Consider the following 103,826-nt stretch of genomic DNA (forward strand, 5'->3'; position numbering starts at 1 on the left):
ATTTATCCCCAATTTTTTGCAGTTGGTTCTGCTGCGAAAAGGCGTCCCTGAAGCAGCATCTCTTAACACAGTGGCAAAATCTGTTAGATAAATCCTTTGTTGTGAATTTTATCTTCGTGCAGGCGATAAACTCACAGTCACAAGCTCACTGACAGTACGGCTGGTTTGTTTCTTTTTCATAACATTCAGGGCGTCTTGTTGACCTTAATTTGCTGCATGTCACCCTCCTCTCTCTCTCTCCCCTTCCTCTCTCTTCTATTTCACCCCCTTCGCTGAAAAACAATCCAATAAAAAAAAAAAAGATCGCATTAAAAAAGTAATAACATCCAACCAGCAGAATGTTAGAAATGGCAGAATGTAGTTCAGTTGATGAGAAACCCTGCAGCCACACAGTTTATCAGACATTCAACTATTTCTACCGTGTTTTTTTTTCTCACATATACAATATTTTTTATTTAAAATATCATCAACCACAAACTTTCATGCACTGATTGCTAAAAGAAATGATGAATCACTGCTGCTGCTGGATGTTGAAAGGTGTGGTACAGATCCTCTCCAGACACAATCACAGTCTCAGTGCAGTGCTGTGTCTGCTCGGTACCCTGAGATCATAATCTTCCGCAGCCAAACAATGCCATCTGCTGGTCCAATTATATAAAACAATACTAATTGACTGAACATGTTTATTAAAGCGATACTCCACCCAAGAATCTATAATTTAGAACACCCACCGCCTGTAAGCATAACAGACACTGTGGTTTCGGCTTCAGCTTGTCGTGGGAGTTAAAACAGATACCAGCTCTACAGCACGTGAAGTAGTTGTTCAGTGTTTCATTATAAGTGGAACATTTTTGTTAGAAATTGATTAATTCAATTTGCACATTTAATGAAGCATTAAAGAAACTCAAAATTAGAACAATCAAGGGGAAAAGTTTCATTCTGGCAGTTTCTGTTTGAATAATTAGGCTAAGTAATCATTTTAATTTGACTTTTTCCTCCATTTACTTATTTACATTCCTATTTACATAACTATTTTGATTTCAGAAAAATATGACAGTGTGGAAACATTGAAATCTCTTATTATGAACATTTCCTGAAGCATAACCCAGGACTCCCCCTTTGTTATGCTCAGTATTGTTATAAAGAAAAACCTCACATTTGCACATATCCTACTGTCCACTTTTAAATAATTAAGTAATGAAAGGCTTTTTCATTAACAAATGTATATTCCTGTGCTTAAAGTCCTCCATCTCACTAGGGTTGTGTTTCCTTAGCTTTTACACTAATATTAACTCAATTAAATTAAGTGTAAAAAACATACAAATCTCTTAAAGGTGCAATACGTGATTTTGGGGTAGACATTTTCATGAGAAGAGAAAGATCTTCATTCATTTTCAAGACTGAACAACTAAACTGAATAGACAAACTGATTTTAAGGACAACACATTTTCATACTGTTTTACTTTGTTTATATGTGGCGGACCCTGCCACCTTTCTAGGTCCAAACTATGTTCTGGGGATCTTATTTTCATCTGAGTAGTTTGTATTATCACCTAATTAATATTGTACATATTCAAATTCTGAGTTTGAATTTCTTCTCCAAAACTACACAGTGCCCCTTTAATATAAACACTTAACCCAAGACTCTGATCTTCATATGCTCAGTATGTTCTAAGAAAAACTAATTTTCTAATAAACAGGGCAAATAATGTCACCATCAGGGTATCATTACATTTACCAGCTGCTATTCAAAATATTTTATTTCCTTCTGCGATTCGCCTTTAAAATTCTCTGTAGATGTTTTTTATAGTTCCTATTGTTTTTTTGTTTTTATTATATCAACTGACGAACAAACAATTTATTAACATCTTCTATTTATTATGGATTCCTTCGTTCCACTGAACTCCTCGGCATATCTTATTCAATTGTATTTTCGTCCTATTCTATTTATTACTCACCTATTTTTGTGTCCACCTCTTACTGTATGCTCTAGTATGTGAGCACTGCAAGCTGTTCCCATGTTGCCCATGACGGGATAGATACAAGTGTCTGAACACGAATCTGAACATTCTTAATTAAATAGCCAGACAATTAGATATATTCATGGCAATGCTCTTTGTTGGTTATTAAGTGGCAGAGAATGTTGATATGTACTTAATATTTTGACTATTGCTTGTACAGTAATGCATACTGTTAACAAACTGCACTAGCATTTAGCTCAGTCATTATGCAGCTGTGAAAATAAACAGTATTTTGGTGACTGTGGAGTCCATTAGGGAGCTAAAGCATTGATTAAATCGCCGCTTGACCGATCCCGAACCCCAACAGAAAGGTCTGTCAAGTCGTCTGCTACGCCGCTCCTGATTGGCCGCCGCGGGAGGAAATCATAAAACGCGAGATGTGATTGGTCGAACGGACGCCCTGCTCTTTCTTTTTTTCTCGCGATTGTTTCCCGTGTGGGTTAATGGCTCCTCCTGCTACAGTCTGAGACGGAGCTGGCACCGAGCGGCGATACGGGGGGAGCTGTATCACCACGGAGGAAAAAAAAGCGATTACACCCCAAATACCAGCGGGTTTTTGATCGCAATTGTTTGGGTGTAGCTGGGAAAAAGGCTGTCCGGGTGGTAGTTTGGGTCGAGGGCTAAATTTAGCAGCGGGCGGTCGAGGATAGCAGTCTATTTTTCGACAACCAACTCCCCAGATGAACTCCGTCAGAGCCACCAACAGGAGACCCAGGCGAGTGTCGAGGCCGCGCCCGGTGCAGCCCGAACGGAACAACGGGGATAGAGGTAAGCTAGGCCGCGGCCAGCTAATTATTAAAGACGAAGCCGTGTCAGGCGATAACAGCCTTCGCGCAACCCTCGGTTTATGCTGCCGGCCTGTTCTCCACTCCTAGAGACGGCGGGTTCAGCAGGAAAACCCGAGGCTTCTTGCTCTGTGGCTTAGGCCAGGCCGCGCTTTGTTTGGCTTGAGTGATCGGGGCTAGCTAACGCCGCTAGCTAGCTTAGCAGGATATGTGGATGTTGGGGGTTGTCTTCACCTAACGTAATGCGTATGTAGCTATACGGCCAACATTTATAGCCCTTATTCAAGTAACCTCAGCTGGAGGGGAAAAGGGGTCGACTTCTCACGCTCAGACCACATTCTGCGTGTCTGCTCGGCCGTTGCATTCCCAGCTGTCACTACCGATTCCGAGGGTGTAAATCTGCGGTGTCTTTGGACTGCCATTTTTGGGGTGTAACGTTAACAAAAACATTAGCAGCGAACGGGGGCAATGCTAGCTAGCTTCCCCCAGCTTCAAAGAGGCCACACGGATCAGCTGTGATGGATCATACGGATGTGATTTCGATGAATTCACCGTGTCTGTTTTCTGCGCTTGTGGCTGTAAGTTTGAAGCTTAACGCAGCGAGCAGATCGAAGCCGTGTCCCCTTCCTTGTTCGCGGCGGTGGCTAGCCATAGCTCGATTTGTTTACACCGCGGATTTGCCAGCTACGCAGTTCAGTTTTTAGCCATTAGCCGCACGTCTGATCGACTTCATCTGCGGCCCTTTTTATTTGACAGCCCCGCAGAAGATGAGTGTGATTCTGCTCATGTAGGACCCTTGGCTCGAATGCACACTGCCCGATGTCAGTGGGCAATGACTAGACATGAAAGGCTGGTAAATGTGGTTGCAGGGGGTGCATCTGCCATTATCAATCACTAACCTTTGTCTGCCTTACCAACTATTACCCCTGTCTGTTAGCCTGCGCAGTGAGAATACTGCATGTGAGCCGAATGCACACCATTGTGTCATTAATGGTCAAAAGTGTGATTGGTGTTGAGGGTTTGCTGGAGAAATTGTAGTCGTGCAACTGACCAAAAGGAGGGATGATTGGGTTTTTATTATCAGGTATTTCTTGCTTGCTCTGTGCCTCTTTAGAAACAGTATGCATGTAGGAAATCAGTGTGCCTTTCTGTCCAGATGAGGAGGCTCCTGCAGCAGCTGCAGCAGAGATGGCTATTGAGGAATCCGGTCCAGGAGCTCAGAACAGTCCCTACCAGCTTCGACGCAAGACCCTGCTTCCCAAGAGAACCGCTGCTGCCTCTGCCACCGCCTCTGCCTGCCCCAGCAAGGGCCCAATGGAGGTAAGACTGAATCATTTAAGTGCATTTTTGTGTGTGGATGATCGTGGATGAGAGAGAATTGCTGATTGATTAAGTTCTTCTCTGAAGGAACAATGATTTTGTGACGGAGCAGTAAATTTCCCAGTTGATTACTTAGTGCCTGAATCTTGGCATGAAGCTGATATCCTATTTCCTCTCCTTTGCAGGGAGCTTCCACTTCATCAACAGAGGCCTTTGGCCATCGAGCCAAGCGGGCACGAGTGTCCGGTAAGAGCCACGACCTGCCAGGTGTGTGTTAAATCTCCAACTAGGGCAAGGAGAGTGATAGCTTTTTTTTTTATCCTTATTGATTTTTCAGTGTGTGCGGACAAATCGATTAAATAGCATAACTCCTCTGTGGGTAAAGATGTTTCCTAAAGCTTAAATCGTGTGTGTGCATGTGTATTTGTGTGTTGTTGTCTTTTAGCAGCCCCAGCAGAGCAATATCTGCAACAGAAGCTTCCAGATGAGGTAGTTTTGAAGATCTTCTCCTACTTACTGGAACAGGACCTTTGTCAGGCAGCTTGTGTTTGCAAGAGATTCAGCCAGCTAGCCAACGACCCCATCCTATGGTCAGTATCGCTGTCGAGATTGAAACGTGTCTGTTCCTGTTTTGAATGTCATTTAAAGGCAGACAACTGATTAGTTTTGTGTGGCATTTAATATTCTAGGAAGCGTCTATACATGGAGGTGTTCGAGTACACGCGTCCCATGATGCACCCCGAGCCAGGCAGGTTCTACCAGGTCAGCCCAGAGGAGCATGAACACCCAAACCCCTGGAAGGAGAGCTTCCAACAGCTGGTAAGTCTGCTCGGATAAACCTCGCTCAGGCGGCCAGTCCACCCAGTTTTTTGTGGAAGGAATATTCCAATTTTATCCAGATTGATTTTAGGAAGCCCGAGCAGTAAAAAACTGTATGAAATGTGATCTTTGCAAATTGGATCCAGCAACATTTGGAGGTTGCTTGAGAAGTGACTCAAGACATATTTCTACAGACACGTCCCTGGGCTTTATTAGAATTCAGAGTTCTCAGCTTGACAGCATGATTGTTTGGATAGCGAGGTGATGGTTCTCCATTTCCTTTCTCTGGGTTGGAACTAGTGTAATGAATGGCTAAGGTCGTTAACCACAGCAACCCATGCAGATGCGTTGGTTGTCTGGACACAAAAATACACAAAAACTATTATCACTTACAAATAAAAGTGTGGACAGTCCATCTCAAAGATCTGTTTTGAGATACAGATCTGATTGGCCTCTAGTTTGAACATAGCAGTGGTTTGTTTTTGAAGTGTTTTATCGTGAAGAAGATAGTGCTGGCTCAGTCATATATGGTTTTGCAGTCAAATGTATGCTACTCATTAGGGTAATAATATCTGCCACTGGGAAAAGAGGGTCTATAAAGATAAAACACACATTAGAAAGCAAATCAAGGTCTCTGTATTTATTTTTAAATGTAACAATATGTCCTTTGATAGATTGAAGCTTAGCTATTACTTGACAGTATAACTTGGACAAGCACATGGGAAAATGTAATGGTAAGCAGTTGAATGGAAAAACTACAACAGTCAAAGACTTTTTTTAAAAAAGCGTTTCTACGGAAGTGCATGTTAAAACTCGTCAGTATTTTCTGGAAACAGACACTCAGAATTTCTCAAAAGCTGTTCCTTAGCTTGGCTTTGGTCTGGCAGATTTATGACCAGTATATGTCAGAACTCTTCTTCTGCTGCTTTTCTTTAGAACTATATATATGGTATTTCTCAGAAGGTCAGTCTCACAACGAAAGCTTTCAGTTCATCCACAGTCAGATCAGTTTCATATGTGAACTTTTGATTGCAATGTTGTTCTAAGGCCCTAAGTCAACAATAGGATGTGTAAGATTCCTTACTGTTGAGTTAATCTCATTATCTAATGATGTCAATCCAAGGATTTTCTCAGACTAAACATCGACTAAGGTCCTGAGGCTGATGGAAAACAAACATGTTTGCTTTACCAATTATGATCTGGTAGGAAAATTCAAAGTGAAAACAAAACATTGATTATAGTTTGTTTTTGTAATGATCATGGAGTCCTACCTATTGTTTGTGGCTTGTAATTCTGATGTATTGGAAGACAAAAATGCAGTTTTTTGCCTTGCTTTGCTTGGTTTGTGGCCTGCATATATTTATGAATGCCTGTGGTTCCTAATTTCGGGGCTCACATAAATCTGAAAAGACATTTTCTAATGCACAAAATTACATTATTTTTTTCAGAGTTGTTTATTGTTACCTCCTCATTAAGTGTTCACCACCAGTAGAAACACTGCTTTGTTTTAAAGGGTCACAAGAAGCACTGATGTATACTGTGTGCCTTTTTATATAACAATATCTTTAGTATGCATTACCTTTTTACAAACCATACTACTTCACAGTGCATCACAATATATAATACTTCACAATTATTATCAGTTATTTGGAGCGTGAAATGTATAGAATTTTGATAAAGCGTATGGTAGAATTATATGTTGTAGATAAGCAAATGTACACAGTATGAGGATGGGACAAAGTTTCATTATATGGATGCTTGTGAATGGAGGAAATCAGGATATCCTCACATTTATGACTTGAAAAAGCTGTCTAGCTCACTGATGTACAGTCCTTTATTGGTTTCCTGATTTACTGTGAATTGCCTCAGCCTGTCACCTGGCTGAAGACATTGCTTGAACCCTGATGTGTACAAACTACCAATTCTGAATTAAAAACAAAAAGAAACTGACTGGGTGAATGGGGATTCCCCCTTTTGCATATTGAGGACTTGTCATGACCTATTTAAGATTATTTGTTTAATTTTCACCCAAAAATGCATTTCCTATAATTGATGCAATGAAAATATTTGTTTTCTGTCTAAATGCAAGGTAAAGCTATTCCAGTATGTTCGAGTGCAACTGTCGTTTTTATTTTTAAGTTAATAGAATATTTAGATGATTTCATAATTGTAAATCGTGATTATGACAGATGGGCTAATCCTTACATGCAATTTTTACATCGTCCCATGCCTCAACAGTATTATAACCACAACTTTTCATACTATGTTATAACACTGTATCCCTACCTGACTTGAGCAGCTAAAGAAAAGATGCTTTTGAGTCAGACTTTACTGCTGAGGAAGGCTGGTGGGATGCCTCTATCATATAAGGTCTACGTTTATGTCTGAAATGATCACCAGCACAATATTCTGACCTTGATGCTGTCTGTCTTGCAGTACAAAGGTGCTCATGTAAAACCAGGCTTTGCTGAGCATTTCTACAGTAACCCTGGCAGATACAAAGGCAGAGAGAACATGCTGGTAAGTCTAAACTTCATTGCTCAAGAGAAACCCTTTCAGGATCTACTGCACTGGTCACAGCTAATGTAAACACATGCTAGCTTTTCCTAACGGCCCTGTGATGAATGGTAGGCATGTCTATTTAGCCTCAAAGTGTTTGTGCCTTTCTCCTGCAGTATTATGACACCATTGAGGATGCGCTGGGAGGAGTACAGGAGGCCCACTTTGACGGTCTAATCTTCGTCCACTCTGGCATCTATACAGACGAGTGGATTTATATAGAGTCTCCAATCACCATGATTGGTGCAGGTAAGCATGTTCACTGAAAAGTGCTTAAGACATTACCCTGATGCCTGTGCCGCATGCAATCAATATCTCTTTTAAAGAGAGATACTCTCTCAGCTGTGTTTATGGCCGTATGTTTGAGGGTGTTAATGTGTTTTTTCTCTGCTTCCCCCTCAGCTCCTGGTAAAGTAGCAGATAAGGTGGTGATAGAGAATACTAGAGACTCAACGTTTGTCTTCATGGAGGGCTCAGAGGATGCCTATGTGGGATACATGACCATCAAGGTGAGCACAGATCTGATCTTTCCCCTGATTTATACACTTTTTTTAAAAAACAAACTTCAAGAATGGCTGTTTATTAAAAAACCCTGCTTTATAATAACATCTGAGGGCTCCAATGTTAAGTTATGTTGTCTAAGCAGGAATTACCAGCTGAGTTTCTAATTTGTTATTTATCCATAGTTGAGGATAAGTTTGTTATAAGTTCTTGCAAATAAGCAAGAATCACAAATTAATAAGACATGTCAAACACGGGCTTTGTAGTGATGATCATCTGCTCCCTATAACAAAATTATCTGATTGACTAGAAAATATGTCTCTGTCTTTGGAGAGTGGAAAAGGACACAGTGACCTATAAGAGATATTCGTACAGCTCAAAGCTGCTACATCGTCACATTTTGGATTAATAATTTTCCCATTTGCTGATGTTTTGTTTTTGATCAGTGCTCCAACTAGAGTTGCAAATATTAGTTTATTAAGAGAACATGTGGCTGCTAGGGGTGTCACTATTCTCCAAATCCGCTATACAATTCGATTTTCAATAAGCAACAAAAGATAGAAATTCAGTTTGTTACAAAGTTTGATTTTCGTCCCATGTATGCCCATTCTGCTTTTGATCATAAAAATTCAAAGCTCATTTTGATTGATTCTTGATTTCGAAATAAAAAAGGTAATAACCCTATTAGGTGCTATTTTAATTAATCGATTTCAGGCAAAGATGTCAAACATTTGCTGGTTCCAGCTTCTTAAAAGTCAGGATTTGCTGTTTTTCTTTGTCATCGTAATGTAAATGAAGAGACTTTGGTATTTTGGGCTGTTGTTGGTAAAAAGAAGCAATTTGAAGACGTCAGCTTTGAGGTTTCGGAAATTGTGACATTTTATAAACTATTAATCATGAAAAGAATCTGCAGATTAATCGATAATGAAAATCATTAGCTACAGCCCTATCTAGAAATATCCGCTGTATCATAAAAGATCTTAGAAAGCGGATATGTTGATTATAATCAGACCACTTTCAGCGGAGTGTGACTCGATGACATACAATCCCAGTTGCATCATACAACATACTAGATTGCCGTTTGATGTTTGTTTCTCTGTAGTTTTGCATGTAGAATTAGACCAACTGTAACATTTTTATGAGACAATATTATTCAGGAATAAAAAAGAAAAGGTTTTCCATCTTTTGCAAATACTTACAAAGTCTCCTGTGATGTAAAACATCACTGTTTCCACACTCGCTGAAGTATTAGTGGCACTGCTGCCTCCAGAGTCCAGTGTGGATGTGGTGGGTGGAAAGAAGCTCGATGTGTTGTCAGTAAGCGCAGCCTCTGTCTGAACTCTGCTGCCTCTCTCTCCTCAGTTTAATCCTGATGATAAGTCGGCACAGCACCACAACGCCCACCACTGTCTGGAGATCACCGTCAACTGCAGCCCCAACATCGACCACTGCATCATCCGCTCCACATGCACAGGTACCCCACCGCACACACCCGACCACACACGAACACCTGTACATCTGTACCGGTACAGCCTGAAAAATAACATGGTTGAATCAGCGCTTTGTTGACTGGTGCAACATTAACTTTTAAAAAAAAGTTACTGCAGCATTGTTTTACATATTACTGCACAGGTGTACGTGTTTGTACTCTATGTAACAGTTTAGAGCCAAAGTAGGTTAGCCAAAGCACACAGTGTCCCTCATTTAGGTTTTTATCACAGACAGGGTTCCTTCAAAGGAATTTAACCAAGGTTAGGAATATGCTTAATACTACTAATAAAATACTCCTTCATCAGCCAGTTGTTTCTACACAATCACTCATGTGAACCAAACATCTTGTAATATTTGACATGAAATGATCTCGTCATATTTGTTTGTCTGCCAGCATCAAAATTGACAAGAATTAAATGATCAGAACATAAAGTAAAATAAAGTGACAGCACACATTGATTGCTGCTGGTATAAAGGAATTCTGTGAATATTATCTTCCTGGATGATAGACTTAATTTTTCAATTGGGTCTTGGATAAAAAAAATCATTCATCACGATGGTTTGTTCTCTCGAAAGGAAAACTTCATGTTGTTGGGTCACAGCTGTTGAAAATCTGGAAAATTAGGGCCAGTATTGCATTAAAACGCTTTATTCTGCACATCACCTCTGTGCTCAAATCAGGACAATTAGTTAGCTGTTTGCATTTAGCAGCTGGGTAGAAGGCAGCGTTGTGCGATATGTTTGGCTAAGGGTGATGGCAGCTTTCAGAGCTAATGTAGTTGACGGCTAGCTAGCTTTTAGCAGGCAGCAGGATAGGTGGGCAGCAGAGTCATGTGACTTGGTGTCATGAGATGTCGCATCAATTCAACACATAGCTTGAGGGTAATTTCTAATTTGTGTTGTCAGCAGTGGGATTCAAATGTTAATCTTTTTTGTATGTGTTGCACAGAAATCTTAGTTTACTAGCTGGTAAATACAGGTTACTTGGTCAATGGGGATGATATGCATTTAAATGAGATCTTTTAGTATCCACATGATAGATGATTGGCAGAGCTGTTGATCCACAGGACTTGAACAGAATAATGTAGAAATGTCCACAACCACAACATCGTGTATATTTTAGGGCTGGTGTTGATGCTGGAAATGTGTGAAAATGCATAGATTTTTTGTCTGTTACTGTTGAATGACGTTTGAGGGTTTTTTGACTGTTATCACATATGTGATGCATGTGTTTTCTTCTCTGTTCAGTGGGTTCAGCTGTGTGTGTGAGCGGCCAGGGAGCGTGTCCAACCATCAAACACTGCAACATAAGTGACTGTGAGAACGTAGGACTGTACATTACGGATCACGCACAGGTAAAAATAACTTGTTTTGCCATGAATGTAAAGTAAAACACAGACATTTGTCTCGGTGTGTGTTGACTCCACGCCTCGTTGTATGTTTCAGGGCATTTACGAAGACAATGAAATCAGCAACAACGCGCTAGCAGGAATTTGGGTGAAAAACCACGGTAATCCCATCATTAGACGTAACCACATCCACCACGGACGAGATGTTGGAGTGTTCACCTTTGATCACGGCATGGTAAGTACACATCACATTATTGTGTGAAGAAACATCACAAACCATCTAATGCGTCCTCTTCCTTTGTTTCAGGGTTACTTTGAGAACTGTAACATCCATAGAAACCGTATTGCGGGCTTCGAGGTGAAGGCCTACGCCAACCCCACCGTGGTGCGCTGTGAGATCCATCACGGACAAACGGGGGGAATCTACGTCCACGAGAAGGGCAGGGGACAGTTTATAGAGAACAAAATCTATGCCAATAACTTTGCTGGTGTGTGGATCACGTCCAACAGTGACCCTACGATACGGTGAGGACACTACACACAGGAGACTTGGGAAATTATTCAGACGATTGAGTGGGTGCAAAGTGACATCTTACTGAAGACTGCAAATTACGTAAAGGTCAACATCAGGGCTTGAGATGAATGGCAATCTTTGCCATGCTTATATTTGCTAGCTGCTTGGCCACAAGATGTTCCAAATATGGTACATTAAAGTTCAGAATACGCAGTAAACTCCTCACACACGGGGGACCCACCTTATACCCACCTAGTTTGTCATTAACTGTGAGCAGCCAGTGGGCAGCAGGGTCATGCAGTGTGTTGGCTAATTGAATTGAAGCTATTGAAAGCTAATGGTTAACAAAGCTAGTAGATGTGAAACTGATATGAAGCATTGAAAAATACATTGTCATTGTTTAGCATCTATTCCAAGACTGACTGTTGTTTTGTTTTGTTTCTAGGGGAAATGCTATTTTCAACGGTAACCAAGGAGGCGTGTACATATTTGGAGATGGACGAGGTTTGATAGAGAGTAACGACATCTATGGTAACGCCCTGGCGGGAATCCAGATCCGAACCAACAGCTGCCCCATCGTACGGCACAACAAGATCCACGATGGGCAGCATGGCGGCATCTATGTGGTACATTTCTTTTCTAAATATCTGTATGGTGTTTAGTTCAAATGAAAGCATGAACTCTCCTCTTGGAAAGCATGTTTGACAGCTGATCCCACTTTGTGTTTCAGCACGAGAAGGGCCAGGGGGTGATTGAGGAGAACGAGGTTTACAGCAACACGCTGGCTGGAGTCTGGGTGACCACGGGCAGCACTCCCGTCCTCCGCAAGAACCGCATCCACAGTGGCAAACAGGTAACACTGTGATGGCTAAATACATTTGTGTAAAGGTATGTCAGTAAATAACCTTGTATTGAAACTACAGCATGATCATCTGTCTTTTTTTTTTCTTAGGTTGGCGTGTATTTCTACGACAACGGTCACGGTGTGTTGGAAGACAACGACATCTATAATCACATGTACTCTGGTGTACAAATAAGGTAATTATTACCCCCTTCAGGCAGTTTAATCAAAGAACAGAACCACGTAATCCGACTAAAAACACCCACATGTTACCGATTTCTGCTGTTTTATTTCGATTCACATGATTGTTGGATCTCAACAGGACGGGGAGCAACCCAAAGATCAGGCGCAACAAGATCTGGGGAGGCCAGAATGGAGGGATTTTAGTCTACAACTCAGGTCTGTATTTGTCACTCTTTGTCTCACACACAATAATATGTTTATTGTGTGTTCTTACACTGAAAATCCTGCTGTTTGATTTCACAGGTCTGGGCTTTATCGAGGACAATGAAATCTTTGACAACGCCATGGCCGGGGTGTGGATCAAGACGGACAGCAACCCCACGCTGAGGAGGAATAAGATTCATGACGGCAGAGACGGAGGCATCTGCATCTTCAACGGAGGCAGAGGTACGAGCCTGACCTTTTCTTCCTTTTCATTCAATATCTGTCTGAAACTTTAACCTATTATTACACTTGACTGTTAAGATTCACATACTAGAATTAAGCCATCTTTTTACCTGTTGGTTGGTATTTGTTCTCACGATTTTGCCGATGTATTTCTATAATCTGCTATCTTTTTCTCCGCAGGTCTGCTGGAAGAGAACGATATCTTCAGGAACGCTCAGGCCGGCGTGCTCATCAGCACCAACAGCCATCCAATACTCCGCAAGAACCGCATTTTCGACGGCTTCGCTGCAGGTTGGCTTTCAAACTCAACTATCAGAACACATAACATCCCAATCCAGGATAGTTCATATTATACTCTATCCAAATGGTGAATATCCTAACTGCCAGAATGTGGTCTAAAATAAGTGAAACGTTACTTTGTGAGCAGACTTTGTGAATATTGCATCAGTTTCCCTGATATTTCTAGGAACTTTACACAGTTTAGTTTGAATTTGGTTTCTTTTTCATTTTGAAAAAGCTACTAGTGTCTCAGTTTTCATCTCCTCGTGGTGCTGATTTTCTTTTTCCTCTCCAGGTATTGAGATCACTAACCACGCCACGGCCACGCTGGAGGGCAACCAGATCTTCAACAATCGCTTCGGAGGGCTGTTTCTGGCCTCGGGAGTCAACGTGACCATGAAAGGTAACTTTTGTGTGCAGTTAAGCTTCGCCCCATTTGGTTACGATCCGGTTTTATCATCCTTCTCATCACTCTCCCGTGTTTACTCACTGTCCCTCCTCCTTCAGATAACAAGATTCTGAATAACCAGGATGCCATTGAGAAGGCGGTGAGCAGAGGACAGTGTCTCTACAAGATCTCCAGCTACACCAGTTACCCCATGCACGACTTCTACAGGTAAACTGAGTCGCATTTAATCACAGCTGTGAAGAACCCCAAACTCCTCTGCACCCATCTCAGTGGTCAATTCCACGTACACATTGTCTAATCTAACTGTGTTATGTCTCGTCTCTCCAGATGTCACACCTGTAATACAACAGATAGGAACGCCATCTGTGTAAACTGCATCAAAAAGTGCCACCAAGGGCACGATGTAGAGTTTATACGGCACGATCGGTAAGACATTGTAGTTTTTTTCAGACATTGTTTTTATATTTGTGCCGTTCTGTTCTATACAACCCTGAATCCAAATAAGCTTTGGATGCTGTATATAACATAAAAAATAGAATGTGATCGTTGTTAATCCTTCTTGACACCAACTCAAACAAGAACAGTACAAAGATGATATATTTAATGAAGATGAGCTCAGGAAACATCAGATTTACACATCAGCATTCCAACTTTTTTGGAATCGGGTTTGTTCCTGATTTTCTTTGACTCATTGAAAGACACTCTGGTTCATAATCCCTGACCTCTGCCCCCTGCAGGTTTTTCTGTGACTGCGGAGCGGGAACGTTGTCCAACCCGTGCACGCTGGCCGGAGAGCCCACACACGACACAGACACTCTGTATGACTCGGCGCCGCCCATCGAGTCCAACACGCTGCAACATAACTGAAGGCACCGGCCTTAGTTACACTCTCACATTAGCATACAAACACATTACACTGCACACAGACACACACATCATATACTCACACACACGCAGTTACATACACACATCCACTTGCAGCCATAAGGACCCAGAGAGACTCTGTGATTGCGGCGCTCTCAGACGGGCTCGAGGTGAAAGAGGCTGCAGAGGAAGCAGCTTCCTGCCCGCTGCAGTGGGACACGCTGCAGCAGGGCCAGTCTCCACTAGAGGGAGCAGTGGAGCTGACAGAACGGCCACAAGAGATTCCTCACGAGTATTTCTTAATGCAGTCTGTAGACAAAGTCAAGATGGGAAGAGAAGGGCTGCCGATCGGCAGCCAGCAAGAGAAGATCCCTCCCCCCCCTCGGCTTAATTCTCGGCCCATTTCTTCTTATTCACAAGAACTGCTGTCAAAGAGACTTCCTGCTTCCTCGCAGCTGTCATCCCCATTGGCTGGCCAGGCAGTTGTAACTAGGCAACGGATGGGCGGATGTTGCTCTGTTGTGTGTGGATAAAGGAGCAAGGTTGTGTGTGTGATGGAGCACTTGGGCTTTTTTAAAAAAAAAAAAAATGTTCTGATCAATGGATTTTATTTCAATGCTTTCTCATGTAGTTTTGTATTTTCAAGCAAAAAGCTGACTGTATTTGAATGTCTTTTATTTTATTATATATTATTATAATTATTATTATTATTTTCTTTGGTTAGCGTCCCTCCTCCCACCCCGACAAAGAGGCAAACTGCAGACACTCCGACGTCCCAGTGGTGAAGTTCTTTCTGTGAAAGAGAATCTCGTTTAAACACTACAAACCCTCTCCAGTATATTAGCTTAAATGGCAGGTGGAGGGGCTCCACAGTTGTATAAAGGTGCGTATGTGAGTGTGTAAATGTGTGTTGTGTACAGTGGAAGTTGTGTGTGTGCGTGTATATGTTTATAAGTTGATGCAGTCAGTGTTTCGTGGAGAGGGTTTCAATAGGGGGCGTCAGAGCTCCTTTGTACTGGAACCGACAAGTCAATCTGCAGTCCCCCGTTCCCTCCCGCCCCCGTCCTCCCCCCTCCTCCTCTCCCCGTGTATCGTGGTGACTGTGGCTCCTCATGCAGCCTGAATCGTATGCATGTACCATAACATCTAGACTTAATATATTGTGAAGTATTCAATAACCATTATGTAGATGCTAGTTGGAATTCAAAAAGGGGTATACTTTCTTAGAAAGACAAAAAAAGAAAACAGGAAACTGGCCATTTCTAAGAAAATAAAACTTTATTAGATCAGAGGTGTCCGTCTTTAAATTCACACCCCACAGAACTGACATTACTGGTGTTGTAAGATAAAATGCTGCTGAAGAACCTCGGGGGATGTTCGGCTGGTGAATAATTGTATTGGAAACATTATTCACTTGCTCTGAAAATAGACCCTTACCTGCATCAGTCCTCTAACAGCTGATGATCTCTTGGGTTTTGAACGCAGCATCCATTTTAATGTCCAAAGTGAGGAAATGTTTTCAGTGGTCACCGATTGTTTTGAAACATGAACCTATTGATGATTTATACTCTCGACACTGACTTGCTGTTACTCCTGTTAAGTTGCGTTGCTCTAATAGAAGCTTTTCAGAACCAAAACTGTCAATCTACTTAATTGTTTTGATAATCAATTTGAAGAACTTTTCAGGGTGAAAAAAAGTCAGAATTCAGATTTATTTCCTACTCTTGACAGCAATACTGTGATATCTTTAGGTTTTGTTCCTACTCCCTAAATCCTAGTGCTTTAAAGAGGTTAATAATATTAGTATCTGGTGTCTGTAGATACAAGTTTGCTGTAATGTGACTGATGCTTCTGATGAGATTACCCAGCCCTTGATGCTCAACAAACAAACTCGCAGCACATCGAGTAATGACTCTTTATTGAAAAACTATACAGTATAAGAGCTTTAGTGTGGCTGTCTACAGTAAATGAACTCTGACCTTTTGCAGATCACAATGAATACATGAGTGAAAGTCTAAATATCAAGCTGTTTTAGAGGGAACGCAGCGTGAAAGCATCTCTGTGATGTACGTGTTATTCTTGGCGACGAGCTCCTTCTTCATCCTCCTGAGCTCCGTCTTCACCTCCTCTTCACTCATGTTGTCGGAAGGAAGTGACTTCACCTTCTCCAGGAATCCTTGGATCAGGTTTTCCCCTGCCTGAAGGGACAGACAGTGCATCAGGTTCACAATAGCAGTTTAAAAAAACAACTGGCGGGGTTACAATGACCCTGAAGGGACCGACACATAAGTGGTGATGGTGGATTGTGGGAGAACAGAGCCCTACTTGTCTGTCAGTCCGTCGTCTCTTGGCCTCGGGCTCCTCCACTTGCTCCGACTTCTCCCCTGCAGGTTCCTGGAACTCCTCCAGCTCCTCCGCCTTCTCCTTCGCCATGGCAACCACCGCTGGCGGGAAGGCAGCCAGCTCGGCGACGTGGATCCCAAAACTCTGGTCACACACACCTGGGCGTACAGTTAGGGCCGAAGATTCAAACTTAGACAAGGAAACTCGGTTAAAGCGAATGTTAACAACAGTAATCTTGAGTCGAGGTCCACCTGCTTGCTTTTCTGCTCAGTTTTAGTTTCACACGTTTTAACTCAGACTTTACTCAGTAAAATATTTTTTCAGGGTTTCAGACAAAATAAAGTGATTAACTGATTAGTTGTCAACGGCTAATTAATCAGTTTGAGTATTTTTTTTTTGGTGATGTTTTGGCTTCTTAAATGGGAATATTTCTGGCATCTATGGCTATGACAGTAAAGGGAAAATCTTTGGGTTGCGGGCATTTGAGGACGGCATCTTGTGGTTGCACAAGGTTTATAAAATGTCAGAAAATGGTGAAGTGTTGATCAGTATTTCCCAAACAACTAATCAATTAATCCAGAATATAATAGGATAAAAATAATCGTAGAAATGGTCATTCATTGTCACAAGAAACCATAAACCCATCACAATCCCAGTCCCTCCGCGGTCTGACCTGGTTTGACTCTGTACAGCATGGTCAGTGTGTTGTGGGAGGTCAGCGCTGTGACGTGCAGGTTGTGGACGGTAGGCTGCTGCGCCGCCAGCGCCGTCAGCTCATGGAAGTGTGTGGCAAACAGGCAGAAGGAGCCGATTTTGGAGGCGATGTGTTCGCTGATGGCCCAGGCCAGACCGAAGCCGTCGTACGTGGACGTGCCTCTGCCGAGCTCGTCGATAATGATGAGCGAGTTCTCCGTGGCCGAGCTGGAGGGGGAACGAGCAGGGACGATGAGAAAAGACTTGTTTGTCAGCTCTGGTTTGATCGAGCTCTCGTGCGTCTCATCTTACCGCAGAATGGCGGCCGTCTCCAGCATCTCCGACATGAAGGTGGAGACTCCTTTGACCTGGCTGTCTCCCGCTCCCACCCTGGCCAGGACGCTGTCAATCACGCTGAGCTCCGCCTTCTCGCATGGCACGAAGCAGCCGATCTGAGCCATCAGGGCGATCACACCCACCTGGCGGATAAACGTAGACTTGCCGCCCATATTTGGTCCTACAGACAAAAGAAGAAAAGAGGTGTAATGAAGTGTATATCATGAGTGATGTTGAGGTACAAGACAGAAAGAAACAAAGGATTTTACACAGTAACATGTTGAGGGAACGTTGTTTTCAGCGTCTTATTTTTGTAGTTCAGGCCTTCAATATGTAGTTATAACATTTGGCGATCCAAGAAAGCATTTTCCACTAAGAGTTTGTTCTCCTGTTTGTGTAGACCGAGTTTAAAATCTGTCAACATTCTTATCTTGCAATTTCCCAAATGCAGTGTAAACAAACAGGAATGTGTTAAAGGGACTTTAGTTTCATGGAGTTTAGTTGCTTTTCTTGAACCAATTGGTCAAAATTATGTGATTAAGAACACGAGATAACTAGAATGGAAACCTCTGCCAACAGCATAAAAAACAGTCGGTCACGGTTCACAGGAGGTAAACATACATCCCAAATTCAGCCGTTTTTAGCTTCGATACTCTTATCACAATAACAGCGGACAGTGTTTTAGGCACCTGTGATAATATAGAAGCTCTTCTCTCCCTGGACAAAGGCTATGTCGTTGGGGATGAAGGCGGTGTCCGCGTCCGTCTCCATGCAGGGATGTCTGGCCTGCTGCAGCTCCATGCGCCTGCAGCCATCGGCCAACAAACGGGGTCGAACGTACGGAACTGGAGCCGAGACGGACGCCACGGCGAAACTCACCACCGCATCCAGCTGCGCTATCACGTCGCTCAGCGTCTGGAGCGGATCCACGTAACCTGGTGGTTCAAAGAGCAACACGCAGGGATTAATACGGAGACCAGAGGCGGCTGCGTGTTGCACAAAGTCTTCCTCTGTGTGCTGAACTGAATGAATCAATTACTTACAAAAGGTCACAAAATGCCTTCTAATTAAGAGATGATCACCCTTTGTCTGCCCGTCTGTCAAATCAATGTCATGCTGGTGGGATACAGTGAGCACCATGTGATGAGCAATTCACCTGAGGCAATGTTGATGATCTCTTTGACTATGGCATTCTGCGCTTCCTCGTACTCCTCCCTGTTCTTGGAATACTCCTCGTTTACGGAGCTCAGCTTGCTGCAGACATGTGAGAGAGAGAACAGACCATCAGCTGACCGGAGGGGCAGAGGGGTTTACCGAGGCTGACATCAGGTGTCAGACGGACCTGTTTGTGAAGCGCACTCCGTTCTTCTGCACATCCAGCGTGGTGAATTTCTTGTTGTTCCTCAGACTCTTCTCCTCCTTGCAGGTGACTCTCAGGTAAAAACCCAGCATGGCGTTCGATTCCAGCTTCACCGTCTTACCGGCATCCAGACCTGGAACACAACGTTACTCGGATGAGTTCAAACTGGGACTCAGACAACATTCAAGCATCAAAAGACAAAGACTTGTCCACTCCATCTGACCATCCATCACGCCATATGTAAATGGCTACCACTGACTGTCTCATTTAGGTCAAAACCAAAGCTCATGACTGCAGGTCAGAATATCACAATAGGCGTGAAGCCACCATGAAATTTGTACAAAAGGAAGTCGTACTCACACTTAAAAGTGATTTAATCTGCAATTGCTGTGTCTGTCATTCTGTGAAATGAGCCGTCACATGCTTGTGCTCTCGGCTTTGTTTATATTTGCGAGACAGACCGTAACGTATGTGACATATGTTCCACTGCTCAGAGGATTATGGGGCATGACGGCTTGCACACAGCAAGAATACGACATCCTTGTGTCGGGACATACTATATATTTTTCTGGCATACTAAATAGTATGGCAGTATGGGTACTGGAACACCGGGTATGTGCGAGAAACACAGTATACACAATATACCACCCATTCTGTCAATGCAACACAAATGCCCAAACGAACGCGTACACTGACACAACCCTATTAAGAAGCGAGTGTGTGCGTTTGCGTCACTGTTTCCACTAATACAACAGAACAAAAATGCTGAAAACACCGTCCCTGGAAGGAGTCGCCCATTGCAAGAAATATCGTGTTCATGTTGACAAGGCAAGAGAAGAGATACTGTGTGTCTGTAGCCCGACAACGACTGATTCATCTTCTGGTAAATAACAAAGAGAATGAGCTCGTACTTTGATATCCTATAAAGTTTTGAGTTGTAAGACGATGCTGACTCAACACAGAGAAGGATTTACTTAGATTAATAGGTGTGTGTGTGTGTTGCGTGTAATCACCTAGCTCTCTGGCTGCACTGTTCAGCACGGCCTGCATGCTCTTTTCCAAATCGTCCATCTTCTCCCTCAGCTCACTCAGCACCGGATCGAACGACGGCTTCACCAGGAACTCGTGGTGGTCGATCTGAACGTGACGCACGGCATGCAAAGAAAAGAAACCCGCGTAAAACTACACGTTGGAATTGGTGATGTGCAAATATGATGGACATGCGTATATGTTGAGGAAAGACCTGGTTCATGTCCAGAGTGGTTTCAATCATCTCCTGGTACTTCACAAAGTCGTTCTGCATGTCTCTGAGAGGAGACAGGAACACGGCCTCCAGCAGGACCTGGTAGCTTCCTGCAACAGACAACAAATCCAAATAGGCCGATTATACAAGTGTAACATGATGGCCCCTGTGCTTTAGCGCCGTAATCAGCATACAGATATGAGAGTGCATGCATCTTCTCATGTGACTCTCAGCAGAAGAGTCCCAAAAGGTCTAAATTATTCCTTGAAGATTCTCACTGATCAAACCAAAACTCCATCCTAAATGGCGGTCTTCTTCGGCCTGCACTATGAAACCAATTTAGTGTGAGGCGTCCCGTCTCTATTCAAGAGCGCGGAGCTTCGTGATCACATTGTATCACACTCGTCCTTAAAAACCCCCGCCCCTCAGATTCATCCTGCTTGATAAGAATGTCTCTAAAAGGGAGCAGGAAAATAAAACACAGACTTTTTAAAAAAAAAGGACAAGACAACAATAAGACTAGAGATTCAACGATTGCTATTTTCATGACGGTGTCCGATTTGAGTTGACAGGCCAATTCTGATTTTTATTACCTTCTACTAACTATGATACAGAAACATTTTACAACCTTTTTTTAATGGAAAATTCTGCTGTATGTTTGTAATAACACACTGATCAGAAGAACACGTTGTAGACCACTTTACCCGAGTATCTCTCCAGGGCAGAGACGAGGGCAGGGATGTGGCTCACGGCCTGGTAGACGCGGTAGCAGTCCTGCAGCGTTGCGGTGTGACGGTGGAACTTCTTGGCGAGACGGTGGAGATCGGGGAACCGCCGCAGCAAGTCCTCCTGACAGGTCTGCCGGAGCTCCGAATCGCACACGAAGCTCTCCACCAGGTCCAGCCTCAAACACACACACCCACAATTATCCTCAATTTAGAACTTATATGTGCAGCAAAAATCAAGGGGAAAAAATAACTATAGATATATATGGTAGCGGCCCAAAACGACTCAAATTCAAGACTTATACCCAAACGAATGATCAATATCTATCTGACACATCTAAATAACAGCTTTAGCTTCTAAATCTGAAAAACCTCAACTTTCACAAGCTTCCTGACCCAGACACTGAAGGTCAGGTTCAACTTAAAGTTTGAACCTTTAAATTACCCACATTATGTTCAGATTTTTAGGAAAAAGTTTCAAGCACCAACTTGAAACCAAAGATTTCAAGGATAGAGTTCCGTTAAGAAACAACTGTCAGCTTTTACGTAGCTCATGCCATCTATTTAAATATGTTTCAGGTCATCTCTTGATCTCGACAATTGATTCCCATCATTGCATTACCTCTCCTCTATTTTGGTTTTGTCCATGAGTGGCTGTTTGATCCACTGGCTGACCAGCCGCTGACCCTGCGGCGTACGACACTTGTTCAACAGACCGGCCAATGAATGAGCTCCACTGGTGTCCTCAGGTGATCCCTTAACAGGAGACGATCCAAACATTGAGTGTCAAAAGCAAAAACACAAAAACAATCTCAACAATGGAGTGTGCATTCTTCATCGTGAACACGTACAAAACATCCACCAGTCTAGGACATCATATGACAAACACACCTGTGGAAAATGTGTAAGCAGCTGCCAAAAAACAGAGGTTGACTAATGAGGCCATAACAGTACAAAGAAGCTTCTTAGTTACAGAGCAACTCAGGAGCGGTTTCATTGGGCCCGTGAGTGAATAGAGCGGGTCAATGACAGGAGAATTCACAGTGAGCGAGTGGGCTCATCGATAACATTGCATATCTGATATCGTACACGCTGTTCCTTCCTCTAGAACCAAAAATATTAGCCTGTTTTTGTACAGCGTCCACACACGTAGCCAGATTTTTAAACGATATGGTATTCTTGGATGTTCCTTGCTTAAATCTACCTCTGGATCTAACACTTTGATTTTTGTATCAATGAAACATTTTCTAAGCAGTTGTCCACCCTTTGTGCGGATGATTAAAACCAGAGCAGAACTATTCCTCTGACGGATCAAAGAAAATACACTGCTGTCATTTTTTAATATCTGTCAGACGTACAGATTTAAAAACCAGGACTAACCAAACTACATGAATTGGTAGACCAAGAGTAGAGACAGAAGAAGACCCGGGTCCTGTCACTGACCTGGAAGAGGTTCAGAGCCCTCACAGCAGCGTTGTCCAGCCGCATGTACTGACCCAGGTCCAGTGTGGTCAGACTGAAGGAGTTGAAGTTGGACTCGTCGGAGAGCAGCTCCAGGAAACGTACCACTGCAGCCAAGCACGACATGGCCACCTGAGAACGCAGCAACACGCGGACGTTTAATATACTCAACCTTTATTCTACTTGACCCATTCTCCTGATGTTGTTCATGCAGACAAAAGTAATAAAGCCACCTTCCATTCAGAGCTTTTTTTCTTTCTAGAAATGTTCAGATGTTGGATCATTTCATCATGTATGTTTACTGTTTAATGGGAAAACCAACTGGACGCTCATCAGCTTTTAATGGGGCCATAACAATGAAACTTTAAAAAGGAGAACGCATGAGAAAACAAAACAAAACACAGATCAATAAGGCTTTGAGTGGATAATTAATCGGGCACAGTTGAGAAGAGGAGTGTTGAACAGACTTCTTAAATGTTGTAATAAATAAATAAATGAATAAATGAATGAATGAATGAATGAATGAATGATAAGAGGAATCAGGTCATCCTGATCCTGAGATGTGTACCTTTTGCGATTAAATTACCTCCTTGAATAAGAGCTCTGTGTCATTACTGCCTATCCTTGATGGTATCGCACCAGGAAGAATCTCTGGTGATTTTAGTCTTTCTTGCTCGTCTCAAGTAGGACAGTCTTAAGTGTCAGGAAGCTCTTTGTGTTGATCACCTGCTTGTCAAGCTCAGGGAGAGTGTTGCTCGCCACAGTCTGTCCTTTCTTGGCCCTCAGCAGCCTGTTGAGATCCTGGACCATGTCCTTGCTGCTGAACTCGGCTCTCTTCCTGTCAGAGACCAGCACGCCTCCACGCTGGACCACCTGCACAAACACGAAAACAACAATAATCTCTTTACACCATGAAATCCAGCTAAAGTGAGTGTCATGATTGCTGGTTTGTGTATTTCTGAAAATACAGCTGCCTGTGAGAAACCTTTGGGGTGGAGCACAGATGCTCGACACATACCTCCCGGAGTTTACTGCCGTCGGTGTTGCCTTCCCCCTGAGCTAGGAGACACTCTTTGGGGCTGATCTGGACGAGCAGAGACTCCAGGTTGGAGAAGATCTCGTTGTCTGGAAACTCGCACACTCCCATCGTCCTCTGGGCGGCGTCCACATAACCGACCCCGACCACGCGCTGACCATCAGCACCTGTGGCGAACCGCACCGCCACAACTCCTGCACAGCCCTCGGCTCCGGTTCCGGCGCCAAAGAGGATGTCTTCAAACTGAGTCAAGTTTCCTGGAGAGGCCTGAGAGCAAGACAGAGATTTTAACTACTGGTTTATCTGATCCTGCAACAACATAATGTCTGAGGATTTTAAACTGCTGTCTGATAACACAACCTGTTTTAAAATGTTGCCTCTGGCCCTGAGAAACTGTGACAGCCGATTCACTATTTTCTGCAGCCACAATTACCGAACACTAGCTACTAATGAAAATAATGAGAATTGCAGCGCTGTTGACATGTTTACAGCATTTTAGTTTGATGTAATTGTGAGGGAGTTGCTAATTATCAGACTGTGTGATGAATCAGAGCTTTAATTTTTTGGCCTTTATTGTAATTACAGCTGAAGAGATGACAGGAAACAGGAGATTATACTGAAGAGCATCTAGAAAAACACATAGTTCACAGTAGAGGCACAATAGAAACAGGCCAAGAACCATAACAACAGCGTCCATCTACACCTAACAACAGACTCCATGGTGACAATCCTCCTCCATCATCATCATCACGTCACCTTGTACTCGATCCTCCAGTCGTGCTCCCTGCTGCTCTTGCTCTGGTTCTTGTACACCTCCACTCTGTACTGCCTCACCAGCAGTAAGTCTTTCACAAAGGCCTCAAAGTTGGACTTGCTCAGCACCACACTCTCCAGCTTACGACTCCCTGTAAAAAACAACACATTCATATTAGAAACAAGCGCCTACATTTTCTGCAAAGCTCCCTATGACGCGACCTAGCAGGACTAACGTTAAACAAGCTAACAGATGCATTTGTAGCTAGATTAGCTTGCGGCTACATCTCAACAATTGGGTACACGCATTAACAACAGACAGCCGAGTTAGCTTGAAAGAGCAAACGCAGCCTGTCAACACTTTAGAAGCTCCAGCTAGCTTTTGTGGTTTAGCTAGGCAACAGAGATTACCTGAGCCCAGATGTTTGATGACGCCATTCGTCTTGAAAACTTCCTTCGCCGCGAATATGGCGTCTTTTCCGTGAACCGTGTAGTAGTCGTTACGGTCGAACACCCTGAAAGTGGTGTCCGGTTTCTCCGGCATGGAGAAAACGAAGTTTAGGAAGCCATGTTCTGCTGCACTGTCCATGGACAGGTTCTGTTTCGGCTGCACCGCCATGCTGGAATCTCCCGCCACCGCCAGGAACAAACCGGAAATGACGTTTTTCCTTCTTCGTCTTCTTCTTTTTTTCACGACGGGTTGAAACGACTATTTTTCGGTGCATACCGCCACCTGCTGTACTGGAGTATGTAGCATGGGGATAAAATAAAATAAAATGAAATGAAATTAAAAAAAATAGAAAAAATGAATAAATAAAATAGGATAACATAAAAAATGAAAAAAAAAAAAGTTAGACGACATATTGTTAGCTTTAAATAAAGCTACTTTGTGTTTCACAGCTCATGTCCTCCTTTCTTAAGGGGATAGTCCGAACAGACACAAGACTAAGTATGAAACAAACAGGTGATTTCATGCTTGCATGTGAGACTGATGTGACAGGTCGGCTCCTAAGAAACACAGTCACTCATATTCCAAGAAACAGGCACGACTAATGTCATTATCCTCGGTCTGTGTACTCACACTTTTTTGTTCCATTGTCAATTTCTAACTGTCCGTGTAAGGGATTACATGACAGTATCTCTGGATACAGTGACTACATCGCAATGCTGTTAATTTTTCTCACATGTTGTCAGTCAAACTAATGATCACCCACTGGGTATCACCTTGATCTACCAGAAACCATATCGGCAAATTGAAGAGTTCAGATCCATCTGATTCAAAGAAAGTGAGCTTTGTGTAATACTGAAAGAAACTGTATCGCTGTTTCTGAAGAGGTTAATGAGTTTTTCCAACTGGTTTTTACATGCTGCGAGCACAACCATAGTGTTGGAGCAGCAGCAGACATGTGCTAAGGGTCAACATCTTGAATTAAGCATTTAAAACTGCCCCATAACATTTTCTAATGAGTCCTCAACATAAAAGAACAGCTCAGAGTGACTGGAATATTATTAGTTGTGCGTGTATTTCTTAATAAAACGCCAACGTTTTTGGCAAATCAACATTTTGTGATTTCGTGATGAAAAGTAACGCGATCACCAAGTTATTACAATTCAACCTGAGGGGGCCGTGAATCCATGTACCACATTTGATGGTAAGAGATCCAGTAGGTAAAGACATATTTCACTCAAAAAACACAAATGTGAACCTCATGGTGGTGCTGGAGAAAAGCTTAATGAGGGTTTTTATCCCAGGGAGTTTTTGCTCTCTCGAATCGAAGGCTACGGACAGATGATGTTGTTCACTTTACAGATTCTAAACGTGCCTGAACACCTGCACCTTCAGCCCCCGATGTCCAAATTGCCCTTTTGTGTAGTGTAGCCTTTATTTCACACCATTTTTCTGTTGTTGTTGTTGTTTGTGTGTTTGTTTTGTGAAGTTTTTTGGGAGAAGGCCTGCTGATGGCTCTCATCGAGAAGATTACAATAACGTGATTTAGCGCCGGCATCACATAATGACAGTGTTTCTGATAAACAGCATGACTTAGTTGTAGAGAAATCATATCGCTGTGTGTTTTGTGCACGTGTGTTCCTTTGTCCTGCAGCCGTGCTTTATATTTGAGAAACAATATGCCTACAATTTTTAAGCTCCTTGCTGAATCTAGATCGCTGATTTAAAACTGAAGAATCGACACAGTTTACACATTCACACACTCAGGAAGAGAGGAGATTAAAACAAAAATAAAAAGTAGTGGGAACCAACAAACGTTTGACATTTTTTGTCTAAAACAGTCTAGCAATTAATTTCCCTATGAATCAACTAATCAATTAATCGACTAATTGTTGCAGCTCTTACATGCGCCCCTGCCCCTCTAAAGGTCTCTGCATGGCTCTGCTCATGGGGCCACATCTAACAGAGCTGCAGGATTTAAGAAAGTTCAACTTAACATCGCCTTAACATGCAGAACTGTCTGAGCTGCCCGAGAAGTCATGAGCTGGTGTGCAGCTTGTAAAGTGGAATCGAGGTCATGAGTGGAGAGGATGATCATGAGATATGATGCTGAAAATTCAGTAATGTTCCACCTTGCTGAAGAAGGATGATGAGGAGGAGGAGGAGGGGGGTCTATTCTCTGATGACATTTAAACCTGCTGACGAAATTGTGTGTGACGTGGGCTGCACCTTGACGAATGGGAGGCTGATGCGCACGCTGCGGCGGGCACAGGCTTTATAAACGCGCTGAGCGCCGGACAGAGCAGAAGACTGAAGGCACAGCTGACTGAACTCCAGGACCTCCTCGTCTCGTCTCCTCCTTCCTCCAGAGTCCAACCAGCCTAAACCAAAAAAAAGCGCTCCGACATGAACGGCCACTGCAACGGGACGATCAACGAGGGCTTCAGCGAGCTCATCATAGACAGCATGAAGTCCGCCGCGCACCGCAAGCACGAGACGTCCCGCAAAGAGGCCGAGGACAAGTCCCGCTTACCTGCGCTCGAGGCCGCCTACACCAGCATCCTCAGCGAGCTCGGGGAGGACACGGACCGGCAGGGGCTGCTGCGCACGCCGCTGCGCGCAGCCAAGGCCATGCAGTTCCTCACCAAGGGCTACCACGAGACCGTGGAGGGTGAGTGACAGGTGTCCTCTTCAGTGGGAGATGCTCGTGTGTCCTTAATGTGATGACGTCATGTTGGGTTTCATGTTTTGGAGGGATGTTGAATCACTTTTAATAGTTTGGGGTACTGAAATGTGTCGTTTTTAATGTTTGATGATAAGTATAAATGTAAAAAATCATCTTTTTCGTCCTTACGTATTATTCGTGGCATATTACAGCAGCTATGAAAGATGAAGAGGAGTTAAGAGAGGCAGCACTTAGTCAGTAAATCCATCAGTTGGTCTATACAGTGGTAACAATTGGGATTGTGTATGAGATGTGGCTCCTTTAAAGACATCTTTAAAGGATAAGTTCACCCAAAAAAATGAAAAAATCAAGTTACTGTCTGCTAACCCCAGATGCTGATGGGAAGTTTCACAGTCCACGAAACATTTCTGGAGCATTGCAGCAAAAGTAAAGAAAACACATAACATGGGTCCGTACAGCTCGTGAAAGCATGATCCATAAGTCTTCAGTAGCACCGAGATCCCGAATTGATTTGAAGAGTTGTTATTCACACACTTCAGAAAGTCAAAGTCTAAAAGTGTGAACCCCGTCTGATGTGGCTGCTCAAGCTCAGCCGTAGGTAACGTCTTCTCAAGTCAATCTTGGATCTCTGAGCGTCCAGAGAGGTGGAGACATTTTAAGAAACAAGTCGGGCGAGTAGACAGTGACTGCATTTTGATTTTGGGATGAACTGTTCCTTTAAATTATTTCATCAGCAATATCAAAAGTTGAGCAGCTCCAGCTTCACAACCATGAAGATATCTAAGTTTCCCATGACGTCACACTCGATCTTTAAAGTGAATCACATTTCTTTAAACGCGTGTTTATGTGTGTTTGCGCCCGCAGACATCCTGAACAACGCCATATTTGATGAAGACCACGATGAGATGGTGATTGTGAAGGACATAGACATGTTTTCGCTGTGTGAACATCACCTGGTGCCCTTTTTTGGCAAGGTAAGCCGTGATATGAGACTCAATATCTGTCTTTTGAGATGGTGATGCGCTCTTTTCCTGTTTTTAAAGGCTGCATTGCTGTAAAGCTAGGTGATTTTATGAACTGTTCTACTTGTTCTAATGCTTGCTTTCACTCACTAACTCATTATATCCACATTAGCTATGATTATTTATCAAAAATAGTAATTGGGTTAATATTTTGTGAAAGAGTCCTCGCATTTATTCAGCGCTTTGAGGGAGAATGATATTTCGTATCGCGATGCAACCTAAAAATATCGCAAATATTATCACGAGGTCCATGTGCATCAACCAAGAGATTTAATGCCAGTGCATGTTGAGTGTTTCTGGGTTCATGCGAGTGGGAAATCAAACTTAAAAATCCCCCAAAATGACCCGAAACACTGAGCAGGTTTGTGCATGTGGAAGTCGCTGTCCTGTGTTTCTGCATGTCAGCTGCTGTGTGTGTGTGTGTGTGTGTCTCTCTCTAAGCATTTGAATTGCTAATATTTACAATCCTTTGCTCCGATTATCTGACCTCTGCTTTGACTGACTGCCGTCTCTCTCCAGGTTCACATCGGTTACATTCCCAACAAAAAAGTGGTGGGACTGAGCAAGCTGGCGAGGTAACACACACTCACTCACTCGCACACACACTCAGATACACACATTCACATCAAACCCTCCTGCTGCCACTGTGGCTGTATGCTTCTGGTGTTAGTGCCGGGTGGCTGCGTTCTTCTGTTATCTCAGTGCATTGACCTGGAGGCTTAAGTCTAAGCCCAGCGGCCATCATCTGGTCCCCTCATCAAGCACACTCCCAGACACAAATCTAAACTCTATCCGCCCTCGAGCCATGAGAAAATCCCTTCGGACCTGTGGGAATCCGCAGTTATTATCACAGCCTCTCTGTCTGTCTCCTTCTGTCCCTTTTCCTAAAATATCACACCATCTCTGAGCACAAAACCCCCAGAATAACAGTAACAGAGTCGCCGGGGTTTTTTAGATGGACTCGCTGTTGTTGAATCTTGCACGACAGATCCAGAGAGTTCCGTAGGGTGAATCATTCACAGATGAAGGGTCGTGTACAGTTTGGATGTCCAGAGAAGAGGCCAGGGGTCACGGACTGATGCCAGTTTGTGTTTAACGACAGATTAATCATTAGGATCTGAGTCCTAATGTTGCTGCTGCTGCTGCTGAATTTATACTACAGAACAAACCAGTCATTTCTTGTCGCTGTAATATGAAATATTCATAAAATATGGGATGCCGGTGCAGATTTATCGCAGATCGTGAGCTCAGGATAAGTTCACGTTAGCTATGAAGTGGTTGAGTGCTAACATTAGCTAATGAGCTATGTTGTTCTAACTCGAAATATGACCAGATGTCCCTCCAGATATTGTACATATCATCATCTTTTCAGTTGCTGGTCAAGTGTCGAATTATAACAATTTGCCAGATTTCCCACATTCATACAACTCACAACGTAGAACACAGGCTCGATATAACAGTTTGCTTGTTATATGGAAACGTGTATTGCTAGCAGGCCTGTCAGACTGTACATCTTCTTGAAAAGCAAAACTTTCGATCACAAACAAAAGGTGAATCATGTGCTCTGCTTTGTGCTTCTCGTCTCTGCAGGATTGTGGAGATCTACAGTCGGAGGCTTCAGGGTAAGCGTCCAAAAGAAATGATTCACTACTGTCAGGCTTTGCACTTCTTGTCTAGTTTGCACATGCATTCAATTGCAGTCTGGATTCACACGTGGCGTACTTTCCTTTTTCCTTCAGTTCAAGAGCGTCTAACCAAACAGATCGCCATGGGAATATTAGAGGCTCTGCAGCCTAAGGGCGTAGCTGTGGTTATTGAAGCAGCGTGAGTACACACACACACACACACACACACACACACACACACACACACACACTACCTTCATCATCATCATCATCATCATCTGTATGATTTAAAGCTGCCTTAAACCTCACATGCTTTACTGCATATTCCCCTGTGATGTTTACAACTTTTTTCACCAATACTTTCAAACGTAAAGACCAGTAGCGGCTAATGTAGCCCCTGTAGGCTCAAGCAGAACTATAGAGAAGGCTACAAGGGTCTGGTTAGCTCACTTCTATCTCACTCCAAACGCCTGTGTTTTTGTCATTATCCATCCTGTCGTCAGTTCCAAAAGACACTGACTTTTTTCCGTGTATGTTAGATTGCTGGATTTCCCCTTTAAACACGTGTTCTGCAGGTCAAAGACCTTCCCAAAGCATGTCATCCGCTCCAGCTGCAAATCTGAGCCCTATTGTGTGTGTGTGTGTGTTTTGCAGGCACATGTGTATGGTCATGCGTGGCGTCCAGAAGATGAACAGCCGCACAGTGACGAGCACCATGCTGGGAGTTTACCTCGAGGACCCCAAAACTCGGGAGGAGTTCCTGACTCTTTCACAGCGCGTTTAACAAATGTTACATGCGCCATTCACTCCGGAGTGTCTGTATACTGTAGCACACACACACACACACACACACACACAAAGCTCTAGAGTAACAGTGGATCTGCATCTCAAGCAAACACATAACACAATAGGTGCTGTATGATGCAGGCTCCAAGCCACTCTGGGGCTTCACCTCAACACACTGAAGTCCTGCTGCAGAAATCCATCATATGAAATCACTGTGAGCTGAACAGGAAATATGCGACTCACTTTCTTGGTGCCTTTGGTCGATATTTTACAGTCTTACATGGCAATATTGTTGTTATAAAGTATGAACCCTGAGTGCAATGTTGTAACGTGACAAGATTTTCTCCTTTTTTTAAAAAAGAATGGGAAATTCATCAGAGCATTTGCACAGCTGTACGCCCTCGCTCGTTTTATTACCGTATTTAGAATTCGCCGATTTTGATTATTTAATCAAGCTTTATGTCATTTATAAATACGTTTATAACAATCTTTGTAATATACATACATTTTTAAGATACAAATCAAGTTCTATGAATCTATAGTGCAAAGATTAAATTAAATGATGTGCTGAATAGATTGTTTTGGTTTCCTAAATGACGACTGTAGCATGTATTTTGAAGATTCTCTGCTTTAATAAAATGATGGAAACATTATGAAGTGTGTGAATTTAACTTTGTGTGTGTAATGTAACCTGTAATGTGTATACACTGCTAAATGTAACCCAAACACGACAGCACAGCCACGGTTAGTGACAGGGCAATGAAAACATGCTAATAACGCTGACGTTAAAGGATGAGTTCACCCAAAAATGACAATTCAGTCTCAACCCCATGCTGGTGGAAAAGTCGGGTGGAACTTCACAGCAAAACAGCATTCTCCTAAACAGCTTAAGTAGACGTGGACTTGTTTTCAAATGTAAAAAAAAAAAACAATTAATCAAACTAAATGGCTTCTTACAGCTTGTCTGGTGTAATCCGAGTCTTTGAAAGCCCTAAGATTTGAAAAGACGTTATTTAAATCCTTTGTCAAACTCTTGGACTTGAAATAGGGTGCAAGCTAATGGGAATCAGATCATCTTGGCAGGTATTTGATAAACCAAAGTGCTTGAGAAACAGAAACTTTAACCTGATGACGGCGCTAGAGGAAATCAGGGGATCACTGAATGTCAGAACAATATATCCTGGGAACAAGAATGATTGTACCTAATTTTGCTCCAATCCAATTATTAGACGTTCAGATATATTTCACAGGAAAGGCAAAGTCAGGGGCTCAATAGGCTTTATTTTAACCCCCTTGAGACGTCACCCATCAGTTTGTAGATGACAGCCTCGATTTTTGCCAACGCCATCTTGGTTTTTTGTAGCCACAGGTGAGTGTATTGAGACAAGACTGGAGCTGTGGAGGATATCCTGATTGGATGTGACTGGGAACCCAATCACAACGTAGCCATGCCCTTGAACGCACCCTGCTTTATTGTATATTTTACTATAAATTGAACCATTATTGACTAAATGAACATCATGTTGTCTTGAAGGACACTTGAAACTAGCGATTCAGACAATAAACTCAATTGGGAACTATTCACTGAGGTAATAAATCAGGTGAGAAGTAGGGTCATTTTCTCATAAGCTAATGTACGATTGGACTAATTTTTGAAACCACTGTATCTGCCCCCTGCTGGCCATTACAAATACTGTAGTTTTAAGGCTTTACTCTCAGATCTGGACATTTTGACCATTCCTCATACAGACAGTGCCTCATCTCCTGGTGATCATTAATGTCTGTGCAAAACTTCCTAAAAAATGAATCCATAAACAGCATACACAGCGCATCATATTTACTATTGCTATGTAGTATGGACATAGACACAGCTATCACATTGAGCCTTGATATCATTTTGCATCCCTGTCAGACAGGTTTAAACAGAGATTTTATGCTGATGTCCCTGAATGTACCACAGCAGACTCAAGAGCAAAAGGGCAGTGACATAACAAGCAAACTAGAGCATTATACAACCAGTTGTCAACTAAAGTAGACGCATGTTCATTTTCATTTTGTATCTCTTATAGGAGCAGCTTACTCTACTTAACGCCTCACCCACACATTACCTAGTGTACATTACCCATTTGCTCTGGAGACTGGTGCTGTGTTTCATGCTGTGGTAAAACAGAGCAAATCAATAAAGAGACGTAAGTGTGTGCAGATGTGGTAAAAAGGCCTGAGGGAGTACAAGGCCTTTAAATATCAAAGGAGGAGCCTGTCGTCAGTGAACCTGTGACCTATAACCTCCATCTCTTACAGCAGGTGGGGGAGGGGAGGGAGCAGCGTATGCTGTGTTCAAATATGATTATGAAAGGGTAAACCAATTATTACAGGCATACATGACAAATATGGGTATGTTGTGCGTAAGAGGCTAAAATTGTCCCGTTTACAGCCTCGGGCAGAGGTGCAAAATAACCCCGTCAAATGTCCTCGTATAGAATGCTTTATTCACTCAAAAAATACATACAGACATAGAGAAATCAAAATCTAAAAAGCAGAGAATCAAGTCAAAGTATTGAATTTAAAATATACAAAAAATCTGCGAAACAGGTGATAACTGGTGGTGTGTTGAGAGACAACAGTGCTTCCCTGTTTACGGCCACTGTTCCAGTAGCATTATTTGTTATTACGGTGTATAATAGGAGGGCAAAACCACCTCAGAATCTCTCGCTTTCACAAAGGTGGGGGGGATGAACAGTTAACAGTTCAAGCCGTCAATGACAAGACGATATGGAAAGGTACTGAAAATGTGACAAGATGACATGCACCATTAGTCTCATCTTCACATCTGATGTTCACTCGCAGAACTGCCCTCGGATCGTCACGCTGTCACACTGATGTCTGTTTGTAGTTCTTGGTGTCCAAAACTTTCTTTCCACACATCGCGCAGATTCCTGGGAAGACGAAAACGGAGGGTAGAGAAAGAAAAGAGATGAAAAAACACCCGACTGATTGAAAAATGTAGCCAATCCATCTTTATAAATAAATGATAACATAATTTAAACGTGCTAGACATTGATAAACCTAGATTAGCCAATTGTTTTGGTCACTTGGGGGCACCCGGAATAAGCTTTGAGTTAAATTGACATTTTATCTGCTTATAAGGTTGTTAGTTTTTGAAGTTATTTTACGATTCCACGAGTTTTGGCCATAGTGTGGTGCAATAAGACCAAAGGAAACTCACTCTGATAAAACTTATCAGAATTTTAACTTGGTATGGAATGCAGCGTGAGAGAGTAAATACCTTTCTTGTATGCACAGCCCTGGCAGTAGTGTGATCCAGACTGATGAACTGAGCTCTTACAGATCCTGCAGGTGGCAAAGCCTGTCTTGCTGTAGGGGTCAAACCTGAAAGAGACGGAGACATCACAGATCCATGACTTGAGATCCAACAGCGTGTTTTTTTTTAAACATGCTGGCAGCTTAACGGAATACATGAGCATGGAATAATTAGAGTGAGGCAGTGTGACATTTTGTAGATAAAAACAGAGACACTCATTGGGATATTCCCTCACAAACAATCAAAGAACATTTGGATTTAGGGTCAGGCAATAGTGAGCCACTCACCTGGCTTTCTTAGAGGTCAGGAGCTTGTTTTCATTCAGCTTACGCCCACCACCCTCTGAATGAAAGAAGAGGGAAAAGAACTCTGTTAAACATTGTCATCAAAGTAATATAATAATCCCAATATGTCACATTTAAAAGGAAAAAAAAAAGCAATGACAAATAGTTCAATGTGAATATAATACGAAACAGCATCAAGCCACCAAGATGTAGCAGTAGATTAGATTAGTTTTAAGGGACAGAAACTTATGTATGCATGTCTTTTTTTTTAAAAACAAAAACAGAATGACAAAAAGGATCCATTTTTTACGTTAAACTGCTGGATAGTGGTAGCAAACTGAGACTGAAGGTGGAGACCTGACCATTTTGAAAAACTGCCCACTACTCTGTCAATCTACTCACAAATAATTAAACCACATGAAACTGTTTGTTTGTGTCCCTCAAAAAAGCAAAGACAGTCAATAGAAAACGAGTAAGGCTGCAAAGGTAATACGACTTGCCAACAACCTGGAGGGCACATGCAAGTATCCACAAGTTTATCAGATAGGCAATTTGATATGTTAAATATATCACTGATTTGTGAACATGCCTGTCATTTATTCAACATGGCCCTGAAAAGAGGGTTTCTTAGTCATTTACAGCCTGAATTTTACTATGAAGAGTCCTTGGCATACAAAGGTGTTATGACCCTAGAGGTCATGAATGTTTCTATTGCCTCTGTTTCAATAACCCTGTGTGTGATTGGTTGCAGGCGTGTTTGCGTGAGTTCAGATTGTCCAGGGAACTGATTGGTCCCTGCCTTGAAGCCAAGAGTTTAAGGGCCAGCTCCTGTTACTGAATAGAGATGGGAATTATGGCTCCTTCAGGAGATCCGGATCTTGGTGAGCCGTTCCTTTCAAAGAGCCATTCAAAAAACTGGCTCATTTAACTGATTTTCATATTTATTAAGTTTTAAGAAGCCAGCCTGGTGGTAACTAATTTTATCTTGGAAATAATCAGTGGGAGGTATGATTGGGTGAGATTTGGAACAAAATAATACAAAATTAGATATCCCACCAATATCTGATTTTGAATTATTCTGAAATATTGATTATAACCTCATTTGACATGTGTGGACTAGATTTTAAAGTCTGATCTGGATTCATTGTAAATATTTCACAAGGTTGCGCCATATCGCTCTGCTTTGACAGTGACATCACTATTTTGGATTTACCCTTTGTACAAATTGTTTTTATGTGTGTAAAGCTACCATGACTTGTTATTCATGCAACACCGTGACCTTAACACTTACAAATACATATTAAAAAACAAAGCAGGCTACAATGAATTTCCGTGCAAGACAGCTTTTAGTGCAGGGGGGCAGGGGCAAAGGCAGCGTGCACAACTCAGCTGGCGTCAGGCTACATTTGCATAACTAATAAGCTGCGCTCCTCCCCATGTAACTTCTCTGTCCCACTCAGGGAGAGGAGCAAAGGAGGAGCACACAGTGATATTAAAACAAAAAAAAGAAAGAAAAAAAAAAGAAGAACGGTTCCCTGCTGCGACTCGGTTCCCATCGTTCATGTTAACGAGCCGTTCAACAGAATCGGTTCGTTCGTAAACGTCACAACACTATTACTGATTAAAACCATTTAAAAATGCTTCGCTGCTGGTGGTGCTTGGAGGATGAGAAGAGGGGAGTCTCATTTTTATGTTGCGCCAGAGTTTCCCCAAGGCCCTCGTCGTAACAAAAGGTTTTGCCACTACGTCATTGTGTGTTTGTCTGGCTCGGCTTACGTTACGATTATAAAACCTGATCTTCTTTAAACACATACGGCATACTAAGAAAAATATTTAGCTAGGGTATGTACGCACTATAATTTACATGAAACACATATTTACACTGAATTTGTTTGTTTTTCTTGGTTCACCTGTTGTATTCCGTGCTCCATCCTTCCAGGTGTCAGGTGTGATAACTTTACCAAGCTTCTTCTCGCCTGAAATAATAAATAACAAAACATTTGTTGAGTAAATAACATCAATTTAACCAATAACATCATAAAACGTTGAGGTCAATAATGGCAGCAGTTAGCATAACAAAACGTTAGCTCTAGAAGACTCTCCAGCACAGACAGTGGGTTAGGTATGAAGATAGAGAGCATCAAAGCAGCGTGACACGTACACTTCTCACAAACCATCTTGGTTTAGGCGAGAGCTTTTCGACAGTTTGTCAAAATAACGCAAAAATGTTGCTAAATCCTAGCTTGTTCACTTGTTGTTTATAAACTTCCGGTCGTGACTTCCTCTATATTCCTCTCGCTCCCATGCTACAGATTGATTGGTCAAAACTGTGACAAGCTCAAATTTCATTGGCTGATACTAACGTCTGTCACGGGAAGTCCCGGTAAAACTTCACCGGCCTTCTGCGATTGGTTGGAGGAAACCTTTCACATCTGTAAAGCAAACGCCTACAAAATAATACTTCCTGTTTGCCGGACCTTTAATTCTTTCTTCAGAATAGAGGTCCAGTAGTATATACACAAAACATTCCCAAGGCATAAAGGTTTTTCTTCTTCTTTTTTTAAAAATAAATATATTCCAACTACGTGATACTGATTATAATTGTTCAGTTGCTTTTATTGATAGAAAAATACCACACACATGAAATAGTTATGCCATTGCAATCATAGCAGCTCTCTTAAAAACAGAAACACTAAATTAAACTAAATTAAATAAAAAAGATAAAAAAAACTAAATTTAAAACTTAAAAGTCAGTTCGTGTCAGCCTTGGGAGGTAAATGTAAGCACAGTTTAGAAGTGAAGCAAAAAATTAACCAAATCTTTACCTAATGAGTTTAAAGCATTTAAGATATCACAATCTAAATTAACCTGTATTCTCTTTTTGTATTCTTATTTCAGCAGAGCTGCATTTTCAAGGTGAACCACCTGACCTTTATTGTGAAAAACCAGCCGGAAGACAGTATCGCTCTATGTTTACGGAAGAGAGGTCACCGAGGCTCACCCATGGATTCAACCTGCTCTGCGCCTCGGTTACTAAATTAACATATTTAACTACTTTATTAGAATTTTTTCTCTCTTCTTAGTCTCGTGTTGTAGATAGGCACTTTATTCATAATGTGGGACCATGAAATCAGAGCCATGGCGTCCACTCATGCCATCATCGCCGCCTCGGTGTTCATGGCGACCGTCCTACCTGCGGTGCTGGTGCCGGGCTTCTCGGTGTACGGCACCCACCTGCTGTGGCTCTACTCGGTGTCCGCAGCGGTCACCGCGGTCAGTGTCGCCGTCTTCTGGCTGCTCGGCATCACACCGCCCACCAAGAAGCACACACTGGGCTACAAGGTGCTGACCTCCATTCATTGAGACTGTCGATGTAGCATCAGAGAGCTAACTGTGGCTAATAACTGTTTAATGTTGACAAATACTCTGAAGACTACTGCTAAATATTACAGGAGCGTGAAGAGTTCTTAGCAGCAGGAGCTACATAAAGTATGCAAATTCAAATGGTATTGATAATGATATTGAAATTTACCAACTTGTTGAACCTGAGTGAACGTGCGCCTCCAGACACCCTCATCCAAACATGACTATTTCACCAGAAAATGAACCTGCTAAACGCAAGAAATGTCAGATGTGATTACCAAAAGCTCTAGTCTTTACAATTTAACTTCGCTTTTGTATACATCACATGATTTATGTACATTAACTTCGCCTGTTCCTTTCTGCAGCTGTCCAGGTTGGTCCGTTCCTGTCTGTACTTCTTCCTGTCGTGCCTGTTCTTCCACACTGTGGTGGTTCTCTACGGAGCTCCGCTGATTGAGTGAGTAGCCGGTGATGCTCATGTCCTGTCCCTGTACGTATGTATGTATGTATGTATGTATGTATGTATGTATGTATGTATTATATAGAGATGTACCACAAAGTAAGAAATACATACATACATAGGATGGCGAGAGAGGATTTGTTGCTTCTTGTTGGTTTGCAGTGAGTTGTTTACTGAATAATTGATAATAATGATGTAATTAGCAGCCGACTACATACATTTTCATACTTGTGAGTTTATTTGGGCAATTTATATGCCATTTTTGAATTGAACGAGCAGATTTTCATTCAGTCTCTGTTTATATCCTGTATTTATTGGCTCCCAAAAAATGCTGTTTTGCCTCTACAAGATGTTTGTGTCACCTTAACTGTACCCCGAGCCTTTAATTCCTCATGTGTTTCAGATCCGCTGTGGAGACGTTCTCCCTGGCTGTGCTGCTGACCTCTCTGACCACACTGAGGTGTCTCTGTGTCCTCGGCCCCAGCGTCCAGGCCTGGATACGAGTGTTCAGTCGGCATGGGTGAGCCTAAAATCTACTTATCGTTTTCACCTGCTTCCTGTCCTTATGTCATAATGTTTTGCATGCTTTTGTCCAATAAATACATGGACTGGTCTTGATTTTTCTCTGTCTCCCGCTCCAGAGCCATGTCTGTGTGGGACACCTGTCTGCAGATCACGGTGGCCTGCACGGTGGTGGGAGCCTGGGTGGGAGCCTTTCCTATACCTCTGGACTGGGACAGGCCTTGGCAGGTTAGCAGACTCTGAAAATCCTCTCACACACTGTTGGAAGGACATTATTTTGCCTCCCTGATTAAGTTTTTTCTGTGAGCTTGAACAGTAAATCACTGGTTCACGCTTAACTGATCCGACCTGATCACAAGAAGATACATGTTTGTGAGATTTCATCGTGAGAGTAACGATATTTGTACTGACTTCCTTTTTTTTCCCCCTGTCATAGTTATTAGGAACACTTAATGTTTCGGGCTAACAGTAAATATAAATATGGGTTGTTCTAAGCTGCTTGTACAGGTGACCCATACAGACGTTCGTTTTTATTCATTTATTTATTCATTTTTCTGCTGAGGATGGCCTGAAAGAAACACATTAATGTCACACGCTTGAGTTTGGCTTTTGAATTACTGTATATTGTTATCTCTTCAGACCTCTAAAGGCATTAAAATGAGACAACTTAACAAGGGAGAATATTAAGGAATATTTTCTCTTTTATTTTTTGTCATCTCAACAGTTTCTCCACTGTTTCCTCAGCTTGTTTCCATTCCTCTTTAAACAGTATTGACCACAACCTCCACGAGAATGGAATTATAATTCAACACAGTAACCTTAAATCTTTCTCTTTATATAATGAATTCAATATTGTGGAATGGAAAAAGGAAAAGATTAAAATTATAATTGCAAAGGCTGTTCTCTGCAAGATGACTGGAGGAAAATGCAAATTAGAGTTAGACGGTGGTAATTGGAACATAAGTCTAATCGACACGGCTGCTGTACTTGTTGCTGTAGAAGATCCTCTTTATATTATCAGAACATTGCAAGTGCAGACATGCAAGTGTGAGTGAAGGTGTTAACATGTCGATTTGTTTAGCTCCTCTTGATCTATCACTGCACAGCCCGGTGCTATCTGACTGACTTGTCTTCTTTCCTGCAGGTTTGGCCTGTTTCCTGCAGCCTGGGCGCTATGATTGGTTACCTGACCGGGCTTGTTGCTGCTCCTGCTTGGATCCATTATCATCGCAAACAGCTCACGTACAAGTGCAAGTGATGGACAGACACATATGTGTGCGTGTGAATGTAGCCATGAGGCTATTTCTTGTATTCCTTTAACTTCGTACTGATTATTTATTGGGAAGATTTGGCTCCGTTTGTTGCCTGTAGGGAAGATGATTTTTGTATTAACGATTACTTTTTGAGCAGCATTATTTTGTACGCACGGAGGCTGAATATGTTCGAGAAGATTTTATGACATGAATAAACATTACTTCTTAAACAATCTGCACTTTTTTTGGGAATCATTTTTGAACTAATTATCTCCCCCAAGGTTATGTTTTTCCCCCGTGTCCCTTTGTTGGTCGATTGGTTGGTTTGTGACCAGGATTACGCAAAAACTATTGAATGAATTTCCACGAAACTTGGATGGAGGATGCGTCTCAGCCCAGAATAGACCCCAATAACTTTTGGTGTGAATCCAGATAAAGAGCTGGATCTAGCACATTCAAATGTTTTATCTGATACTGTTAGGGCTCGGTGGAGGTATGTGCTCTGCTGAGTGCTGTTCTAATTCACTAGTAGCTTGACACTTAAAAAGCCAAATGAATCTACTAGTGAATTAGTTATGAGCAAGACCTTGATTTGAAATAAGTAACATATTCTGAGCTAGAAAGACTTACTTTAGAGTTCTGTGGATTTAAATTGAGTGCTATTTACGGTGAATACCGCCCTATAAAGCCCACATTGGCTAAAGCAAATCAAAGGATAAGTTCATCCAAGATTGGAAATGAATTAATTATCTACTCAGCCCCATGCGGATGGAAAGTCGGGTTAAATTTATCCTTTAAGTTTGTGATTCATGTACAACAGCCTTCTTACTTAGTATAAATATGCAGTATTAAGGAGCTGACTGGGGAAAAAACTCTAGTTGATAGCCTAGATAAAAAGCCAGTTTGCTGCTAATATGTATGCTAATAAGCCACAAGTTAATGCGTTTCTTAATATAAACCTCTATTTTTTGTTAAAGGTTTAAATCAAAAACAGCTCAGACCTGTAGATGGTGCTGTTGGATCAGTTCCTCTGTGTGTGTGTGTGTGTGTGTGAGTGTGTGTGTGTGTGTGTGTGTGTGTTTGAACGAAGAGAAGAAATCGAGCCTCACTCATTTGCTCTCAAGTATTATGGTTGGTCGGCCATTTATTGAAAGATTCATGAGGGAAAGTTAGAAAGTTAAAGACAAAGCGTAGACGTACTGCAGAGTGTACTTTCTGACACACACACGCACACACACACACACACACACACACACAGACGTTGTTCTGCACCTGAAGCCGACTCCTGATGAATACTGTTCTTTTTTAAAGAACCATTAATCTTATTCCAGCTCTGTTTAAACCCCCCCCCCCCCCCTCTGCCGCTCTCATTCTCATTCCACCTTTTCACATCCTCGGGCAACCATATTGATTCACTTTCATTTTAGGGACATTAATTTTCCTCCTTTTTCGTGCCGCCCACATCCCCCTTGTTCTCCCCTCGCAGCCGGTAACTACGATGGAACTTGCATTTTCTGCATCGCAGTGTCAAATTGCAGATTAAACGAGGGACGCTGTTTCGCAGGCTGGACTTGCCTGGACACTCATAATACAACTTGAGTTATAATGCAAGAAGGCAGATTATATCAGTCATCCTTGCAGTGTGGGGTGAGAGGAGAGTTTCAGCACAAAGCCAGGGGGCAGGGCTGTCCATCCACCCTATGTTTCAAGTCTTATATAAGGTTGTTGCTGGGGAAAAGCTGAGAAAAATAGCCCGAAGGGAAAAAAAGAGAAAAAAAGAAAAAGACATTTAAAAAAAAAGAAAAAAAGCATACAAGGAGAGAGGGAATTTCAAAGCCTTTAAAGTGGCCCATGTGCACTTATAACATCAATCAGCACACCTTTTTCATGCCTCGATCACTCCCTCCATCTCTTTGATGAAATTCATTCTGACCTCACGCTGGTACCTCTATTACCCCTGTTCTCTGCGCTTTCTTTTCCTCTTTTTCTCCCACCTGAGCTCCGATACGTCATTACCTGTGGAGAGCAGTGGAAGTGGCGAAGTCGGGCCCCTCTGAGAGTAAAGGGTGTGATCTGTCTGATTTTCCACCTCTCAGTCAAGTAGTGTGAATGTACAAAGAGTTGTTTTTGTTCGTGCGCTCAATTCCACAGTTCCACGCGAGGAGAGACGAGCAGGAAGGCCGCTCGCTCACACGCTCAACAAAAGCCACTGCCTCGCAAATTGCTCTCCTTATCCAATCTCGGAGAACTTTATTTATTCATTATTTGTTCCCAGGCAGTGCTATTATCGCAGGGCATTGTCAGGAGAGGTAATTTGTCACTCGCCAACCCCTTCTCTCCCTCCTCCTCCCCCCCACCCGTCCTTTCCTGCCAGGCATTTGTTTTGTTTGCTGTTACGCTTCTGCATTGTTCCTCTGAGGCGAGAGAAACAGACAGAGTTGTGTAGTGGGAATTAAGATGCAATCCTCAACCCTCGCCTAAACTTAAACCGCGCTTAATCAGTATTTCTTTGTGGCACTGGATTAAATGACTCGTGCAACGCGCCGAACTCCATTAACACCCGGCTCTATACATCTCTTTTACCTTCCTTTGGATCATCTTGGCTTTATTGCCACGCGGATGAGATGTAAGGTTCAGCCTCACAGCTCTTCACATTGTTCCCGGCTGCAGCAGCCAGCTATTTTTCAGCGAGCAGATTCTCATTGACCCCCTCTACGCTTCCAGCCCAGCGCTGACAAAGCTGGCTAGTGAACGTGTAAGAAGGTAACAAGCCACATTTTTTTCTCCAGACTTGCGGGAGAGTACATCACAGGTCACAGCAGTGTGGGGTCGATTCAACCGCCGGCCAGAAATACGACACCGAGTAGATGCTAACTTAGGACAACTTAGTTTTGTCCACACACCAACACATGTTATGCTTTTGCAGATATCATGCAGGGCGCCACTCAAGAGCACGAGTACAAGGTAGTTTACCAAGCTTACATACTAACCAGTAACCACATTGATTTAAAAATGAAAACCTAAAAAGAAAAAACAAGAAAAAACAAGTTATTTAAGCTGCTGTTACCGTTCTTGGTCTCCATCATATTCCACCTTAATCCTGTTAGCCGAGGCAGCAGAGACGTTCACAGGTTAACCTTAACTTCTACCCTGATTTGTGCACTTTGATTGAAATAGAACAAAACACATCCTTCCCCGGTTTCTCTTCACAAGACAGACCTTATTAGAAAATGGTGTCATCGGTGCCCGCCCTGCAGTGGCTTGACTTTCAAAAACTACAGCCAAACATAAATGTGGGACATCGTCTAAATATGTGGGACATGAGACAAGGGATACAAAAGCTGTGCAGCCTCACATAAAGTGGGACACCTGGTCACCCTATTTTCATTTTTTTGTTTTTTGTTTTCTGAATTGTAATCCTTCAGATGGCAATGTATGTTTGTTGGTCCAAACTGAACTATATCAGGGCTGCATGGTCGCGCAGTGAGTAGCATTGGTACCTCACTGCAAGAAGGTCCTGAGTTTGATACCCGGCTGGGTGGAGCTCGCTGTACTGTTTGTTTGTGTGTGTTTTAAATGACAACAGCTCCAGCGACTTGGAAAAGTTAAGCAGATTTGTGGATCATGAAAAAAACTGGGATGGTTTGCAGAGAAATTTGTGCACAGACGCCGCTTGTAGGCCAATTGGCCATCTTCTGGGTTTTAATTGGTTAACTATCTTAGTTAGGTCAATGCACATCTGTGCCTGAGAGTTTTATAACATGTGTCTTCTTGTTTTGAAATCTAATACGACATCAACATCTTTGAAATATGTCCCACCCCAATCCCAACCAAACACAGGAACAAGAGAAGTAAACCTTTCGAGGGAAAAATAAATAAAATAAATCAAGTCATCCATTCTCTTACACATATATTTAATTTTTCTTTAAAAACTTTTAGTTATGATTCTCTTCGAAATCCTTTTTTCAGTTTTCAGTGATGGCAAGATTACACCGTGGAAAAATACAAATATATATGTCATTCACCCAACTAAATCAGGTAAAATAGTTACCATGGGAAATAAAACCCTACAGATCAACAGCCAAATTCGCTTAAAGCAGTTGCACTCAAGTTATTGAGAACACTTTAACAGTGTCAAGTGTTGATATAGGTTTCAGTTTTATGCCTCTTTAAAAGAAACTGCATGAGACTGCTGCAGTAAAGATCAGTCCTGGCTCGAGGCCTTTGAAGAAGAAGTCACTGCGGGGACACCGGAGCGAGTTAAAAGTGGACCGGGCTTCCAATGCAGCATGGAAGTGATGTTTGACGGTGGTTTTCCAATCACCTTTATAGATACCACACTTACTGCGCTTCTCAGTCTGAGAGGACCAACCGATCTTATCATAAAGGACAAAGTGGCGGGCGCTGAAGCTTCAGTAATAAACCTCAGTGGTGGTAAACACAGTCAGAGTGTGGAGGCAGCAGCGCGTCAGTAAATTACATCCGCATAGCGCAGAACTGACTTGAAAGTTGATTCAACAATCCTCTTTCTGCAAATCAAAAGAAAGCTCATTTCCATTCCGTATCTTTTGCCAAAGTTACGCCTCGCATGAGAAAATATTTTTGTCCTAATACACATTTTTTTTTACAACGTTCTTTTATAGACAGCAACTTTCCACAACTCTATCAGCAAATATTGATGAGGAGGCACTGCAGTCCCTGACAATAATTCTCCCTCTAATCATGAATGCTGCCTGGGTCCAATTATTAAACGGATAGACTGAAGAAATATAGAGTTGTGGACAGAATACAAATTGCAGAACTATGACGTTCAGAATATAATAGTTGTTGGATTGTTGGGTCTGTCCGCTGTGAATGTACTTTTGTTCCCTGATCTTCTCTGCACAATTTACCATATTCTACTTTGAATGCGCAATATGTCACCACTGCAGCTGGACAGAGCTGGCAAGAGAGAGTCGCGTGCAGAGCCCGAACTTCTGGAGGAATAAACACCTGCAGCAACGGCGGATTCTGCTCTGATCCAGAGCCGTTACTGAGAGGAAGAGCGCTCAGAGATTACTTAAAATTTTTCAGGATTAAAACAGTGGATTTATCTTCACTCCTGTTTATCATTCTGACTGCAGAAGCGGTCTGCAGAGGTGACCTCCATTGTGCCTACATGATATTACAGAAATGAAGAGGGAGAGAACCGGAGGCTCCGGCGAGTGCTGAGTTCAGTGGGAATTGACCTGAATTCAAACAGTAGTGTGGTAATTTGGCTGTTTGGGGCGAGAAATCCCTTAAATTATTAAAGGGAAAAACAGTAAATATTTGTAAATTAGTGCCTGGGGTAAACAGGATTTACCATTTTCTATTTTTAAATGTTTAGTTTGGGTCAGAATGTCCAACAATAATTAGGTCTGAAGCCAGTATACGTTGAAATATTTTGGTTCTGACTCCCCTTCGGTGGTTTTAGCAGTTTTCACATCGGACTGTGTCATATTTCTACCAAAAACGTACATGCCAATAATTCTAAATAATAGTAATTAAACAGTTATTACATCAAAATTCAACACTAGGAGTTCCTCGTGGTGCGAGGCATTGACATCTTCCCCCCCTTACACATCTGGTGCTGCTGGGAGGGGATGTCAGTATCTGTAAAGAGAGATGACATTTAAAATTTTCCTCCAGCAAGTCACACCCATCCTCCTCCATGTAACAACCTTCTTCTCACACTCTCATCCTCCCCCTCCTCACACCCGTCTTGTTTCCTGTGTATGTTTCTCCTTTTGCCCCAGCTTCCTGTCTTTGCATACCCCCCCCCCCGCACCCCGCACCCCGGGTGCGTGCTTCATTAACAGTTGGAGTGCTGCGTTATTGAGGGATAAACATGTTATTGCAGAGCTCTCGTGTCTCTTCTGTCAGGTCTAAGAGCGTCCACAAAGGGGTCTATTGTTACTGAGGGATGCTCAAGTGTGCTGTCGTGACGCAGCAGGGATGAGGGAGATGGAAGGGAGGAATCAAGGGGCTGCTGAAGTATTCCTCGATGCAAAGCAGATACGAGGTTTATCAGCAAAACAAGATAGAAAAGGGATTCCTCAAAAACATTCAAGGGATCATTTCCTCAGATAGGTTACTAAGTTGTTCTGGAGGTCTTCTCAAGGGGTCACAAATGATATCTTTGGGGTTGAGAGATTTTTAGCCACACTTGCTGAAGGGATGGTACGGTCGGCCTTTGATTCAGACAGAAATATCTTGGCAGCCGTTGCATGGATTGCCATGAAGTTTTGTGACATTCATAATCCCCAGAGGATGAATCCTGACCGACTGCGGCAATCCTTTAACTCTTCATCTATTGCCTAATTTTCCACAGACTGACATTCAGAAACCTTAAACCTGAGTACAACAAGATGGACCGTCAGCTTGAGCCTTTAGCTAGAGATTGTTCGCCTGCGTTTACAACACCAGTTGATTAAAGATGCATCACACGGTATTTTGCACTAACAAACACTGAAGCGACGTGTCCACAAACAGAAGTTGGCCCGAACTGCTTGTAAAATCGATTTAATGAGATGCAAATAAGAAAGAAGCGCTTATAATCAAAATATTCCACACGTTTCACAGCTGCTGATCTTGGATTTTGAGGTTGGGGTTGTTGGCTCTCTGAGCAGTGTTCCAGCTGCGAGTGCCGACTGGGTCACACCAATTGCTGTGCCCCCTTTTAGGAAATTGGCATGAACGCAAACACCCACTTCACCTTCAGGCCGAATTTCAACTTCCTATGGAGAAAAGCATAGCTGCCAAAAGGTGCACATTTTTTTGTGGACCAACTGATGAAGAATGCACCTTTTCCATTGTAAGAAAATATAGATTTTAACAGGAGCATTCTAGGGTTTTTGAATCACAGAGGAAAACTTTGCTCTCATTTGATTGTTGAAATATCAGAAATCTTTACTGTCTAAAAACATATCTAAATGAAACCAGCATGAACACCAGTGCCTGCAATTCATCTACACATGCAAGCTGTGAAGCTCAATTGGTCTACAAGGTCTTAAAGTCTTTTCTAATTTCCAGATAGACAGTTGCACAAAAATAAAGACCCCTGAGCCCTGGAGTCCTGTTTCCATGGTAACACTAACATATCTGCTAGCAACAAACCAAAGAGGAGAGCTTGGCTCGATTGTGATTTGAGAATGATGTGGAAAAAGCAATGAATAGGTCAAGGTAAAGGTTTACATGTATATATCTTATTATTCTCCTGTTGATTGAACCATTATTCAACAAGGCACATGAACTGTTTCTGGCGTGGACATAATGGAGCTTCACGCCTAATAGGCCGAGTGTATTGAGCTGTAAGTGTATTTATTTGCCTAGATTACATGGGAAGTTATGACTGAAAAGGATTCAAAAAAGTCAGCACGCTCTCTGTCTCCCCTGTTCTGTCGCATTTTGAGGGTTTTCTGCCTTCAGTTTGGTCTTCAGGAGTGAAACATTCGAGCAGATTGATTGAGGTCATGGGCCTGACCTACATACGCTCAACTGTCTGGCCATGAAAAAAAAAAAAAACCTCATTGATTGCTTTGGGTGTGTGTGCGTGCGTGTAGGATTGCTGTCCTGCTGCGCTGGCCTCAAATTGGGAACCACACTGAATTTAAAGTGAAGCCGAGTATGAGGTTTAAAGGCAGCAGCACAATGACACAATGACCTCACTACACGTGCGTACGTGCCATGCGACGTGGTCGTGCTGTGTTGCTACTTGATTACAGCACCAATCAGTTAAATCAGTGGAGGCCACTTCGTGTGAGTGGTCACGTGACCCTGACCCCTCACTGCACCATCTCTGATTATCGGACTCATTTGGCTATTTATAAAACAAAACAAACAAAATAACTATTCATTCTCATTTCATTTATAACGCTACAACCATTTCATTGTATTTTGTATATATTTCAGATTGTATACTTTACTATTTTTATTATTTATTTGTATTTTATTGTCTACTTTGATATTTTATTTTATTTTAATGTCTACTTTAATATTTTATTTTTATTTACATCTTCATCTTTATCGCTGGTTTCCGTTCATGCTGTATTTCTATTTCTACTTTGCACGGAGCATTGGAACAAAAAAACAATTTCCCTCCGGGGATTAATAAAGTATTCTGAACCTGAATCTGAATCTGAATCTGGATACGAGCACACAGAAGACGCGAGGGCAAGTTTTAACCCTCATGTTGTGTTCGTTTCATATTAAACAATTTTGTGTTCCCGGTCAAAAATTACCGTTCCATTTAAACCCATCATAAAAACTGTATAATACATATATTATCACTTCTTGTTGTGTTAGATCTTTTTATCAACTTCAGTTCTTGTGAACATTACAAGTTTTGAACTTGTTATTTATGGCCTGTATACCTCACTGATCTGAGCGTATACATCTTGAATTCGAGTTCTAAAAAGCATCATTTCTGGATTATTTTGACTATAAAAAATAATCAGATGAAACATAGTGTATTGTTTATCACAGACTACTTAGGGTCAAAGTTACCAAGGACATTTGTTTTGAAACCATAAATTAATTCTTGGTCTGGATTATATTCTGTGTCGTCTTCATCTTCTGACACTTCCTCCTCTAATCCATCCTCACTGTCAGTTTCCTGGCCTCTCTCCTCCTCACCAGTGTGGTGATCACATATGTAATCAATAGCCTCACTTATGGTATATCGACGTGCCATGGTGCTGCCACACAATGAACTGTGAGCAAGGCCTCAAAAAAGCATTTATATAGGCTACCAAAGCTGCGAGAAAAGTTCAATATTATTGAAACAATGTTCCAACAACTTTCTGAGAACAGGTGTTGTTCCCGCGGGAGAGAGACTCTACTGGGCTAAGGTTCCCGTGGTGGTTGCCTGGGAACCAAGGTGTGTGTGTGTGTGTGTGTGTGTGTGTGTGTGTGTGTGCATGTGTGTGTGTGTCTATATGACAAATGAAGATGTACCTGAAATCAGTTTTTTACACTAATTGTAGTCTCCACTATTCATTTCTAATGACCAAGAGTGTACAAAAGTTGAATAAAATACACAAAATTGTATGCAAATAAATGCTATTTATTTTGTGTGTTGAAATCCTCTTTGTGGACAAGGTCATGGACTCTTAGGTCAGTCTGATCAAATTAAGTACATTTAAAAGATAAAACTTTTAAATCGGACAGATTTGACCGGAACACAACATAAGGGTTAAACAAACCACACACTCCAACCAATTGACCATGGTTGTCTTAAAGTGTGATTAAAGCATTTGACACGTCCAGTGCAGCAGCCTATTGTGGCATAACTGATGATCATGGCAGCGACAGAAGTAAATGGGGTCTATTCTGTGCAGAGACCGCTCAGTAGTTTTTGTGTAATCCTGCAGGCAAACCAACAAATGGACACGGGTGAAAACGTAACCTCCTTGGCGGCGACGATGAAGTTGCAAAAGACAAATAACGCAAACACGTCAAGGCAAGAGACACTGCGATCGTCTTCTGTGCTCAGCAGCTTGATGTGGGACTGCCAGCTCGTCTGTCTGAAACAACCTCCCTTCCTCCCTCCTTCTGAACTCAGCGTGAAGCATCTGACATCACACCAGGGCCCACACATATAAATACTGTATGAGACAGTACTTAAGCCAAGTGAGCAGCAGCTATGTTCCAGACCGGGTGTCTCCATCATGCTTGCTCTCTCTTTCTCTCTTGCACACACGTCTATCACTGCACTACTTCCTGTTGATGGCCGTGAGCATAAAGAGATCTTTACATCCCCGCTTCTATTTTAGCATTGAAAGCAGCTTGGAGGGATGCTGCAGCTCTCCAGCCTATACATAATTTCATACATGATGTCCATGCATCCGTGGGTTGATTGGCAATAATGACACCTTCACTACAGGAAGTGCTATTTCAGGGACTGGAGCCACATTTTCAATGGCAGCAATGTTCACCAAGGAGCAGGAACATTTGGAGGAACTGCGTTTCCACAACGGAGACCCTGGTCTAAATGAAGTAACAGGAAGATTGATGCATACACCAGAAACTCACTGCTTGTGGGGTTGTTTCTGATTGGTTGGATTCTCGTGGCATTTTATTTCAGCCACCATTTTTTTTTAAAACTGAAGCTGCAAACCAGTTTGTATTTTGTTCATCGGTCTTCCAGTCATCAACATGAATATCACCAATAAAGAAAAGGATTAGGGTCAGAATTCTGACTTTTTTCCCCTCATTTGTCATAATTCTAAGAAAAAGTCAGAATTTGTACTTTTACAGCGGGCCTAATCCTTCTTTGTACATCATTGTTGGACAGTAGCGAGCATAAATTCGAGAAATACTGACTTTTTTCCGAGTCACAAGACAGAAATCGGATTAAAACGTCACAATTAAAATAAAGGTGACAAAAAAAAAGATGTCTGAGAACAAAAAGTCAGTCAGACTTCTTTTCTACAGCCAGTCTAATCCTCTTTTCTACATCGTTGTTTGATAATTGTGCGTGAAAATTACGCGTAATAAAAAAAAAAAATTCTGGGTTTAAAGTCATGATGCTTAGAAAAAAGTCAGACTAAATCTAAATCTTGTTCTTTTTACATTGGCCTCAATCATCTTTCGTACATCGTTGTACGTTTTTTAATGTGTATTTAAAAATAGTCTCTTTTTCATGTGACAGTGGACTACTTTGCCTAATCTTGGTGGAAACACTGACAACAAACAGTTGAAGGAACCATCTAGTTTTTCGACAAGTAGTTCCTGGCACTTACATTACCAGGTGCTTTGGGAGGAAATGTGGCGATGCAAACAGAAGACATCAAGCTGAAGACAAACAAAAAAGCAAAAAGAACTTGGACTCAGAGCATGATTTACCTTTGTCTCCCCTTAAAATTTATTAACTTAGACATCTTTTTGACGAAAACAAACATTATTATTGTTATGATTGGCATGATGGTTGGACAGAAATTAGTTGTCATCTAAGAGTCCCAAGAGGTGGCGTGGCGAGGGCAGATGGACAGTGGGAATGTTGGGTCGATTGATTACAGCAGCAACGTGTCAGAGGTGTTCCAGAAAAGATCCTGCGTTAGTGTCGGTCACTTGTTGGCGGGCTGGGCTGCGATGTAAAGGGCCACCATACAGTAGAGAGCGCCTCCTACAGTGAGAGCCATTGTGGTGCGGTACAGGAGCCTGTCGGGAACTCCGCGCTTCAGGTGAATGGGGATACCGTCCGATGACTGAGAGAAACAGGAGGGAGAGGATAGGGGGGTAGGGGAGTGTTGGCGGAAGAAAAAAAGAAGAAAACATGAAAAATACACTAATTGAATCGCAACAGAAGGTACAGGCCATCCTGAGCAATTTTCTGCATTAGAAAAGCGTCAAGGTGTTTAATTATTTGGGTCTGAACACAACGTTCCTGTAGCTATTTACCCATCTTTTTTTTCTCTTTGAAGACGCACCAAAAACACCAAACTGCCGACCACTTCTGCAGGTTTTGGAAATCATTTTCTTCTTCAATATTGTGCTGTTTTTTCTTCAAAAATATTTTCAGAAAAAGAAACGCTGAAGTGACAGTCTGATTATAAGAACAAAGGTTTTCTACAGACTGCAAATTGCTTTTGAAGGCCAGAGTTTCTACACAGAAAGAAGGATATTCAAATTTGAATAAAGCAGCAGTCAATACTGTAATTTCCATTTGTGTGACTGATTGCTCTTCCCAACTCCTGGGTCTCTTAGTATTTCGCCTCAGTGCCTCTCGTCTGATGAATATTGAGGGTTGAAGCAAGAGACCATAAGGACCAGAGTGAAATAAATGCCATACATCGCCTAGAACTAATAAACTTTAAGTGCTTTGACAGATAAAGTTTGACCCATTAGACAGGTTGGCCGGTCCTGAAACTCTTATTCTGAAAACTGATTTGATTAATCAAAACCTGATTCACTTTGTAAACTGTGCAAGTGAAAATAGTCAAATCTGGTGGTACCATTTCACGTGTTTGGAAGTCCTTCTTCCAATTTCGGTGTGTCCATGAGTTTTAAAGTTATAATATTAAAAGAAATGTGTTTTCTGCTTTTTAACAATGTATCTTGCAAATAACATGTTGGATTTGTGTTAGTTTACATTTTTTAAAACATTTAAAACATTGAAGAAAAAAAACAAAAACAAAATATTATAGAAACAGTTTGGCTGTCTCCCTAAAGTAATCTGAGGACCCCCGGTTGAAGACCCAGGCACAATACGACTGATGTCTATTTCAGTCTCTGTTCTTCATTACCTGGAATAGCCTCTGGAAGTCAGGAACCCGGTTTGCTCCCAAGTACTCCGCCGTGGACCCGGCCTCTGACACCACCTTGGTGGGTGTGGCAAAGATCATGGTTGGGGACTCTGCTGGCACGACTGGCCTCAGCCCCTGAGAAAAAACCCCCCAACAAACTGGTCATGGTGCTGGCCAATTTCATTCAAAACTATTCATACAAATATACAAAAACGTACTCAACAAATATACAATAAAAATATTCATCTACATCTGACTAACCAGCACTTTGTCTTTTCTGTTACTAAACTGTCTATTTCATGCCAAGAATGTTTTCAAAAACCTATTTTAGCATATTGTTTAGCTGCAACTGAGAACGTTTGTGGACCCTGAGTGGCCATAATATTGATCCTATATTGTAAAAATGGAGCCTGGAAAACTCAAATCAAAATGGAAAACTAAGCAGTGCTAATTAAATATGAACCACGATCTTGTTCATCTTCTATTCCTCCTCTTAAATGTTATTAAAAACACATTTGTTTTCTGTTTAGCTTTAATACGATATTGTGCGCTACCAGCAGGCTGCCATAGCGTTTCTTGTTTCAAAACAGGAAGCCTAAAGGTTAGAGAAGCCAGACTGTGAAGGCAGCGCTTGCTCAACCCTCATTATCACCACTGATGTGCCCTTGAGCAAGGCCCTTAACCCCGACTGCTCTAGTGGAGCTGCTCAGTGACCGACAGATGAAAAGTTGTACTGGGTGTGAATGTGTAACTGTGTGAATGTGATCAGGCCGTTGCTATAAAAAGGAAGCATCACTCTCAGCGAACCCCCCTGAATAACTAAAGGTTAGGTAAGAAAAGGTGTTTATTGGCCCTGGTCGTTGCAGTTTTTCTACCTGTTGAGCAAAAGGAACGCCGCCATCCTTTCCCTCTCTTCATGTAGCACCAATTAAAAAAATATTTGCCATTTCTACAGCATAGACGGTCCAGTTTTATGCAAGAGCCATCATTTCCCGTCATGAAATGCCTCTTCAGTGCCTGCTTAGAATTATTTAAGAGCACCTCAGGTCGCAGATCAACATTTAAAAACTAGAGTGTATTAACATGCGGGCCTATTTTGTATTTAATTTTTTAAATGCCTGGGCTTGTCAAATGCAGCCAGACCTTTTTACAGATTGGCCTGTCTTGTTGGCTATTTAGTATGGAGGACCAAACCTGACATAAGTATAAATAAATAAATAAATGCATAAATGCATAAATAAATACATAAATAAATAAATAAATGCATAAATAAATGTATAAATACATAAATGCATAAATAAATACATGCATTAATAAATGAATAAATAAATAAATGCTGAAACAAATGTATAAATAAATAAATAAAAGTATAAATAAAAGAATAAATGCTTTTTATTTATTTATACATTTCTGTTCACCTACATTTATTTATTTCTGTATTTCTGTTCACCTACATATATTTATTTCTGTATTTCTGTGTCCATATGTAAATGAGGAGGTAGGAGGTCCTAACCTCAGTCAAGAGCATGATTGGTCAAATCGGAGAGCCAGACAAAAACAAACGATTCCTGATCTCAAGCCTCGCTCTCTGTAACGTTGTAAACAGCTCCAGTTAGCTTAATGGCCTCGACCAGTGTGACAGGTTAACTGGCGTTCATTTTAACTTGCGAGGGTCCCAGATGTGCTGGTGGTGTGGTTTGAGAATCCTGTCTGGAGAGCCATGTCCGCTAACCAGGAAAAACATTCTGCTCATCGCTCCAAGTCATGTATAAGTGTATTCCTTTTGACGTGGCTCGAACACTTCTATCCACACGGAGAAGCCGGGGCTGCGACTTGCAAACCACTGCTAGACGAGCGCTACAGAGCACAAATCGTCCAAAAGTGCATGTTGTCGGTCTCATATCTTTGTCGTGAATCTCTGTACTCTTAAACAACTCATGTGTGGAACAGTATCAAGCATTTGTTCACGCCGAGCGGCTCGAGAGCGGTAAGAGCGTAGCTTCCAGGTTAACTGTTGACACATGTTACCACCGAGAGTGAGATACATGTCTGGGCTTTCCTATGAACCATTGTTGCTACTGGTGTTTGTATCACAGGTTGATCTGGAAGTCTCACGATTTGCCACAGCTGATTGACCTCACGCTGAGCTCGGGCTGGATGTCAACGTACTCTGCAGACTGTTTGACCAGCAGGCTGTATGACATTGTACAGTTTTCACCCTGACTTAGCTTCAGCTTAATAACGATGTATGCGGCTCGGAACGATGGCGCTAAGTAACCATTTGAACAGTGCGGAATGAAAAATACCCGATGGTAACCGGTGTCACAAGGTAGCCTGGACGCTGCGCTACAGCGAGCAGCGAACAGCTAACATGAGAGCTAAAAGGGGTCTCCACTCCGCTCTCGAGCCGCTCGGCGTGAACAAATGCCTCAGCCTGTTCCACCCATGAGTTATTTGAGAGTACAGACATTCACGACAAAGATATGAGACCAACAACATGCACTTTTGGACGATTTGTGCTCTGTAGCGCTCGTCTAGATACACATATACATGACTTGGAGCAATGAGCAGAATGTTTTTCCTGGTTAGCGGACATGGCTGAGGACCCCTCTCTCTCCAGACGGGATACACCAGCACATCTGGGACCCTCGCAAGTTAAAAGGAACGCCAGTCAAATTCATAACTAAACCAGAGCTACATGAACAAATGTCAACAACTGCAGCTAACAGTTAGCTGAGCGGGCTTGCTGGTAGCCAGCAACATTCCTGTACAGTGTACAGGAATCAGCGCTGCTAGTAAGACAGAAGTAGTAGACCCTCATCGAGCACACTCCTGTAACCAATCATGCTCTTGACTGAGGTTAGGACCTCCTACCTCCTCATTTACATATGGACACAGAAATACAGAAATAAATATATGTAGGTGAACAGAAATACAGAAATACAGAAATAAATAAATGTAGGTGAACAGAAATGCAGAAATAAATAAATGTAGCTGAACAGAAATGTATAAATAAATAAAAGCATTTATTCTTTTATTTATACTTTTATTTATTTATTTATACATTTATTTCAGCATTTATTTATTTATGCATGTATTTATGTATGCATTTATTTATTTATACATTTATTTCAGCATTTATCTATGTATTTATTTATGCATTTATTTATGTATTTATTTATGCATTTATTTGTGTATTTATTTATTTATACTTATGTCAGGTTTGGTCCTCCATAATTTAGCTGTATGAATCTAGGGAAATTATCATTAGCTGTTAAGCAAAACGAGAGGTACACTGTGGTGTTAATGAAGTACAAGCGTGCCTCTTTAATATCCTCTCACATGGAAGAAGCTTCTCACCCACCTTGGATCTGGAAATTACTGGGAGACCCATTACCTTGTTAAGAGTGTGTGGAGGCAGATAGTGTGGGAGCGGGAAATTAAATCTGACATATAAAAAAAAAAAAAAAAATGCAGAGGCACTGACAGCAGATTATTTTTACTTGCCATTTGAGAGAAGGCTTAACTAAAAGTGTTCACAGCAGGAACGCATATTTGTCATTTACACCCGAAAACACAGACCGTTCACCTTTGTTGTGCTGCCCCTGCGTAACCCGTTACTACAGATGGATGTGAACTGTGCCTGCTGTCTGTTGGGAGCTCCCTCACCTCTTACTACACACATGCAATTTAGGTTAACTACATCTACACGGCCTGAATGCTTGCAAACTGAGGTGCGATTATTCTCGTTTGTATTTTTAGTCTTTTGACGGACTAACAGCTTTTCTATTGATCGTGCTCACTCATCAAACTGCCAAGTGTGAGACCCGGGAAGGACAGACTGAGCTGAGGTCACGTGACCGGCTTTAAAGGCGATAATTGCTGAGTGCAAGTGGGAAAAAAAGGCGGCTGCCACAGTATTACAGTTGCTGCTTTAAAGAGGCTGTGTCAACAAATTACTGGCAAAGGTGAGATTTTCTATTACCCTCTAACAGCAAGGCTGGACATGGGCTTTTGTGAGCGCCAGTGTTTCATAGAAAAAGCAGGTCTATATTCAACATTTTGTTCATTCAGTTCTTTTAATGTATTCAAGAATAACGCTTATTTATCAACTTGGCTTTGGTTGTTTCTGAGAGCGATGTCATTTTTCTCTGCTGAGGTTCAAGAATTGGTTCTGGCAGCCAATTCAATTTTCTATAAGCTGCAATAGACAACAATTATTCCAAAGTAGATATTGATTGCAGTGTAATGGCTGAAACATAACACTCTCTGAATATAGACTGGTTCCCTATAAACCTCATTATCACTTGGCTAATCAGCCTCCCACCCCGCTGGATTTTTTTCCCGCAAAAATGATGGACGAATTAGGGAACCCGTGTTTCCCCATTTTATTCAGGGCGCACTTTTAATCTGACACATACACATATCATCCACGCATGAAAATAATGATGAATGCAGAGCAGCTAACCTTCAGCTTATATGTAAATTCTTTGGATGTTTTTTTTTTTTTCGCTGCCAAGTCGGATGTACACGGCTGGCAATGCAGCCAAGAACACAGTAATTAGAATATGGATTCATCTATTAACATTCATCCCATTTAATATACAATCAATAAAATCCATTTCACTGTGTTGCAAGTGAACAGACAGAATTGTAAACTACACAGACTAACTGAGTTTTTGCAGGGGCTGAATCAAACACACCTACAATTATGAAATTAAAGTTCATCACAGCGTCTCATCACCTGCTGCTGTTTGTTTATCTGCAAATAGAGAATAAATGTCATATCCGGCACCTCATATGCCGCCTGTTCTCTATAATAAGCTTACGTGATAAGTGGCACGACGACAGGACTAAATGGAGAGGAACCACAGCTTCGTGTGACTGGACTGTTGGGACGCTGTGTTACTTCCTACTTTGCATGTTGCAAGCATCAAACTCAGGATGAGTATTCATTTACAAAAAACGAAGGTTTTATCAGTTTGAACTGTTGTTTGTGTGCTGTGTTTAACTGAATATATGTCAGAATCATTGCAAATCACTGCATTCTGTTTTTATTTACATTTTAAACAGCGTACCAACAATTTTTTCGAGGCTACTAAATGGCTAAAATGTAAGAATGACGTGCCAGTTACGAGAATGGAATAGCTTTTTGTTTTGTGTTTTATTCCACATTGCCTGAGTTAGGATTAAGCAACTTTCTCAAATCAGTATTTTGCATTTTAGTTGTATGTATATTTGATGAGCAAGTATTTGAAACAAGATTCTTTTTTATATATTTGTGCCATCAGGAGTCTCTTTCAAAAAATAAACCATATACCATTTGACCAACCCCTTTATTGACTTCAGGGTAGTTTGATCTCATCACTATATTGCAGTATGCAAAACCTTAATCTAATCTCCAAAACAGCTAATCTACAGATTTGCACTAGATGGTTTACATACATTTCTTAGTCAAATTAATCTCTGACTAGAGCCCGACCAACGCTGGCTTTTTTGAGCTATTTACATCAGTGTTAGAGACTAAAGAAATAACGATATTGGTACATTGGCCAGTATTCGAAGATTCACATAATATATACATAAATGTAAATTCTTTGCAATGAATATATAGAGTCTGACAATAAACTTTACTGTTTAAATGACATCAGCTGACTGACACAATACCATGCAGGAAACGTTATAATTATACATTACTTGTGGCATGTTTTTCTAAATTAGGTTCTGTAAAAACAGTTTTCATACCGGGACATATCAGGCAAAATATACGCTCATCTTTTGTAACCGTCGGACAATAATCAAAAAGTGGACAATAAGGACAATTACACTGAACTGAAACATTAAACTTCAACGGGAATGTAATAATTTCAAATTACCTCAGGCAACTAATTCTACATTACAATCTCTACATTAAAAGTTTTAATATTGGTGCAGACACTGCTATGACAGGCCAATATCTGCCAACCAGCATTAAGGTGCATGACCTCCACCTATGACGACAAAGTGAGAACGAAAATTCAATTTGAATTATTTAAAAGTTGATGCATGACTTGCATGATATTAACAAATGTGTATTATTTACACAAAATCAATATTTTTTATGGTCAGTATTGGTATATTGAGACACAGTCAAAGTCTACACACTGAGATTAAGAAAAGTAAAAGTGTAAAGAGGCTAGAAAGGAGAATACTTGAGTAAAGTACAAATACAGTAGCTCAGATTTGAGCTGAAGAACTCCAAAGATGAATTTTCCTTCCACTAAGAATAATTAAATGGTGGATAAGTGACTTCCGAATGGAGACACATGAGAGCTTGAAAGCAGCCTTACCCACTATAACAGAATAACAAGCACGCTGCAGTGTAAAGGACAGAGGAGCAATAACAAAGGTCACATCTGGCAGATGCTATGAGAGGCTATTGAATTTCGAAAATTGGCTGTAAAGTCACACAAAAGGCCAGATCGACACATAGGAAATAGCCTAACCTTTCAGAATAAAGGTTCAATACAGGTTTTGTGATTAAAAAAACTGATGAAACATGGGGAAAGAAATAAAGAAAGAGAGAGAGACCACTGCTTCTGTGCGGTTCGTCTGAAAGTCTTCAGAAACGCAAATCACTTTACAAAACTACTGTTAAGTGACTTTCTGGGACACAGTTAATGGATGAAATTCAGTTTAGCTTCAACGTTAAACGCCTGTGTACCAAGACCGGAAACGACCGTTAATAACAGTTATTTTTCACCAGAGAAACAAGTCAAAAAACAACACCACGTTGGGCGATTACAACACAAACATACATTTAACTACATTGGAGACCTTTAACTATCTTCAGGTTAACTGAAAGCTCTGGGAGATACAGTTCAGAATAATGGTTGGTTACCCAACACCCGAACATGAAGGTCATCCTCGGCGGTTAACGAGTCGTTTTTAAACCGACACATCGTCTCATGGACTCACCTGAGGGTTGTAGGCAGCCGTGGGAGCAGTCCCCGTCAATTTCTGGGTAATTCCGCTGAATTTGTAGTACATTTTCCTGCTGAAGGACGGGGGAAAGTGTCACCCACAACAAAATCAACCGGTAAAGGGTCTTCCGGCTGCGACCGTCGCGGTAAAGTGACGTAGCAGTGAGGTGGCTCGACGCTGCCTGTTGAAAATTTGCTGAAAATCCTAAAAAAAAAAAATGACAGAGACCTGATACTCAATGTAGATTATTGTAAGTACTGTTCATAATAGGCTATGTTGTAAAAGAGAACTGCCTTTCCTGCCTTATCTTTGATCTATATCCAGCTAGTGTCGTTTCAGGAGAATCTGAATTATATTCACACATTGTCAGGTGTAAATCCATAATAGGTTAAAGTATTTTTAACTGAAAGATATGCAGAAGAGGTAACAGTCATTTTTTTCAGGTCTCAATAATGTCTGTGGATCTTACTATCAGACTCAATAAACCGCCCATCAACCAGAAATTTACAGCACCCATTATAGAAATAAAATAAAACCCAAATCATCCAAGTAATTCCATGATCAGCTACTTCATACTTTATACACTCTGCAAATATTGTACTTTTACCCCACTATATAGCTACTAGCAACTTTGCAGACGTCTTTGTAATTGAATAATCAATAAGCCTGTAAAAAAAGAAAGGGAAAATCAGTTCCCTAAATGCCAGGTCTGTGCTCAGTTGACCCATAATATAGAGTATGCATTCATGTAAATATATGTGTAACTTACTTACCCAATAATTATATGACCAATATCCATGACATTTTGTACAAATTCTTAATATCTCCAGCAGATAAATCCTACTGATCCTGGTAATCCCCTGACCTTTCCTTCAGCCTTTTACTGTAAATATAGCTTAATTTCCATTGAATGTTAGTTTTCCCTTTATTTTTTTCACCCTTGTGTGAATTTCTATTTACCATAGGTGTTATAATACAGGGTGAGCATCTGAGACCTGAAACTCAAGCCTTCAAAGCTCAATGACAGATGAGACCTTTACAGTCCTTCAAGTCAATTACCTCTTATAACAGCCCTTTGTGCACCAGACTGAGGCGCTATGTTCACCCCAGTGTGAGTCTGATGAGAGCACCAAATGCCTTTGCCAGCAGGCTCAGGTGTTCTCCCCTTGAACATTACGTTCCATTGCCCACAGGACACTTAGAGGTGTAAATAGTATGTCATCACATCCAGACGTATCAAGCCCCATCTGCTGAAAGGTGTGCTGAAAATGCACTTATCACTCCTCCAACCTGGGACAAGTTTAAAGGTCCCATATTGTAAAAAGTGAGATGTCTGTTTATTTTTTTCTATAACAAAGCAAGGCTAGGTGCTGTATATATATTGTGAAACTATCAAAAACCTCAATCCAAGGATCCAAGAGTGTGAGATAACACAGCTCGTATTCAGAAATGGTGCCTTCAAATGAGCTGAGACATCAATGAGGCTCTGGTGTCAAAACTATATAGTCATTGCCCTCAGCCACCCCCCAACACAGCCAACCAGGACAATTGCTAGACACTGACGCCAGTTTTACATTATGGCCACCCATGCCAAATGACTCATTTCACTTGATCCATTTGGTCGAGAAAAGCCACATAATCAAATCATTTTTATCCCTATTAGAGTTAGCCAGGGGCTAAGCCAGGGGTTGGCACGCCTGGCTGGAGGACGTCTCTACTGTTCACGCTCCATGGACCCCACAATTCACAAGAAATCTGGGTTCTTTTACATCCAGGAAGTCAATCATTTTAAGCTTCATGTGCCACTGAGGACATTTGGCCATATTTCAAGGTATAACAACGTGTAACACTTCCTACTGTTTGGTGATATCCTGTGTGTTTCACTGCCAGGTTTAGAGAAACGTCTCCAAGATGTGCGTTGACATCTCTGAATTAATTTAAGCCTTTACTCATCATATCAAACAGTGTTGTTAGATACAACGTGGTTGAATGCTAATGTTAGCTGATGTCTAATAGAAGCTTACCGGTTGTCAAACCTGTTGTTTTACCTTGAAATATGATCAAGTGTTTCTTTAAACTAACAATCAGGAAGCTGTGAAATGACAACAAATTGCCAACATTTATATGAGTACGACATGTGAGCTAACATGGTGGCCGATGCCTTCTCAGGCCTGTGAGAGCTGACCAATAAGAGCAGATTTGGCTATGGGACAGTGGCTTTAAAGAGACAAGCGCTATATTGTATTTATACAGATTATACAGAATTATGTTTTCAAAGCATTAAAGCATGAAAAAATGTTTGGGAGACACCTGAAATAAAAGCGTAAACCTGAAAATCATTAAGAAGGTTATGTTAGGTCAGGAGAAAGGATTATAGAAAACACTTAAGATCAGTATTCCTGCACAGTGGGAACAGAAGATGTAATCTAACAGTTAAATGTTTTAACATTTAATGGTAGTGGAGTTTGATTTGTAATGAGCCATTATAACACATTCAAAGACATTTTGCTGAGAGTAATTTTATTATAAAAGCTCAGACATTGATCACATTAATTACAAGTTCCTAGTCTACTAATGAAAAAGTTTTCTGATTGATGGTTTCAATCACGCCCCGGCCAGAATTCACTGGGCCATGAGCAATGCTACGAGTTGGGAAATTAGGAGCTGAAGGGAGGGTGATAAAATATGGATTATCTTTCACTTTTTTGGTTGACTACTTAAAAAGCACATTGATAACACAACAACAAGGATATTGAGATATGTACTGTCTACAATACATACTAAACTCATACAAGGCTGCGAGGTTTACGAGGAGATAACAAATGTGGGGACAGACAGATAATGAGCAGACTCGTTAATTATTTAATTTCCTTTGCAAAAGAAGAGCAAGGGCTTGGCGTGTGTGTGTGTGCGTGTGTGTGTGTGTAAAGGAAGATGGTTGATGGCAACAGGAGGAAGAGGAGAGGAGACGCAGAGAAAGACTGTTGTGTGGGAGAGGTGTTGACTTGTTTGTTTGGATCATGTGTCTCCTCAACAAATCATATCATCTTGGCAACCCATGGACAAAGCAAACATGTCTGAATCGTGAATGTCAGAGTCGTCATCTGCGACATCCTCTACTGCTCTTTTGGTTTTTTTTGTCTCTTTTGCTTTTCAGGAATTTAAGCTAATCCCGAGAGGTAATTTCGACCAAGAATTTCAGAACAAAAAAAAAAAAAAACGCTGCCTGGAGATGTGTATGCGCTCATGTGGCCTATTTGTGTGCGCAACAATCAAACCACCGACATGATTGACGTGTTGGAGGATGAGGTTGCCTTGGAGACGCAGGGATACAAAATGCCTTGCATTCTGGCGCAAATGGAGAAGCAGAACGCACACTTCATCTTCATCTATTCAGTCCTCGTGTGCAGGCTCGCTCCACGCTCTGCCATCGCTGTCATTTTTGTCCCACGATCTTTTATTCTCCACTTCACACTGCGTCTCCCGTGTCATAGCTGTCTGCCTTTTATTTGTCTGACACCTTGTATTCCTCGATGACCTGTCTCCATATTTCATTATCCTTGGCTTAAGCCCCTCCTGCATGCCAAACACCCCCCCCCCCCCCCCCCCCCGGCACTCACTTGTTCACTCCTTTTTCTCTGTTTCACAGGTTTAACAGAATGCATCTAGGTCACACATCAATCTTGTGTAACTTGTACCATCTGGGTGCGAAGCTTAGACAAAGTGAAAGGCTGACAGCCAGACAAACACACGCGCAGACTCACACACACAGAGCATTCGATGCATCACACACACAAAAAAGCAGCCGTCTCTGCCAGTGTTGTAACCATGGGGATACAGTGTAAACAGAAGCCACTGGATAGACTGCGCCTGTGCGTGTTCAATAAATAATTATTTGTGTATTTTCTATTCTTCTGCCCATGCAGAGCATGCTGGTTCGGAGACTGAAGATCATCAGCACAACAGGCAGGAACTGGAGCGACCAAATAAAATCAGGTGCAGCTCAGGCAGGAAACAGGGCACAGCACAGAGTTGACCATTATTTCACAAAGCGATCAGCAGAGCCACTGGTTTGTTAAGTTTCTTTCTGGTGGAGGCTCATTATTTCACAATGGGAGCAGCGGGTCCACTGGTTTGTTGAGTTTTCTTCCGGAGCCATGAATGCCTTCTCACTTCAGTATATCCGGCGCTAGGCTGCGTGCACACCTGGCAGAGCGCAGCTTGAGTTCGTGGTAGCACTGTACAAAACTGTGGTAGATGAATGTGATGGGCAGCGCCAGGAGAACGATGCCACTCACCACGCACATTCCCCCGAGCACCCGTCCCCCGACTGTCACAGGATACACATCCCCGTACCCCACCGTCGTCATGGAAATGATGACCCACCAGGCTGCAGCCGGAATGCTGGCGTAATCTGGGTTCTGCGTCCCCAAATCCAATCCGTGCTCCAGCAGCTGGGCCAGGGCGCTGTATATGGCCATGGCAACGCAGACAAACACCATCAGCATGACCATCTCCCGGTAGCAGCGCGTGAGCGTCAGCCCCAGTGTCTGCAGGCCCAGGAAGTGTCTGGCGAGCTTCATGAGCCAGAACACCCGCATCATCCTCAGCACCCGCAGGATCACCCCAGCAACCCCGAGCCCGGCACCTGGCATCCCTGCACGGGCCAACGCCATTGTGACATAGTAGGGGGTGATGGCAATCACATCGATGATGTTGAGCGGCCGGCGGAGGAAGTCCCACTTGTTTCTGGCCACCAGAAAGCGCACGATGCACTCAGCTGTAAACCAGCCGATACACACGGCCTCGACTATCCTGCAGAGGAGAGAGCAGAGCAGAAAAAATGAGAGTGTAAACAGGAAATGTCAGAGGAGCTACACAGAGATATGGACGATATGAGGCTGATATAAATTATGGAAAATAAAGAAGACGTCTGGGTTGAGACGAGTAAACAAAGACAGGAGGAGGGAAGATTGGAAAATTGCCGGGAGACTGCACAGATTCGGGGGGGGGGGGCTTCAAAACCTCCATAGAAAGTGTGACACAACAGCCCCATTACCCCATTGATTAGCACAGCAAAGGCAATCAAAGTGAATTAGAGAGAGCTGGTGCTTGTATTTGGAGCAACGGTGCTGAGCAGAAGAACTCGGAGCCAAAGGGATAACTGCATCAGCACAATTACACCAAACCAGATTACAAAATCTGAGAGCATGCGAGAGAATTGTATCATCCACAGGCATGAAACTAAATTGGAATTCTCTTGACCCCGAGTATAAACTACACTATTCGTCGATTACCTAACCACTGCAACCGATCCAGGACTGTATCCAGCCTGAGTCAACATAACCCAGCCTTATATAGAGAAAGGCCGCCTCAGGGTTCTTACAGAGGACAGGCCGCGGCCAAAATGATGTGGAAAGAGAGGTGCACTTTTTCATCCCGGAGCCAAAATAGCTGACTCAGTCAGGAGGTGATTCCCGTAAGTGTCTTAAATCATTTTTTGTTTGCTTACACTAATATATAATCCCTCAGTATACCTTCTCCTATCAATTTATTACCCGCTGGGACATTGTACATCATCCGGCATTTATCTGGTGTGTTTGTCCCCCTTGTGTAACATGCAGTGTAAACTAACAGCGCCAATAAAGATATTCAAATGAACAGTGAAGATGAGGAGGGGGAAGAGGCTCGGGGAGGAAGAGTGGGCTGTTCTGTTTAATAATTAACACTACACTTTTTGTAGATGCTATGGATTGGTAATTGATTGGCTTCCTTGTGAGCTTCCCTGACATGTGAGGGTGGTAATGTTTACTGTGCTGCCTCAAACTTGTCACTGCTGTATTGACGTCTAATCACTGAACACAAGGACAAAGTCCCCATGTCTGTTTTCTGTCTTTAATAAAGTCAAACTGTTTCAGAGTAGAGAGTTGATTCTTGATGCATCATCTTCTGGGTGATAAACAAGTTTGATCGATGCCTTGAACGCATCATTGCGCGCGTTTGAGATTCTTTATGACACTAATTTATCCTTCACATAAAGACACATCTGACTTTTACGCACCAGTCTGCGCCCCTCTGTCCCTCTAAACTTCCTCGCCCCTTCTCGCCTACCTGTGCTCCTCCACAGTGGTCTTCTTGGCTGTGTCCCAGTCCGGCAGGGTGCTCGCACACAGCATGATCATAGAGACGATCACAAAGATCACGGAAACCGAAGCCAGAAGCTGCGCACCGACCGAGGAGTTGGGTTCCTCGAACGCCTTGCGCATCTTCTCGAGCCATTTGGCGCGACCCGTGAGCGCAGTCCGTGGCACCGGATCGTCCGGGCTGTGGGGCTCATCCCCCGACACTTTCATCTCCTCCTCGGACAGAGTGTCCAGTCCGATCTCGGACATCCTGTCGTCCAAACGCTTCTGGCAGCAGGAGTCCAAGTGCGCGCTCTCCAGCCCCCAGTAGAGCATCTCTGTGTAGAAGGACAGCTCACACACTCCGGGGACGAAGCGGAGTTTGCCGGAGCGCACGTACAGCATGATGAATACGAAAGCCTGAGCGTGGCGGTCGAAGAAGAACTCATTCCGGTCCCGGTCGTAGTCGTCGCACAGTTCAAGGACCTCTTTCTCGGTTGCGCAGGCATGCAGGCGGCTGACGCGCCGGAGAGGGAAATCCCTGATCACCTCACGGGTGAAGGCGTACCGGGTCCCCCCTACGTTGAGCACGCAGATGCTCTTCCCGAACTTCATCTTGGCAACCTGTAACCAGACTAAAACTCCTCTCCAGCGTCCACTCCCCCTTCCATAACAGGAGCTTTTTGGGCACTTGCGGGGCCACAGTCACCCCTGTCCCCCGGGGCGTGGCTCTCTCTGAGTGGAGGTGGCACTGCGCTGAGCTCCGTGGCTGATGGAAACTCTTCCCTCTGTCCCTCACTCCTCTCCTTCTCCCTCTGTAGCCTGTGGAGGAGACTCTCCCACCCCAGTCAGCGGAGCCAATCCCATCAATGATGTCACATGCGCGCGCGCATGGACACATGCACAGAGAGAGGAAAACTCACGCGGAGACATGCATTCACATCCGGATGTAAAACAGTCCTCAGATATTTGCTTTATATTTATATTCCAACACATTTGTAGTGTTTTACTGTTTTTAAATCTTATTCTTGTGGTTGATGTTGTGTAACAAATATGTATTGATCTGTAACAAGTGAGCTTTTTTTTATACTGTAGTGATAATTTTCTCAACAGAGATGTTTTTCTACAAATGTAAATTCACTTAGAGCTAACTCCAGCACTTGTACAAAGCAAACAAGCAAACATATAGAGTGGTGTAGCCATGATGTATTTTTTGTAGGCTAACCCGGATGTTAGCATCGCCCTGGTTCCCTCAAAAAAAAAACCTACGAGATCTTTGAATATCGCTCAAAATAAGCTTTGTGCCAAACAAAACTTTGAGGCATCACATGTTTTGTTCAGTAAGATATTTTAATCACAGATAAACGCTACTTTTGTGAATAACTAACTTCGGGCTGTAAGCAGACCACAATGTGGTCGCATCCTGTAAATTGATCAACCTACAAGTTGTGAAGTTAAAGTTAGAATAATCTGTAACTTAAGTTGGTCTGTATTTTGATTTAGAAAGCAGTTTCATGCTAGCTGGTCAGCATACTAACTTCACTAGAGCTCTCACAGAGAGCCGAGGTCACGCCACTTCCTGTTTCCCCTCACTGGACCTCATTTCAGAAAAACAACAACAAGATCGAAACTTAAACATTGTAGAGCTGCTCCTGTATATTATAAACTACCCTTTCACATAACTGCAGTTGTCAATATGACCATATTTATTGTGATTTTCACCTTTGTTAATACTTCTCCTGTGCTGAGGCGGCGGCCATGTTGGTGTTGGTGATAACTGAGGGGTTTCAAACAAAACTAGATGGTATTTCACTTAAATTACGACAAACAGCGACTTTTTGACCTTTTAAACTCACAAACATTACAGTGTAATTTATTCTGAACACTATTTTTCATATATATGGGCCCATGAAGTTCACCAGAAGGCTCTCTATGGACGTCTTTGACATGGGGATGCAAATTTTAAGCAATTATTTGTTTGATAGTCGGCTTCCTCAACAAAGGATTATCAGTTAATCATCAATTATATGTGATATAGGTTGGACGTTTATCCACTAGATAACTGTTTCTAACACTGACATGATCTATGTTTGATGGAAAATCAGAATAGGCTGCATTAGGAGTTAAAAGAACAGATAAAGGAAACACCAAGTTACTTAATAATAAAGTAGATCACACGAAAAATGACTTGATTTTTATTATAGAGCTCCTGTTTGCTGCACAACAAAATCCAAGCCAGACTGATGCAACTAAATTGCTTAAATGTAATAATATCAGCTTGTATAGATTGTCTAACAAATTACTTTTATTTTAATTAAATACATAACCTCATACCAATATTTTGTATTTTATTTTGACATATTTAAAGTTTTAAGTTTGATGAGTTTACGTGAAATGTTACAAAAGTGACTTTCCTTTTATGAGCCTGATTATATGAATTAAAACATTCGCTTATTAAACATGTGACAGTGGTTTTAAAGTGGAATAAAAGTATTCTCAGGTTGTGTTTTAAAGGTAAAGGTGTCTGTGTGTGTGCGCGCGCCGGAGCGCACGTGCCCGTGTTTTGCGCGTGCGCCCCCCCCCCCCCCCCCCCCCTCAACGTCACCAGTCGGTGGTTTTTCGGGTTGATCCGACTTCTTTTGGCTGCCGTGAGTTCACTGTATTGTAAAGGGAACAGTGAATCGGAGGAGGAGGGGGGGCTGATTTTGCCACAAAAATCTCCCGATTGGCCTCACACATCCGGAGTCTCGACGATCCTAATTTATCGCACCTTACACCTTTTTTTTTTTATACGAGAAACGGAAGTTTTATCGCTTTTATTAATTTATTCTATTCCTCTTAGTTTATGGTTTACGTTAACACTCCGGGAGGGCAGAAATGGCGGCCAACATGTACCGGGTCGGAGGTATGTATGTCAATGTGGATCTTTTTATCAAACAGAAACACCAACACTTTTGCATCCCCCGGCTGTTATGTGGCGTTAATGTTGTTGCTTCGCGTCTAATAGTGAGATACGGCTGTGCTACACTTGCAGGGGTGCGTTAAGTTGGAGCGGGAAGGTGAGAATTTCTAAATATTTGGGATTCAAAATGGGTCAGGCCTCGCGTCTGTCGTGGCTACAGCAGCTAGCCGCCAGCTTGCTACATAGCTAGCTTACAATGTAAACATTTTACAAATGTCGGCACCTCTGTTGGGCTCTGCTGTTCGGATAATCGGACCCGGAATATGGATGGCTGATAGACCGCGGGAGCTCTGGACTAGACATGTGTTTAAAAGGTTGTTAAAATGTTACCACGGGCTGTCTGAGCCTGCCTTTGTATTTGCCTCTTCTGGCATGCAGCCATTAGTACGAGTCCTTATTTAGCTAACGTTAGCACCAGCAGGGGCTTCACTGATTACCATTAATGCAGCTGTGGCGCCCGATTTTACACAATACAAGCAGTCTCTCTCACACTCCTTGTAACATTAGACGCTGGTTATTGCCACACTGTTCACCTACTTCTAACACGAGCGCCGTTAATTAGCAAAAATTGGCTCCACTGGCTAGCTAGCTCGTTAGCAGTCTGCTGGAATTCATCAAATTATTGTCTCGATTCATGGCGTCGTCGCGTCAGGTCGGATTAAACACCTCTGTTTACACGTCTACAGCTCGGCGTTGCGATTGAACGGAGCTCAGCTGGCACGGAGGCTTGAAATGTCACAAACATAAACAAGGAGCATCTTCACCCAGGTGACATTATGGACAACAATTTATCAGCATCAGTTTCGTGTATCAGCTTGTTGTCCATATGGTCACCTCAGCTTGTCCTCCCTGCTGCCTTCAGGTGCTTTTAGCAAACTCCTAACTTCTCCAACCTAAAACTTGTTGGTGCACTAAAATTCTTTATATGACGATGATAATGATAAATCTCACTTGATATTAGTACTGTTGAAATGAAGCATCTTGATACACACGTGCAACAGTTTAAAAGGAGGAATATACGTTAGGCTTGGAGTTAAGTTTGGATACACATATTTTTTTTGTATTTTGAATCCAGAGGCAGACACAAGTAGTGTTTATATACACTGACTGAACGCACCTTAATGTCACCCCTCTACAACTCTGACATATTTACCTCTTCACTGAACTGTTTATCTGTCTGAAACATAGTACTTACAATATTTCAGACGGCACTGGGAGGACGCATTTTTCTATGGCCTGATGCTTTCCAGAGTTATTGTGTATATATCGGTCTACATTTACGTCTCTTTGGGCTAGGTGAAGTCATATAATACTTATGCTGATTTTTTTGTTTATGAGCAGTGGAAAAATTATGACGGAAACATACCCCTGTCCTCAACTTTATTTACGTGAGAAAATCATAACAGTATGGTGACGGGCTCACGGGCCATGAGAAGTCTTTCAGCACACATCCAGGAAAGTCGCTTTCGCCCTGTTGCCCCATTTGAAATTCTCTGCGGTTGTTGCTTGTTACAATTGTCCAGTTTGTTAGTGATCTTCTTGTCTGTGTTTTGACCTGATCCTCTAGATGTAGCAAGGCTGATAGATTTGTGTATTTCTTCACATTTACACAGATAAACATGCCTCTAGTGTTGGCTCCGCTGTAGCAGCAATCCGCTAGTTTTCAATGTAATATATAATAAATTAGGAGACCTCAACAGTATGTTACTCAGCCAGTTCCAGTTCCTCAACTTACATTTCACTGGTTTCAGTAAGTATATATATGTACTTGTATGTGCATTTCCTGGTCCCTTTATCAGGCACCATCATTCATTTTCCTGCCAGATGTTGCACATTTAGGAGATCGTAATGCTATCTTCATGTTGAGACTGTTTGATGGAGATGATGGCAAAAGGTTAAAAGCACTTGCAATCCAGTTCTACATCACTGCAAACTACAACCTCAATAAAAAACACATAGTTAAATTGGTGTTTGTAAATGTGTGATTTTTTATGAGTTTTGCTTTGAAAGAAAATATTGAACTGAGCTTTTTAAAAAGCTGACTTTTCTGAATAGGACTGCATTTGATTGTTCAGGTAATTAAGTGGCGACTGTTTTTTTTTTTCTTCTCCTGGTCCCACAGTCAGTTCAGCAATACAGTGAAGTGACCAGTGTGTGTTTTCTGTTACAGATTATGTTTTCTTTGAGAACTCTTCAAGTAACCCTTACCTGATCCGCCGGATAGAAGAACTCAACAAGGTAAAGAGGTGTTTGCGTGTCTTTTTTGTGTTTGACTATTCCTTTTTATGCCTGAGGGTGAATAGCCAGGATTCTTCTCGGTTCCTGTCCCAACCCCCTCTTTGTAATCCTGCGTGCATGTGTGCATTTTGTGATGAAGTGTCTGTAATATGATGGCACGTGACAGGTGTTCCTTGTTCTCCCAACTGCCGTTGATCATGGGACACACCTGTCGGGGTGTATGTGTAGGCGGGATAGATTATTCCAATGAGCATAGCAGGAGCTCAGATAGCTTTGGACAAAGGCCAGTTTTGAAAAGCGACGTCTTCTCATGTTTTCCTGCTGATTTTTGATAAATTGTAAAACCGCCTGTCTTCAATTATTTCCTAGGTGTGTTTGTTGAAAATAGACCCAAACTATGTTTAAATCCTACACAAGCATCTCTAACAGGCGTTGTTAAAAAAACATTTCCTGTGTTGCATATGCACTAAGATGTTCAGATGAATTAATGTGATTATCAGACTCTGTGGGTGGAAAAGTGTCAGATCAGGCCAGTAACAGCCGTGAAAAAAACCCAAAACGTATTGAGGCTGTAAATTATAAAACAAAGATTGGGGACGTGGTGATCATCCTAAGTGATAAAGTGGGTGGACAAAATAACAGGAACTCGAGAAAACATGATGCAATGTAAAACAGTCGTCCTGTGACAGTTTTGGTGAGGCTGAGAGAGAGTGGGTGATGGACATGTTTTTGTATGTTGCAATATATCATGCAGTGTTCCTGTTATTTTGTCCATTAACGGTATCATTAATTACTACTTCTTACCTACAACTTCCTTTTGAAAAGCAGCAGAAGAAGTTGGAAGCCGTTTTCTCAAGCCTCGTACCCCCCACATCCCTTCATTCTCCATCAGTCACAGCATTTAATAGTAGATGAGTCTTTAAGCCTGTCGGCGTAATTACACAGCGAGACAATCCATCAATCATTCGATCAAAAGCGCTGTTGCTGCCCTGGTCAGCCTGTCATAGCAGCATAGCTCGACAAGCACTCAAAGGCGCCAGGCCTCTTGGGAAATTAGAGGCTTGTGCAGGGAGGTGTTGCCACCTCTTTCAGTCATCCCGGATCCCTGTACTCTCTTTGTTGCAGACGGCAAGCGGGAATGTGGAGGCCAAAGTGGTTTGTTTCTACAGGAGGAGAGACATCTCCCACAGCCTCATCCAGCTCGCAGACAAACATGCAAGTGAGTAGGAACTTCTGTCAAACTTCCTATTTCGTCCTTTGTTTCAGTCTCTTGAAAAATTCAGCCTTGTGAGAGATGATACAGTTTCCTCAGGATATGTATGTTTATATACACTTAGCTTAAATGTAGAGCTGAAACGACCGGTTGATTAATTGACTAATGAATCAACAGAAAATTATTTGGTAATTATTTTGGGACACGTCACTTTTTAAGCATAAATGTGTCTCCACTTGCTTGTTTTAGCTTTGTGGAATGTGAGGGTTTTTTGCCTTTCCCTGTTGGAAATCATTGTAAATAGATATATATTTGGGTTTTTGGCTGTTGGTCAGGCGTAAGAGGCCATTTGAACACCACACCGTGAACTCTGGGAAATTGGAGGTGTGTCATTTGCTGGCAACACGGTACCTGACAACGTGGTGTGACTGGAGCTCACTGATGGACTTCAGGTAAAAGGTAGCACCCCACTAATTTTACACATTAAAGTGTATTTACAGATTTTGCAGAGTACTACTGCATATTCAGAAAAGTAGTATAAAGCCTCTTGTGGCTCCAGAGGATGATGCATGTACTCAGCGGCAAAGTTGCATTGTGGGTAATGTAGGCACCAGGTTTTGAAAAGCAGTCCACTGGTCTAGCATTGCACTCCTTTAACACCTTTCAACACTCCTTTAAGACTTTTGCATTCTTCTTCCTTTTCAAAACCTGGTGACTGCAATTACCCACAATGCAATGTAGCTACTGAGTGACATCACTGGTGTCAATTTAGCAGATTACATGCATCTTCCTCTGGAGAAACAAAAGGCTTTATACTACTTTTTTCTCGCATGCAGTTGTACTCTCCAAGACCTGCAAACACACATTAATGTGTAAAATTGCTGGAGTTATGTAGTTGAAGCGGTGAAACATTAAAAAAAAATTATCCAACAATTGTCAGAGGATATTGAAACAATAGTGTTTAAAGACATTCACATTTGGATTTTTCTGCATACTAATTTGGTTGAGTTCAAATGTTCCAGCCCTAGAAATTACAATGATGATTTTGTTTTTGGTTTTTTTTGTTTTTTTTTTACAATTTTGTAACCTCCTACAAGTCTAACAGCTAATCGAGGAATTTGGAAACTGCTTGGCAGATAATGAGAGAAAATAGCCCTTGGGGGTAAACGCAATGCAATGACATTATGGTGCCATTTTGAAACTGTATGGTTGTCAAGTGCATTTGAATTTTCTTTCTCAGTGATAGAAAATATCAATATGGGTTCTCCTCTTCATGTTAGTCTAGCAGACATTTCCAGCTGTGTCTTTTTACTTAGCGTTTTCTTTGCACATTTTACATTTACTCTCAATATGATGTTATTTTTTTGGTTTTGTTAGTTTCCCATGTCGAACATTGTGCCAGAGTGCAGCCATTTAATCACATACATATATGCTTGGGTGCCATTCATATCTGTAATTCACATTTATTTCTCAATTAATTATTTCTGGGAGGGAACTGGAGTGTGAGTATGGCTGTACGAAGGTGTTGTTATCACAACAGCACCTGTTCTGTGTGGGAAGCCTTTTACCTGTTTCCAGTGATGTTTCACTTGGAATAAAACAAGTTATTGATCACCTTCTGGACATAAAAGAAATCGTTCCTTCTGCCAAAGCGAACCCGCATCTCTGAAGAGAATGATTGAGATGATGAGTGAGCAGCTGGCGAACCCAGCGAGGCATGGTTTTGAAAGTGAACATATGCGACTGAGACTGACAGGAATGTATTGTGTGGCTGAACAATATTCACTCTGTGCCGTTTGGAAAACCAGTTTTGCGGATTTGTCTAGACTCTGTCAACATAAAGCAGCCGTAAGCACAGAAATGTAAACCACACAATGTGCAGGAACATATGCATTCATCACAGCCAATTCCACGAGCTATTTGGATTCGGTCGTCTCCCAGCTGGTCAGCTGAGGAAACAGAAACAACAATAACATTTAACACTGCCTACCGCACTGGAGAGAAAAGGAATTCACACAATTTATGGCTCCGATTATTTCAAGGGGAAAACAAAACGACAGCCAGTTTACAAAAATGAAACAGAATGTGCAGTTTATAGGAGTCAAAGCTGAAATGTCTGCACTTACTACCAAACTACCGATCAGCAAGTTGAGATGAAACAAGAAAGCATCAATGCGTTGCTCTGAATGTGTACTTTTTAAAATTAGGGTAAAAAATTCAGTTATTCTGGAGCTTTGTTTGCAGAATTTGCATCCATTTTGTCTGTCAAGCTGATTAATCATTGTAGCGCAAGATCAAACAACAGCTGAGGGCTTAACATTAGCTCTAAGGAGAGCTAACAGGTTAGGGCTTAATCCTGAAAATACACATTCTCCAACCTCATTGTTAACCAGTGGCACAGATAGCTTTCGTTTTATTTGCAAATATTTTAAAGCGTCTATGGATAAAATTGCTGCTGCCTACACAACACAATAGAAGTGAAGTGAAATGTGTTTGTGGCCCTAAAATCATCCCAAAGTTAGATTTTATTATAACTAAACATTGTCTGTGACTGTTTCCTCTTCTACCATTCCTACCAAGGATGCATACATCTACTCATCCACTGACAAAATCTTGAAAAATGTCTGTATCATGATGTGAAGACATATAGATTACTAACTGGCTGCGAACGTGACAAATAAGAGTTGGACTTCCTGTAGTTGGCTTCCAGTGGTTTGCTAGTGGAAAGCTTTCGGTGTGAAGCGATGGCAGCGTAAAAAAACAGCTTTCAGTTTCAGTTAACTCTTTTTATATACAGCAGTCACAGTTCTGATGTATCAAAGGAGAGCAATCAGCAACAAGCCTGCTGTTTGTTGGGTAAAAGTAAGAACGGCCGACATATTGTAGAAGTGGAGCTCTGAAAAAGAGAGAGACAGTGTTGCACTCAAATCTCAACATAAGGAGAGGCTTAGATGGTGAACCGGAGACACTGCTCTGGAGTGGACTGCCAAGGGATCACTTTAACTGAATTGCTTGTTGAAGGGTCATACAGCTCTGATATTGTATTTGGGGAGGGGGTGGTCCAATGATGCAGGCGTGCAGAAGTTTTACTTCTGTGACTTTGTGTGATCTTACTAAGGCCATGAATGCCCCGCGAGGACAAACTGTCCAAATGTTTTTGGCGTGAATTCATATTTATATAATACATCTGCATTTCTATTGTGCCTCCAAAATTAGTGTGTTTATGCATGTTTTTCTCTTAAACGCGAGTAAACCTTCTTAAATAGACAAATGCCTCCTTTCCTATTGGCAGCGGACAAGTTTACCTCTTGTTTTTCCTGTGGTGTCACATTTGACAACAGCCTGAAGGCCAGTGAAAATGGAATGGTGATTATTCTTTTACATCCATTTGTGGATTGCCTGCTCAAAACATGCTGTCCAGCACTTATTATCCGGTATTGTGATCAGATTACAGATCTAGTCTTAAGCCTCCTGAAATGCTCACAGACTCATCGGGGCCACCCTCGATAAAATCAAACATGTTTGGTGTTTAAATTCTGGATGGTTATGTCGGTACTTTCCGAGCCAGGCTTCAAAAACCAATGAGAGAGGCATCGATAAACATTCTAGCACTTGAGGCTAACGTTGGCTAGCCTACTATTGTTGAGAGCAATGTGCAATCTTACCTCAGGTTCTCACTGAATAATAGAAAATCCACATTGACCATGTTTCCCCTCTAATCCAAGAGAGACAAATAGAAACGTATTGACATGCCAAAATCTTTTATTTCAACATTTGTCATCGTCTTGTGACGGAAAAAGGCCAAGATATTTGTTTGTCCATTGGATGTAATGTTTCCATCACTGCTGAGTGGAGCTGTAGTCAGTAAACACCCATGAGTACTGTGGAGTCACTGACCTGGGAATGAATGATGATTGGACCCTCTCCCACTGAAGACAAAAGCCAGATGTTGGTGGGTTATTTGTCCAGTGTGAAGCGGTTTATGACTGAAGGTTTTCTACCCTGCCCTTGGGTGTGGTCGTTGTTCTGTGATCGAACAACAGTGAGCTTTGTGTTCAAACTCGTCTTCATGAACAAGTTTGTCTTGAGCAAATGCAGGCCTTAAGGATTTAGCTGTGACGGAGCGCTTTAAGTGCCTCGAAACTGCATTCTTTGGAATAGCCAACGGGGCGACTTCACTGGTTTCAAAAAGAAGTCTGTATGTAAGCTTATGAGAAAAGGGCCCTACTTGTTACTTGATTTTTAATAACCTCAGTAGATGGTCTACTAATGAGCTTATGGTGTCAGTCTCTAGTTTGAAATCTTCTTCAATACAGCATGATGTTCTGATGTTCAAAGCAATGGCTGACGTCATAGTGGATTTTACACTTGGTTGGAAATGAGTAATTATTCTCGACAGTCACAATGGAAGGTGGCGGTGCAATGGCATTTTACTAGTTGGCTGCACGTTCTCAGAGAGTCTCTCTTGGAAGACTTCTGAGTGTTGCACGCAGTTATTCACATGGCAAATGACAGAAATAGGTGTTGCAGGAATGAAAAAAGAGATCTAGAGTGAGAAGTTCCAACCCTGGCTTCTTCTCACCTTCGCACAGCGGGCTAATAACAGTGTGAGGTGGGCGTGTGATTGTCGGTTTGGGAAAGTTACAGAAAGGTGTGGGAGGAGGGTTTTCCAATGCCTTTTTGACCGTCCAACAAGCACTACTGAAAAGGAAACTGGCAACATAAAGTGTGATTTATATCAGGAAATGGGGAATCTGGGGCTTTTCTAACAGGGATGTGATGCTCCGCTAGTGCCAGCACTGGCTCATGATAAACAACTGGTGTAATAATAAATAGTTGCCAATGGCAGATGATGTTTATTTATCCAGGTATATGCCTGCACTGTGTGATATAAAGTGTTTATCTGCCTCTTGGCGTTGTGTGCTGACTCAGCAGCAGCAAGCTAATCCAGTATTTATGGATGAAAGCTGTCCTTACATTTACATCTACAAATTACATTTCTAGTAATAGTCCCGAGCATAATAGCTTGAGTGTCTTTAATGGATGGCAGCAATAGTTTCTGATTGCAGAGCGCCATTTTACCAGCCTGTTTTATATCTGAAGACGGTGGCATTATGAAATATCATGAAGTGTTCTTGTCTGAAGTCTTTGAGATAAATGGATGAATGAGGGCGAAACCATTTGTGACTCTGATAATCTGTGATTTATTTGTCACGATTAAGCCACTGTCGTGTTTCTTGTGTAATATCTCTTTGTGACACACAAACTCCATTTTTTTTTTTTAATCACCATTAATATGTGATTGTCTCCTCTGTGTGCCTTTTGCAGAGGAGCTGGAAGAAGAGAAGGAGAGCCCGACAGAGACAGAGCTAACAGAAAAACAGAAACACCAGCTTCGCCACAGAGAGCTCTTCCTCTCCCGGCAGTACGAGAGTCTACCCGCGACACACATCAGGTACCGTACAAAGACACACACACACACGAACATCATCAAGTGCCGGCAGTGCCCATGGACGGTCACTTATCCAGCCATGAAAAGACAAATGCCCACTTCCTGAGTTTTACATGGTGCTTGTTTCTTCCCTCTCTCCCTATTAGGGGGAAATGCAGTGTCGCATTATTGAACGAGACCGAAGCAGTTCTTTCATACCTTGACAAAGAGGTGAGTCAGAGAGGAAAGCAACTTGGGTATGTCATCTTTTACCGGTGTTTGCCTGCAGCAGACTGTGTCTTTGCAGGTCAAGTCAGGCTCTTTCAAATGGCAGATGACAAAAACTGAGGGAAAGATTGCTTTCATTGCTGATCAGTCAGCTGGTTATTTTTTTCATTTATCCTTTGGTCAGCATAAGAATGAAAATGTGCAGTACGTAGGTTGTCGAAAGGTCCTTTTAAAGTCAACTTGTCAAAACGTATCGGGCCTTAAAAGTCATGAAGTGGTCTTGAATCTGAATTTATTGCCACTTACTTTTATCTTATTGGATTTATCCATCTTTTAAAATTCGTTTTGTGAAAATGAGTTCAGCTCTTTTGAGTTATGCTCAAAAAACCATATTCCTATATAAAACCTACATCTCCACCGCAACACTTTCAGTACATACTACCTACCTTTTTACTCGTCTGCAGTGCTTGAATAAGCAGTTGCAGCATCACCTTCATTTCCTTCTAAAACTTGACCTTGTTTCTAATTTTAGTATGTTGCTGTTACAGATAGTAAAGTCAGATCATTCCGTTAAACAACAGCTGGGGAAACGAGGAAAATGTTACTGTTCCAATACATGGAAGATTTGTCCAACAATCAGTCATAGATTTGAAAAACATTGAATTAGGTATCTGACGCCTGTGGACACCCTGACAGTCTGTAGGGCATTAGAGCTTGTGTCTTTGAAATCTGGAGGCTGATTGGTGTATTGATTTCTTCAGGATACGTTCTTCTACTCGCTGGTGTACGACCCGACACAGAAGACCCTCCTGGCCGACAAAGGAGAGATCAGAGTGGGACCGCGCTTTCAGGCAGACGTACCTGAAATGCTACAAGAGGGTCAGTGAGAACTGTACATGATTCACTCACCGTGATTTTTTTAAATATGACCTAAAGGCTTTGTTTCCTAGATCGATTTAGAAACTTCTCTAGCCTCATTATCGAAACATCGAGTGTGTGTGTTTGTGTGATTGGTCTCAAAGGGTGACAGTGGGGACGGGTAGTGTTGAGAATATGCAGACTTTGTTCTTCTAAAGGAGATAATTACAGCCTTTTTGTTCTTGAAGTATAGTATGAAAATAGAAATGTAGTACAAAGTATAATCAGTTAGAGGTTTGGTGTAAAAGCACATGATTAACACTGCTTATTTATAGATTGTCCACACTTGTCATGAACAATAAACGACATGGTTTTATGACTGACGTGATGAGCCTTATTCACACAAGCAGCTAGAAAGTATAAACGGGTATCTACAGCCACTGAGATTTTTTCTTTGGCACCGTTGAGCTGAAAGTCCAAAAATGAGCGTTGTTTGATTTGTTAAATTCCTGTCCAGTACCATCATTATAGTACGTCGACATTTTAAGATGGTAGCAAAGAGTGTGCAGACTTTAAAGTACCTGTTCTACCAGAAAAGTTGATACAGCAATCTCACAGGTTGATAATCATAATCATGATCATAATATATGATGTTCGCTCGATTTGTAAGCTGGTGTGTGTGCGTGTGTGTGTCCTGCAGGTGAGGCAGACGACAGGGACCAGTCCAAGTTAGAAGAAAAGCTGTGGGATCCAGAGTGTCCACTCACCAACAAACAGATAGACCAATTCCTAGTGGTGGCACGGTAAGACCTTTCATCACTGACCTGGACACTGACAATCACCTGACCACATCGTCCAAAGAGACCGTATCATATAACAGCATGTCATGAGCTTGATTCCTCCAGTCGGCAGCTGCAACCAATTTGCCTCACGAACAGACAGATCGAACTTTTCGCATTAAGGTATTAGAGTATTTGAAACCTCACTGGTACCTTTTTAATGCCATTATTTTAGAGCTGGGCATCACCACTGATGATTAAATATCGATTCAGTCAGGGGTATTTGAGTGAAGGTGCAGAGTAAGGACTAATACAAGTAACCCTGGAGCTTGGTGCATTATTAACATTATTAATGTTTACATCAAAAAGTCAATTGGAGATGTGTGGGTAGCATCTTTCTCTTGAGAAGTTAATTTGATATCATTATAGTTCAAGCATCTAATCATTAAATGGGCTGTGGGAGACAAACAAAAGAATAATGATAGATGTGGGCCCATGTGTTTCAACAAAGGAAAATAAGAACAAAAGGGAAACTTTGCTGTTTTAACAAGCTTTGTGACCATAAGTCAATAGATTTCTGAGTTTACACGGTGCACCCGAATGCACCATGAAGCCCATCTGCTGTCTCTGAAACTCTGACACAGACAGCGAGGAGAAGATACGTCTGTAAGTGACAACAAAACATGGTGGAGAATCTCAGAGTAGTTTTTCATCATGTGACTGTTGTGGCACAAAGATTTACCCACCAGTGTGGCGAACAACCCTCAGAGATTTAACCGTCCAAATGGAAAATCAGGTGTTGATTTTGGAGCCTGTCACACATTCAGAGGAAGACATTTTTTGAGGAACGATCTCTGGTTTTATAAAAAGATAGCAGATCATTCAAGTGAAGATGTATTTCAGTTGGAAAGTGAATTTTTAATTTGTTTTTAACTCTGTGGATTATAATGCAAGCATATTTGCAAAAGTAATAGATTGTTGTTGTTGTTATTTTTCGAGGAAAAGCTCCAGAGTGAAGCTCATTATTTTCATGTGTTGTTCTACAAAAATTATATGTGGATATATTTGTTTATATTTCGATAACAATTGATGAAAACGACATTTAATATTAATAACAGAAACACAGATTTATGTTTAATGGTGCAAATATTCACATGATAAATTACTCTGTTTGATTCATGGCAGGCTCATTTGTGCCGTTTTCTGCTTCCCATTACTGGAAGCTTATGTGTGTGTGTGTGGGTGATTTTAGAAAAAAACAATTAACAAAAAACAATGAGCCTGTACTGTGTGATTTATATGTATTGTGTATGGCTGTTTATGTGTGTTCGCGTCTATTTTTCAGGGCGGTTGGGACCTTTGCTCGAGCGTTGGACTGCAGCAGTTCAGTCAGACAGCCGAGCTTACACATGAGTGCAGCTGCAGCCTCGCGAGATATCACACTGGTGAGTTGGACACACACTCACACACACCCTGCAGCACCTGGTTGTAAGTAAAATGATAGATCATAACACGTATCTGTGTTTGTTGGCTGCAGTTCCACGCGATGGACACGCTGCATCGTCATAATTACGACCTGTCCAGTGCGCTGAGTGTACTGGTCCCAGCGGGTGGCCCGGTGCTCTGCAGGGATGAGATGGAGGAGTGGAGCGCCTCGGAAGCGGCCATGTTTGAAGAGGCACTAGAGAAATACGGAAAAGACTTCAATGACATCCGACAAGACTTTGTAAGTGTGTTTAACTAACTGTGCTCACACTCTGGCCTGACTCCAGCTGCAACAGAAAACTGCCCTAGGTGATTGAATAATAAAACATTTTTATATTTGATATTCAGGTATGTGTAAACGCCCGTTCAGATCAATGATTCATGATGAGATTAGTTGAAACCTGCAACTTCTTGCATTGCGCTGGTCTGCAACACTCTGAAAACCCTCCAATTCACACCAATGTGACTAGACGAGATATCTCCACTGCTTCTGCTCTTTGTAATTCTGTGTGTCTGCCCTTTCGACCAGCTGACAGTTTGTAACTGATTTATTTGGCTGACTTGGTACGAGGGGCTGATTGCATTGCGTGAATTTAAATCTGTCTGCTTCACTTGCAGTTAATTTTAACAACAGGAGGGAGGGAGGGAGGGAGATAACCTGATGAAAGTCAGCGTACGGAAACTTTGTTAGTAAAATTTATTGTAAGGGAAGTGAATAGTGTGCAGAAGTGAATAGTGTGCAAAAGCTAAGTGCTAAGACGGGTCAGTTCATACTTCTGCGACTTTCCACAGCAGCTTTCTAAAATAGTTTTGTCTACTCACAACTCTTTGGTCTGAACTGGGATTTGCGATATTTTACATTGTTGTCAACCGTGATTCTACCTACAGAAGCAAGTTATTGGGAGCTTAAGAGTAAAAAAAAGGCTGCAACTAGTGACTATTTTCCCTTTTGATTAATCTTTTCATTATTTTCAAGATCAATAAGTTAAGTTTGATTTTATTTGAAAAATTCTGCTCAGGTTCTCAGAGCCCAATGTGAGGTCTTCAGATTGCCTTGTTTGTCAGTCTAACAGTCGATGATACAAAGACTCATTCCTCATAGGGTCATTTACCATCATTAATGACAAAGAAAAGCAGCAAACCCTTTAATTTAAGTGGCTGAAACCAGCAATGGTTTGACATTTTTACTTGAAAAATAACTAAAACAGATAATCAATCATCAAAATAGGAGGCAACTAATTCCTTTTTAATTGACTTAACGATTACTTGACTTATCGTTCCCACTCTAATGAAAAATTCTCCTTTTTGTAGGCTTGTTATGTGGCTGTTCAGAAGTGGTTGTATTCAAACTTTCTCAGTTCACTCGTCCAGCACAATTCACTTCACAGCTGGCTGTTTGTTCATGTGTGTCAGCTCTGCATCTGTATTGTGTGTTTGGCAGTATTTAGGTGGTAAATCTGGATTTTTGAAACTTCCTTCAGAGCCTGATGGACGATGGAAGATTTATCATGTTGCAGATGTGATTTCGAGGAGTTTCTTTTGGATGTGTTGGTATTTCTTCCTCCTCAGTGAAAACTCGGGACTCCCTCATGCTGCATGAATTCACGCTGATCACACACTGTTCTGTGAAGGACAAAATTACCAAGTTTAACAGCTGCCTTTCAAGCCTACAGGGGATGACTATTTGATACTATTGAACTTTCCTTCCCACCAGCTACCACTTCTGTACAATAAAGGCAGGATAGGGGTGTATGCAGTGGCACCAGGTGCTCATGAATACTTATTAAATGTGTGAATCACTGTGCGTGTGTGTTTGTGAGAGAGAGTATATGTGTATTTTCTTCTGGGGTTCGGAACCGAGCAAAGCCGCTAGCTTTCAGCTTCTTTGGTCACGATGCCTCTCGTTCATGAATATACATGAAGGCTTTCGCACCCAGATGGCAAGAACATGAGATATTAATATCATTAATTTGCTCTCTGTCTCCCCCCCCCCTCTTTCCCTCCACTCTTCTTCTCTCTTCCCTCTTGTGCAGCTGCCATGGAAGTCTCTGACTAGTATCATAGAGTACTACTACATGTGGAAGACCACAGACAGATATGTGCAACAGGTGAGACTAATTCAGAATTTTCAAAACCACAGAAATGTATGATTCAAAAAGTGCAATCTGTATTCCTCCTGCGGCCGTCTGAAGGACTTTTAGATTTAGAGTCCAAGGCTGAAAGTTGCCCTGTGGAGTTTTCTTCTAAACAGAGTTTCTGTTTCTATTCATTATGTGCGCCCCTGAAGCCGGACCCCCTAAAAGATTTGTGTGTTTTTATGAGAACAAGCAAAACAAAACCATCATTTAATGTCTTCATTTATGTATATAAAACATTTTTTGTTGCTACACCCCTTCTGTTTCTTTCAAATGGGCACTAAAGCGATTTAGTATTGCACTTCCATAAAGTTAAAGGACTCGTGAGGTTCAAAATCAATGAAGCAGAAGCTGAGAAATGTTGAATTTTAGTTTTTTATAAACACTCAGACTTGAACGGATTTGGATCCTACAGTTCCCACAATGACCCTCAAGAGCATCTTTCAATAAACATAAACCTTTCTTTTAAACGCCCTTGTCTCACTGGTGGAAAATCCCACTTAAACCTTCTAAGATCGGCTTTTGTGTGTAATGGGAATGTGTAAACTCAGCATTTACACCCGGGTCAATTGAGGCTATGTCCACACGTACCAAAACAATCTTTTTCCCTTCCGTCTTCCTTGGCATCGTTTCAAGAATATTTGCGTCCAGACGGATCCATTGTAAACCACTCAACACGCTTTAGTTCATATTCCAGGCCTTAGGTGGCGCTTGAAATTCACCAAAAACGGAGAAGAAGAGACGGGGCATGAGCATAAAGCTTGCGCACTGTATACAAACGGACAGTAGAAGGAGAAACCGAACACAACAAGAAAACGAAAATGGCTAGTTGGTTGTCCATAATCCTTTTTTGCTCAGCGTAGTGGCAGAGCAGCATAATATTTTGTCCAAGTAACCCTAATAGGCTCAATATCTCCTGCAGCACGAACACCAGCATGTAGTCCGCCGTTGTTGTTGTTGTTGTTGTTGTTGTTGTTGTTATGAGACGTCGCGGGGTAAGAGGACGAAGGCAAGAGGTTTTTATCACCTCTGCTCTGCTTTGATCTAAACATATGACCCGGGTGAACATGCTAAATTCTGCTCTGTAAAGTGATGAGGCGATATCAACACCAGTTGAATATGAAAAGAATTCAGGACGCGGTCTATTAAGGATGTTTTATTACCAGTGTTAGAGTTGGAGCTATGTGTTTTGAAGCCAGAAAAGCTTGACTTCCCGTCTATGAAAATACCTGGATCGCACACCGAGCCGGCTAACATCCAGTTTAGTGCATGGGTAATTTGAACAGGGATCAAATAATTTAACCGTGCGCTTCTTCGAGACTTTCCAAATGTTATTGGACTGAATGGCTCAAATTATGACAGTAAAATGAGTCATTGGGCGGGGGTTGTGACACTCAAAAGAATCTATCCAGCGTTTTACAGACGCTTCTTTCACAATGGGCCTTTTGTTGTATTCTCTACTGTCACACCGGTTTCAGCCGCATTCGTGACGTGCAACGTGACATCAGTGACATACAGTGCGCCTGAGAAAGGCGGTCCTCGCATAAAACTGGGCTGTATATGCAGTAGAAAGACACGCGTGCAGCCACCAGATGACACATTTTGCCTGATTTGTGCTGGCACAAAAGCGGTGCAGGCAAAATGGAAAGTTTAACGTTGTTCAGTTGCATACTGCACCAAAATTGTGGTGCCACAATGCTGGTTGAAAATTGGCAAAGTTCCTGTTGCTCTCTCCAGAGCCACAGAGGACATTACACAGCTGTTTTCACAGACTGAATAGTACACCCAATGAAGAATAAACTGAACTACTTGTGTGTAAAATTGGTGGAGTAACCCCGTATGGAGACGGTAAACTGAAGTGAAGGGAATTCTGGCTGCAGGAAAATCAAAACAACTCGCTGTAACACCAGCTGGATATGATAAAGCTGTGTTTGTCACCATGTTCGCGCCAATGCGGCTAATATGGTGACTGCTCATCGAGAATATGTCTGATAAAAATGGCAGAGGCGAGAAAAGGATAAAACTGCTAAATGGGTGAAATCATGGATACCACAGCAAAAGCCTCGAGAGTCTTTCCCAAACTTAATCCGTTCCATTCTCGTGCATTGATTCGCTCAGCTGAACAGCCAACACAAGTGATTGAAGAAGTGATAACCCTTTTAATCCCAAAGAGGTTTTCCCGTACCTCAGCTGTATAGATTATCAGTGAGAAGTGTCTAGAAGACGGGAAATGCCACACTTGATAACGCATTGACACATTGAATGATTGTCTTTATAATCCTTCAGTCCTGTTTTCAGGCTGCCTGTCAGACTAAATTCTCTAAGGTGTCAAACTGTCTCCAGACAGCTGTTGATTTCTTTTGTTATTAATGAACCAATCCACTGTGTTTCTGTCTGCGCAGAAGAGACTGAAGGCAGCCGAGGCGGAGAGCAAACTGAAGCAGGTTTATATCCCCACATAGTAAGTCACTTCATTCCACATTTATAGATGTTGGTGTTATTACTGTACCTTCAGCTGCCAGATGATCATTGTTTCATACATAATTGATATGTTTGATTTAAAGCACTGCACAGGCCAGCTGCAGTCGGCCTTAAATCTCTCCCTGAGATGTTAAAACCTTTTTTCTTCTCTCCGACAGTAACAAGCCCAACCCCAACCAGATCTCAATGACCAACGGCAAAATGGCCACAGTGAATGGAGCGGGCCCCGGGGCCTTCCACGCAGCAGGCGGGGGCAGAGCCTGCGAGAGCTGCTATAGTGAGTTTTGTTTGTGTGTGTGTGACAGAGCGAGTGGGTGCGTGTTTAAGCATTGCAGGTGTGAAATTGAATCACAGAGGCTGTGAGCACAGGTCAATTATAAATGAAAGGGAAACAATTCAGCTTCAGCCAGCCAAAGGACTTCTTGTTCAATATTGTGCTCCTCTGACTCTGGAAGAGACGCTTTCATCACTTCTCACCTGGTTATTTATCTTGACAGCTGTGACTAATCCACTGATCAATACCTCCCCTTTGCCCAGTTCCTGAAAGCTAAGGGCTAACAAGCTTATTGTAGTGTTGATTGTTTTTCTTCAATAGAATTCTCCTTGACATTTACAGTTTCATAGTCCAAAACCTCTGAATGTTTACTTCATTGTAATAATGATAATATAAGACAGATTAAAGTGCATGTCTTTACATTTAAAGGTGCAATAGGTGAGAGTGTTTTTATTCAGAGATAAACTTGATGGTCAACACAGTGCAGAAAGTATACTAACTTGGTCCAAAACTCACCTTCCGGACCGCTAACTGCACTGCTAACTGAGCTAATTGCCGCTTCAGTTGGCAGATACTTTGGTTATTTCCTTTCCTTATCTATCTTGAGGATGAACTCAACATGTGGCCGGTTCTATTAAGTGTTTTGTCATTTTATGATAATGCATGATTTTAGGAATAAGTCCTTTTTCTGTTGGCTAACAAAGTGATTATTCCTCTAATTGTTTCAGCACTAATTGCTGTTTTGTACATGAAACTCGGGATGTGTGCGAAGTGTCAACTGGTTGATTCAATGTTTCTACCCTCGCTCGTCTGCACCTGAAATACTAGTCGTTTAAACATAATATTTCTTGAATATCTGCATAATTTCCACCATGTGTCCTCCCTGTTATTTGTTGCTTTAATAAAAACAATGAGCATCTGTTACTAATCAGTTATGTTGCCACCTGCCACTACAGCGTAATGAAGATAATGTGCAATATTTAAAGTTCCACACATTTTTATTTTCATTTTAAATTGGATTTGGCTCTTGTTGAACATAATTAATGGTTTAAATTTGGGGCGTTTTGTGCATGGACAGAGCTTCTTAAGATGTTTAAATCACTTAGGGTAATCCCATCAGTCAGCAGCAGGCCTGTAGAGAGACTCGATCCGACATTGATTAAATCATTTAGGGAGATAGTTGAGACAAAGAGAGATCAATATGCTGAGTGTCTGTGGGCCAGTTTTCTCCAGCGATGCTTTAAACTCTCATTAATGCATTTCGTACATTAACAGCCATGCAGTCGGCCCAGTGGTACTCGTGGGGGCCTCCAAACATGCAGTGTCGCCTGTGCGTTTCCTGCTGGATGTACTGGAAGAAGTACGGCGGCCTGAAGATGCCAAGCAGAGCAGAGGCCCCAGAGGAGAGGACCTCCCCCAGTCCAGCAAGCAATGTAAGCTCGGTCAGAAGGCAGAGATGTAAAACACAGGGGATGTTATGGGGGGAGGAGGGTGATTCTGACAAACATCAGGGAGTCTGCAGTTCTTCCAAACATGTCTATATTCACCTAACCTCAGCGTTTTGAAGGAATTCAGCCTCTCAACCTACAATTGAGTCAACACCCTTTGCTAACGTGTCATTTAACCTTCACGAGGTCAGGATTTATTGTTTTACTGTCAGTTTTAGCCAGATGCACATTTTGCATACGTATTGTTTTTTATGCATGTACTGTCTGCATTCAAAAACTCCAATATGGTGTCGGTATTTTCTTCTTGTAACAGGTTTCACTTGGTGGTAACATCTGAACATTTTATGAACAGTTTCAAGCATTCAGCAGTTTGCGCTCCAGTGAGTTGTGTACATTCAAAATAAAAGACATTTTGATGTGGAGAAAATAAGAGTGATTTGGACACATTGTTTTTAAAAGTAAAAACAGTCAAATTTTACAAATGTTATTATGCAGTTTAACATTTAAAATCTTTAGTTATTGACTTCATCCGACTGCGTGAGTGTAGCAAAAGTGAACAACCCACACATGAATATATTTGAATGTTACGTAACCCCCCCCTTTTTTAATAGCATCGTGACAGTGCCAAAATGAAGAAAAAAAATATTCTTTGTATGTGTTCAATCAGAACTTAAAGTGAAACTCTCGCCAAAAAGCAACCAAGGCTTTATTTGCGATTGAATATCAGTCAGACCTTTGTGTAAAAGCATAATTCATGTTGTGTCGAGCCTTCTTGGTGTTCTAAAAATAGCAATTTTGATGCGTATCTCTGCCCCTAGCTATCCCGTTCAAAATTAACGTGCCCGAAAACCCAACTACGGTAAATTTTAAAAGTGCGTCTTTCGTCGTAATTGTGCTTTTACACGAAGGTTTGGCTCATATTCAATCGCAAATAAAGTCTTGGTTGCTTTTTGGCGAGAGTTTCACTTAAAAAATTGTGACATAAAAACTATTCCCAGCTCTAAAATCGTTTTGCCCTGTGCAACCATCTGGCGACCCCTGGTATTTAACTAGCAACCCCTCAGGGGTCCCTCCCCCCCAGGTTGAGAGGCAGTGGTCCTGACTGAGCCTCGTTTACTTCAAAACAGTGAGAAGAGCAGAGACGAGAACCCAGATTCAGAAATCTCTCATACAAAATAACCAAACTATTTCAACTTAGCCAGAAAAATTTTATGTTTTTATAAGACTGCATTGCTCATATGAGGGAAATGATTGAGAAAAAAGGATTCAGAACTTTTAGAAGCGTTAATAGTGTTCCTTAAGTCAAGTCAAAGGTTTTCCCTTCCCTCTATAGTGATATTCTCTCCGTGTTCTGCTCAGAGCGCTTTTTTACAACAAGGGGTGATATAAAATGATTAGATGTTATAAGACATGGAGAAAGAAAAAGAAGATAACAAAATATCTGAAGAACACAGTACAATATACAAATCTGCAGTATCGATACAAACACACAGTGTTGCAGGTTCAGCTGTATTCAGTGTCCTCTGTTCTGTCCCTTTTTCCATCGCAGGAGCCTCGCTCACGGAGTCATGGTCCTCGCCAGTCCAACCACATGGTGCCGATGCGAAACAGCGGCAGCCCCAAATCCTCCATGAAGACCAAGCAGGCTTTCCTGCTGCAGGCCACCCGCCTCACCAAGCTGGCCCGGCACATGTGCCGTGACATCATCAGGCTGCGCCGTGCCGCGCGCCGGCCCTTTGTCCCCATTAACTGTGGGGCCATAAAGGCAGAGTGTAAGAGCTCTTTCAATTCCTCCTAACTTCTGCCACATGGACACACACGCAGACAAAACACACGCAGACACAAACACAAACACACACGCATTCACCACCCTTCCTCACCCCGACTGCCCCACCATCAGCCCCCATCTCTGCCCATCTCTGCCCCCCGTCTGTCTCTCTTTCTGTTTTTATTATTATTGTTATTATTATTTTGGTTTTTGTATTCTCCCACCCCCTGTTTCCAATAAAGACTGCCTGTCCTCATAACTATGAGTTCTGATCATCTTTTCATTCGTGTTTTTTTTGTTTTGTTTTTTTTATTCTTTTATCTGTTATGGTTCTTAGTCACTGTGAACTGAAAGCCATTGTTGAAATGACATGCAAAGATTTCTCGGTTAAACAGGGCTATTCTACACTCGCATAATAACTCGTGTTGCTCCTGTCATAAACAAGTAGACTGTAATAGAAGTCATACTTTAGTCTGAGCCGTATATTTACTGAATTTAGATGTAGAGAAAATGTATTTTACTAAGAGAAGCTCTATTTTGCACAGCGCCGCTGGCACAGGCGTGCCCCTTCTGTGCTGTCATGGCTGATCCCTCAGCTGCGAATGTTTATTGTAAATACTGAACCTCGGCTACAGTGTGTTTGCCATCGCCCTCTTTACGCGCACATTCTCATGCTGTTAATCATGTGTGTTTGTGTGACATAATGAGCTTTAGATTCGGACTGATGAAACTTGAAAGAAGGGAGGTCGAAGCTGAAATAAGAACCTCCTCTGGTTTGTTTGGTACAAAGAATAACTAGCTGCTCTTGACTTCTTTGCTGCTGGCTGCATCTCCCGCTGTAGATCAGGCTTAAACATTAGGAGTCATCAACCAGACCACGTCCTTGTGATATGGTCCCCCGCCCCCCCCCCTCCTGTGTTCAGATCATGCAATATTCATATGAATCCATCATGTTGCCTCTTGTAAATCCTGCGGACAGGATTTGCCATTCAGAGCCATTTCCCCTCCCCCTCCACTCCTCTGCCTCCTCGTCCTTCATCTTCTAACAACTGTTGCAATATTCTCATCTCACCTTCTACCTCTTTTTTGCTCTTTTCTTTCATCACTGTGTGAATGTGAGAGTAGACCTCCAATAAAGTCACTCCTGAAAGCATCTCTTCCGAGTCCTTGTGCTTCATGTGTCCCGTGTTATCTGTCCATCAACTCCACCACACTCAGAGGAACCATAGAGGCTCGCATCCCCACCCCCAGCATGGACTCCAGTGCCTGCTGTCATATCCATATTTTAATGTATGTGTGCTTCCAATACGTTTCCTTTTTTTTTGTTGTTGTTTTTGGTTTGTGTGTGTGCATGTGAGCATGTACTTACATCTGTGTATGTGCATGTGGGAGATTATTCTCTAACGGACATGCCATCCCTGAAAGTAAGTCACCACATTAACACCTCAGAGTGGTTTCCTCACTCGTTTGACCGCATTTGCATTCATTAAAATGTATAAAAGAGGCACACAAGACAATCAAACAGGTGATCAGGACTGATTCTGCCAAGCTCCAATTGCATGACTCTGCAGAAATGTTAAGGCAGTGTTTAGTATTCTTGGTAAGTCCGAGCAGATAGAAGGGAGATCATGCGGTCTGAGCGACACTGCGGTGGTTTGTAAAATGTGTGTGTGTGTGTTTGGTTTAGACATGTTAAGGGTGTCCGAGGGGCAGGGGACTCGCCTACCCAAAACCAGGGCCGCCCAGAGGAGCACTCTGACCAGTGTTCTCCAGTTTCTAGGTAAATAAACACGCGTAAGAAGTGTTTGTGCGGTACGATGTGCCTCACACCCACACTTTCATATTTACAGTTATAGTTAATTAAACTTAAGTTAATAGTTATTTCACTTTATGAACCATTTATTAAGCAATTGTTTGTTGTCAAGTTGCAACTGATGTTTAAAAATCTTTATAAATGGTTTCTGCAGCATTTAATCAACCTATTACTGAAGTAAGATTAACTATAAATGTTTAAATGATGCTTATTGTAAAGTGTCACCTGAGCCAGTTGATGCAGCTCCAGTGTGGTGTCTCTTCCAGAGTCCCGTCCGGCAGCTCACGCCCCTCGCTCCCACCGCACCCCGGGCCTGCAGACGCCTCCCCCTCGACGCCTCCTCTCCTCCCTCCCGCACGGCCCCCACGGCATGCTGGGAAAGCGCAGCTACCATCACCACAGCAGGGCTGAGCCGGACCGGCGCGCAGGTGCACACACAGGCACACATTTCCAGAGCCGGACTAATTCCACCAAAAAAAGTTATCGTGACCTGTTTTTCAATAAGGCTGTTGTTGCTTAACTTCATCGTGCCCAGAAGCAGAAAGTGATTACCTGTATTACTTGAACACCCCCGAAAAAAAATTGGAAAATGCATCCCGTCTTGCTTTTAACCGAGTTACCTCTGATGTGAATGAACCTTGGGGACCAAACAGTGTTGATATCCAGTGTTCTCGTTGTCCTTTTTGCCTGATAAAATCCGATTAGTGGAAACACACCCGGAGTTGATAACCTTTTCTGCCATTTCTTATCTAAACTAGCTCGTTGGAGAGAATGACAACTAATTCTAATGAAAACGAATCAGCAGATGGGGGTCATTTGGATAATTTGGATGATTCAACTTCAGTCTGACACTTTGTTTTTTATTGGTAACTTCACTATTATTACTGAAATTGAAACACAGTCATTTTTGTTGCACCACTTGTAGCTAGGAAAAGAAATAAACTCATCAATAATATTCACAAGTGACAGATTCCCTCATGCATGTTGTGCATCTTTCCCTTGTTTCCACAGAGAACCCAGGAACAACAGGTGTACCCCTCCTGGTAAGTGTCTTATACCTTTATTCTGAACTAATCCTGTACAGCTGCATCCGCTCATTTGAATAAAATGATATGTAAATGTCTTCCTGCAGCATAACGGCCGCAGCAGCAGCAGCGGAAACACCCGCGGCGGAGTGATGATCCGCAAGAGACGCCCCAACTGGATCGATGCCCCCGATGACAGCTTCTTCCTTGTCACCCGGGAGACCAGGTAAGCAAAGGTGACCCTTTTCTGACCTCTGATTGGCTGACTGTGTGTGTGTGTGTGCATGTGTGTGATAGGACAGCAAGTGAGGCTGAGAGCCGAGCGGCAGCAGACGAGAGGAATTGAGCTGTGACAGAAATGGGACTCTCAGGAGTTATTTTGGTCCTGTGGTGACCTCAGACAGCTGTGTAGCGTAAACACACACAAACACACAAACAGATACGACACATATGTGCTTAAATCCACACAGACGCTGAGTCGGAACAGAGTGGCAGCCTGCAGGGTCTCGTTGTCACTAATGCAGCTCCATCTAGGGGTGTAAAAATGTCTCGTTTTGAAGATTGAATTTGTGTATTTTCACCACGACACTGGCTCAGCTCAGCTCATGCAGACAAGAAGCACTCTAAAAGCACCAACACATGCAGACACAATTAAGATATTTTGGGGGGCCAGTGAGACCAGAAACTTTAACCTGCGTAGACATAATAATCTATTTAGTTATAAAGCACTTTATGCAGCATGCCATCATAGATGACTTCCTTCTTAATCTGGTCACAAAGTCATTATTCGACGCCTCGTCTCGTCTCCAAACAGCTTTTGTGTTCAGCACTTGGAAAACATATCACAAGAGTAACTAAAGCTCAATCCACCTTGATGGAAAAACTACTCAGCTCTTGAATGTCACTGTTTTTAACTGTTCTCTCAGCACCATTTAAAATGAGGTCATGCCCTCAATGATTCCCCCACAAAGGCCGATCGAATGAAAACGGTCTTGTTAAACCGGTCGGCTCTTTGCTCAGGTGTATGACGCATTAAAGAGGCAGCTTAAAGGTCCAGCGTGTTGGATTCAGTGGCACCTAGCTGCGAGGATCGCAACCTGCCGACGACATCCACGTGTGACCGCCGTCGAGGAAAGTGATACAAGGGGTTTTCAGTTGTTTGCGTTCTGCAACCTCATCGCTGGTATCCACATGATAATGATCAACTCTGACCTTAAACAGATAATAATATAATAATACATATTGAAGACCATTCAAAAAACCCCAAAGCACTAATTCATTGTATTTATATAACTGCTTGAAAAACAGAGTTTACAACGTGCTTTGAGAAACAAGCAAAAGCAGGAAACTCAGGAAGACAATATAACAGAATAAACACTCAACAGTCGAGCCGAATGCATAAAAGTGTAGTCTAAAGTGAGTTAAAACAACAAGGCAAAAGAGATAATATAAAAACACTAAAAGAAGATATGAGTCATTACAGGTCAAAGGAATAAAAGTGATAAAACAGGCTAAATCACAGACAAAGACGGAGGGGAAAAGAAATGTACTTGTGTCCTCACCACTCCTCAACACAAAGTGATGCCACTGATTGTCACTAGCCGTGGTTACATTGAAATCATTCTGATTAGTGATTCTGATTTTACTGTTTAAGTGGACACGTTGCATCAGCCACGGATCAGTTCTGTTCTCCTAGCGTTGTGTTTCTGTCCCCCTTGGAAGCAACGTCACCTGATGTTCGCCACGCGTGAGGCAAACGTGCACGGAAAGAATTCATTCAGAGAGAAACAATCAGCTTTACATGGTTATTAGGCGCGAATATCTTTTCTATGAAACATGTGACAAAAGGTGAACACTTGATCTGATTAAACAGTCATTCAGATTGGATCGGATCAGCCTCCTGCAGTTGAGGTATTCACACGTGGCATTATAACTCTGATTGGCCTATTATTCTGATTATTAGAGGAAGACTGTGTTCATGAAACCACAGTTACTGTAAGTGTATTGTGCTGTGCTAAGCTGCTAGCACAGCTTTATACTCTTTGTCTTGCTTAATATGACATTTGCAGATAATATTATATTATCATGGGTTCCGTAAGAAATGTAAGAAATGCTAAACGAATGGAAATTAGATCAAATCGATTAGCTCCTCCATAAACTGCTCTTGGCACAATGTGATGCCTCAGCAGCCTGCACTCTTCTGCTCCGCCAACACTGGGCTTGTATTGATTGTTTGTTTAAATAACTTGCCTCAGACCTGCAGTACTGGTATCATTTAAAACGAAAGCTCAAAAACCCCCGAACAGCGTATTGCGCACATTCACGGTCCGTCTCGCTTTGCAAACACTGCATCAGTCCACGTTGTGTTAAAGACCTGACTGAATATGCTGTTGAATAAACAGGCATTTATTTAATCAGTAAAATCAGTTTCTTTTTATTTTTCTCACAACATGCATAGACTCACACTCTCTCATGCGCTCCCATAAATGAGTCAATGTTTGCATGACTGTATGTGAGAGAGAGAGATGTTCCTCCATTAAGCCCGTGTCTAAATGAGCCATGGCACCGGGCCCTCACAGCCGCCCTCCGACCGTCAGGGCTAAAATTAGAGTAGCTAACTGGTGCAGATGGGCCAGCGAGGAGCCAGGCACCGCTGGGCCTTGAGTGGAAATATCATTACCACATTAACCATGGCTGCGCTCGTATGGATCACTCACTTAGCACCAAGATCATGATGGCTGTATGTTTGCATTTGAGAGAGACGGCATCATTACGAATACTGCACCCTTTGTAATATCATCCCGTCTGTTCGCACGCCTTGTCGAGATACTTTTCCGAATTAAAGACATTAATAGATCTGCGCTGAAAGGCTGCTGCTAATGAGAAATGATCGGAAGTTTCATCTTCTCCCCTTCTCTGTCTCTTCATCCCACCATTTCTCTCTCTCTCTTTCTCTTTCTCTCTCTCTCAAGCACTTACTCATGGAGGCAAGAGAGACAAGAACAGAGAGACCGAACGAGATGGAGAATTAACACTTTTTGCAGCATTACAGAGTCATAAATCTGATGATGAAGCTGATTAAACGTCAGGAATAAAACAAATATCTCGATTTTGCATTGATCCTATAGGTGTAATTAAAGTGTGTATCTAATTTTTATGGCAATCAATCCAACATTTTACTCAAGATGAAAAGTCAGTGAGTCAATAAGTTATTAGGATTCATCCTTTGGGAACCATGAATCTTGCTACAAAATGTTGTGCCAATCTATCAGATGTTGCGATATTTTACTCGATAAGTGCCAAGATGTTTCCCTCTGCACTACCATTGTGAACTTATGGTGGCACTAGAGTTTCATCCTCTGGAAACCATGAATGTGTAAAATTGTGTGCCATTCAATATTAACTTATGTTGTTATGTCTAACTGGAGAATCTGACATCTTTAAATGTTGAAGAGGCTAATTTGGAAGAGGTCATTTGGATTCATCCTCAGGGAGCCATGAATTTGTAAAATTTTGTGCTGATATCTTACTGGAAAATTGACATCTTTAAACTATTTGTTGCACAAGAGGAAAGTGACAGGATTCATCCTCTGGGACCCATGAATGTCTAAAATGTGTGCTAATCTTATCTATGTTGTGATATCTTACTGGAAAACAAACATCTTTAAGTTACGGCACAAAAGGCAAAGTCAGGGTATCATCAACGCTAAGAGGAGCCATTCTCTGGGGACCATGAATGTCTAAAATTTCCGACCAATCAATCAATTAGATGTCACAATATCTCACTGGAAAACTAACATCTTTAAATGGTGGCGAGAGGCAAGACACAAAGTCAGGGATCATCATGGTTGATAGAATACATCCTATGGAAACCACAAATGTCTAGAATTGTTGGCCAATTTATCTGTGAGATGTTGAGATATTTTTAATGAATAATTGAAATCTTTAAACTCTGGCACAAGAGGCAGAGTCAGGGTATCGACAAGGTTATGAGGATTCATCCACAGGGGACCATGAATGCCTCAACTTTGTGCCAATCAATCTATTAGATAACTTACTTACCGTACGTTGTGCCGACGGTACTTCTGTGTTTTATGTTAAATAGGACTTTGAATGCAACACTTGCAACAGACAGAAAATTAAAGGACAAATAATAAAAGATGAGAAACACGAGGAAACAAAGCGTGAGAAAGCAGAACAGGGCATGAAAATGAGAAAGCTTGACGTGTTTGAGTTTGGATTTACATGTTTGCTCTCCTCCTCCCCGATGGCCAGCTGAGCAGACAAAAACAGCACCGCTTTAGATGATGTGCCACCAGAGATAAATCTGCTCTGTTATTCTCCAGTTTATATTCTGCTATGACTCTGACTGACAAAACTCGTGTCACGCCATATAAAAATCTGTCTCTGGAAGGAGCTGATGTGTTTTCCGGTTCAGAGTACAAGGAAAACAATGTCGGTGATGCTCAGGAGGAGCATTTCAAGAGGCCTTTGCAGTGCATTAAATTTGTTTTTTTTTCCTAGACAGCCGAAAGGGAACCATGAGCAATCATGCAAACATTGTGGTTATGCATCTCACATTTGTCTCTGAACGAATTCCATTAGTGCTGCCGTGTCCAACATTTGTTATAGTGCCCAGTGGTCTTGGCTTTAGTGCCTTTGGTCACTGTGGGCTGTTAAAAGAGACTTCCTGTCACAGCATAAAGCCCACTTCGGTCTGGAGATTACCACCGAGCTCCTTTTATAAGTCTGAGAAATCCTGCCGAGATGCACCTCATAACAGATATTAAAAACGCTATTACTGATGCTCAGTAAATTTTGCACTTGGCTGTAAAGCGGATCCTCCTGAAATGAGAAAAAGCGGGTGTTTCTAATCATTTTCAGCGGGCCTGGTGCCCTTAAAATGAACTCTGCTCACATTTAATTCCTTCTTTTATGAGTTTTCTTCATCTTGTAGACGTCACTTACGGCTCTCGAGGCTTTATGCTGCTCAGGTAGAGCTTGCTGGGTGAGCTTGAAACGGAAAAAAAAAGAAAAGCCTCTCTCTCTCAGCTCAAAACAGAATCAGTTAAAACTTCTTCTCAACCAATTAATCACTCAAGTCCATCAGCTGCTGGTAAACTAATAGTATACATGAAAAATAAGCTGTCTCACGAAGCCCAAAGCCCATTTCATCACTGTTTCAATGTGTTGCCACCCTTTTTACTGCAGGCTGTTGCTGTCACGTTGCAGTTTGTACATTAAGTAAGGAGCCCATAGGTGGTTGCAGTAATTAGACGCAGCTAAAAGGACTTGAAGCATCACGCCTGTGGTCGGATAGAAATAAATAATGTATTCAAACAAGCATTATCTGCAGGCTAAAATGCTGTAATCTGCTGAGACATGAAGATACAATCAATCAGGAGCTCGAGCTCCTCTTTCGAACTGTTTCATGCAGAACAAAACTGTCAAAATGATGAAGCTTCATTGCATTTAGGTGAAAGAAGATACATTTTAAGATTTCCACTATAAAGGCGCACTATGTAACATTTTAGTATCACTTCTTGTCAAATAGTCTTTTATAGGCGCCTGCTTTGCTTTATTTTATCACAAATGAAATTGTCAACTTGTGGCTTAACGTTAATCTAAAACTCATATTAGCTCCAGCAAACTCTTGATTCAAATTTCCGCTGGATTGGATTTAAATTCATCCTGAACATCCAGGAGAAATCGGAGGAAACTTGGCAACATGTATACATTGAAATAGCTGCTGCAAAATGTTTATAGTAATTAAAAATAATGAACAAAGAATTTGTCATTTAAAATTTTCTTGCACAGGTTTTGCAAAATATAGCTTCGGAGCTGCAGCTGAGCTTTCAACTGTAGATTTTCACAAGAAGGATTATTTAATTTCCTTGCAACTTTTTTATGTTCAGATAGAGTTGATATTCATTGCACTTATATATAAAATTCACAGATGTTATATTACTCCATCGTTGCAACTTTATCATTCTTTTCACTGGCTGTAACATCACAATTGGTCGTCTTATTTCATCTGTAGATATTCATACTGTGTCGACTTCAAGGTTTTCTATCCGTCTGAGCCTGTTCTTCATTGGTTTCTGGAAATTTTGCAAGTTAAAGCTTGTAATGACTTAGTTATGCGAAGCTAGATGATGTCATCTTGTTCTGTTGGTCTGGACAGAACATCAATCTTAGCTTCTTAGCTCACTTTTCTAACTAATTTTCACAAATTCAACATTTGGAAATCCACTTACTTAACTTTAAGCTCAAGCTAGAAGAGAAACTAAAACAGTATATCACAAATTATTCTTCTGTGCACTGTCATCTGAATTAATGAATTCATGACTAACAATCTCAACACTGTTTCTGTACCAGGGATTAAACTTTCCGCCTTTGGCCTCAAAGGAGACATATTATGCTTATATTCAGGCTCATATTTACGACTAGAATAGGTTTTTCTCTGTATTCCCCCTCTGTCTGAAACACTCTGTTTTAGTGCCTGTCTCTTTAAGGCCCCTCCTCCTGAAAACCCAGTTTCCTCTGATTGGTCAGCTCACACACGCCTGAGCCAGCACCACTCAGCGTGTTTCCAGTCAGCTGATGTTTTCAGCTTCCGTTTAGCTTCATTTCTACCATGAGTAAGGGCATAAATTAATATGGTTACGCAGTGTGATGTCATGAAGTCACAGGAATTAAAGGAGGGGCTACTGACGAGGTGTTTCAGGAGCAGTGTTGTCTGTGGGAGAGAGGAGCTCCCACTTCCAAGCCAGACTTTTGGCTTTTTAGCTTTCAAGACCTTTTACATTCAGAAGAACCTATAAAACACTAAAGGAAAGATAAAAACTGAAAAAGCATAGTAGGTCTCCTTTAAAAATGAATTCTTGACCTTTGAAACAGTAATTGAGCGGACCGATGAGATTATTTTGTCGGCTGATTGACTCTCACTACAACTAATTACTGTTTCTAAGTTCAAGACCTAGCCTTTTTGTAACAGTGTGTCTTCTTCTGCACTTATGTCCTGTCTTGTCTCCACCTGTGCAGGAGGGCCAGACGGCTGCTGTCGCGCTCCCAGCTGAGGCACGCTTGCCGGCAGCCCTGCGAGCAGATCACCCTGCGCAGGGTCTCCCAAGGCCCGCCGCAGGGGCTCGTCCTCGCCCCGCCGCACCCCCACCCCAGCCTGAGGATGCGGGGCCCCATCGTCATCCACGACTGATCGGACCCCTCCGTCCTCAGCACCCCCTACTGCATATACACTAACAAATTCTCACCTCCTGTTCTCTCATAAAAAAACCCCTCCTTTCTGCTTTTTACGTCCTCAAAACTACCGTTCCGATTAATCCTACAAGCTATCTAACTGTTGGGCGACAGAAGGATGTGATGCAATAGAAACATACACCCTAACCTGGCTGCAAGTGCCGCCTGTCTTTTGATCCCGTGGGAATGTGTTTGTGTGCGTGCAACCTGTATGTAAAGGTGTGGCAGAGTGTGTGTGTGTGCGTGTGTGTGATCATGCCAACAACGTATGGCAGAACAAGGGGATCCCGACGTGTGCTGTTCTTGGTTTTTTTTTTTTTATGGATGGACATAACGACGACAGAACTTTGTGTGACCTTTGTGTTGATGGTGAATTGTTGTGAAGTTTTAATCAGTTTGTATAAGGTTATTTTGGGTGGGTGGGTTGTGGGTGGAGGGGCATGGGGGCTGGATGGGGGATGGGGTTGGTGGGGTGGTTCGGGGTGGGATTGCATTCATGGCAACTGAGATTCTTTCACCATTAAAAAAGAGGCTGACGTTAAATAGAAAAATGCACTATACAAGGAATGAACCAGCAGCCTTTTTCATTTATTTTATTTTTTGATAGAAACGGCCGCTTTAAATTGTGTCCTTACCTGCAGTTTTTTTCTTCCCCTGCTCTTTTCTTGAAGTTTAAATCAATGAGCTGGAGCCGGCGTTGAAGAATGACAACCCGGAGGCATTATGATACGACACCTGTCAGTTATTCATGACAAATCTGCAGGAAAAATTATAACAAGGCAACGAAATAGAGAGCAAGCTTACATCGAACAGCCTCCCTCATGAACCGGTGTATAATATATTGTAAATGTCATTACCGCACTGTAAATCTACTCATCCTATTTCTATGGCCGACTGTACCTACCTAGCCCTAACAATGGGTACTAAAGCACTTCCTTTGCAGCAGAAAAAGGGCATGAATCTGTCATATTTTCCTCGAGGCTGCGATGTGCCCGCGACGTTTTGAGGCAGAACCGACGAGCAGCTTTGCCAGCAGCTGTTTGGGCTGATTGGCTTGCATTTAAAGGGACAGTCCACCTGAAAAAACAAGAATTTCTCCTCTTTCCTGCAGTGCTTAAGAGTGCAGAAGGGATGACCTATATTTTTACAGGCTATATCGTGGAAGTTAACATCGCCCTGGTTCCCCCCTAATCCTCACGAATGAACACCACTGTTCAGTTCAGTCACCAGAAGCGAAAAGAACCACCACTAAGTGTGTAATTGCACTATAAAATACGAAATTTGCAACAAAAAGATCAATCTATAAGTCGTAATGTTACAGTTTAATGTTTTAAAGACAGACTAAGTGAGTAGATGAGTCTCTGTGTTCCATTATATTCAAGCAACTCACACCAAAAACAGTCTAAATGGGTAAAAAGCGCTACAGGTAAGAGGAAAAATATGTGTTTTTGATTTTGGGGTGAACTGTCCCTTTAATCTTCACACACCCAAACAGTCCAGTTAATCCCGTCTTCAGACCTCTATATCTCTCTCTCTCTACCTGCTGCGTGACAGTTTTGCCTCAAAACGTTCCCCGGTCGACCCATCGAGCCTTCGGGTGTGTTTGATTATGAGTTTTTAGGAAACTGGCATCGCCGCCGCATGTCTTTGAGGTGAGAGCCTCAGCTGACCGATCGGGTCACATGATTTCTTCTCTTTCATTCAGAATGTTTATGTTAGTGTTTTCCTGTATGTCATGTGTTGAATTATGAATATGCTGAGAACAATAATAATAATAATGATGATAATGATAATAAAAAAGAAGAAAAAACGACAACAACGACGACAACAACATAACGCCATGACGGGTGATGGTGTCCGGTCTCAGTGAGTCATTTCTTGGTGTTGTACTCTGTCAGCCTGTTCGTCTCCCAGCCTCCCACTCCGTCTCTCTTTGTGTTGCTCTTGAGGGGGAGTGTAATGGATGGTACACACTGTGGCCTGTGCGTGGATGTTGTAAAATACCCTCACAAAATATGGCACCTTGACACGCTGATGAGGAATGAAGCGTTCTTCTCAGGACATAAATCACGTTCTCGGGAGCCCACAGCCAGCCTCAAGGTACTTTTTCTCTGTTGTAATATTCTGAAATTATTTTCCCCTTGCAGCTTTACAGCCAACTGCAGCAACAGCTGTGTGGTTTAGTTTCCACCATATTTCCTTTACGGTCTCTGGTCCCAGTAAGAGCGAAAATAACAGCACAACAACAGATCAACAATATTTTAAATTATTGTTATTGTTGGGGAAAAAAACCTATTAGTTAAAACCTTCAGTTAAAATAAATAAATATGTAAGTCATAATTCTGAGATCGAAAGACATACTTTTCATTTACAAAAGTCAATATTCAACTCATAATTTTGACTTGTAAACTCATTATTGTGATTTTTTCTCATAATTTAAGATTCAAATCTCATAAATGTTACTTCTTATCTCAAAATTTGAATTCCTGTCATCGTTTTTCCTTTTAATTTCACAATTTTGACTTTCAATGTTAAAGTTATGACTTCATATTTCAACATTATTACTTTCTAACACGTGATTTGGCCTTTTTATGTCATTATTATGACTTGTTAGGGTTACGATTGAGCTTCAATAAATGTTTCAACATCCACATCTCCTGAACCCTCTCCAGAAACGAGTTGACCAGTTCTTCAGAAACACGTGATAGGAGGTCGGAGTGTCTGAGACAGAGACACTGCGCCATCAGAAAGATTTTGAGGCTGATAACTTAAGGAGGGAAAAAAGTTACATAATGTTCCTTTAACATGCTACTGTCCACAAGATTTTGAAACCTGCTAGCAGGGATTTGCTCTCATTCAGCCACAAGCTTGTTGTTGAGGTCTGATGCTGAGACGTGGACCTGGTTCTGTGCACAGAGCTGTGGTTGAATGTCGTAACAGGAAGGATATTTCCCAACATGTTGCCACCGAGTTGAGAGCACGCTCACTTACAGATGTAACTGAAGGGCCAAACTCAAACCAGGAAACAGCCAAAATCACAGGTGTGTCCACATACTTATGGCCTTATAATAAACTGAGTTTGTCACAGGCACAGACAGAACTCGGCTGCACCTGTACGAACCTGCTGTCTTCAGGTGCTGTCAGACAGAGTACATTTGAACCACGTGTCAAAATGTTATGAAGCAAAAAGGGAGTTTTTATCTTTAGCCGACATTATTGAAGTATGAAAGCTTTATAATTAGGTCATTCAGATACATTTTACAGATTGAAGTAGACCGGTTATGGCTTATGAGCATCATTTGGCAATGATGTTTTAATTTGATCAACTTGAATTGGTCATCTTGGTCATCTTTCAGCTTTTATCTCATTATTATAACACTTAAATCTCATCATTTTGGCTTAGTACCTCAGAATTATAATTTATGTCTCATAAAGATGACTTTTTTTCTTTTTACATTATTCAATTTTTTTTCTCATTATTTCGTCTTTTTCACAATGTTATAACTTGCCATGAGGATCTTTTTTAATCAAGGCGAAGTCAGGAGTGGGCTTCCATACTCTTAACACTCACCATTTATTAATACTTAATATAACCACTTTTTATCTAATAATTTAGACCTTTTTAAAAATCATTACTGGACTTTCAATCTCATTATTTGGGCTTGTATGTCATTATTTTGACTTACAATGAAGATTTCCTCATTTTTCATCAAGTTTCAAGTTTTCATCATCTGATTTCTTTATTAATTGGCGGAAAAAATGGGCTTCCGTACTCTTAAATATCACCATTTTAAGCCAACATATTCTTTTCTTTTTTCTTTTTTCTTTTTCTTTTTTTTTTTTTTACAAAAAATCCATATATGTGTCACTGTGTTGTGTTTTACTATTTGTAACTTGTGTATGTAAAGACCAAAAGCAAACAAGACTGAGAGGGGAGGGTCAAGTCTATACACTTCATCAGTAAAAGTTTCTTTCTTATATAATATACGTCACACACGTCACATTTCTTTCACTCCCGTTGTACTCGGAAGTCGGAGCTTTGTGAGAGGTACCTGAACGCAGCAGCTAAGTCGGCTGTGTGTAAGCTGCCGGTGTGAGATCCGTCCCTGTGGTCCCGTTCTCACCTAGCCTGTATTATTCACCGCGGCCCGTCCGTTTAAAACACAGAATCAGTCGAAGGACGACGCGACGTGTTCGTCACGGGCGCTTGTTTCGTTCTTAGTCTCACTTCCTGTCGGTTCACCGCCGAAGCTCCAGTGGCGCAATCGGTTAGCGCGCGGTACTTATATGACAGTATGCAGCAGAGCAATGCCGAGGTTGTGAGTTCGAGCCTCACCTGGAGCAGAGTTTTTAGACGAACCCTCACCAGGTGGGAGCAGGTAGAAACCTAAAATTAACCCTCCAGCTCAGCCAGGTGGGGGACTTCCTGTACTGCGCATCATGACGTCACTCAGTAATCCCCCTACAAAGCACTGTTGATATATGTAGGGCTGCTCACCTGTCAACAGGTGAGTTCAAACAGTCACCTTGCGATGATCCCATTGTGTCCATGACGTAAGGATTGTCCATCACATGTATCCAGAAAATATGACAGTCTCAAGTGTAAGTGAAGTACTTATCTTTTCTTTCTTTGTATAGAATAATGGTAAATCATGTCCTTTGTTTTCTTTTGTATAATTGTGTTTAATTGTCATTCAATAAAAATGAGGGAATGCAGCAATTTTCCACAGTAGTAGTAAATCATGTGCATTAAGTCAGGCCTACATAACATAAAAAGGTCTTCGGGATGCTTTTTGCAGCATTGGTTCTTATACAACTACTACAACTATTAAGCTGCCACTAATAGGCTGATAATAATAATGATGATAATAATAATCTTTTTAATATGGAACCCCTTGTTCACACATGAGTCATGTGAGGATAGAAAATAAAATACATAAAACTTACTTGAATTTAGAGGCTCTGTATAACAACAAC

General features: G+C 41.9%; 8 protein-coding genes and 1 non-coding gene across 16 annotated transcripts; 5 read left to right on the forward strand and 4 right to left on the reverse strand.

The window, feature by feature from the left end:
- The first annotated feature begins 2,447 nt into the window (after positions 1-2,447).
- fbxo11b (F-box protein 11b) lies at positions 2,448-15,673 on the forward strand. Of its 4 annotated transcripts, none has more exons than XM_030400019.1 (22): positions 2,448-2,789; positions 3,963-4,126; positions 4,312-4,393; positions 4,572-4,716; positions 4,816-4,945; positions 7,382-7,465; positions 7,621-7,753; positions 7,907-8,013; positions 9,368-9,479; positions 10,745-10,851; positions 10,943-11,080; positions 11,153-11,370; positions 11,805-11,985; positions 12,090-12,212; positions 12,312-12,397; positions 12,523-12,599; positions 12,687-12,830; positions 13,011-13,121; positions 13,405-13,512; positions 13,617-13,725; positions 13,846-13,944; positions 14,256-15,673. In XM_030400019.1, exons 1-22 carry the CDS (start codon positions 2,702-2,704, stop codon positions 14,383-14,385), a joined length of 2,676 nt encoding a protein of 891 aa, XP_030255879.1. In that variant the 5' UTR covers positions 2,448-2,701; the 3' UTR covers positions 14,386-15,673. The 4 variants fall into 4 exon arrangements, with proteins under 4 accessions (XP_030255879.1, XP_030255880.1, XP_030255882.1 ...); XM_030400020.1 differs by having other exon boundaries at positions 4,575-4,716; XM_030400022.1 differs by having other exon boundaries at positions 4,312-4,372.
- A 610-nt stretch (positions 15,674-16,283) lies between these two features.
- On the reverse strand, positions 16,284-24,990 carry msh2 (mutS homolog 2 (E. coli)). Its single transcript, XM_030400018.1, has 16 exons — positions 24,744-24,990; positions 24,336-24,484; positions 23,562-23,846; positions 23,270-23,416; positions 22,526-22,675; positions 21,705-21,838; positions 21,062-21,261; positions 20,358-20,467; positions 20,128-20,251; positions 19,097-19,247; positions 18,911-19,008; positions 18,444-18,689; positions 17,731-17,935; positions 17,399-17,646; positions 16,708-16,883; positions 16,284-16,580 (listed from the first exon to the last, which is right to left on the reverse strand). Exons 1-16 carry the CDS (start codon positions 24,949-24,951, stop codon positions 16,404-16,406), a joined length of 2,808 nt encoding a protein of 935 aa, XP_030255878.1. The 5' UTR covers positions 24,952-24,990; the 3' UTR covers positions 16,284-16,403.
- A 2,063-nt stretch (positions 24,991-27,053) lies between these two features.
- On the forward strand, positions 27,054-41,361 carry gch2 (GTP cyclohydrolase 2). 2 transcript variants are annotated; one of them, XR_003981966.1, is made up of 7 exons: positions 27,054-27,451; positions 28,331-28,440; positions 29,008-29,063; positions 30,079-30,110; positions 30,228-30,312; positions 30,768-30,971; positions 41,333-41,361. XR_003981966.1 is itself a non-coding variant. In XM_030401201.1 (6 exons), exons 1-6 carry the CDS (start codon positions 27,187-27,189, stop codon positions 30,895-30,897), a joined length of 678 nt encoding a protein of 225 aa, XP_030257061.1. In that variant the 5' UTR covers positions 27,054-27,186; the 3' UTR covers positions 30,898-31,552. The 2 variants fall into 2 exon arrangements, 1 of the variants encoding a protein (XP_030257061.1); XM_030401201.1 differs by lacking the exon at positions 41,333-41,361 and having other exon boundaries at positions 30,768-31,552.
- Positions 33,369-36,827, reverse strand: cript (cysteine-rich PDZ-binding protein). Its single transcript, XM_030401203.1, has 5 exons — positions 36,667-36,827; positions 36,416-36,481; positions 34,509-34,563; positions 34,186-34,289; positions 33,369-33,835 (listed from the first exon to the last, which is right to left on the reverse strand). The coding sequence occupies exons 1-5, from the start codon at positions 36,680-36,682 to the stop codon at positions 33,771-33,773; spliced, it is 306 nt and encodes a 101-aa protein (XP_030257063.1). The 5' UTR covers positions 36,683-36,827; the 3' UTR covers positions 33,369-33,770.
- Positions 37,458-40,336, forward strand: pigf (phosphatidylinositol glycan anchor biosynthesis, class F). Its single transcript, XM_030401202.1, has 5 exons — positions 37,458-37,847; positions 38,234-38,325; positions 38,732-38,848; positions 38,970-39,078; positions 39,995-40,336. The coding sequence occupies exons 1-5, from the start codon at positions 37,620-37,622 to the stop codon at positions 40,106-40,108; spliced, it is 660 nt and encodes a 219-aa protein (XP_030257062.1). The 5' UTR covers positions 37,458-37,619; the 3' UTR covers positions 40,109-40,336.
- Positions 41,362-50,964: 9,603 nt separating the features above from the next.
- cox7a2l (cytochrome c oxidase subunit 7A2 like) lies at positions 50,965-59,485 on the reverse strand. Its single transcript, XM_030399169.1, has 3 exons — positions 59,327-59,485; positions 52,370-52,504; positions 50,965-51,331 (listed from the first exon to the last, which is right to left on the reverse strand). The coding sequence occupies exons 1-3, from the start codon at positions 59,396-59,398 to the stop codon at positions 51,191-51,193; spliced, it is 348 nt and encodes a 115-aa protein (XP_030255029.1). The 5' UTR covers positions 59,399-59,485; the 3' UTR covers positions 50,965-51,190.
- A 2,346-nt stretch (positions 59,486-61,831) lies between these two features.
- On the reverse strand, positions 61,832-66,069 carry kcng3 (potassium voltage-gated channel, subfamily G, member 3). Its single transcript, XM_030399381.1, has 2 exons — positions 65,444-66,069; positions 61,832-64,147 (listed from the first exon to the last, which is right to left on the reverse strand). The coding sequence occupies exons 1-2, from the start codon at positions 66,067-66,069 to the stop codon at positions 63,502-63,504; spliced, it is 1,272 nt and encodes a 423-aa protein (XP_030255241.1). The 3' UTR covers positions 61,832-63,501.
- A 1,984-nt stretch (positions 66,070-68,053) lies between these two features.
- Positions 68,054-99,137, forward strand: mta3 (metastasis associated 1 family, member 3). 4 transcript variants are annotated; one of them, XR_003981922.1, is made up of 19 exons: positions 68,054-68,359; positions 70,587-70,654; positions 71,780-71,873; positions 77,196-77,322; positions 77,466-77,529; positions 78,288-78,405; positions 79,085-79,187; positions 80,509-80,608; positions 80,701-80,889; positions 82,682-82,756; positions 85,186-85,244; positions 85,423-85,541; positions 86,814-86,971; positions 88,536-88,758; positions 90,442-90,534; positions 90,834-90,995; positions 91,326-91,433; positions 91,579-91,610; positions 91,700-91,786. XR_003981922.1 is itself a non-coding variant. In XM_030400824.1 (19 exons), exons 1-19 carry the CDS (start codon positions 68,332-68,334, stop codon positions 98,806-98,808), a joined length of 2,103 nt encoding a protein of 700 aa, XP_030256684.1. In that variant the 5' UTR covers positions 68,054-68,331; the 3' UTR covers positions 98,809-99,137. The 4 variants fall into 4 exon arrangements, 3 of the variants coding, with proteins under 3 accessions (XP_030256684.1, XP_030256686.1, XP_030256685.1); XM_030400824.1 differs by lacking the exon at positions 91,326-91,433 and adding an exon at positions 98,637-99,137 and having other exon boundaries at positions 91,700-91,818; XM_030400826.1 differs by lacking the exon at positions 91,326-91,433 and adding an exon at positions 98,637-98,770 and having other exon boundaries at positions 91,700-91,828.
- A 3,962-nt stretch (positions 99,138-103,099) lies between these two features.
- Positions 103,100-103,193, forward strand: trnai-uau (transfer RNA isoleucine (anticodon UAU)). The gene is made up of 2 exons: positions 103,100-103,137; positions 103,158-103,193. It is a non-coding gene; the product is annotated as a tRNA-Ile (tRNA).
- The last annotated feature ends 633 nt before the right edge of the window (positions 103,194-103,826 follow it).

Source organism: Sparus aurata, chromosome 20 (genome assembly GCF_900880675.1).
Source record: "Sparus aurata chromosome 20, fSpaAur1.1, whole genome shotgun sequence".
NCBI classification, from domain to species: Eukaryota; Metazoa; Chordata; class Actinopteri; order Spariformes; family Sparidae; genus Sparus; species Sparus aurata.

What these genes read in the sequence shown, in the direction of transcription:
- cript (XM_030401203.1), bottom strand. An exon ending in CTGACCTCTAAGAAAGCCAG is followed by an intron (nt 34,290 to 34,508) that starts GTGAGTGGCTCA and finishes CGTCTCTTTCAG; the next exon opens with GTTTGACCCCTACAGCAAGA. An exon ending in GGGCTGTGCATACAAGAAAG is followed by an intron (nt 33,836 to 34,185) that starts GTATTTACTCTC and finishes TCGTCTTCCCAG; the next exon opens with GAATCTGCGCGATGTGTGGA.
- mta3 (XM_030400824.1), top strand. Translation starts at nt 68,332, where the DNA reads ATGGCGGCCAACATGTACCGGGTCGGAG. An exon ending in CCTCGCGAGATATCACACTG is followed by an intron (nt 80,609 to 80,700) that starts GTGAGTTGGACA and finishes TGTTGGCTGCAG; the next exon opens with TTCCACGCGATGGACACGCT. An exon ending in TGAGCCGGACCGGCGCGCAG is followed by an intron (nt 90,996 to 91,578) that starts GTGCACACACAG and finishes TTGTTTCCACAG; the next exon opens with AGAACCCAGGAACAACAGGT.
- gch2 (XM_030401201.1), top strand. Translation starts at nt 27,187, where the DNA reads ATGAACGGCCACTGCAACGGGACGATCAACGAGGGCTTCAGCGAGCTC. An exon ending in CTACAGTCGGAGGCTTCAGG is followed by an intron (nt 30,111 to 30,227) that starts GTAAGCGTCCAA and finishes TTTTTCCTTCAG; the next exon opens with TTCAAGAGCGTCTAACCAAA. An exon ending in GCTGTGGTTATTGAAGCAGC is followed by an intron (nt 30,313 to 30,767) that starts GTGAGTACACAC and finishes TGTGTTTTGCAG; the next exon opens with GCACATGTGTATGGTCATGC.
- pigf (XM_030401202.1), top strand. Translation starts at nt 37,620, where the DNA reads ATGTGGGACCATGAAATCAGAGCCATGGCGTCCACTCATGCCATCATC. An exon ending in AGCACACACTGGGCTACAAG is followed by an intron (nt 37,848 to 38,233) that starts GTGCTGACCTCC and finishes TCCTTTCTGCAG; the next exon opens with CTGTCCAGGTTGGTCCGTTC. An exon ending in TACGGAGCTCCGCTGATTGA is followed by an intron (nt 38,326 to 38,731) that starts GTGAGTAGCCGG and finishes CATGTGTTTCAG; the next exon opens with ATCCGCTGTGGAGACGTTCT.
- msh2 (XM_030400018.1), bottom strand. Translation starts at nt 24,951, where the DNA reads ATGGCGGTGCAGCCGAAACAGAACCTGTCCATGGACAGTGCAGCAGAA. An exon ending in GATCATCAACATTGCCTCAG is followed by an intron (nt 18,690 to 18,910) that starts GTGAATTGCTCA and finishes TTGAACCACCAG; the next exon opens with GTTACGTGGATCCGCTCCAG. An exon ending in GCTGTACAGAGTCAAACCAG is followed by an intron (nt 16,884 to 17,398) that starts GTCAGACCGCGG and finishes CTGTACGCCCAG; the next exon opens with GTGTGTGTGACCAGAGTTTT.
- fbxo11b (XM_030400019.1), top strand. Translation starts at nt 2,702, where the DNA reads ATGAACTCCGTCAGAGCCACCAACAGGAGACCCAGGCGAGTGTCGAGG. An exon ending in ACATTACGGATCACGCACAG is followed by an intron (nt 10,852 to 10,942) that starts GTAAAAATAACT and finishes TGTATGTTTCAG; the next exon opens with GGCATTTACGAAGACAATGA. An exon ending in GCATCCACAGTGGCAAACAG is followed by an intron (nt 12,213 to 12,311) that starts GTAACACTGTGA and finishes TTTTTTTCTTAG; the next exon opens with GTTGGCGTGTATTTCTACGA.
- kcng3 (XM_030399381.1), bottom strand. Translation starts at nt 66,069, where the DNA reads ATGAAGTTCGGGAAGAGCATCTGCGTGCTCAACGTAGGGGGGACCCGG. An exon ending in ACCACTGTGGAGGAGCACAG is followed by an intron (nt 64,148 to 65,443) that starts GTAGGCGAGAAG and finishes TCTCCTCTGCAG; the next exon opens with GATAGTCGAGGCCGTGTGTA.
- cox7a2l (XM_030399169.1), bottom strand. Translation starts at nt 59,398, where the DNA reads ATGTACTACAAATTCAGCGGAATTACCCAGAAATTGACGGGGACTGCT. An exon ending in CGGCTGCCTACAACCCTCAG is followed by an intron (nt 52,505 to 59,326) that starts GTGAGTCCATGA and finishes GTTTTTTCTCAG; the next exon opens with GGGCTGAGGCCAGTCGTGCC. An exon ending in ACTTCCAGAGGCTATTCCAG is followed by an intron (nt 51,332 to 52,369) that starts GTAATGAAGAAC and finishes TGTTTCTCTCAG; the next exon opens with TCATCGGACGGTATCCCCAT.